Below are 144,179 nucleotides of genomic sequence, written 5' to 3' on the forward strand. Positions count from 1 at the left end.
CGACTGCTAAAAATTCCTTTTCAGTAGTAGCATAGTTTCTTTGGGCACTGTCTAGAGTTTTACTAGCATAGTGAATAACATTCAACTTCTTATCAATTCTTTGTCCTAGAACAGCACCAACAACATAATCACTAGCATCACACATAATTTCAAAAGGTAAGTTCCAACCAGGTGGTTGAACAATACATGCAGTTATCAAGGCCTTCTTAAGTATTTCAAAGGCTTCCTGACAATCATCGTCAAAAACAAAAGGAATATCCTTTTGCAAGAGATTGGTAAGAGGCCTAGAAATCTTAGAAAAGTCCTTAATGAACCTTCTATAGAAACCAGCATGACCAAGGAAACTTCTTATACCTTTGATATCTGTAGGGCATGGCATTTTCTCGATTGCATCAACCTTAGCCTTATCGACTTCAATACCTCTTTCAGAAATTTTATGTCCTAAGACGATGCCTTCATTAACCATAAAGTGACACTTCTCCCAATTCAAGACGAGGTTGGTATCTTTACATCTCTGCAAGACTCGATCAAGGTTGCTGAGGCAATCATCAAAGGAAGACCCATAAACGGAGAAGTCATCCATGAAAACCTCAACAATCTTTTCACAAAAGTCATAGAATATAGCAATCATACATCTTTGAAAGGTAGCAGGTGCATTACATAAGCCAAAAGGCATACGTCTGTAAGAAAAGGTACCGAAAGGGCAAGTAAAAGTGGTTTTCTCCTGATCAGATTGTGCAACAGGTATTTGGGGGAAACCAGAATAACCACCTAGAAAGCAGAAGTGTGTGTGTTTAGACAATCTTTCTAGCATTTGGTCAATAAAAGGCAAAGGGTAATGATGTTTCCTAGTGGCATTATTCAATTTCCTAAAATCAATCACCATCCTATAGCCAGTAATAATCCTCAGTGGGATCAATTCATCTTTATCATTACAAACAATGGTGATACCTCCTTTCTTGGGGACGCAATGCACCGGACTTACCCAATCACTATGAGCAACAGGATAGATAATACGTGCTTCCAGGAGCTTTAGTATTTCTTTTCTTACTATATCTTTCATCTTAGGATTTAATCAACATTGATGATCAGCAACTGGTTTGGAATCAGGATCGGTTTTAATTTTGTGCTGGCATAGAGTGGGACTAATGCCCTTAAGATCATCAAGAGTATATCAAATAGCAGCACGGTGCTTCCTCAGAGTTTTCAATAATTTCTTTTCTTCATGCTCTGAAAGGCTAGCACTAATAATAACAAGATATATCTCTTTTTCATCAAGATAAGCATACTTAAGAGTATGAGGTAACTGTTTAAGCTAGAACACAGGATCACCCTTTGGTGGGGGTGGATCTCCAAGCAGTTCAACAGGCAAATTATTCTTAAGGATAGGATGTTGTTCAAATATAACTCTATCTATCTCATTCCTTTCATCCATATGCATATCATTTTCATGCTCAAGCAAATATTGCTCTAAAGGATCAGTAGGAGGCACAAAAATAGAAGCTAGAGCAATAATTTCATCCTTACTAGACAACTCTTTTTCATGAGGTTTTCTACCATACTTGGAGAAATTGAACTCATGTGACACACCTTCAAAGCCAACAGTGACAGTTTGCTTCTGGCAATCAATATGAGCATTGACAGTATTGAGGAAAGGTCTGCCAAATATGATGGGACAAAAGCTATCTTGTGTGGTAGCAAGAACGAGAAAATTAGCAGGATACTTAGTTTTACCACACAAGACTTAAACATCTCTAACAATTCCCAAAGGGCAGATGGTATCTCCATTGGCAAGCTGAATAGTGACATCAATAGGTTCCATCTCGAAAGGTGCAATCTCATATTTAATTTCATCATATAAAGATTGAGGTATTGCACTAACACTAGCACTCACGTCACATAAACCATGATAACAATGATCTCCTATCTTAACAGAAACAACAGGCGTGCCAACAACATGCCTATGTTTGTCTCTAGCATGAGGTTTAGCAATTCTAGCAGCTTCTTCACAGAAGTGAATATCATGGCCATCAACATTGTCGGATAGGAGATCTTTGATAATATCAATGCTAGGTTCAACTCCAATTTGCTCAAGGGGTGTAGGTGTTCTAATGTAGTGTCACGCCCAAGATGCGACCCTATCCCCAATTTGGCACGGGGCCTCATCAAGGATAGAAGCGCATCTCATCGTGTCGCAAGAATGGATATCGTTACAAGTACATGTACTGAAAAGAAGAGATATATAATAGAATTGGCTTGCACTCGCCACAAGCTACATTAGAGTCACATCAGTACATTACATAATCATCAAGAGTAAGAGCAGGGTCCGACTACAGACGAAAACAAACAACAAAAGAAGAACGACGTCCATCCTTGCTATCCTAGGCTGCCGGCCTGGAACCCATCCTAGATCGATGATGAAGAAGAAGAAGCAACTCCAAATGAACAATCAACGTGCTCGCGTCAAGTAACCTTTACCTGTACCAGCAACTGGTGTTGTAGTAATCTGTGATCCATAGGGGACTCAGCAATCTCATTTCCAAAGGTATCAAGACTAAATAAAGCTTAATGGGTGAGACATGGTTAAGTGGTTAGGTTGTAGCAGCGGCTAAGCATTATTTGGTGGCTAACTTATGAGTACAAGAAATAAGAGGGGGGAATATCTACGCATAGCGGACGTGAACTACGGATGATCAAAAGAATGATCCTGAACACCTACGTACGTCAGACATAACCCCGCCGTGTCCTCGATCGGAGCAGGGGCTCACGAAAGAGACATTCACGGTTACACACACAGTTGGCAAGTTTTAATTAAGTTATCTTCAAGTTATCTAGAACCAGTGTTAAACAAAGTTTCCACGTTGCCACATAACCGCGGGCACGACTTTCCGAAAGATTTAACCCTGCAGGGGTGCTCCAACTAGTCCATCACAAATTACCACAAGCCGCATAGAAATCCTCAATCACGAAGCTCGCGATCTCGTCGGATTCCCTAGTGGAAAACCTCAACTCTGAGATTGCCCAAAGCATCACCGGAATCCCGATGCACAAGATATCTCGTCAAAGGTAAAACTAATCCAGCAAGGCCACCCGACGTGTCGACGATCCTGATAGGAGCCGCGTATCTCGTTCTCAGGACACGACGGATAAGCACAGCGTACGGTGGCCTGGTAGAAATCTCCCGAGTTGCCCCGGGTTGGCCCCGCAAACGGCTCTAGTTTTGGACCAACACCAACAACACTGGCCCCCCTGTATTATGTGAAATTACTCCTCGGGTTCATGACGCCCTATGCTTTCAGTATTAACAAGTTATTATGTTGGGCAAATGTAGTACCAATGTTGGGCCTTGCCAGACCAGCTTTAATCTAAAACGAATTATTAGGGGGGTCCCCATAACAACCCCGATCGTGTTAGGAGCGCTCGTTTATGGAACATAACACCGGTAGCCGAAACTAAGGGGGCAGAGGTGGAACAAAACACCAGGCTAGAAAGGCCGAGCCTTCCACCTTTTACCAAGTATATAGGTGCATTAAATTAAATAGCATTTAAATAGGGTGATATAACAAGGAACCTATGTTGTCACATGGAAGCAACTACACGTGCAACTAGCAACGCTAACAACATGGTTAAGCAAGCGGTAACATAGCCAATCAGTGGTTTGCTAGGTCGAACAGGTTGAACGTAATCATGGCATTGTTGAGAGGCTGATATTTAACAAGTGGTAGCCAACGAGACATAAGCGATAAAACTAGCATGGCAATGATAGTAATGGTATCTGGGGGAAATGGTCATCTTGCCTGAGATCCCGCTTGGAAGAAGAATATCTCCGAGATGTCGGCGAACCAACGTAGTCGAACGGGTCCTCAGATTCTGACACGCTTGCGGAACTCTACCGAGACGGGCAAACCGGAAACAAACATCAACACAAATATTCACCACAGCAAAAGCAAGACATGATGCATACCCTAATATGATGCATGATCAGTTCAATGATGCAGGCATGGCATGGCAATTCACCTCACGCAAACACTACACATTAAGTGAAGCTCGATATGCAACGGGTTGCATACCGACAAAACTCCACGATTAATTATTTAATTCACTCCGATTATTTACACGGCAATATTAAATGTTGTTAACATGGCAAGGGGTGAAGCGATAATCCTACGTGTCATCCTAGTCGGTTAACACGAGGGGCTTAGAACGGACGCTACGACACAAGAGACAAGCAACACAAGATTTATATGCCATGAATGCGACATGCATGCAAGTTCAAACACGGGCAAGAAGGGGAAGAAATAGGTGTCGCCACGGCGAGCGAGAGGGAACCATGGTGGCAAGACGGAAGCGAAGCCACGACAACGTTCCTATCCCGATAACTCGTCGAGATATCGTGCCAACGTACTGGGAACGCGTGCGGGAGCGATAAATAAAGATGGGGTGATCCCGTATATCGGGTTCCCATGTGTCGGGCACAACATAGAGGGACAACATGCACGGTTAACATACGGTGCATAGATACACTCAACTCATACAACACATGCATTCGTTACACGACACGTCTCATCGGTATAGCTTCGAAGCGTGCGAATCAGAGGGGTTCGGTTTGTAGCGACGTCGTGGAAGTCGTGGTCGTCGTGGAAGTCGAGGAGGTCGTCGTGGAAGTAGTCATTCCCGCGCCGGTAGTTGAAGTAGTGGTACACGGTCTTCAGCGTCGGGAGTCGAACACGGTTTCCGTAGATGGTCGGGGTAGTCGAGGACGTCGTTGTACTCGTGAATCTTGTCGATGACCCATGACGGCGGGGATGGTGCACGCGTCGACGACACGCGATACAACAACAACTTCAACTAGCAAAGCGGCAACTAGCACTAGCAACAACAACCTAGCTAAGAAGCAAGCAACTAGCAAGCCATGGCACAACAGCTAGCAGGCATCTACTAGCAGCAACTACAAAGCAACAGGGACAAGCAGCGGCAGCTAGCACGGCACGGCACAACAACAACAACAAACTTGACAGCAGCACTAACAAGCTTGGCAGCGGCAGCAGCAAAACGACACATCAACAACATTAGGCAGCAGCAACAAAATGCAACAGCAGGGCAGCAATCGGCAAGAGCAACAGCAGGCAAGCGGCACTGCTCGGCAGCAACAAAAATGCAGCAGCGGCACAACATGCAGCAGCTTCGCACAGCAACAGCAGCAGCAGGCAGCGACAGCAATAGCAACTCCAAACAGCTCGGCAGGGGAACGCGGAGGACAACAACGACACAGCGAGGCAGGCAGCGACTCAAGAAACAGCAGCGGGCGCAGCAGCAAAAATGCAGCAGCGGTAGGCAGGGGAACGGTGGCCAAGCCGAAGCACCACGGTGACGCCGACGAGCTGTTGGGAGTGTGGGACCTTGTGGCCGGCGACGGGCGAGCAACCGACGCAGGGGGGCGCAGCAGGCGACCACGGCGGGCGGCGCCGGCGGAGGAGCGAGGCCACGGCGAGCGGCTGCGCGGCCTGGGACGAGGCGGGAGGGCGCGGTGACCTGGGAGGCGCGGGGCGGCACCGGCGGAGGCCACGGCAGCGGCTCGGGGCTCCTCGGTAGGCTGGCGAGCACGCGGGGAGGGGAGAGGGCGGCTCGGGGAGGTGACTGAGAGCGCATCGGCGGGGCACGGGAGGCCAGGGAGGCCATGGCGAGCGCGGGGACACAGGCGATCGAGGGGATGGGAGCGACGGCGCTTGGGGAGGAGACGAGGAACGCTGTGGCTAGGGAGGGGCCTGGTTGGCCTTGGGCTGGCTGGGCCTCTGCCTCTTTGGGTTTTTTTTAAAACTTCTAAAACAGAATTTTTATAACTAAAGAAAAGTCCTTTAACAAAGAAATGGAATAAAAAATAAAATAATAAATATTAAAATAAGGAAAATGTCTTTGCTCCTTTAAAAATATACCCCAACTCTAAAATAGATTGGGCATTTTTTTTAAAATGAATAAAAAATAAAACCTTTTAAAGAATTAAAAATTAAAACCCTTTTCAAAAGAATAAAAAAAATCAAACCCCTTTTATAAATAAAAGGGTCACTAGTTTTAAAACAAATAACAAAGGAAAAAATAAAGCAAAACCTAGGGGTTGCCCCCACATTTAATAAAATGATTTTCTTTAAAAGAAGACGAATCTATATTTTTAAAAAAGAGGGGTTTAAAACGGAACTTTAGCAAAACCACCAAATGAAATGAGAGGAGAGAGAGGGGGAGCTACTATCGCACTACGACTCGGTGATCACTCGAAGCACAACACTCAAAACACCACACGATACAACCGATGCAAGATGCCATGCATGATGCGACGATGCAAACTAAATGATGATGCAACCAACAAAATAAAATAGCCACACGACGGAAATGGAATAAAGGGGGGAATCTTCTGGAACATCGGTCTCGGGCTGTCACAACTCTCCTACACTACAAGAGGATCTCGCCCCGAGATCCAAGAATGAAAGGGGGAGAGGATGAGAAAGAACAAGAGGTAAAAACTTAGTCGCTACTTTGACAAACGAGTGAAACCAACGATCCTTGAAGGTTGCAACGAGATGAGGAATGATATGGGAAAGAAGCAAGAATTCACGGAAAATTTCGGCAACACTTCGGTAGGAATATGGGACAAAAAATTCGATAAGAAGAGAGAATTAGACAATATTCACAACAAACAAGTAAATAGAACAAGGGAACACCATGATCTTGATAGAACGACATAATAGACCCAAAAGAGCAACATCACAATGCCTCCGGAAGAAGAGAATGTGAACTAGCTCAAGCAGAAGAAGAGAATGATGAAAAGAACGACAACTATCATCATAATAGAATTGAAGAGCCTCCGGACAGAGAATTGACATAGTAGTTGGAAGACCAACAACGAGAAGAACAAGATAGTAGTGGGCTTATGAAGATCATCTCAACATATATGAGGTGACAACCAACCACTAAAAAAAACAAGGATAGATTGGGAGAAATAAGATATGGACAATTTCTTACACCCAGAGGATACATTGAGAACTGGGATTAATGACAAGCACCATGATAGCATAACCCATAGGAAAATCTTTAGGTGAAATCCAAAGCAAGATAGCTCAATGAAGAAATCATGGGTTGCAAATATCTCATGATCATAGAATTGGTGGTTTAATTATCTCATACTTGAAAGGAAATCTCTTCGAGGCTCCTACACTAACAAGAATGCTATAATACCACCTCAAAGGATGAAGGAAGAACAAATGCACTGAAATGCAAGGGAAAGAATGCTTGGGGTACTCCAACAGGAATCTTGAAGAACCATCATGACGAGCCTTCGTAAACAATTGAATGATGCAAAGACATGAAGGTAGAAAAGAATAAGATTATGACCTTACCAAGATTTAGATGAAGCCTCACAAGAGATACTTGATAAAACTTGGAACTTCGGAAAAGAAAGATAGGAACACTTGAGAAAAGAATTGATATCGAGAGGCACTCCGGACAAAGAATTGAAATCATTTGATGAAACAAGAATAAGAATTATGTTATGCTTATCCTTCACCAAATTAAATTGATGACAAGCAACGGATCTCGCATCCAACTTATTCTTCGGAAAAGATTGAGGAGAGATATGAGCACAAACTAGAAGAATTGTTGCATGAAACAGCGGTGAGAATTGAAATAAATGAGGCAACCATCAATGAATGGAAAAACATGAGAAAGAAGGGATCATGAGCCACCTGAGAGAAAACTATAACAAGGCACCGGAAAAACCCGAGAGACGAACGAAGAGACAACAATTGAGAAGAATTGAGGATGAAAGCTGAAAGCTGAGAACGAAGAATCTTCTAACATGATGGCCTTCGGAGGAACGAAAATGAAAATACAGAAATGCACCAGATAGCAAGAAAGGGATTACTCATAACTGACAACAATTAAGATTATGACACAAAGCTGAAATGATGAATCTTCAAAAGAATGAGCCAAGATAGAGAGAAACACTCCTTCGGATAGCAAGCTGAGAATGAGGAGGAGAACACCACCAAGAATTAATGAGACACTCCGGAATAAAGAAGAATGCAAGGTTGAGACAAATATGAGAATTAATTCAAATAGATCTTGAAGAATGAATATGACTGATGAAATTCATACTTACGTCATAGTTGAAAAGAATTAAAGATCTCCGAAAAGATTAGAAGAGACATATAAGATCCTGGGGAAAACCTGTGGGTTATGGGCCCACTCAAAGAAATCACCGTTGACAAGATTGCTTAGAAGAGGGATATTGCACCGGTACAAATGAAAACTAGATGAGGTTGAGAACCTCGAAATAATGAAAGATCTGAAACAAGAAACTCTGAGATATCTTCAACACACCGGATAGAAAAGAGATGAATGAATAACAGGATATGTTGATAAGAGTCTCCAACACCGGAAAGAATAACAAGGATGAATAGGATATAATGAACACGGATAGTTGAATTGAATTCACCGGAAAAGATGACAAGAATGAATAAATATGACACGAATCTCCTGAGAATCTTCACAATGAACCACCGGATAGGACACGGAATAAAAGATAGCGGAAGCGTCACTGAATAAGAAGGCACTTGGATGAAATCCACACACTGAAGAAAAGGGTGGGAGGGCGGGGAAAACAAAGACAACTTGAGACAGATGAGATAACTCCGGAAACAATTGAGAGAATGATCTGCAAAATTAGAGAGGATTGAATTCACTGAAGAGAAGCACACCGGTTGAATGGAATTGAAATGACAACTCCGGTTGACAATAATTGATAAGATGATCTGATTGAGCAAAGAATTTGCATTCACATAAAAATTATGAGAACACCTCTTGGAAAGATCTGAAATCACCACTTGACATCGAAGCAACTTGAATTACCATATTCCAACAAAACAAAGGGTGAGGCTTATGAAACAAGCCAGAACAAACTCATGAGAAAGATTTTGTGCGATATTTTCGTGGACAGGAATCCACTAGATGTCGAACCCCAACCTAACATCATGCATTTGTTGGAAGATTGTCCTATAAGCAACTACTTGAATTCCCAACTATGAATTTTTGAAATATCTGGTCATGCAATCTGGTACACGGATACAAGGAGTAATAATCACACAACTCCTATACTAACCCATCACCTGTATCACATCCGTCAACACACAACCAGAATCTCGGACCTTCATCTGCAACAGACCCTCGTGATCACAACGATACAAAGTATGGCAGTACCCCCGAACAATCTGCACCAGTACTGGGGACATCGGGGTTATCTCGCCACTACTAGTATTGAAGAAATTACGAACATCCTTCGTACTAAGATACTAAGAAATCTAAATGATAACGATGTCCTCAAGAATCCCCTGGAGCTCAACTCCCCTGAAACTCAAAGCAGATAGGAGGCACCAAGACAGAACTCCGTCACATCGGCATCATATAGATTCCAAAAATATCCGCGTGACCCTAAATTTTTTTTGAGTGAGAAGAGGAGTAGAATAAATTATTACGTCAAGATTCCTCACCAGAGCATAGAAGAGGAGAAAAAAGAATTCTACTCTCCGATATATAACTAGACTCAAAGCAGTTTTTCACTAGACCCGACTCAGCCAAGTTCGATCAATCAAGGGGGCTCCTAGGTCGGTACTGCTCTGATACCAACTTGTCACGCCCAAGATGCGACCCTATCCTCAATTTGGCACAGGGCCTCATCAGGGATAGAAGCGCATCTTGTCATGTCGCAAGAATGGATATCGTTACAAGTACATGTACTGAAAAGAAGATATATATAATAGAATTGGCTTACACTCGCCACAAGCTACATCGGAGTCACATCAGTACATTACATAATCATCAAGAGTAAGAGCAGGGTCCGACTATGGACGAAAACAAACGACAAAAGAAGAACGACGTCCATCCTTGCTATCCCAGGCTGCCGGCCTGGAACCCATCCTAGATCGATGAACAAGAAGAAGAAGCAACTCCAAATGAACAATCAACGCACTCGCGCCAAGTAACCATTACCTATACCTGCAACTGGTGTTGTAGTAATCTGTGAGCCACAGGGGACTCAGCAATCTCATTTCCAAAGGTATCAAGACTGGCAAAGCTTAATGGGTGAGACATGGTTAAGTGGTAAGGTTGCAGCAGCGGCTAAGCATTATTTGGTGGCTAACTTACGAGTACAATAAATAAGAGGGGGGAAGATTTACGCATAGCGGATGTGAACTACGGATGATCAAAAGAATGATCCTGAACACCTACCTACGTCAGACATAACCCCACCGTGTCCTCTGTCGGCACAGGGGCTCACGAAAGAGTCAGTCACGGTTACGCACACAGTTGGCAAGTTTTAATTAAGTTATTTTCAAGTTATCTAGAACCAATGTTAAACAAAGTTTCCACGTTGCCACATAACCGCAGGCACGGCTTTCCGAAAGATTTAACCCTGCAGGGGTGCTCCAACTAGTCCATCACAAATTACCACAAGCCGCATAGAAATCCTCAATCATGAAGCTCGCGACCTCGTCGGATTCCTAGTGGAAAACCTCAACTCTGAGATTGCCCAAAGCATCACCGGAATCCCGATGCACAAGATATCTCGTCAAAGGTAATACTAATCCAGCAAGGCCGCCCGGCGTGTCGATGATCCCGATAGGAGCCGCGTATCTCGTTCTCAGGACACGACGGATAAGCACAGCGTACGGTGGCCTGATAGAAATCTCCCGAGTTGCCCCGGGTTGGCCCCGCAAACGGCTCTAGTTTTGGACCAGCACCAACAGCACTGCCCCCCTGTATTATGTGAAATTACTCCTCGGGTTCATGACGCCCTATGCTTTTAGTATTAACAAGTTTTTATGTTGGGCAAATGTAGTACCAATATTGGGCCTTGCCAGACCAGCTTTAATCTAAAACGAATTATCAAGGGGGTCCCCATACGTAGCCCCTACGTATCACAGTTGAAGCTTTAGAATGATCCTTTATTCTAACAGGGAAAGGTGGTTTCTCAATGTAAGCACTAGGAACAATAGGATCATTATAAACAATGACTTTATCTTCAACTGGATTGGGTTTAACTACATTGACTTCTAAGGGAGGATGATATTTAAACCACTTCTCTTTAGGGAGACCATTATGAGCTGCAAATGATTCACACAATGAAGCTACTATCTCACAGTCAAGTCCATATTTAGCGCTAAAATCACAAAAAGTATTTGTTTCAACAAAGGATTTAACGCAATCAAACTTAAGATTCATACCTGACTCCTTACCTTCATCAAACTCCTAATCTTCAGAGTTGCATTTAATTCTTTCCAATAAATTCCATTTGAAGTCAATATCTCTCTTCATAAAAGAACCGGTACAAGAAGTGCCAAGCATGGTGCGATTATCATGAGAAAGCCGAGCATAAAAGTTCTGAATAATAATTTCTCTCGAGAGCTCATGGTTGGGGCATGCATATAACATTGATTTAAGACTCCCCCAAGCTTGAGCGATACTTTATCTATCACGAGGCCAAAAATTATAGATATAATTCCAATCATAATGTACCAAATGCATAGGATAAAACTTTTGATGAAATTCCAATTTCAATCGGTTGTAGTTCCATGATCTAGTATCATCACATAGCCTATACCATATCAATGCTTTATCCCCCAAAGATAAGGGAAAGACCTTCTTCTTGACCTCATCCTCGGGAAAACCTGCAAGCTTAAATAAACCACAAACTTCATCTACATAGATTAGATGCAAGTCGGGATGTGATGTTCCATCTCGTGTAAAAGTATTAGCCAACAGTTTCCCTAGCATACCCGAAGGAATTTCATAACAAATATTTTCAGTAAGTGCAGCAGGTTGAGGAGCAACTCCTTGTGCTTCCGTTCGAGGTGAAGATACCCCGAACAAGCTCCTCAAAGGATTAGTTTCCATAGTGACAAGTGACAATAAATTTCAGCACACTATATAAATGCTTCCTTACCAAATTCCACTTACCAAAGGCACTTCACTCCCCGGCAACGACGCCAGAAAAGAGTCTTGATGACCCACAAGTGTAGGGGATCTATCGTAGTCCTTTCGATAAGTAAGAGTGTCGAACCCAACGAGGAGCAGAAGGGACTCACAAGTGGTTTTCAGCAAGCTATTATCTGCAAGCACTGAAATTATCGGTAACAAATAGTTGTGTGATAAGATGATTCGTGGCAAGTATCAAGTAGCAATAGTAACAAAGGTGCAGCCAAGTGGCCCAATCACTTTTGTAGCAAGGGACACGCCTGGACAAACTCTTATAGGAGGTAAAGTGCTCCCAAGGACACATGGGAATTTCTGTCAAGCTAGTTTTCATCATGTTCATATGATTCACGTTAGCTATTCTAATAGTTTGATATGGGGGTGGACCGGTGCTTGGGTGCTGCCCTTACTTGGACAAACATCCCACTTATGATTAACCACCCTCGCAAGCATCCGCAACTACGAAAGAAGAATTAAGACAAAGTCTAACCATATCATTAAACTAGTGGATCCAAATCAGCCCCTTACGAAGCAATGCATAAACTAGGGTTTAAGCTTCTGTCACTCTAGCAACTCATCATCTACTTATTACTTCCCAATGCCTTCCTCTAGGCCCAAATAAGGGTGAACTGTCATGTAGTCGATGTTCACATAACACCACTAGAGGAAAGACAACATACATCGCATCAAAATATTGAACGAATACCAAATTCACATGACTACTTATAGCAAGACTTATCACATGTCCTCAGGAACAAAAGTGACTACTCACAAAGCATAAATATGTTCATGACCAGAGAGGTATTGAATAGCATTAGAGATCTGAACATATGATCTTCCACTGAGCAATCCATCTAGCATCAACTAGAAAGAGTAATTAACACTACTAGCAACCTCACAAGTACCAATCGAAGTCGCGAGACGGAGATTGGTTAAAAGATATGAACTAGGGTTTGGAGATGAGATGGTGCTGATGAAGATGTTGATGGTGATGAGTCCCCTCCGATGAGAGGAGTGTTGGTGATGACGATGACGATGATTTCCCCCTCCGGGAGGGAAGTTTCCCCGACAGGACGACCCTCCGGAGCTCTAGATTGGTTCTGCTCAAGTTCCGCCTCGTGGCGGCGGCGAATCCTCCCGAAAGACTCCTCCTCATTTTTTCTGGAACGAAACCCTCCTTATAGCAAAAGATGGAAGCCAGAGGGGCAACAGGGGGCCCACAAGCCACCTAGGCGCGACCAGGGGGGTAGGCCGCGCCTGCCAGGCTTTTGGCCTCCTGGTGGCTCCCCTCTGGTACTTCTTCCGTCTAGTATTTTTTATAAATTCCAAAATAATGCCTCGTTGATTTTCATGTCTTTTGGAGTTGCGCAGAATAGGTATCTTATACTTGCTCCTTTTTCAGACCAGAATTCCAGCTGCCGGCATTCTCCCTCTTCATGTAAACCTTATAAAATAAGATAGAAAAGGCATAAGTATTGTACTGTGAAGTGTAATAACAGCCCATAAAGCGATAAATATCAACATGAAAGCATGATGCGAAATGGACGTATCAGATACCCATAGCAGCCACGTAAACACATGCAACAACAAATTAGAGGACGTCCAACTTGTTTTTGCAGGGTTTGCATGTGATGTGATATGGCCAAAGACATGATGTGATATATTGGATGTATGAGATGATCATGTTGTAATAGTTAAATATCGACTTGCAAGCCGATGCTACGGCAACCGACATGAGCCATATGGTTGTCTTTAAACTAACGTTTGTGCTTGCAGATGTGTTTACTATATTGCCACATAGTAGCTTTAGTAGTAATAACATAGATAGCACGACAACCTCGATGGAGGCACGATGATGGAGATCATGATGATGAAGATCATGGTGTGGCGCCAGTGACGATGAAGTTCATGCCGGTGCTTTGGTGATGGAGATCAAGAAGCACAGGATCATGGCCATATCATGTCACTTATGATTTGCATGTGATGTTAATCCTTTTATGCACCTTATCTTGCTTAGAACGACGGTAGCATTATAAGGTGACCCCTCAGTAAAATTTGAAGATAAAATTGTGTTCTTCCCGACTATGCACCATTGCGACAGTTCGTCGTTTCGAGACACCACGTGATGATCGGGTGTGATAGACTCAATGTTCACATACAACGGGTGCAAAACAGTTGCACACGCGGAACACTTGGGTTAAACTTAACGAGCCTAGCATGTATAGACATGGCCTTGGAACACAAGAGACCGAAAGGTCGAGCATGAATCATATGGTAGATATGATTGATACGTCTCCGTCGTATCTACTTTTCCGAACTCTTTTGCCCTTGTTTTGGACTCTAATTTGCATGATTTGAATGGAACTAACCCGGATTGACGCTGTTTTCAGCAGAATTGCCATGGTGCTGTTTTTGTGTAGACATAAAAGTTCTCGGAATGTCCTGAAAATTTACGGGGAATTTTTCTGGAATAAAAGAAAAATACCTGCGCAAAGATCCACCGGAGGGGGCGTGCTAGTGGGCCACAAGCCCCTGGGCCGCGGCCACCCCCCTAGGCCGCGCCGTGAAGGCCTGTAGGGCCCACGTGGCACCACCGCCCCCAAACTCACCTCTATATCTTCCGTATTGTCCAGAAAAAACCCAGAGAGAAGGATTCATCGTGTTTTACGATACGGAGGTGCCGCCACCTCCTGTTCTTCATCCGGAGGGCAGATCTGGAGTCCGTTTTGGGCTCCGGAGAGGGGAAATCATCGCCATCATCATCATCAACCTTCCTCACTCGACAATTCCATGATGCTCTTCACCGTTCGTGAGTAATCTCATCGTAGGCTTGCTGGACGGTGATGCGTTGGATGAGATCTATCATGTAATCGAGTTAGTTTTTCACGGGGATTGATCCCTAGTATCCACTATGTTCTAGATTGATGTTGCTACTAGTTGGCTATGCTTAATGCTTGTCATTAGGGCTCGAGTGCCATGATTTCAGATCTGAACCTATTATGTTGTCGCCAATATATGTGTGTTTTAGATCCTATCTTGCAAGCTGTAGTCACCTACTATGTGTTATGACCCGGCAACACAGAGTGACAATAGCCGGAACCACTCCCGGAGATGACCATAGTATGAGGAGTTCATGTATTCACCGCGTGTTAATGCATTGGTCCGGTTCTTTATTAAAAGGACAACCTTAATATCCCGTAGTTTCCATTAGGACCCCGCTGCCACGGGAGGGATGGACAATAAATGTCATGCAATTTCTTTTCCCTAAGCACGTATGACTACATGGGGAATACATGTCTACATTAGATTGACGAACGGGAGCTAGTCACATATCTCTCCGTGTTATAGCTGTTACATGATGAATCACATCCGTCATACTCATCCATCACCGATCCACTGCCTACGAGTCTTTTACTACTGGTCCTTGCTACGTTACTTTGTCTAGGCTTGTCCCTTGCTACAAAAGGGATTGGGGCCACTTTGCTACTACTGTTGCTACTGCTATTACTCTGCTGCTGCTGCTACTGCTGTTCCTTGCCACTTTGTTGTTACTTGTTGCAAGATCCTTTTCGTCACCATTGTCGGGGAAGAATAGTTCCCCGTCCACGTGCAACTTATTGGCGCCCTTAATACAACAATTAGGAATAGTCTGCCATCAACAGATCTGTTTCTGGCACCGTTGCTATCATACTACTTTGCTACTGATACTTTTCTTGCAGACACTAATATTTCACGTGTGGCTGAATCTGACAAACTCAGCTGCTAATACTTGAGAATATTCTTTCGTTTCCCCTTGAGGCGAATCAACAAATTTGGGTCGTATATTCTACCCTCGAAAACTGTTGCGATCCCCTACACTTGTGGGTTATCAAGACCGTTTTCTGGCGCCATTGCCGGGGAAGCACAACTATATTCTCTGAGTCACTTGGGATTGACGTCTGCTGATCACTATGAGGAATCCGAAAGATCCAAGAACTAAAATCTTGCCTTCCACTACGAGGAGAGGTAAGGAACTGCCATCTAGCTCTGCACTTGATCCGCCTTCAGTTATGAGTAAGTTTGCGACATCACCTCCTGCTAGAAATCTTGATATGTCGCATGTGCGTGATGATGCTACTTCTGCTGCCCATGATGCTATGCTTGATACTATGCCTTATGATGCTATGCTTGATACTATGCCTGATGATACTATACCTGCTATGCCTGATACTGCTTTGCCACTTGGTGCTAGAGTTGCTGCTAGATGTGATGATACTTCTGAAATTGCTGATACTATTGAAGTAGAGCCTGTTATTTTGTCTACTAGAACTAGCTCTCCTATGCCTGTTATGCCTGATATGCGGTATGTTATGGAGGGAGAGATAGCCGAGGACTTCTCTTGCGTGTAAGGATAGCTATGATGTTGAGAAATTACTGCGCAAGTGGAAAGAAAAATCTCTGAACGCTAGGATGAAATACGACCCGAAGTTTGCTACTTCGCCTATCTTTGTGACCGATAAGGATTATGAATTCTCTGTCGACCCTGAGTTAATCACTCTAGTCGAATCTGATCCTTTTCACAGTTATGAGTCTGAAATGGTTGTAGCCCATCTTACCAAACTGCATGATATAGCCACCCTATTCACTTGTGAGGAAAAGATCCGCCACTACTATATCCTCAAGCTGTTTCCTTTCTCGCTAAAGGATGATGCTAAGACCTGGTTCACTTCTCTTGCTCCTGGTTGTGTGTGTAGCCCCGAGGATATGGTCTACTACTTCTCTGAAAAATATTTCCCTGCCCATAAGAAGCAAGCTGCCTTGCAGGAAATATACAACTTTGCTCAAGCTGAAGAAGAGAGTCTCCCACAAGCTTAGGGGATGCTCATCCAGCTACTGAATGCTTTGCCTGATCACCCTCTTGAGAAGAATGAAATACTTGATATCTTCTATAATGGGCTTGCCGATGCTTCCAAAGACCACCTAGATAGTTGTGCCGGTAGTGTTTTTAGGGAACGAACTGTAGAACAAGCTGATATTCTACTGAATAATATCTTGTGCAATGAGAATGCTTGGACTATTCCCAAACCACCTCCTAAGACAACTCCGAAGAAAATAGGTATTCTATTCCTCAGTCCCGAAGATATGCAAGAAGCCAAGAAATCTATGCGAGAGAAAGGCATTAAATATGAAGATATCAAAAATCTACTACCTATCGAAGAGATCCATGGTCTCGATAACCCGATACAGGTAGTAGAAGTAAATTCTCTGCGTAGGTTTGATGAGAGTGATATTCCTTTTGATAAACCTGCTAGCTTATGCATGGATGAATTTGATAACTTTGTTGCCAAACAACAGAGTTTCAATGATTATGTTAGCAGACAATTGGAAAAGAATGCTCGTATGCTTAGTCATTTAAGTGCTTGTGTGGACAGAAATGTCAATGATCTTAAGCTTGTGAGTAAACATGCCTCTATGGTTATTACTCAGGTAGAACAAGTACTTAAAGCTCAGAATGACTTGCTCAATGAGTTGAATGACAATTCTGTCAGAGTCATTACTAGAGGTGGTAGAATGAGCGAGGAACCTCTATATCCTGAGGGTCATCCGAACAGAATTGAACAAGATTCTCAAGGAGTTAGCATTGATGCACCTAGTCATACTAGAAAGAAGAAGAAATATGATAGGAACCTGCACGCTAGCAACCCTGTTGCTGCTACACCTGAGAGTCCAAACGATGGCTCTGTCTCTGATGCTGAAACACAATCTGGTGATGAACATGAGCCTAATGATAATATCAATAGTGATGTTCATGTTAATGCTCAATCTAGCAGTGAAAAGGATGTGGAGATTGAACCTGTTGATCTTGATAACCCACAGCCTAAGACTAAGAGTTACGATAAGAATGACTTCACTACTAGGAAGCATGGTAAAGAAAGGGAACCATGGGTTCAGAAACCCATGCCCTTTCCTCCCAAACCATCCAAGAAAAAGGATGATGAGGATTTTGAGCGCTTCGTTGAAATGATCAGATCCGTCTTTCTGCAAATGCGTTTGACAGATATGCTCAAAATGTATCCGTATGCTAAGTACATGAAAGATATTGTGACTAATAAGAGGAGGATACCTGAGGTTGAGATTTCCACCATGCTCGCTAATTATACCTTCAAGTGTGGAAGTCCTAAGAAAGTAGGTGATCCCGGTGTGCCCACTATACCTTGCTCCATTAAAGGCAACTACGTTAGAACTGCTTTATGCGACCTTGGAGCTGGCGTTAGTGTTATGCCTCTCTCTCTCTTTATCATAGGCTTGAACTGGATAAGTTGACACCCACTGAAATCTCTCTGCAAATGGCCGACAAATCAACTGCTTTCCCTATCGGCATTTGCGAGGACGTGCCTGTTGTGGTTGCTAACGTCACTATCTTAACAAACTTTGTTATCTTGGATATTCCCGAGGACAATGCCATGGCTGTTATCCCCGGAAGACCCTTTTTAAACACCGCAGGGGCTGTTATAGATTGCAACAAAGGCAATGTCACTTTCCATGTCAACAGTAATGAGCATACGGTGCACTTTCCGAAGAAACAGTATCGAGTACATTGCATCAATGCTATCGAAAAGACTTCATCGATTCTTATTGGGAGCTTTGAATGCCCTATTCCTCGTGTCAAGATGAAGTATGATTTGCTTGTTGGGGAGATACACATCCCCATTGAAGTGACCTAGTGACTATTCTAAAATATCCGTTCTCTTTTGCGATTCGAAAAGTTTTGTCGAGGGTACTTGATCAACCCATTGACGGATTTCTTTCGATGACCATGAGATGGATGAATCGAGGAGTCACAAACCTCTGTTCCAAGATTTCACTTCTGGTTGCTTAGAAGAAAAATGATAGATTTAGTTTAGTTTTCCCTATTTTTTGTTTTAGCGTCCGGTAGAAAAGGACCCCGAAAATAAAAGTTCTCCGAACGTCCTGAAAATCAAGTATGATTTTTTCTGGATTTTTTGAAAAATACTGAGACGAAGAACTTGTCTGGGGTATGTACCAGTGGGCCACAAGCCCTAACGGCGCGGGAACCCCCCTGGCCGCGCCACCCAGGCTTGTGGGGCCCACAGGCACCCCTCCACTCATTCTTGCTCTCATCTGGTTCTCCTACCTCCAGGAAAAATCGTTTCGCAGCTCAAACCCGTGTTCTTGCTCCTATTGCTGGGATTTTCGATCTCTTTGCTCAAAGCACCATTCTCTGAACTGTTTTGGGGAAATTACTCCTTGGTAAGTGACTCCTCCATTGGTCCAATTAGTTTTTGCTCTAGTGCCTTATACTTCGCGTATTTTTGCTGCCTTGGTGACCATGTTCTTGAGCTTTGCATGCTAATTTTAGCTGGTCCCAAGTAGTTTTGATGCGTAATATGGCCCCTAGGCACTTGTTGGAGTAGTTCCTACGAGTTTAGTTGAGCCTTGTTCACTTTTCCTTAGAATCACTACAAATTTCAGAGATATGAAAAGGGAAAAGATGAGGAGGTGCTTAAGAGGCTCTTCAAGCCGTGACCCCAAGGATGACGGAAGTGATAAGAAGCCCAAGTATTTGGTCCCTCGAGTCGCAGAAGTTCAAGCATGCGAGTGGCCAAGCGACGTGTTCTTACGCGCCGCCGAAATTTATGAGGACTTTTATCACTTGGTGGAGAACGCAGGCCTTACCGCCTTCGTTGAAGATAAGTGTCCGCAATACCTCCGCCTCACTAATATCTTCGTACAAAGTCTTAACTTCTATCCGAGGAAGAATCCTCCTATGGTTGAGTTCAAACATTATGATATCCCCAGCGCATGTCACTCCAGGATTTTTGCAATGTTTGCAAATTACCTTACGTTGGGGATATTCATGAACCTCGTCCACAGGACTTAGAAGCTTTCATCGGTACAATTGTTGTAGGAGAGGAGAGAGGAGTGTCTTGCGCTAGAGTTGCTAGCATTCATTTTCCCGTGCTTCGGTACTTCTCATTGTTTGTGGGAAAATGTTTGATTGGCCGTGGGAAAGCTGGGTCTCTTAGTTCCCAGATCTTGCGGTCTTGCACGAAGCCCTTTATAATGATAAAACTTATAGCTTGGGCGCTATAGGAGCTCAACGGTTGAACCTGAACCGTTCTAAAGGTGTTGTCTATGGAGGTATCTATGCTACTCGTCTTGCTAGACACTTTGAGATACCCATTAGACTGGACGAGGAAGAAGAGATTCTTCTTCCCGAGAGATATCTGTGGGAGCCAGAGGAGCTCACACAACAGTGGCATCCTCAGTCCACTCCGGAGTACCCCAGAGCTGGTTATTTCCCTCCTTGGGAGTAGACCAACTTAGGCCAAAAGCCTAAGCTTGGGGGAGTACGTGTTCTCACCGACTTTACATTCTTGCTTATGCTTTCACTTTGTTCGTCGGTGTTCGCACTTTGCCACTGTATCATCCATGCTAGTTTATTTTCTTTTTCTCGTTTTCTTTTCGTGTGTGTCTAGTTTCAGAAAACTCAAAAATATTTTCTTTTCTTCTTTTGCTTGTTGGGAGCTTTCCCGTGTAAATAGTTTTCTTTTTCTGTGGGTCAAGGTAGAAGATATTGGTTACAATGTTTAGTGGCTCTTGCATGCATACCTGTTTAGCTTTCAAAGATCCATATTACTTTGTCTTCTCCTTTGTGTTTGCCTGCAGATTCCAGCTTAGTCCAATGCATGAGCACTCTTATTATTGTTCACATCGTTCGGTCATGCAAGTGAAAGGCAATAATGACGATATATGATGAAGTGACTGAGCCTGGAAAAGCTGGCATGAACTCGATCTATTTTGTTTTTGTAAATATGACTAGCTCATTGTGCCTGATTCAGCTTTGTTGTGAGAGAAACATGTTTGCAATGACAACTTAGAGATCATAGTTGCTTATGCCATGCTTACTTAGCTAGGAGTTTATACTGGTTTGTCTTGGTTGCCAACATGAATCTTGAGATGACTGTGATGTAGTATGATAGGATGGTATCCTCCTTTGAATGATTCAAGTGGCTTGACTTGGCACATGTTCATGGATGTAGTTGAAACAAAATCAACATAGCCTGTATGGTATTCATGTTAATGGTGATTTATGTCCTACTCATGCTTGCACTCAATGTTAGTTAATCTTAATGCATTTTGATGACTGTTGTCGCTCTCTAGTTGGTCGCTTCCCAGTCTTTTGCTAGCCTTCACTTGTACTAAGCGGGAATACTGCTTACGCATCCACCCCCATAAACCCAAAGTTGTTCCATATGAGTCCACCATACCTACCTATGTGTGGTATCTACCTGCCGTTCCAAGTAAATTTGCATGTGCCAGTCTCTAAACCTTCAAGAAATAATCTGTTTTGCATGCCCGAACCGCTCATGTGGTGACAGGGGGCTATTGGTATCTTCCATGCTAGGCATGTTATCCTCGATATGTGTTTATTCACTATCATGCACGAGAAAGGGGCCGGTAATTGGAATTCCCAGTTCCATACTCAAATCGAAAAGATAATTGCAAACAAAACTCCCCCAGGATTGATGTTGGTATGGACGGTACCCGAGGATTCGGCTAGTCGTGGAGTGTGATTGATTGGTGGTGGGGGAGTCAAAACTTTACTTTTCTGTTTGGGAACCGCCTATAGCATGTGTAGCGTGGAAGATGTTGAGAACTCATAGTCATTGTGTTGACAATGAAAGCATGCCACCCAAAATTGTTATCTCTGTTTTCAAAGCTTGAGCTCTGGCACCTCTGCAAATCAATGCTTCCCTCTACGAAGGGCCTGTCTATTTATGTTCCCGTTGAGTCATCCTCCTCTTATAAAAGCACCAATTAGAGAGCACCTCTGTCATTTTTATGCTTTGCTTTTAACTGTGTTGAGTATGACTGTGACTGGATCTTCTTTGCCATGAATTCCAATGTTTAGTCAGCCCTTGGTCTTTGAAGGTGCTCTGCATTTATGTTTTGCGGTCTCAGAAAGAGCTACCGAGATACCATCTGTTCGTACTGCTTCATGTTGTTTTGATTGAAGTGTTGACATTGGAGACTTATTATTATTTGCTCGTATCTACTTTTCCGAACTCTTTTGCCCTTGTTTTGGACTCTAATTTGCATGATTTGAATGGAACTCACCCGGACTGACGCTGTTTTCAGCAAATTGCCATGGTGTTGTTTTTGTGGAGAAATAAAAGTTCTCGGAATGTTATGAAAATTTAGAGAGAATTTTTCTGGAATAAAAGAAAAATCCCTGCGCAAAGATCCACCAGAGGGCGCGTGCCGGTGGGCCACAAGCCCTGGGCCGCGGCTACCCCCCTAGGCCGCGCCGTGAGGGCTTGTGGGGCCCACTTGGCATCACCGCCCCCAAAGTCAGCTCTATATCTAACGCCTCGCCCGGAAAAGAAATCAGAGAGAAGGATTCATCGCGTTTTACGATACGGAGGCACCGCCACCTCCTGTTCTTCATCTCGAGGGCAGATCTGTAGTCCGTTTTGGGCTCCAGAGAGGGGAAATCGTCGCCATCGTCATCATCAACCTTCCTCCATCGACAATTCCATGATGCTCTTTGATACGTCTCAAACGTATCTATAATTTTTGATGGTTTCACGCTGTTATATTGTCATCTTTGGATGTTTTATGTACCTTTTATATCTTTTTTGGGACTAACTTATTAATTCAGTGCCAAGTGCCAGTTCGTGTTTTTTCTGTGTTTTTGGCTATTTTCAGATCTGATTTTGGAACGGAGTCCAAACGGAATAAAATCCCTGAAATGATTTTTTCCCGAACGGAAGAAGATCAGGGGGCCCGTGGGCCAAGCCAGGAGGGCTACAGGGAGCCCACAAGCCCCCACTCCGCCACCAGTTGTGGCCTCCCTGGCGCCCCCCTGACCTAGATCTTGTGCCTATATATTCCCTAAAAATCAGAAAAAAATCAAGGGAGCCACGAAAATACTTTTCCGCTGCCGCAAGCTTCCGTTTCCGCGAGATCTCATCTGGAGACCCTTCCCGGTGGCGTGCTGGAGGGGACTTTGGAGTTGGAGGGCTTCTTCATCATCATCATCGCCCCTCCAATGACTCGTGAGAAGTTCACTTCTGACCTACGGGTCCGTAGTTAGTAGCTACATGGTTTCTTCTCTCTCTTGGATCTTCAATACAAAGTTCTCCATGATCTTCATGGAGATCTATCCGATGTAATCTTCTTTGGTGGTGTGTTTGTCGAGATCCGATGAATTGTGGATTTGTGATCAGATTATCTGTGATATATATTTGAGTCTTAGCTGATTTCTTATATGCATGATTTGATATCCTTGTAAGTCTCTCCGAGTCTTGGGTTTTGTTTGGCCAACTAGATCTATGATTCTTGCAATGGGAGAAGTGCTTGGTTTTGGGTTCTTACCGTGTGGTGACCTTTCCCAGTGACAGTAGGGGCAGCAAGGCACACATCGTGTGGTTGCCATCAAGGGTAACAAGGTGGGCTCTGTCGTAGATATGAGATTGTCCATCTACATCATGTCATCTTGCTTAAGGCTTACTCTGTTCTTTTGGACTTAATACACTAGATGCATGCTGGATAGCGGTCGACGTGTGGAGTAATAGTAGTAGATGCAGAAAGTATCAGTCTACCTATTTTGGACGTGATGCCTATAGATATAATAATTGCCATAGGTATCGTCACGACTTTGCGCGGTTCTATCAATTGCTCGACAGTAATTTGTTCACCCATCGTCTACTTGGTTTCATGAGAGAAGCCACTAGTAAACAGTACGACCCCCGGGTCTATTCACATCTATCGTTTCCACTTTCGCTTTTACTTTTCTTTGTTACTTTGTTGCTTTCAGTTCTCACTTGGCGAACAATCTGTAAGGGATTGAAAACCCCTTCATAGCGTTGGGAGCATGCTTTTTGTGTTTGTGCAGGCTCTTGTGATACTCCTTCACTGGATCGATACCTTGGTTCTCAAACTCAGGGAAATACTTACCACCGCTGTGCTACATCACCCTTTCCGCTTCGAGGGAACACCAACGCAAGGCTCCAAGGCCACGGGGGAAATCCTTTGCATATTTTCCTAGGAAGTCCCTTAAGGCGTAGCCGTAGCAGAAGGATTCCTGGTGCCGTTGTTGAGGAGTATCAAGCAACACTCCTATTTCTGGCGCCGTTGGAAGGTCTTTTGTTGCAGTAGCAGAAGTATTTCTGGCGCCGTTGCCGGGGAGGATCGATCTATCCAAGTAGGTCTCACAAACTCATCTCTTGCATTTACTTTTTTTTAGTTGCCTCTCGTTTTCGTCTCCCCCACTTCACATTTGTCGTTTTCATTTGCCTTTTTCCTTTGCCATTTTCTTTCGCCCGTTTCACTCTCTCTTCCTGCTTGTTTGTGTGTGAGATAGTCCATCAATGGCTAGACCCACCACTCCAAACGATACTCCTGAGAATGAAGTTCTCAATTTCAGGCAGAATGAGGAAGAAAATTTAAAGGACGCTTGGTACAGGATTTGCAATGCTCAAAGTAGATCTACTCGTAAGCAATCCACTACCGTCCTCCTTCGTAGTTTCTATGTTGGGATTTCTCCTTGGAATAGGTATATCCTTGACACCATTGTAGGACGGAATTTTCTAGGGAGCCATACTGTTGAATCCTATAGAGCTATCATGAATTTGGTAGGCTCACCCCTGCTCATGTTTAATGGAACTACCTTGACCTTGGAACACGTGATGCAAAGGCTTGACGCTATTGAAAGTAAAATTGCCATAGTTGAACTTATTGAGGGTTTGGATAGAAAGATCCACAATCAAATTACTCAGTACGGATCCAAAGTGGGAAATTGTTTGAAAAATTTAAGGGAGAAGGAACTTATAGTTAATGATTCTTCTAGAATTGGCAAATTAGAAGATGTCATAACCAACTTGGGTTCCGCTTTTGCCGCTGTGCAAAATACTCCAAATCTCACTCTCAAAAAGACCGTCAAGTCTGTTTTTGTTCCTAAAGCTAGTGGTGAGTCATCCAACAAAGATGAAGATCTTAAGATGATAAATGATCACACTACTTATGGTTTGAGCACCAAAGATGACTACACGTGAGTCCATCACCTTTTTGCCTAGCTAAGGGCGTTAAACAAAAGCGCTTGTTGGGAGGCAACCCAACGAATCTATCCTTTTTATTTCTGTTTTTTGTTTTCCACACTTTCATAATTCTGTTATGATTGTGTTTTTTGTGTTTCTTTTTTGCGTCTGTGCCAAGCAAAACCGTTACGATTAGTCTTGGGGATGATCGTTTGGTCATGCTAGAAAAGACAGAAACTTTCTTCTCACGAAAAGAATTTACATTTTTTTCTATAAGAGCTTTTGAGTTGATTCTTTTTGCTGCTGATTTCTACGCAAATTCTTTAGACTATCGTAATTGTTCAGAATGTTTCGAGTAACATAAGTATACGAAATATACAGATGGCTACAGACTCATCTGCTGTTAACAGATTCTGTTTTTGTTGTGTTGGTTGCTTATTTTGATGGAACTATGGATATTATAGGGGGGTATTAGCGATGGAAGATTGAAAATACAGTAACCCAACATCAGCATAAGTAGAAGTTAAGTTTGCTACAATACCTAAGGAAGTGGTGGTTTTCTTTCTCATACTAATGTTATCACGAGTTTCTGTTTAAGTTTCGTGTTTTGAAGTTTTCAAGTTTTGGGTGAAGTTATTATGGACAAAGAGATAAAGAGTGGCAAGAGCTCAAGCTTGGGGATGCCCAAGGCACCCCAAGAGATTCAAGGATGACGTAAAAGCCTAAGCTTGGGGATGCCCCGGGAAGGCATCCCCTCTCTCGTCTTCAATCCATCGGTAACGTTACTTGGAGCTATATTTTTATTCACCACATGTTATGTGTTTTTGCTTGGAGCGTCTTGTATCGTAGGAGTCTTTTATTTTTGTTGTGTCACAATCATCCTTGCTGCACACCTAGAGAGAGAGACATGCACTTACCGTGATTTTGTCGAGCTTCACTTATATCTTTTGATAGACAATTCAGCTCATATGTGTTTCACTTATATCTTTTAGAGCACAGCGGTGCGTGGCTTGGTAGTTGATCTTGCGAAAGTAGTCTCAAAAGGGGTAGTTATCCAAAGGGATACGAAAACTTCCACCTTCATGTGCATTGAATAGTTAGAGAAGTTTGATTCATCTCAATTAGTTTTGAGTTGTGGTTATGGTAGTATTGAAGTTATGCTAGTAAGGTGTTGTGGATCTAGAAATACTTGTGTTGAAGTTAGTGATTCCCGTAGCATGCACGTATGGTGAACCGCTGTGTGATGAAATCTGAGCATAATTTGTCTATTGATTGTCATCCTTTGCGTGGCGGTCGGGATCGCGCGATGGTTTATACCTACCAACCCTTCCCCTAGGAGTATGCGTTGAATGCTTTGTTTCGATTACTAATAAAACTTTTGCAACAAATATATGAGTTCTTCATGACTAATGTTGAGTCCATGGTTTAGATGCACTTTCACCTTCCACCATCACTATCTTCTTAGTGCTGTGGAACTTTCGCCGGTGCACAAAACCCACCATTAGCCTCCCTCAAAACAGCCACCATACCTACCTACTATGGCTTTTTCAAAGTCATTCCGAGATATATTGCCATGCAACTACCACCATGACATGTGCCACCACGTCTACATTTCCATTGCATGATCGTAAGATAGCTAGCATGATGTTTCCATTAATGTCTATGTCATGCTAGATCATTGCCACGGTAAACTACCGAAATCATTCCATATAGAGTCATCGTTGCTCTAAGTTTTGAGTTGAAGGTGTGATGATCATCATTAATGGAGCATTGTCCCATGTGAGGAAATAAAAGAGGCCAAAGAAGCCCACCAAAAAAGAGAGGCCAAAGAGCCCACCAAAAAAATGATGAGAGAAAAAGAGAGAAGGGACGATGCTACCACTTTTTCCACACTTGTGCATATTAAGCACCATGATCTTCATGATTGAGAGTCTCTCATTTTGTCACCACCATATAGCTAGTGGGAAATTTTCATTATATAACTTGGCTTGTATATTCCAATGATAGGCTTCCTCAAAATTGCCTTAGGTCTTCGTGAGCAAGCAAGTTGGATGCACACCCACTAGTTTTCTTTAAGAGCTTTCACATACTCGTAGCTCTAGTGCATCATTTGTATGGAAATCCCTACTCATTCACATTGATATCTATTGATGAGCATCTCCATAGCTCCATTGATATGCCTAGTTGATGTGGCCATCTTCTCCTTGTTTTATCTTGCAACCTCCACCATACTCCACACCATCTATAGTGCTATAACCATGGCTCACGCTCATGTATTGCTGAGAGTTGAAAAGGTTTGAGAAAGTAAAGGTGTGAAACAATTACTTGGCCAATACTGGGGTTGTGCATGATTTAAATTCGTTGTGCAATGATGATAGAGCATAGCCAGACTATATGCTTTTGTAGGGATAACTTCCTTTTGGCCTTGTTATCTTGAAAGTTCATGATTACTTTGCTAGTTTGCTTGAATTATTATTGTTTCCATGTCAATAGCAAACTATTGTTTTGAATCTAATGGATCTAAACATTCACGTCACATAAGAGGAGTTACAAAGGACATCTGTGCTAGGTAGCATGAAAGCATCAAAAATTCATTCTTTATCACTTCCCTACTCGAGGAGGAGCACGAGTTAAGCTTGGGGATGCTTGATACGTCTCAAACGTATCTATAATTTTTGATGGTTTCACGCTGTTATCTTGTCATCTTTGGATGTTTTATATACATTTTATATCTTTTTTGGGACTAACTTATTAATTCAGTGCCAAGTGCCAGTTCTTGTTTTTTCTGTGTTTTTGGCTCTTTTCAGATCTGATTTTGGAACGGAGTACAAACGGAATAAAATCCCCGAAATGATTTTTTCCCGAACGGAAGAAGATCAGGGGACCTGTGGGCCAAGCTAGGAGGGCTACAGGGAGCCCACAAGCCCCCACTCCACCACCAGTTGTGGCCTCCCTGGCGCCCCCCTGACCTAGATCTTGCGCCTATATATTCCCTAAAAATCAGAGAAAAATCAAGGGAGCCACGAAAATACTTTTCCGCCGCCGCAAGCTTCCTTTTCCGCGTGATCTCATCTGGAGACCCTTCCCGGTGCCCTGCCGGAGGGGACTTTGGAGTTGGAGGGCGTCTTCATCATCATCATCGCCCCTCCAATGACTCGTGAGTAGTTCACTTCAGACCTACGGGTCCGTAGTTAGTAGCTAGATGGCTTCTTCTCTCTCTTGGATCTTCAATACAAAGTTCTCCATGATCTTCATGGAGATCTATCCGATGTAATCTTCTTTCGCGGTGTGTTTGTCGATATACGATGAATTGTGGATTTGTGATCAAATTATCTATGATATATATTTGAGTCTTTGCTGATTTCTTATATGCATGATTTGATATCCTTGTAAGTCTCTCCGAGTCTTGGGATTTGTTTGGCCAACTAGATCTATGATTCTTGCAATGGGAGAAGTGCTTGGTTTTGGGTTCTTACTATGTGGTGACCTTTCCCAGTGACAGTAGGGGCAGCAAGGCACACATCGTGTGGTTGCCATCAAGGGTAACAAGGTGGGCTCTGTTGTAGATATGAGATTGTCCATCTACATCATGTCATCTTGCTTAAGGCTTACTCTGTTCTTTTGGACTTAATACACTAGATGCATGCTGGATAGCGGTCGACGTGTGGAGTAATAGTAGTAGATGCAGAAAGTATCAGTCTACCTATTTTGGACGTGATGCCTATAGATATAATAATTGCCATAGGTATCGTCACGACTTTGCGCGGTTCTATCAATTGCTCGACAGTAATATGTTCACCCATCGTCTACTTGGTTTCATGAGAGAAGCCACTAGTAAACAGTACGACCCCCGGGTCTATTCACATCTATCGTTTCCACTTTCGCTTTTACTTTTCTTTGTTACTTTGTTGCTTTCAGTTCTCTCTTGGCGAACAATCTATAAGGGATTGAAAACCCCTTCATAGCGTTGGGAGCATGCTTTTTGTGTTTGTGCAGGCTCTTGTGATACTCCTTCACTGGATCGATACCTTGGTTCTCAAACTCAGGGAAATACTTACCACCGCTGTGCTACATCACCCTTTCCGCTTCGAGGGAACACCAACGCAAGGCTCCAAGGCCACGGGGGAAATCCTTTGCATATTTTCCTAGGAAGTCCCTTAAGGCGTAGCCGTAGCAGAAGGATTCCTGGTGCCGTTGCTGAGGAGTATCAAGCAACACTCCTATTTCTGGCGCCGTTGGAAGGTCTTTTGTTGCAGTAGCACTCTTCACCATTCGTGAGTAATCTCATCGTAGGCTTGCTGGACGGTGATGAGTCGGATGAGATCTATCATGTAATCTAGTTAGTTTTTGACGAGGATTGATCCCTAGTATCCATAGTATGAGGAGTTCATGTATTCACCGCGTGTTAATGCGTTGGTCCGGTTCTTTATTAAAAGGAGAACCTTAATATCCCGTAGTTTCCATTAGGACCCCGCTGCCACGGGAGGGATGGACAATAGATGTCATGCAAGTTCTTTTCCCTAAGCACGTATGACTACATACGGAATACATGCCTACATTAGATTGATGAATGGGAGCTAGTCACATATCTCTCTGTGTTATAGCTATTACTTGATGAATAACATCCTTCATTCTCATCCATCACAGATCCACTACCTACGAGTCTTTTACTACTGGTCCTTGCTACGTTACTTTGTCTAGGCTTGTCCCTTGCTACAAAAGGGATTGGGCCACTTTGCTACTACTGTTGCTACTGCTATTACTCTGCTGCTGCTGCTACTGCTGTTCCTTGCCACTTCGTTGTTACTTGTTGCAAGATCCTTTTCGTTACCGTTGTCGGGGAAGAATAGTTCCCCGTCCACGTGCAACTTACTGGCGCCATTGATACAACAGTTAGGAATAGTCTGCCGTCAACAGATCTATTTCTGGCACCGTTGCTATCATACTACTTTGCTACTGATACTTTGCTTGCAGACACTAATCTTTCAGGTGTGGTTGAATCTGACAAACTCAACTGCTAATACTTGAGAATATTTTTCGTTTCCCCTTGAGGCGAATCAAGAAATTTGGGTCGAATACTCTACCCTCGAAAACTGTTGCGATCCCCTACACTTGTGGGTTATCAAGACCTTTTTCTGGCGCCGTTGCCGGGGAAGCACAACTATATTCTGTGAGTCACTTGGGATTGACGTCTGCTCATCACTGTGAGGAATCCGAAAGATCCAAGAACTGAAATCTTGTCTTCCACTACGAGGAGAGGTAAGGAACTGCCATCTAGCTCTGCACTTGATTCGCCTTCAGTTATGAGTAAGTTTGCGACATCACCTCCTGCTAGAAATCTTGATATGTCGTGATGATTGGACTTGAGTTAGTGAATTTGGATCATGTTACACTCAAATAACTAGAGGGATGTGTATTTGAGTGGGAGTTTATTAGTAATATGATTAGCTAAACTCAAATTGTCTTGAACATAGTCTAAGTAATCTTTGCAAAATTTCATGTTGTAGATCAATGGCTCGTGCAGTAGCAACCCTGAATTTCAATACGTTCCTAGAGAAATCTAAGCTGAAAGATGACGGTAACAACTTTGTAGACTTGGCTTGAAATCTGAGGCTTATCCTTCAAGTTGGGCAAAATAATTATGTTCTTGATGCAGCGCTAGGAGATGAACCACCCGCTATAGCTGACCAAGATGTTTTGAACGCTTGGCAAGCTCGTAAGGATGACTACTCACTAGTTCAATGTGCAGTTTTATATGGCTTGGAACCGGGACTTCAACGACATTTTGAATGTCATGGAGCATATGAGATGTTCCAGGAGTTGAAGTTTATCTTTGAGAAGAATGCCCGGATCGAGAGGTATGAGACCTCCGATAAATTCTATGTTTGCAAAATGGAGGAGAATTTGTCTCTAAGTGAACATGTGCTCAAAATGTCTGGGTACTCAAACCATCTAGCTGAGCTGGGGATCGCTCTTCCACAAGAAGCTATCATTGACAGAATTCTTCAATCACCGCCTCCTAGCTACAAGAGCTTCGTGTTGAACTATAACATGCAAGGGATGAATAAGTCACTCGGCGAGTTATTTGCGATGATGAAAGTCGTTGAGTCAGAAATCCAGAAAGAGCATCAAGTGTTGATGGTGAATAAGACCATTAGTTTCAAGAAGAACGGCGAAGGAAAGAAGGGTATCACTACAGGAATCAGCTTCTTTGCCGTCTACCATAACAGACGGCAAAGAGGACTCCACCCACGACATTGAGTAATACACAAACGGCAAAGAAAACTCCTGTCGGCAAAGATTCTGCGTTAGCTTACAACGGCATTGTAGCTTCTTTGCCGTCAGCCTTCCCTAAGCTGATGGCAAAGCTCTTTGCCGTCAGGATCTGGCACCGAGCAGTCGACAAAGAATTTGAGACGGCAACCGACAAGCGATGCCTCCGTTAGGGCTAACGGAGGCTTTGCCGTCTGTTTCCCTCCCCCTCTTTGCCGTTTGCTTCCCTCCCCTCTTTGTCGTTTGCTTCCCTCCCCCTCTTTGCCGTCTACTTCTATGGGCCAGCATAGAGTTGGGCCAGCGAAGGAATCAGGCTCTTTGTCGTCTGCCTCTCGAGGCAGCGGATGGCAAAGAGCCCATATGGCCGGCTGCTGCTGCCCAGGTTGCACAGCTGGGTTCCACGTGGCCTCTTTGTCATCTACTCCCTGATGGCAAAGGCCTTTGCCATCAGCTGGCAGACGACAGAGAGCCAATATTGTCACATTTTTGTTTATTTTTTCTATTTCACAGCACATATATATATATATATATATATATATATAATTCATAGCACATATATGATATATAGGTCACAACACATATATGATATACATATAAAGTTCATCAATACTAGTTGTTCTCAATGTACATCCCATATATCGAAAGAACCAACACATACAAAATTTCATCCATATATACATATACAAATAGTTCCACATATATTGTTCATCCATATATACATATACATATAGTTCCACCTTGTTCATCAACTCAAATGAAAACTAGAACTAAAGCACTCCAATGCCAGCTTCCATGCATGTGGTACATCCAATCTGCAAAATGGGAATAAGAAAGTCCGAAGAAGAACAACAACAACATATATTTGACAAAAAACTAAATTGAAGAAGAAAGAGAAGAAGCAAGAAGAGAAGAAGGAGAAGAAAAACAAGAATAAGGAGGAGGAGGAGGAGGAGAAGGAGAAGGAGAAGGAGAAGGAGGAGGAGAAGAGGAGAAGAAGAGAAGAAGAGAAGAAGAAGGAGAAGAAGGAGGAGAAGAAGGAGGAGAGAAGAAGAAGGAGAAGAAGGAGGGCTCCTTCTCCTTCTTCTCCTCCTTCTCCTTCTTCTCTTCTTCTTCTCCTCCTCCTTCTCCTTCTCTTCTTTTTATCTTCTTCTTTTTCTTATTTCTTTTAATTTCTCCTCTTCTCCTCTTCTTGGAGCTAAATTAGCTAACTATGTATTTTTGGAGCTAAATGGGCTAATTATTTCATTATAGAGGAAAACAAGCTAAGTATATAATATTAATGAGCTAACCAAGGTTCTTATGCCATTTTGAGCTTATAATGTCTTTTGGAGCTAAATGGGCTAATTATGTCATTGTTGTGGAAAATAAGGTAAGGAGAATAAGAAAGAGGAGGAGGAGGAGAAGAAGAAGAACTCAAGAAGAAGGGGAAGGAGGAGAATGCCTTCTCCTCCTTCTCCTTCTTCTCCTACTCCTCCTTCTCCTTCTTCTTCTCTTCTTCTTCTTCTTCTTCCTTCTTTTCATTTTTCCAATTTCTTCTCCTCTTCTCCTCTTCTTGGAGCTAAATTATCTAAGTATAGGTCCTTTCGGAGCTAACTTGGGTAAAATAGGAGAGAACTTAGCTAAGTATAGGTCATTTTTTATTAAATAGGCCATTTTGGAGCTAACTAAGCTAATTATGTCATTTAGGTGGAAGCCTAGCTAACTATAGGTCATTTCGGAGCTAACTTGGGTAAAATAGATCATTTCGGAGCAAACTATGCTTATTAATCCATTTTGGAGCTAGTTAAGCTAATTATAGGCCATTTAGGGGGAATAGGTCATCTTGGATCTACGTAAGCCTTGTTATGTCATTTAGTAGAGAACTTAGGTAAGTATAGGTCATTTTTTATTAAATAGGTCATCTTGGAGCTAACTAAGCTAATTATGTCATTTAGGTGGAAAAAAGCTAACTATATGTCGTTTTGGAGCTAACTTGGGTTAAATATGTCATTTTAGAGGAGGAGGAGGAGAAGAAGAAGAAATCAAGAAGAAGGAGAAGAAGAAGAAGGAGGTGAAGGAGGAGAAGGACGAGAAGGTGACCTTCTCCTCCTTCTCCTTGTTTCCTCCTCCTCCTTCTCCCTCTTCTTCTCTTCTTCTTCTTCTTCCTTCTTTTAATTTTTCCTATTTCTTCTCCCCTTCTCCTCTTTTTGCAGCTAAATTATCTAATTATGTCTTTTTGGAGCTATATGCGCTAATTATGTCATTTTATAGGAAAACAAGCTAAGAATATAATATTCATGAGGTAACCAAGGTCTTTATGCCATTTTGAGCTTATTATGTCTTTTTGGAGCTAAATGGGCTAATTATGCATTGTTGGGGAAAATAAGTTAAGGAGAATAATAAAGAGGAGAATAAAGAGGAGAAGGAGAAGAAGAAGAAGAAATCAAGAAGAAGGAGAAGAAGGAGAAGGAGGAGAAGGAGGAGATGTAGGGGAACGTCGCATGGGAAACAAAAATTTTCCTACGCGCACGAAGACCTATCATGGTGATGTCCATCTACAAGAGGGGATGAGTGATCTACGTACCCTTGTAGATCGTACAGCAGAAGCGTTTAGTGAATGCGGTTGATGTAGTGGAACGTCCTCACGCCCCTCGATCCGCCCCGCGAACAATCCCGCGATCAGTCCCACGATCTAGTACCGAACGGACGGCACCTCCGCGTTCAGCACACGTACAACTCGACGATGATCTCGGCCTTCTTGATCCAGCAAGAGAGACGGAGAGGTAGAAGAGTTCTCCGGCAGCGTGACGGCGCTCTGGAGGTTGGTGATGACCTTGTCTCAGCAGGGCTCCGCCCGAGCTCCGTAGAAACGCGATCTAGAGGAAAAACCGTAGAGGTATGTGGTCGGGCTGCCGTGGAAAAGTCGTCTCAAATCATCCCTAAAACCTCCGTATATATAGGTGGGAGGGAGGGGACCTTGCCTTGGGGCTCAAGGAGCCCCAAGGGGGTCGGCCGAGTCCAAGGGGGAAGCGCCCCCCCCAAACCGAGTTGGACTTGGTTTGGTGGGTGGGAGTCCTTCCTTCCCTTCCCACCTCCTCTTTTTTTTTCTTTTCTCTTTGATTTTCTTTCCTATGCGCATAGGACCCTTTTGGGCTGTCCCACCAGCCCACTAAGGGCTGGTGTGCCACCCTCAAGGCCTATGGGCTTCCCCGAGGTGGGTTGCCCCCCCCGGTGAACTCCCGGAACCCATTCGTCATTCCCGGTAACTCCGAAAACCTTTCGGTAATCAAATGAGGTCATCCTATATATCAATCTTCGTTTCCGGACCATTCCGCAAACCCTCGTGACGTCAGTGATCTCATCCGGGACTCCGAACAACATTCGGTAACCAACCATATAACTCAAATACGCATAAAACAACGTCGAACCTTAAGTGTGCAGACCCTGCGGGTTCGAGAACTATGTAGACATGACCCGAGAGACTCCTCGGTCAATATCCAATAGCGGGACCTGGATGCCCATATTGGATCCTACATATTCTACGAAGATCTTATCGTTTGAACCTCAGTGCCAAGGATTCATATAATCCCGTATGTCATTCCCTTTGTCCTTCGGTACGTTACTTGCCCGAGATCCGATCGTTAGTATCCGCATACCTATTTCAATCTCGTTTACCGGCAGTCTCTTTACTCTTTCAAGGCTTGTGTGTGATGTTGTATTACCGAGTGGGCCCCGAGATACCTCTCCGTCACACGGAGTGACAAATCTCAGTCTTGATCCATACTAACTCAACTAACACCTTCGGAGATACTTGTAGAGCATCGTTATAGTCACCCAGTTACGTTGCGACTATTGATACACACAAAGTATTCCTCCGGTGGCAGTGAGCTATATGATCTCATGGTCATAGGAACAAATACTTGACACGCAGAAAACAGTAGCAACAAAATGACACGATCAACATGCTACGTCTATTAGTTTGGGTCTAGTCCATCACGTCATTCTCCTAATGACGTGATCCAGTTATCAAGCAACAACACTTTGTTCATAATCAGAAGACACTGACTATCTTTGATCAACTGGCTAGCCAACTAGAGGCTTGCTAGGGACGGTGTTTTGTCTATGTATCCACACATGTAAATGAGTCTTCATTCAATACAATTATAGCATGGATAATAAACGATTATCTTGATACATGAATTATAATAATAACTATATTTATTATTGCCTCTAGGGCATAATTCCAAAAGTCTCCCACTTGCACTAGAGTCAATAATCTAGCCCTCACATCAGCATGCGAATTACATTGTAATAAATCTAACACCCATACAGTTCTGGTGTTGATCATGCTTTGGCCGTGGAAGAGGTTTAGTCAGCGGGTCTGCTACATTCAGATCCGTGTGCACTTTGCATATATTTACGCCCTCTCCCTCGACGTAGTCGCGGATGAGGTTGAAGCATCGTTTGATGTGTCTGGTCTTCTTGTGAAACCGTGGTTCCTTTGCTAAGGCAATGGCACCCGTGTTGTCACAGAACAAGGTTATTGAATTCAGTGCGCTTGGCACCACTCCAAGATCCGTCATGAACTGCTTCATCCAGACACCCTCCTTTGCCGCCTCCGAGGCAGCCATGTATTCTGCTTCACATGTAGAATCTGCTACGACGCTTTGCTTGGAACTACACCAGCTTACCGCACCCCCATTAAGAATAAATACGTATCCGTTTTGCGACTTAGAGTCGTCCGGATCTGTGTCAAAGCTTGCATCGACGTAACCTTTTACGGCGAGCTCTTCGTCACCTCCATACACGAGAAACATCTCCTTAGTCCTTTTCAGGTACTTTAGGATATTCTTGACCGCTGTCCAGTGATCCACTCCTGGATTACTCTGGAACCTACCCGCCATACTTATGGCCAGGCTAACATCCGGTCTAGTGCACAGCATTGCATACATGATAGAACCTATGGCTGAAGCATAGGGGACGGAGCGCATATGCTCTCTATCTTCATCAGTTGCTGGGCACTGAGTCTTACTCAATTTTGTACCTTGTAAAACTGGCAAGAACCCGTTCTTGGACTGTTCCATTTTGGACCTCTTCAAAACTTTATCAAGGTATGTGCTTTGTGAAAGTCCTATCAGGCGTTTTGATCTATCCCTATAGATCTTAATGCCTAGAATGTAAGCAGCTTCTCCTAGGTCCTTCATAGAGAAACTTTTATTCAAGTAATCCTTTATGCTCTCCAAAAACTCCACGTTGTTTCCAATCAGCAATATGTCATCCACATATTATATTAGAAACGCCACAGAGCTCCCACTCACTTTCTTGTAAATACAAGATTCTCCAACCACTTGTATAAACCCAAATGCTTTGATCACCTCATCAAAGCGTTTGTTCCAACTCCGAGATGCTTGCACCAGTCCATAAATGGATCGCTGGAGCTTGCACACCTTGTTAGCATTCTTAGGATCGACAAAACCTTCGGGTTGTATCATATACAACTCTTCCTTAAGGAAACCGTTAAGGAACGCCGTTTTGACATCCATCTGCCAGATTTCATAATCGAAAAATGCAGCTATTGCTAACATGATTCTGACGGACTTAAGCATTGCTACGGGTGAGAATGTCTCATCGTAGTCAACTCCTTGAACTTGTGAAAAACCCTTTGCCACAAGTCGAGCTTTATAAACGGTCACATTGCCGTCAGCGTCCGTCTTCCTCTTAAAGATCCATTTGTTCTGAATAGCCTTGCGGCCCTCAGGTAGTACTTCCAAAGTCCACAGTTTGTTCTCATACATGGATCCTATCTCGAACTTCATGGCTTCTAGCCATTTGTTGGTATCTGGGCCCACCATTGCTTCTTCACAATTTGCAGGTTCATTGTTGTCTAACAACATGATTGATAAGACGGGATTACCGTACCACTCTGGAGCAGCACGTGGTCTCGTCGAACTGCGTGGTTCGATAGAAACTTGAACCGGAGTTTCATGATCATCATCATTAACTTCCTCCTCAACCGGCGTCGCAATGACAGAGGTTTCCCCTTGCCCTGCGCCACCATCCAGAGGGATGAGAGGTTCGACAACCTCCTCAAGTTCTATCTTCCTCCCACTCAATTCTCTCGAGAGAAACTCCTTCTCGAGAAAAGCTCCGTTTTTAGCAACAAACACTTTGCCCTCGGATTTGAGATAGAAGGTGTACCCAACTGTTTCTTTTGGGTAACCTATGAAGACGCACTTTTCCGCTTTGGGTTCCAGCTTTTCAAGCTGAAGCTTTTGGACATAAGCATCACATCCCCAAACTTTAAGAAACGACAACTTTGGCCTTTTGCATACCACAGTTCGTATGGTGTCGTCTCAACGGATTTTGATGGTGCCCTATTTAAAGTGAATGCAGCTGTTTCTAATGCATAACCCCAAAAAGATAACGGCAAATTGGTAAGAGACATCATAGATCGCACCATCTCTAATAAAGTACGATTACGACGTTCGGACACACCATTACGCTGTGGTGTTCTAGGCGGTGTCAACTGTGAAACAATTCCACATTGTCTTAAGTGAGCACCAAACTCGAAACTCAGATATTCACCCCCACGATCAGACCGTAGGAACTTGATCTTCTTGTTACGATGATTTTCCACTTCACTCTGAAATTGCTTGAACTTTTCAAATGTTTCAGACTTGTGCTTCATCAAGTAGACATAACCATATCTACTCAAATCGTCAGTGAAGGTGAGAAAATAACGATATCCACCGCGCGCCTCTACGCTCATCGGACCACACACATCGGTATGTATGATTTCCAACAAGTCACTTGCACGCTCCATAGTTCCGGAGAATGGAGTCTTAGTCATCTTGCCCATGAGGCATGGTTCGCACGTGTCAAGTGAATCAAAGTCAAGTGACTCCAAAAGTCCATCAGCATGGAGTTTCTTCATGCGCTTTACACCAATATGACCTAAGCGGCAGTGCCACAAAAATATGGCGCTATCATTGTTAACTCTAACTCTTTTGGTCTCAATGTTATGTATATGTGTATCGCTATCAAGATTCAATGTGAACAATCCTCTCACATTAATTGCATGACCATAAAAGATGTTACTCATAGAAATAGAACAACCATTATTCTCTGACTTAAAAGAGTAACCGTCTCGCATTAAACAAGATCGAGATATAATGTTCATGCTCAACGCATGCACTAAATAACAATGATTTAAGTTCATCACTAATCCTGATGGTAATTGAAGTGAAACTGTGCCGACGGCGATTGCATCAACCTTGGAACCATTTCCTATGCGCATCGTCACTTCATCTTTCGCCAGCCTTCGTCTATTCCACAGTTCCTGTTTCGAGTTGCAAATATGAGCAACAGAACCGGTATCGAATACCCAGGCACTACTACGAGAGCCGGTTAAGTACACATCAATAACATGTATATCAAATATACCTGATTTTTCTTTGGCCGCCTTCTTATCAGCCAGATACTTGGGGCAGTTGCGCTTCCAGTGACCCATACCCTTGCAATAGTAGCACTCTGTTTCAGGCTTAGGTCCAGCTTTGGGTTCGTCCGTCGGATTGGCAACAGGCTTGCCGCTCTTCTTTGTATTACCCTTCTTGCCTTTGCCGTTTCTCTTGAAACTAGTGGTCTTATTCACCATCAACACTTGATGTTCTTTACGGAGTTCAGACTTTGCGACTTTCAGCATCGCAAACAACTCGCCGGGTGACTTGTTCATCCCTTGCATGTTGTAGTTCAACACAAAGCCTTTATAGCTTGGCGGCAGTGATTGAAGGATTCTGTCAGTGATAGCCTCTTGCGGGAGTTCGATCCCCAGCTCAGCTAGACGGTTTGAGTACCCAGACATTTTGAGCACATGTTCACTGACAGACGAGTTCTCCTCCATTTTGCAAGCATAGAATTTATCGGAGGTCTCATACCTCTCGATCTGGGCATTCTTCTGAAATATGAACTTCAACTCCTGGAACATCTCAAATGCTCCATGATGCTCAAAGCGACGTTGAAGTCCCGGTTCTAAGCCATACAAAACTGCACATTGAACTACTGAGTAGTCCTCCTTACGTGCTAACCAAGCGTTCTTAACATCCTGATCAGCCGTAGTGGGTGGTTCATCTCCTAGCGCAGCATTAAGGACATAATCCTTCTTCCCAGCTTGTAAGATTAGCTTAAGATTACGAGCCTAGTCTACAAAGTTGCTTCCATCATCTTTCAACTTAGCTTTCTATAGGAACGTATTAAAATTCAGGGTGACAGTCGCGTGAGCCATGATCTACAACACAAATATATTCAAAGTGGACTTAGACTATGTTCAAGATAATTAGAGTTTAACTTTATCAAATTATTTGCTAAACTCCCACTCAAAAAGTACATCTCTCTAGTCATTTGAGTGGTTCATGATCCACTTACACTAGCTCAAGTCCGATCATCACGTGAGTTGAGTATAGTTTCAGTGGTAAGCATCCCTATGCTAATCATATCATCTATATGATTCATGATCAACCTTTCGGTCTCATGTGTTACGAGGCCATGTCTGCACATGCTAGGCTCGTCAAGCTTAACCCGAGTGTTCCGCGTGCGCAACTGTTTTGCACCCGTTGTATGTGAACGTTGAGTCTATCACACCCGATCATCACGTGGTGTCTCGAAACGACGAACTGTAGCAACGGTGCACAGTCGGGGAGAACACAATTTCGTCTTGAAATTTTAGTGAGATATCACCTCATAATGCTACCGTCGTTCTAAGCAAAATAAGGTACATAAAAGGATTAACATCACATGCAATTCATAAGTGACATGATATGGCCATCATCACGTGCTTCTTGATCTCCATCACCAAAGCACCGGCACGATCTTCTTGTCACCGGCGCCACACCATGATCTCCATCAACGTGTTGCCATCGGGGTTGTCGTGCTACTCATGCTATTACTACTAAAGGTACATCCTAGCAAAATACTAAACGCATCTACAAGCACAAACGTTAGTATAAAGACAACCCTATGGCTCCTGCCGGTTGCCGTACCATCGACGTGCAAGTCGATATTTTCTATTACAACATGATCATCTCATGCATCCAATATATCACATCACATCGTTGGCCATATCACACCACAAGCATACCCTGCAAAAACAAGTTAGACGTCCTCTAATTTTGTTGTTGCATGTTTTACGTGGTGACCATGGGTATCTAGTAGGATCGCATCTTACTTACGCAAACACCACAACGGAGATATATGAGTTGCTATTTAACCTCATCCAAGGACCTCCTCGGTCAAATCCGATTCAACTAAAGTTAGAGAAACTGACACTTTCCAGTCATCTTTGAGCAACGGGGTTACTCGTAGCGATGAAACCAGTCTCTCGTAAGCGTACGAGTAATGTCGGTCCAAGCCGCTTCAATCCAACAATACCGCGGAATCAAGAAAAGACTAAGGAGGGCAGCAAAACGCACATCACCGCCCACAAAAACTTTTGTGTTCTACTCGAGAAGACATCTACGCATGAACCTAGCTCATGATGCCACTGTAGGGGAACGTCGCATGGGAAACAAAAATTTTCCTACGCGCACGAAGACCTATCATGGTGATGTCCATCTACGAGAGGGGATGAGTGATCTACGTACCCTTGTAGACCATACAGCAGAAGCGTTTAGTGAACGTGGTTGATGTAGTGGAACGTCCTCACGTCCCTCGATCCGCCCCGTGAACAATCCCGCGATCAGTCCCACGATCTAGTACCGAACGGACGGCACCTCCGCGTTCAGCACACGTACAGCTCGACGATGATCTCGGCCTTCTTGATCCAGCAAGAGAGACGGAGAGGTAGAAGAGTTCTCCGGCAGCGTGACGGCGCTCCGGAGGTTGGTGATGACCTTGTCTCAGCAGGGCTCCGCCCGAGCTCCGCAGAAACGCGATCTAGAGGAAAAACCGTGGAGGTATGTGGCCGGGCTGCCGTGGAAAAGTCGTCTCAAATCATCCCTAAAACCTCCGTATATATAGGTGGGAGGGAGGGGACCTTGCCTTGGGGCTCAAGGGGGTCGGCCGAGTCCAAGGGGGAAGGCCCCCCCCAAACCGAGTTGGACTTGGTTTGGTGGGTGGGAGTCCTTCCTTCCCTTCCCACCTCCTCTTTTTTTTTCTTTTCTCTTTGATTTTCTTTTCTAGGCGCATAGGGCCCTTTTGGGCTGTCCCACCAGCCCACTAAGGGCTGGTGTGCCACCCTCAAGGCCTATGGGCTTCCCCGGGGTGGGTTGCCCCCCGGTGAACTCCCGGAACCCATTCGTCATTCCCGGTACATTCCCGGTAACTCCGAAAACCTTCCGGTAATCAAATGAGGTCATCCTATATATCAATCTTTGTTTCCGGACCATTCCGGAAACCCTCGTGACGTCCGTGATCTCATCCGGTACTCCGAACAACATTCGGTAACCAACCATATAACTCAAATACGCATAAAACAACGTCGAACCTTAAGTGTGCAGACCCTGCGGGTTCGAGAACTATGTAGACATGACCCGAGAGACTCCTCGGTCAATATCCAATAGCGGGACCTGGATGCCCATATTGGATCCTACATATTCTACGATGATCTTATCGTTTGAACCTCAGTGCCAAGGATTCATATAATCCCGTATGTCATTCCCTTTGTCCTTCGGTATGTTACTTGCCCGAGATTCGATCGTTAGTATCCGCATACCTATTGCAATCTCGTTTACCGGCAAGTATCTTTACTCGTTCTATAATAAAAGATCCCGCAACTTACACTAAGTCACATTGCTTGCAAGGCTTGTGTGTGATGTTGTATTACCGAGTGGGCCCCGAGATACCTCTCCGTCACACGGAGTGACAAATCCCAGTCTTGATCCATACTAACTCAACTAACACCTTCGGAGATACCTGTAGAGCATCTTTATAGTCACCCAGTTACGTTGCGACGTTTGATACACACAAAGTATTCCTCCGGTGTCAGTGAGTTATATGATCTCATGGTCATAGGAACAAATACTTGACACGCAGAAAACAGTAGCAACAAAATGACACGATCAACATGCTACGTCTATTAGTTTGGGTCTAGTCCATCACGTCATTCTCCTAATGACGTGATCCAGTTATCAAGCAACAACACTTTGTTCATAATCAGAAGACACTGACTATCTTTGATCAACTGGCTAGCCAACTAGAGGCTTGCTAGGGACGGTGTTTTGTCTATGTATCCACACATGTAAATGAGTCTTCATTCAATACAATTATAGCATGGATAATAAACGATTATCTTGATACAGGAATTATAATAATAACTATATTTATTATTGCCTCTAGGGCATAATTCCAACAGGAGAAGGAGGAGAAGGAGAAGGCTCCTTCTTCTCCTACTCCTCCTTCTCCTTCTTCTTCTCTTCTTCTTCTTCTTCTTTTTCTTCTTCTTCTTCCTTCTTTTCATTTTTCCTATTTCTTCTCCTCTTCTCCTCTTTATGGAGCTAAATTATCCAATTATGTCTTTTTTGGAGCTAAATGGGCTAATTATGTCATTTTAGAGGAAAACAAGCTAAGAATGTATATTCATGAGCTAACCAAGGTTTTTTTCCTATTTCTTCTCCTCTTCTCCTCTTGTTAATACTAGTTTATAATGTCCATTGAAATGAAACTCATCGTGCGAATCGCAGAGAAGACGGGCATCGACAGAGGGACTTGACCTGCCATGATAAAGATTAAAAGAAATTAGTACAACATAATCACTATCATGAATAATAGTATGTACGTATATAATTTAAGTTGTGAATCTTACAAACTAATAATCATCATCAATAAATGCATCATCATCATCACTATCACGCATGTATTCATGAATGACGTGCTCATCGGGATCAACGCCATGAAGTTGTGGAAGGCCTTTATGTAATCGGTCAAGCATTGACACGTCATCCACATCAGTAACCTCTTCTAGTTCCAGCTCTGCTGGTTCCAACTCAGGTGTGAAGTCGGATTCATTGTCGCTGTCTACTTCCATGTTCTGGGGTGAAGCACGACGATTCTTGAAACTTTCTTGGAAAGACGTGTTTCTTGGAAGAATTCTCCATCATATGTGTCTTGGTTAATGTGAGATTCATAATCCTGTTCATTTGGGAGAGGTGGTCTAACATGTGGCGGCACTTCATAAACAACATACCAACCTTCCAGATTCTTATTAGTTTGGCATGCCCACGGTAGATAGAAAACTTGGGTCGCCTGTTGCGCCATAATATAGACATCAGGAACATCTAAATGGGTGTTTGGATTGATTTCGACTAGTCCTATATGTTCATGAGTCCTTCTAGTCTCCTTCGGCTGGAACCAATAACATTTGAAGACTACGACGTTCGGTGGGTTTTCACCATGGAATTGAAGTTCATAAATTGCTTCAACTCTTCCATAATACTCGATAACACCTTCGCCGATAGTAGAGACACCACAATTTGTAGATTTCCGGTCAGGAATAGATAGCTCTTTGCCAAAGGTACGAAAGAGATACCCGTTGATGTTGTATTTCTCAAATGAATGGACCTTATAGTCAAAACCATTAGCGGCTTGTCTCAATTCGGTGTTCATAGACTCTGAATTAGCCTACAAGTTTAATACAAAACGATTTTTGCATTAGCCGCAAGTTATACCAAGAAATGAAATGATCCATTATTGATAATTACCGTTTGTTTGAACCAAGAGATGAAACCGGGATAGCCGCCTCCTGTCTTTGCTAGAAGCTCATACTCTTCGACAGAATCATTTTCGATCACCGCTCCATCCTAGAATTTGGCGACGTATCGGCTGTATGAAATATCCGGGAATAAGAGCAGTTCAAAGGAATTAGAAGGTACAGGAAAATGTGCCGAGAACATACTCGATGTACGGCCGCACTTCTGTTAGGTTGTTGACGATATACAACAAAATGTTCCACCATTCTTCGACATCCAACGTTATTGGTTTCGAAGCACCGGCTGGTGCGAGCTTCCCTTTGAATAGGCTGAGGTTGGACCCATCTTTTTTAGGGTCTGCATCATTGTGCCGAGGCTTCGGATTATGCAAATGATGATTTTTGGCTTCATAGTGTGCTGTCACAAAGTTTGCCACCTCCTCAGTAATGAATGCCTCAGCCATCGATGCTTCAATTCTACGCTTATTTTTACATTTAGCTCAAAGCGTCTTCTGCATCCTTTGAGTTGCATAGCACCAATGATTTTGCACGGGCCCACCCAATCTTGACTCGGTCGGTAGATGTAAAATCAAATGCTGCATTGGATTAAAGAAGCCCGGCGTAAAGATCTTCTCTAACTTGCACAACAACTCCGGTGCAAACTCCTCCATGTCATGTACCACGCCAGGCAACAATTCCTTCGCACAAAGAAGACGGAAGAAATAGCCCAGCTCCGCCAGTACTAGCCATTCATTCTCAGGAATAAAGCCACGTAACATCACCGACATTACCCGCTCTAGCCATATGTGCCAATCATGACTGTTGAGACCAAAGATTTTTAATTTTTCAAGACTCGCTCCCCTCTTTAGATTCGCTACATACCCATCCGGGAACATCAAGTGCATTTTGACCCACAAGATAATTTCCCTCATAGCTGGCCTTCCAAGATTGAACGAGGCCTTTGGCTTCAAGCACTTCTGCTTTCCTTTGCCTTCTCACATGTTTTGTAACGGTCTATGTCATAGTGTCTCTTGATCGACTCTAGCCTTAGTATTATCCTTTGTCTTCCCATCTATATCGAACAATGTAACAAAAATAGCCTGTCCGATATTCATCTCAGTGTGCATCATGTCGATATTGTGTGGAAGAAGGAGGTCTTTGAAGTAAGGCAGATCCCAGAAGCATGGCTTGTGAGTCCAGACGTGTTTTGAATTATACCCCTTGAAATACCCTGGACGCTCTGGATCAGGCTCGAGGGCGTTTAACTGATCCAGGGTTTGTTGGCCTGTCAACGCAGGTGGTGCCAAGATTTTGACAACTTTATCTTTGGTAAAGTTCTTCTTGTCTTTTCTGAACTGATGGTCAGGATCGAGGAACTGTCTATGCAAGTTAAAGCAAGAATACTTCCGACCCTCCTGCAACCAATGAAACTAAAGAGCTGCCTTGCATTGGGGGCATGGGAACCTTCCATGCATACACCATCTAGAGAATAGCGCATACGCCGACAAGTCATGCATAGAGTACATGTACCACACATGCATTTTGAAGTTCTGTTTTCTAGCGGCATCGTATGTCTTGACCCCATTATCCCAAGCTTCTTCCAATTCATCCTTAAGCGGCTGCAGGTACACATTCATATTCTTCCCCAGATAATTGGGCCCTGGAATTATCAACATCAGAAATATGTTATTTCTTTGCATAATCTGGCCCGGGGGGGGAGATTGAGTGGAATGACAAATACAGGCCAACAACTGTATTGGGTTGCCGTCATGCCGAATGGATTAAAACCATCCGTGGTGACGCAGACTCAAGGATTCCTTGGATGTGCCGCTTTATCCTGATGCAATCCATCGAAATGTTTCCATGCTTCCCCATCCGATGTGTGTACCACCATCTTATTCCCATTCGCATCTAGTTCGGTTCTTTTGCCCAGTTTGTGCCATGTTATTTGTCTGGCTGTCTCTTCGACTATGAAAAGACATTGAAGCCTTGGTACGATTGGCATATACCGAAGAAGTCTAATTGCGATTTTGGTGTGCCTCTTCTCACCCATACCGTTGTCTACCACAAGATACCTGCAAGACTCACAATTGGGACAATAGTCCAAGTGTGCATACTCCTTCCTAAATAAGACACATCCTTTCTCACATGCATCTATCTTCTCATAGGGCATCTTAAGTACACGAAGTATTTTGTCCGACTGGTACAGGTTTGCAGGCATGACATGGCCTTTGGGTAGGAAGCGTCCAAATAGTGTCATCATCGCGCCGTAGCATTCTCTTCCCAAGTTGAACTGAGCCTTCACAACCATTAGTTGTGCAATTGCATCTAGCTGACAAAGCTCGGTGTGCTCATGGAGAGGACGTTTTGAAGACTCCTACATTTCATAGAATGCCTTTGCAGATTCCTCCATCTCATCTTCCGAATCCCGAGCATCATCAAACTCTTGCACCATGTCTTCGATCCCGGTACCATGCTCGTCGGTGCGACGACGGACCACCTTAGCTCTAGTGCGTTGTATAGACTCACCATGAAATGTCCACACCGTATAATTAGGCTTAAAACCCCTCCTTTGCAGGTGTTTAATCATTACAGCCTCTGTCATCTTTTTATAGTTGTCGCATCCAGGACAGGGGAAATAGTTTCTTTCCTCACCATTTGCAAATGCGGCTTTCACAAATTCCTTGGTTTTTAGAAACCATTCTTTCGTCATCTCTTTCTAACTAGGGTGACCGGTATACATCCACGCACGATCACTCATCTTGCCTAGCTACTAAAGACACAAGAAATATATTTATATATAATTTAGCATATATATTCATCAGTTAATCAAGTTCGCCATTTTTATTACGTCCATGCAACCTACACGCTAATAGGTAAAGATAGGTCCTAATCCCACCCGAGTATGTGTAGATTGGGTTTGTTTTCCCATGCTCTTCTCCGGATCCAACACAAAATTTGACAGCACCTCCCCGTTGTTCTCCTGATACACGTCTCCGCAATAAACAGAGAGGATGTGTATCTGGAGAACAACAGGGAGGCACTGACAAAATTATGCATCGGATCCGGAACAAAGCATATGGGAAAACGAACCCAATCTACACATACTCGGGCTGTCCACGGATAACGTTGGACAACTGTAAAGAATCACGGTTATAAATATAAGCAAATGCATGCATATTTATAACTGTAACCCTTTTGAACGGGAGACACATAGTGGTCACGCATACTGATAAATTAATTTAATTACCTAAATCTAGCAAGTTTCATCCAAAACCGACCCACAGTAAATGAAGGGGCGAGGAGGAGATGACATTTGTACTGACCCACGAATGCAGGGGCGGAGCTCGTACAACGCACGGGGAGGTCTTCGCACAACAGACCTCACAGCGACGAGACAACTGTCACATGTAAATCCACCCGATCAGCACAAATATGCTAATTATGTCATTTTACAGGAGAACAAGCTAAGAATATAATATTCATGAGCTAACCAAGGTTTTTATGCCATTTTGAGCTTATTATGTCATTTTGGAGGATAATTAGCTAAACAAGCTAAAAAATAAGAAGGATGAGAGAAGAAGGAGGGCTCCTTCTCCTCCTCCTTCTCCTTCTTCTTCTCTTCTTCTTCTCCTCCTCCTTCTCCTTCTCCTCCTCCTCCTCTTCTCCTCTTCTTCCTCCTCTTCTTCTTCTTCCTCTTATTTCTATTTCTATTTTTCTTTATCCTCTTCTTCTACTTATTCTTCTTTTGTTCTCCTTCTTATTTTTTCTTCTTCTCTTCTTCTCTTCTTCTTTTATTCTTCTCCTTCTTATTTTTTTCTTCTCCTCCACTTCTTCTTCTTCTTCTTCTTCTTCTTCTTCTTATCCTTCTTATTTTTTTCTTCTCCTCCTCCTCCTCCTCCTCCTCTTCTTCTTCTTCTTCTCCTCCTCCTCCTCCTCTTCTTATCCTCTTCTCCTCCTCCTCCTCTTCTTCTTCTTCCTCTTCTTTCTATTAAGCTAACTAACTAGTGGCAGATGGTCTTTATATGAAAAGCTAAGAACTAAATAAAAACTACAATAACATCAACCACTACTACAACAACTACTACAACTACTACAACAAGAACAACTACTACAACAACTACAATAACAACAACAACTACTACAACAACAATAAAAAATCAACTTTGTAGGTATAATCTAATTCCAAAAAACTAAATAACAACAAGTTAATTTCCCATGGGGGTGGGGGTGTTGGGGCTCACCGGCAGGGGCGACTTTGGCATCGTGGGCGGCGGGGCCGGGGGTGTTGGGGCGGCGGGGCGGTGTTGGGGTTGCGGGGTGGCGCCGGGGGGGGGGGGTGGGGCAGCTGCGTTGGGGGGCTGTGGGGCACCGGGGTGGCGCCGGGGGCGGTGGGTCGGCGGCGGTGGGGCTGTGGGGCGGCGCCGGGGGCGACGACGCGACAGTGGTGGCGGCGGTGGGGGTCGGGGAGAGGAGGGGAATAGAGTGTCCGTTTGAGACAGAGAGAGAGGGCCGGGGTGGATCGGGACGGACATTACATAATTCAGAAGCTTTGCCGTCTGCTGGCGGATGACAAAGGGTCTAGACTCTTTGCCGTCTGCCTCCGGACGCTTTGTCGTCCACTAGCAGACGTCAAAGTAGCGACTGTAGTTTGACCTAATATTCCGTCACCTAGGTGGGCCGAGTTCAAAGCTTTGTCGTGTGCTGTCCTAATCTTTGCCGTGTAAGGTGACGGCAAAGAGTGACTAATGGCACAGACATTCTATGCCATCAACCAGTTCTTTGCCGTCTGCTTTGTGGGACCTGACGACAAAGACCCTCTTTGCCATCAGCTAGCCGACGACAAAGATTTGGCAGACGGCAAAAAACTGAATTTTAGTAGTGTAACTCCAAGAAGAGTGGCAAAATTGTTGCCCCTCCGACGAAGAAACCCAAGGCTGGACCCAAGCCGGAAACTGAGTGCTATTATTGCAAGGGGACTGGTCACTGGAAGCACAACTGCCCTAAGTAATTGGCCGATAAGAAGGCGGCCAACGCCAAGCAAGGTTTATGTGATATACATGTTATTGATGTGTACCTAACCAACTCTCGTAGTAGTGCCTGGGAATTTGATACCCGTTCTGTTGCTCACATCTGCAACTCGAAACAGGAACTGCGGAATAAACGAAGGTTGGCGAAGGATGAAGTGACAATGCGCGTGGGAAATGGTTCCAAGGTTGATGTGATCACCGTCGGCACGATCTCACTTCAGTTACCATCGGGATTAGTGATGAACTTGAATAATTGTTATTCATTGCCCGCGTTGAGCATGAGCATTATATATGGATCTTGTTTATTGCGAGACGGTTACTCGTTTAAGTCAGAGAATAATGGTTGTTCTATTTATACGAGTAATATCTTTTATGGTCATGCACCCAATGTGAGGGGTTTGTTCATGTTGAATCTCGACTGTGATGACACTCATATCCATAACATTGAGACCAAAAGATGTAGAGTTTACAATGGTAGCACCACTTTCTTGTGGCACTGCTGCTTAGGTCATGTTGGTGTTAAGCGCGTGAAGATAATCCATGCTGATGGGCTTTTGGAGTCACTTGATTTTGAATCACTTGACACATGCAAACCATGCCTCATGGGCAAGATGACTAAGACTCCGTTCTCTGGAACAATGGAGCGTGCAAGTGACTTGTTGGAAATCGTACATACTGATGTGTGCGGACCAATGAGTGTGGAGGCGCGCGGCCGATATCGTTATTTTCTCACCTTCACCGACGATTTGAGTAGGTATGGCTATATCTACTTGATGAAGCACAAGTCTGAAACATTTGAAAAGTTCAAACAATTTCAGAGTGAAGTTGAAAATCATCGTAGCAAGAAGATCAAGTTCCCACGATCTGATCGAGGGGGTGAATATCTGAGGTATGAGTTTGGTGCTCACTTGAGACAATGTGGAATTGTTTCATAGTTGACACCACCTGGAACACCACAGCGTAATGGTGTGTTCGAACGTCGTAATCGTACTTTATTAGATATGGTGTGATCTACGATGTGTCTTACCAATTTGCCATTATTGTGTTGGGGCTATGCATTAGAGACAACTGCATTCAGTTTAAATAGGGCACCATCAAAATCCGTTGAGACGACAACATATGAGCTATGGTATGGCAAGAAGCCAAAGTTGTCATTTCTTAAAGTTTGGGGATGCGATGCTTATTTCAAAAAGCTTCAGCCTGAAAAGCTAGAACCCAAAGCGGAAAGTGCGTCTTCATAGGTTACCCAAAAGAGACAGTTGGGTACACCTTCTATATCAGATCCGAGGGCAAAGTGTTTGTCGCTAAGAACAGAGCTTTTCTTGAGAAAGTTTCTCTCGAAAGAATTGAGTGGGAGGAAGATAGAACTTGATGAGGTTACGGAACCTCTGCTTCAACAAGATGGAGGCGCAAGGCAGAAAGAAATTTCTGTCGAGGCAACACCAGTTGAAGAGGAAGCTAATGATGATGATCATGAAGCTTCAGATCAAGTTACTATAGGACCTCGTAGGTCGACAAGAGCGCGTACTGCTCTTGAGTGGTACGGGAATCCTGTCTTGTCTATCATGTTGTTGGACAACAATGAGCGTTTCTAATATTATATGTGGATGACTTCTACCTCTTGAGCATGCGTTGGTTTTTTTCTTTGAAGAGGAAAGGGTGATGCAGCACAGTAGCAGTAAGTATTTCCCTCAATTTGAGAACCAAGGTATCAATCCAGTAGGAGTATCAAGATGAGGCACCAACGTACCTGCACAAAAATAGCAAACTTGCACCCAACGCTAGAAAGGGGTTGTCAATCCCTTCACGATTGATTGCAAGGAGATATCTGAAGGCGGAAAGTGCAACAAAGTAAAAGTGTAGGGCTGAAAATATGATGTGAAGTAGACCCAGGGGCCATAGTGTTCACTAGAGGCTTCTCTCAAGATAGAAAATATTAGGGTGGGTGAACGAATTACTGTCGAGCAATTGATAGAACCGCGCAAAGTCATGACGATATCTAAGGCAATGATCATACATATAGGCATCACGTCCGAGACAAGTAGACCGATACTTTCTGCATCTACTTCTATTACTCCACACATCAACCGCTATCCAGCATGCATCTAGTGTATTGAGTTCATGACAAACAAATTAACACGTTAATAAGTTAGTCCCAAAAAAGATATAAAAGGCATACAAAACATCCAAAGTTTGACAAGATAATAGCATGGAACCATAAAAAATTATAGATATGTTGGAGACGTATCAATGACATATTGCTGATTGGAAACAATGTAGAGTTCTTGGAAAGCGTAAAGGATTACTTGAATAAGAGTTTTTTGAATGAAAGAGCTAGGAGAAGTTGCTTACATATTAGTCATTAAAATCTATAGAGATAGGTCGAAACGACTAATATCTCTTTCACACAGCACATACCTTGACAAGATTTTGAAGAACTTCAAAATGGAACAATCCAAGAAGGGGTTCTTGCCTGTGTTACAAGGTTTAAAGTTGAGTAAGACTCAATGTCTAGTAAATGCAGAAGATAGAGAAAAGATGAGTGTCGTCCCCTATGCTTCAACCATAGGGTCTTTCATGTATGCAATGTTGTGCACAAGAACAGATGTCATCCTGGACATAAGCATGGCAGGCAGGTTTCAAAGTGATCCAGGAGTGGAACACTGGGCGGCGGTAAAGAATATTCTGAAGTACTTGAAAAGGACTAAGGAAATGTTTCTCGTTTATGGAGGTGACGAAGAGCTCGTCGTAAAGGGTTACGTCGATGCAAGCTTTGACACTGATCCGGATGACTCTAAGTCACAAACCGGATACGTATTTATTCTCAATGGGGGTGTGTAAGCTGGTGCAGTTCCAAGCAAAGCATATTAGCAAATTCTACATGCGAAGCGGAGTACATAGCTGCCTCGGAGGCGGCTAAGGAGGGTATCTGGAAGAAGCAGTTCATGTGAGATCTTGGAGTAGTGCCAAGTGCACTGGATCCAATCAATTTGTTCTGTGACAACACTGGTGCCGTTGCTCTAGCCAAGGAACCAAGGTTTCACAAGAGGACTAGACACATAAAACGACGCTTCAACGCCATCCGCGATTACATCAAGGAGGAAGACATAAATATTTGCAAAGTGCACACGGATGTGAATGTTGCAGTTCCGCTGACTAAACCTCTTCCATGAGTGAAGCATGATCAACACCGGAATTGTATGGGTGTTAGATTCATTACAATGTAAATCACATAGCAATGTGAGACTAGATTATTGACACTAGTGCAAGTGGGAGACTGTTTGAAATATGACCTAGAGGCAATAATAAAATAGTTATTATTATATTTCCTGTTTCAAGATAACTGTTTATTATCCATGCTATAATTGTATTGAATGGAAACATAAATGCATGTGTGGATATATAGACAAAACTGTGTCCCTAGTGAGCCTCTAGTTGACTAGCCTGTTGATCAAGGATGCTTAAGGTTTCCTAACCATAGACAAGTATTGTCACTTCATGACGGGATCGCATCATTGGGAGAATGATGTGATGGAGCCCAAACTATAAACGTAGCATGTGATCGTGTCATTTTGTTGTTATTGTTTTCTGCATGTCAAGTATTCATTCCTATGACCATGAGATCATGTAACTCACTCACACCAGAGGAATGCCTTGTGTGTATCAAATGTCGCAACGTTACTGGGTGACTATAAAGGTACTCTACAGTCATCTCCGAAGGTGTTCGTTGAGTTAGCATGGATCAAGACTGGGATTTATCACTCCGTGTGATGGAGAGGTATCTCGGGGCCCACTCGGTAATACAACATCCCATACAAGCCTTGCAAGAAATGTGACTAAAGAGTTAGTCATGGGATCTTGTATTACGGAACGAGTAAAGAGACTTGCCGGTAACGAGATTGAAATAGGTATAGGGATACCACGATAAAATCTCGGGTAAGTAACTTACCGAAGGACAAAGGGAATGATGTACGGGATTGTTTGAATCCTTGACAAAGATGTTCAACCGATAAGATCTTCGTAGAATATGTAGGATCCAATATGGACATCCAGGTCCCGCTATTGGATATTGACCGAAGAGTGTCTCAGGTCATGTCTACATAGTTCTCGAACCCGCAGGGTCTGCACACTTAAGGTTCGGTGACGTTTATGTATAGCTGAGTTAGAGGTGCTGGTGACCGAAGTTTTGTCCGGAGTCCCGGATGAGATCCTAGACGTCATGAGGGTTTCCGGAATGGTCCGGAAACGAAGATTGATATATAGGAAGTTGATATTTGGATTTTGGAAGGTTTTCGGGCATTACCGGGAGTGTACCGGGAGTGACGAATGGGTTCCGGGGCCCCACCTAGTGGGCCCACCACACCCCAAGGGGTCCACATGAGTTTATTGGATGCGCAATAAGGCTTAATGGTCTGACATGTCATCCAAAGAAAGCCCATGAGGAAAAAGGGGGGAAATCCAAAAGAGGTGGGCAATTTAGGAAGGATTCCCTATCCAAGTGGGATTGGAGGAGGACTCCTCCCTCCTCCACTTCGGCCGAGCCAAGGAGGCTCTCCTTGAGACTCAAGGCTAGCCCCTCCCTCCTCGTATATATACTAGAGGGTTTAGGGTTTTTTGAGACACAACTTTTCCACGTGCAACCCAAAACCTCTACTTCGTAGTTCTTCCTCTAGACCGGATTTCTGCGGTGCTTAGGCGAAGCCGTGCACGAGTAGATCACCACCACCACCGGCACGCCGTCACGCTGCCGGAGAACTCATCTACTTACCCATCTCTCTTGCTGGATCAAGAAGGCGGAGATCGTCATCGAGCTGTGATGAACGCGGAGGTGTCGTCCGTTTGGTACTAGATCGGGACGGATCGTGGGACGACGGAGATTTGGATCGAGAAGACGTTCCACTACATCAATTGCGTTTCTTAACGCTTCCCGCTTAGTGATCTACAAGGGTATGTGGATCCAATCTCCCTCTCGTAGATGATCATCACCATGATAGGTCTTCGTGTGCGTTGGAATTTTTTTGTTTCCCGTGCAACGTTCCCCAACACTTGCAAGTAAAGATGCTTCCACGATCTGAAGAAATGAGCACAGGAACACCGTGCAACGAGACTATCCTTGACGTATAGGACTCTGCCAGCTGAGTTGCTGAGATAGACTCTTTGACCGGTAGGAATGAACAACTTTGGTCAACTTGTCGATGACGACGAAGATGGCATCGTTGCCTTTCTTGGACTTCGGAAACCCAATGACAAAATCCACTTCCACATGATCAAATTTCCACTCAGGTATAGGCAAGGGATGCAGGAGACCTGCTAGACGTTGATGCTCCGCCTTCACTGTGCAACACACATCACACTCATTCACAAACTGAGCAATCTCACATTTCATGCGAGTCCACCAGAAGGTCTGCTTCAGATCCTGATACATTTTGGAGCTTCCTGGATGTATCGAGAGAAGGGAATTATGGGCTTCATCCATGATAACTTTGCTGAGCTCTCCTTTCAGAACGACAAGGTGTTCCTCGAAGAACAAGGTATCTGTGTCATCAACACGGAAGCACTTATATTTCGGAATGCTCTTTGCCAAGCCAATCTTAACTTTCTTCACCATCACATCAAGAAGTTGAGCTTGTCAGACTTGGTCTTCCAAGGTAGGAGAAATCTGGAGATTAGCAAGAAATCTGTGAGGTACTATCTAAATGTTGAGCTTCCTAAAAGATTCACAAAGATGAGGCTGGAGAGGCTTTAGAATGAGACCGTTGCAGTAAGCCTTTCTACTCAAAGCATCTGCAATGACATTTGCTTTACCTGGAGTGAAATCAATGCTGGGATTATAATCTTGGATCATTTCCATCCAATGAGTTTGCTGTAGATTGAGACTAGGCTGGATGAAGATGTATTTGAGACTCTTGTGATTGGTGTAGACCTCGACCTATCTGCCCAACAAGAGATGTCTCCTAGTCATCAAAGCATGGACCACTGCCGCCAACTCAAGATCATGAGTAGGATAGTTCTTCTCACTTGGCTTCAACTTCCTTGAGGTATAAGCTACCACTTTCTTCTCTTGCATCAGAACTGCACCAAGACCTTGAAGAGAGGCATCACAGAACACTTGATAAGGCTTGGAACCATCAGGAGGAGTCAAGACTAGAGTTGAAGTGAGCTTTTCTTTGAGTGTATCAGAGACTACACAAACTCCACACTCTTCTGAAGAAGGTTGGACAGAGGCTTAGCAATCTTGGAGAAGTTCTCAACGAAGCTTCTGCAATAGCTTGCATGCCCGAGAAAGCTTCAAACCTACAAGGTACATAACTTCCTTCAACCAGAACTCACATTTGTAAAACATAACATAGAACTTATGCTCTCTTAGCTTATCAAGCACAAGCCGAAGATGTTCTTCATGCTCTTCCTCAGTTTCAGAAAAGACCAGAATGTCATCAAGATACAACAAGACAAATTCATTCTTGAATGGGGAGAAGATATATTTCATCATCCAGCATAAGGTCGGTGGAGCATTGGCAAGACCAAAAGACATCACTGTGTACTCATAAGAGCCAAAGCTTTTCCTGAAAGCAGTCTTGGGAATGTCTTCTGCACGAATGCGGATCTGATGATAGCCCATCCGAAGATCAAGCTTAGAGAAAATATTGGCTCTTTTCAATTGCTCGAACAATTCATTGATGTTGGGAAGAGGATACTTGTTTCTGATCGTCTTCTTATTCAATGGACGGTAATAGACAAACAGTTGGTCCGTTGCATCCTTCTTCTTGACAAAAAGAACTCCACAATCCCAAGGAGATGAGCTTGGTATTATCATGTTGGAAATATGCCTAGAGGCAATGATAAATAGTTATTATTGTATTTCCTGTTTAAAGATAATCGTTTATTATCCATGCTATAATTGTATTGAATGAAAACATAGATGCATGTGTGGATACATAGACAAAACAATGTCCCTAGCAAGCCTCTAGTTGGCTAGCTAGTTGGTCAATGATAGTCAAGGTTTTCTGGCTATATACAAGCATTATCACTTGATAACTAGATCATATCATTGACTAGACCCAAACTATGAACGTAGCACATTGATCGTGTCGTTTTATTGCTATTGTTTTCTGCGTGTCAAGTATTTATTCCTATGACCATGAGATCATATAACTCACTGGAACTAGAGGAATACCTTGTGTGCATCAAACGTCGCAACGTAACTGGGTGACTATAAAGGTGCTCTACAGGTAGCTCTGAAAGTGTCCGTTGAGTTAGTATGGATCAAGACTGGGATTTGTCACTCCGTGTGACAGAGAGGTATCTCGAGACCCACTCGGTAATACAACATTACGCACAAGCCTTGCAAGCAATGCGACTAAGTGTAAGTCATGTGATCTTGTATTACGGAACAAGTAAAGAGACTTGCCAGTAACGAGATTGAAATAGGTATGCGAATACCGATGATCGAATCTCGGGCAAGTAACATACCGAAGGACAAAGGGAATGACATGTGGGATTATATGAATCCTTGACACTAAGGTTCAACCGATAAGATCTTCGGAGAATATGTAGGATCCAATATGGGCATCCGGGTCCCGCTATTGGATATTGACTGTCGTGGGTATAAGCCTGACAGTAGATGTGTAGGGTACGAATGAGATGGGCAGAGTCCTAGCTACGGCGAGGTTGTATGAGTTCAGGCCCCTCTGCGGTGGAGGTAACAGCCCTACGTCTCAGTGCTCTCGGAGCTTGTTACCGAGTGCAATATGGAATACAATGATTTTCTAACCCTTCTACCAGTGGGGGAGGGCGGCTTATATAGAGTGCGCTGCCCTCCACAACGGTTCCGGTATAAGGGCGGAGTAGTGGGGATTGAATGCATACGTTACAGGTAACGTATGCTCTAAATGCTAATAAAAGCACCCGGAAACGTACGACCGTTTCCCTCCAGGGAGGTTACGATGTACCGAGTGTATCCAGTCGGTTAGTTTGGTATTCTCCGAATGCTGGTATCCGACTGGATGATATAGGACCCGTCCCCGAGTGGATAATGGGGATTCCTTAATTCAGTCGGGGTAGACTTAGGGCCTTGTCCTTTGCGTGGGGTAGTCCTTGGGTAGGACCTGTATGGCAGGCCTATGACCCTACCCTAGGACTATGACCCCATCATTAGTCCCCGAATGGATTGGGGTTGATACGACGAAGCGGTGCTTGAAGTTTGGATCCGACTGGATTAGATTCGGCTTGGGCGTTGCTTGCCCCTATCCATTTTACCTTTCTGACCAACGATCCGAGTGGAAGTGCTTGCGAAATCGACTGTCGAGAGCCGAGTGTTTCCGCGACATCTTTTGACGCGACCGGTCAACTGACAGCGGTGGATTTTCCGGGATCTCAAATTTCGGGTTCCGCGCGCTCAGCGGGGACGACATCAGCGCACTCGAGTAGAGCTTGACGCCTCGATTATCGCGCCTTCAAGTCCTCCACTGATATCGCCGCGGCCGGTCGGGCGGATAAGGTTTCGGGGCCACCCGCCAGTGACCCAGTCGGAATCCTATTTAAATCTGGGCGTCGAGGCTTCTTCGTTACGCTCGCCGAATCTTTCAGTCTCGCCTGCTCCGTCTTCCTCGCCACCTCCAGCGCTCCAACACTGCCTCCTTCTCCTTCCTCTCGAGAGTTCGCCGTCGCCTCCATGACCAAGGGTCAGACCAACAAGATGGAGGCGAGGAAGAAGAAGGGCAAGGCGGCGGTGCCTGCTCAGCGGCGGCAGCGGCCGCTGCCGGCGGGGTGGATCCAAGGAGACTTCCTCCCCTCCACGGTGACGGAGGGAGATCTGCTGCAGCTGGTGGAGCACGGAGTGCTCGTGCACAAGTCCTGGAGACTGCCGGCGGAGGACGAGGTCGAGCCGGCGCCCCGGGAGGGGGAGCGCGTCCTGCTCCTCAGCCATGTCCACCGAGGTTTTTCTTTGCCTCCGCACCCTTCCTTCAAAGGCATCATGAATCACTTCGGTGCCCAACTTCATCATTTCCCTCCGAATGCCATCGCGCACCTTTCTGCCTTCATAGTCTTATGTGAATGTTTTATCGGCTGCCCTCCCCATTGGGGTATGTTCAACACATCTTCTCCGCCCGATCCCGAACCATCAAACGACTTAGCCAGTCGGATGATAAGACGCACCTCCTCCAGCTCTATGGGGGTTTAGGATTCCAGAAGAAGAGTTGGAGTAGCTATCCTGCTCTCAAGTTAAGTGAGTCGGTTAGGAACTGGCAGTCGACGTGGTTCTACTGCCAGGATATCGCCTGTCCGAATGCCTCGACTGGTCTGCCTCCTTTTAGTCTAGACCGGCCCGCCCCGCCTAAACAACTCACGCTCTCGATGGCGGAGAAGAACGACGTCCAGCCTTGGTTGAGGCGCTCGTGGACGTCGTCAGGAGGGGGGTCACCGGTATAGACCTGCTGGAAGTCTTCCTCGATCGGCGGATCCAGCCTCTGCAGGCTCGCGACCATGCCATGTGGCATTATACGGGGCCCGAGGATTCCACTCGGACCAATGTTGTGGGCGTGACTGAGGAGAGGGTGACCTCGTGGGTGCTCCAGATCACGGGCCCCTGTGAGAATCCCAAAGGATCACGGCGAGTGAAGCCCTTCTGCGCGGATAATCCTCCGCCGAATCAGGTGAGAGACTCTTGTCGAGTGCTCCTAACTGTCTTAATCTTGTCGTTTGCTTGAATCTCTGTGTGATGTTTGATGTCGCCGACTAAATTTTATGCAGGCGTGGACCAACTGGTTTTCTCCCGTCTCGAACGGGAATTCGGCTGAGGAGGAGGAGGAGGGCAGCCAGGAGGGCAGCGTGGAGAGCGCTGAATACGTCTCCGACAGCGGGGAGTCGGAGGAGGAGTCCAGCGAGGAGGAGGAAGAAGACGAGGAGCAGGACTCGCCACCCCCACAACAGGAGCATCGGACCAAGCGCCGACACGAGCCCACTGTCCCCTCAGCTCCTCCCGCGTCTTCGAGTGCTCCGCCTACTGCTCCAGTGGTCCTGAGTGTTCGAAGCGCTAAGAGGACCCGGGATGTCGGTGCTGAGCCTGCGGGCCAATATTCTAAGGCGCCCAAGCCGAGTGGGCCTAAACCTCGGAAGGCTCTGCCGCGAATGAGGGTCGTTGTCCCCGTCACCTCCACGTAAGTGTACTCAGCTTTCAGTTTTTTTCGGATATCCGAGTAAACTTCTGCTTATTGGCCGACTGGATCTCACTCGACAGGGTCGCTACTTCTGCCACCTCCCCGGCGCGTCAGGAAGACGACCCCATGGATACGGGCAACGTCGTCTCGTCTCAGCCAGGTGCGTTGTAGGAACGTCGAGTGTTTTATACCGTCGCTTCTTTCTTTTTCTGAGACCTCGTGTCATTCGGCCTGTCAGGGGCGATCTGTCTGGATGAGGGCGACGAGGGGAGAGCCGACCCAGCGATGGAGCCTGTTCTTGAGGCTGCTCCTCCCGCTGCCGCTCTCGCCGCCGACGTGCTGCCGACAGAAGCACCGCCGCCGACTGAACCAGTGCTGGTGGAGGAGGAGCCGACTGGGGCGGGCCTTGGGATGCCTCAGGAACCTCCAACGATTCCTGGTTCGTCGCATGCTGAATTCAGCATCCAGCGTCTTCCGGAGGAGCAGGTGGGAGCGGCCAAGGGGGCTATGGTGCAGGCGGAGCTGATGACTGGAGAAGCCAAGAGGGCCTATGACTCCATTGCGGCCTTGTACCAGCGGAGCTTGGAGCTGCGCGATGATATCCGAGTAAGTGGTCTAGTAAGTATTTACTTTTCCCCTGTAACCTACTGGGTGTTATTGAATATCAACTATTGTTTGCAATGGGTTCACTCTGAGTGAACCCAGTGGGTGTAGTCCCCGAGACTTCTGTCGAGTGCTTGCACCGACAGTTGTCTTTATACACTTTGCCTTGAGTTCGGTTGTGTGTGTAAATAGGATTACCGAGTGCGAGTAATTATTGCAGTCGGAGTGTACTTACGGTAAGAGTCCCCGAGAGTAAGTTGTACTCAGGACGGGTAGTATTGGCCTCGGAGGCGTAGGTGATAACATGCATTTCAATAGGGCAGGCCTGCTTGAGGTGCATGCCAGTGGGGTCACTCTCAGTGAACCCACTGGGTGTAGTACCCGAGACCACTGTCGACTGCTTGCGTCGGCAGGGGTCTGAAGAACTTAGACTGTCAACTGTTGAACTTTCTGATTGTCCCTTGTTTCTTGTTGGCAGAAAACTTGTGCAATGGGATGAGCCTATGAGACTCTCAAGGCGGAGAGGAATCAGTTCGCTGGTGAACTTGATGCGGCCATGCTTGCAATGGCTGGCATGAAGGATGCCCTGGCGGAATGGGAGAAGTCATTGGAGCAGGCGCGTGAAGTGAACAAGGTGTTGACTGAGGAAGTGGAAAAGATGGGGAAGCAGAGGACTGCGCTGATGAGTCAGATGGATGTGCTGAACAAACGATGTAGAGCACAAGAGAAATATGTCAGCGACTAGGCTCGGCAGATGATGGCGCGTCTGGCTGGTAAGTCCTTATCTTTCCGAGTGGTAGTGTTATGTGCGTAGCAGTCGGCTCTTATTGTCTGTTTGTCCTATTGTCGCAGCCCGGCCAGCAAACGTGATCTCTTACATCCAAAGGACCATGCCAATCGAAGATGAACCATTCATTTTTGCTTTGACGCCGAAGTTGAAGCGGCTGACGTGGAGCGTTCGATTCTTGAGAACGTTCCACTCGGCAATGACGCCAATCGGGATCTACTCCGTGCGCACATCCGCGTGGGCAAAGTTGGTCCTTTCATCGGTCGACTGAGAGAAATCGTCGGCCGAATCGACAAGGAGCTTTGGCCAGAAGATGAGTCGCGGCAGGAGATGGAGAGCCTGATGACCCGTCTGCAGGAGATTCCCAACAGAGTGCAGTCGTGGAAGAAATCTGCAGCTCGTTGCAGTGCAGATGTTGCTCTGTCATTGGTCCGAGTCCATTGCAAGGAGGTGCATGAGGAAAAGCTGAAGACACTGAAGGTCGCCAACACGAAGAAGCTTCGATTCGAAGACTTCATGGAGACGTTCCTTGAGAGTGCTACCCGCATCGCCGATGGAATTGACTTGGACACCTTTGTTGAGCCCTCCAGTCCTGGCGCTGACCCTGCTGACGCGTAAGAAAACTTTATCCTCGGTATGCCGAGTGTGTTATGTGTAAGGTACTTTGGCCACTTCTGTTGACTGTCACACTTTTAAATCGGTGCGGGTAAACTTGATCCGCACCGAGTTAGCTATCTGTGCGAGAATTTTGGAATCCGATTTTCGCTCTTCTGTTGCAATGTTGATTCGAGTTTTTGGTTGGCGTTTCTTGGTGAAGCCAAAGGCAAACAGTCGATGCTAGATCGTTGTTAAGCCTCCGAGTGTGACGTGAAGTGCACACTCGGAGAAGGTTAATACTTAGACGATGCTGGATCGCAGCTAAGCCCCCGAGGGTGACGGTAAGTGCATACTCGGAGAGAGTTAATACTTAGGCGATGTTGCATCGCAGCTAAGCCCCCGAGTGTGACGTTAAGTGCACACTCGGAGAGAGTTAATACTTAGGCGATGCTGGATCGCAGCTAAGCCCCCGAGTGTGACGTTAAGTGCACACTCGGAGAGAGTTAATACTTAGGCGATGATGGATCGCAGCTAAGCCTCCGAGTGTGATGTTAAGTGCACACTCGGAGAGAGTTAATACTTAGGCGATGCTAGATCACAGCTAAGCCCCCGAGTGTGACGTTAAGTGCACACTCGGAGAAAGTTAATACTTAGGCGATGCTGGATCACAGCTAAGCCTCCGAGTTTGACGTTAAGTGCACACTCGGAGAAAGTTAATACTTAGGCGATGCTGGATCGCAGCTAAGCCCCCGAGTGTGACGTTAAGTGCACACTCGGAGAAAGTTAATACTTAGGCGATGCTGGGTCGCAGCTAAGCCTCCGAGTGTGACGTTAAGTGCACACTCGGAGTGAGTTAATACTTAGGCGATGCTGGATCGCAGCTAAGCTCCCGAGTGTGACATTAAGTGCACACTCGGAGAAAGTTAATACTTACGCGATGCTGGATCGCAGCTAAGACCCCGAGTGTGACGTTAAGTGCACACTCGGAGAAAGTTAATACTTAGGCGATGCTGGATCGCAGCTAAGCCTCCGAGTGTGACGTTAAGTGCACACTCGGAGAAAGTTAATACTTAGGCGATGCTGGATCGCAGCTAAGCCCCCGAGTGTGACGTTAAGTGCACACTCGGAGAGAGTTAATACTTAGGCGATGCTGGATCGCAGCTAAGCCCCCGAGTGTGACGTTAAGTGCACACTCGGAGAAAGTTAATACGTAGGTGATGCTGGATCACAGCTAAGCCTCCGAGTGTGACGTTAAGTGCACACTCGGAGAATTTTTTTTTTGAGACCGGAGTCTGCGACCGCGGAAGAACTTTGAACCTACAAAAAACTCAATCTGCTTTATATTATTTCGCCAATACTTGTTCTTTACATCGCTTCAGTCGATGATCACGTGTAGAAGCGCTTCAGGAGATCTCCGTTCCATGCGCGTGGCTCGTCTGTCTCTCTCTCGATGTTGTAGAGTCTGGATGCTCCGTTGTTCAGCACCTTGGAGATGATGAAGGGTCCTTCCCAGGCCAGGGCCAACTTGTGAGGTATTTGTTGATCCACTCGGAGCACCAGGTCGCCTGCTTGGAACGTCCGACTTCTGACGTGGCGTGCATGAAAACGCCGCAGATTTTGTTGATAAATGGTCGAACGAGTTAATGCCATCTCGCGTTCCTCCTCTAGAAGATCTACTCCATCTTGCCTTGCTTGTTCTGCTTCAGCTTCGGAGAAGAGTTCGACTCGTGGGGAATTATGAAGCAGGTCACTCAGAAGGACCGCTTCTGCTCCATAAACGAGGAAGAATGGTGATCGCCCCGTTGATCTGTTCGGAGTGGTGCGGAGGCCCCAAAGCACTGAAGGTAACTCGGTGACCCATGCGCCAGCAGCGTGTCCCACCTCTCGCAGGAGTCGGGGCTTCAAACCTTGAAGAATAAGCCCATTCGCCCGCTCAGCTTGTCCGTTGGATTGAGGATGTGCTACGGAAGCAAAATCCACTCGGATACCCTGACTCGCACAGAAACCCTTGAATCTGTCCGAGTCGAAATTTGTCCCGTTGTCCGTGATTATGCTGTGAGGTACACCGAATCTGAAGATGATGTCTCTGACAAACTTGATGGCTGTCGAAGCTTCGAGCTTCTTGATGGGCTTCGCTTCGATCCACTTCGTGAACTTGTCGACTGCCACCAACAGATGTGTGTATCCACCTTGGCCTATCTTGAACGGGCCGACTGTATCTAATCCCCACACTGCAAACGGCCACACCAAAGGGATTGTCTTCAACGCGGACGTTGGCTTGTGGGATTTGTTGGAGTAGAACTGGCAGCCCTCGCATCGATCAACCATATCCTTAGCCATCTCGTTAGCTTGCAGCCAAAAGAAGCCAGCCCTGAATGCCTTGGCTACGATTGCTCTCGAAGAAGCGTGATGACCGCAGGTCCCCGAGTGAATATCCTCCAGGATCAGCTGCCCCTCCTTTGGGGAGATGCATCATTGAAGAACGCCTGAGATACTCTCCTTGTACAATTGGCCTTCAATCACAGTGAATGACTTTGACCTGCGGACTATCTGCCGGGCTTGGACTTCGTCTTCTGGAAGTTCTTGCCTCAAGATATATGCCATGATCGGCACAGTCCAATCGGGAATAACAGCCAGAATCTCCATGACCAGATCAACCACAGCAGGTACGTTGACTTCAGTCGGATGTGTTGTGCTCTTGGGTTGTACCGGTTCCTCTATGAAAGGATCTTCTTTGACTGAGGGGAGGTGGAGATGCTCAAGGCAGACGTCACTCGGGACTGGTCTCCGAGTGGATCCGAGTTTTGCTAACTCGTCAGCTGCTTGGTTCTTCAGTCTTGGAACATGGTGGAGCTCCAGACCTTCAAACTTCTTCTCCAGCTTCCTCACTGCATTGCAGTATGTGGTCATGGTGGGGTTCCTGACGTCCCATTCTTTCATCACTTGATTGACCACCAAATCCGAATCGCCGTAGACCATCAAGCGACGGACGCCGAGTGAGATGGCCATGCGCAATCCGTAGAGGAGAGCTTCATACTCCGCCTCGTTGTTGGAGGAATCAAAGTGTATCTGCAACACGTATTTGAGCTTGTCGCCCTTTGGAGATATGATCACAACACCAGCGCTGGAGCCATTCAACATCTTAGACCCATCGAAGAACATTGTCCAATGAGCCGAGTAGATGTGGGTCGGTTGCTGTTGTTCTACCCATTCTGCTATAAAGTCAGCCAGGGCTTGAGACATAATATCTTTCTTGGCCTCGAACTTGATGTCACAGTACAGCATCTCCATTGCCCACTTCGCCACTCGGCCCGATGCGTCTCGATTGTGGAGAATTTCCGACAACGGAGCATCAGAAACAACAGATACCGAGTGGTCTTGGAAATAATGATCCACCTTCTTCGCAGTCATATAAATCCCAGAGATAAGTTTTTGATAATGGGGATACCTCTGCTTGGAAGGAGTCAGGACTTCGGAGACGTAGTACACTGGCCGCTGAACTTTGTATGCTTTGCCTTCTTCTTCTCGCTCGACTATAAGAATAGTACTGACGACTTGATTTGTAGCCGCGATATATAGAAGAAGGGGCTCTTTACTGAGCGGAGCAGTAAGAACCGGCTGGGTGGAAAGTAGGACTTTGAGGTCGTCGAATGCGACTTGGGCTTCGTCTGTCCAGTCGAAGGTATCTGATTTCTTCATGAGTCGGTACAGAGGAAGTGCTTTTTCACCGAGTCGACTGATGAACCTGCTTAAAGCCGCTAGGCAACCTGTGAGCCATTGAACACAGTGTATTCTGACCGGCCTCTCCATTCGGACGATGGTCCCGATCTTTTCGGGGTTGACGTCGATCCCTCGTTCCGAAACGAAGAAACCGAGTAACTTTCCGCTGGGAACACCGAATGAACATTTGGCTGGGTTGAGCTTGATATCGTACCTACGAAGGTTGGCGAATGTTTCTGCCAAGTCAGTCAGTAGGTCGGAACCTTTGCGTGACTTGACTACGATATCATCCATATATGCCTCCACATTGCGACCGATCTGGTCGAGGAGACATTTTTGGATCATGCGCATAAAGGTAGCTCCTGCATTCTTCAGACGAAAGGCATAGTGATGTAGCAGAAGCACCCGAATGGGGTGATGAAGGCTGTCTTTAACTCATTGGGACCATATAGAGGGATCTGATGATAGCCCGAGTAGGCATCGAGAAACGACAGACGCTCGCAACCCGCAGTCGAATCGACAATTTGATCTATGCGGGGGAGCGGAAAATGGTCTTTCGGGCAGACCTTATTGAGATGCTTGAAGTCGATGCACATTCGGAGCGACTTGTCCTTCTTGGGCACCATGACGACATTGGCGAGCCACTCGGAGTGGTGAACCTCACGAATGAAGTTGGCTGCCAGCAGCTTGGCCACCTCTTCCCCGATTGCCTTCCTCTTGTGCGCGGCGGACCAGCACAGACGTTCTCGGACAGGCCGAGCCATGGAATCCACGTGCAGTCGGTGCTCAGCCAACTCCCTGGGTACACCTGGCATGTCGGAGGGTTTCCATGTGAAGATGTCCCAGTTCTCACGGAGGAATTGGATGAGCTCGGCTTCCTATTTAGGATCGAGGGTGGTGGAGATGTTTGTCGGGGCAGCAGTGGCGTCCGTCGGGTGGATGCTGACCTTCTTCGTCTCTCCCGCCGACTGAAATGCAGACTCTGAAGCTGGTTTCTTCGAGCGCACCAGGTCGGCGGGGTCGACTGTTTTCTTGTACTCGTCCAGCTCGAGGACGGCCATCTGCTGGTCGGCAATCCTTGATCCCTGCTGCAGACACTCTTCAGCTCGCTGCCGATTGCCTGTGATGGTGATCACGCCTTTCGGGCCCGGCATCTTCAGCTTCAGGTACACGTAAAATGGACGGGCCATGAAGTGCACATACGCTGGGCGACCCAGAATCGCGTGATAAGCGCTCTGGAAGTCAACCACTTCGAACGTCAGTCTTTCCTTGCGGAAGTTCTTGTCGGAGCCGAAAACGACGTCCAACGCGATCTGGCCGAGTGATTTGGCCTTCCGTCCAGGGACGACTCCGTGGAACTGCATGCTGCTCTCGCTGAGTCTGGACATCGGGATGCCCATCCCCTTAAGGGTGTCGGCATACATGATGTTCAAGCCGCTGCCGCCATCCATGAGGACTTTGCGTAGTCGGACTCCTTCTACCACCGGGTCGACGACCAGGGCCTGTCTTCCCGGGGTGGGTACATGTGACGGATGATCCGACTGGTCAAAGGTGATCGCAGTCTGGGACCATTTGAGGAACTTGGGGTTGGAAGGGGTGGCCATGTTCACCTCTCGGTTCACCAGCTTCAGTCGGCTCTTGCTCTCGACGTCAGCAAAGATCATCAGGGTGGCGTGGACCTGGGGGAACGGATCCTCCTTATCCTCCTCATCCTGTTCCTGGTCCTTCTCACTCGGCTGCCCTTCACTGAATCCCTGGATCAGGAGGCGACACTCTCGAGCGGTATGCTTCGCATATATGGGGTTGCCTTCTTCATCCATCTTCGTGTGCACCGGACAAGGCTGGTCTAGGATGGGATTGTTGAACGGCTTCTTCTTGGGGGTAAACTGCGCCTTCCCTTTGCCCTTGAACTTAGCATTGGTCACGGCTGCAGCCTCTGCTTGCGGTGTGGGCAGAGCTTTCTGTTTCTGCTTCCGAGTGTTACCTCCGTCAACATCGCCGACTATCTTGTGCTTGCCGCTCCGGATGCGGTCCTCCTCTTCGCCGTTTGCATAGCGCGCCGCTATCTCCATCATCTTGCTCATGGAGATGTCGCATGTTCGACCGAACATTAAGTACAACTCTCTGTACCGCACGCCTGCCTTGAAGGCACAGACTGCTTGATGATCGGTGACGTTCTCCACCGTGTGGTAGAGAGTTGTCAAACGCTGGATGAAGTCGCGCAGGGGCTCATTCGGCTTCTGGACACAGTGCTGGAGCTGCACAAGGCCTGCAGGGCGTTTGCACGTCCCTTCGAAGGTCCTGACGAATACTCGGGCCAGATCTTCCCAACTGTAAATGCTCGAGGGGGCCAACTGGTTTAGCCACGCTCGTGCCGAGCCGTCGAGCATCAGAGGGAGGTGCTTCATAGCGACATGGTCGTCCCCGCCTCCGATCTGGACTGCCACTCGGTAGTCATCCAACCATGTTTCTGGCTTGGACTCTCGTGTAAACTTACTGATTCCTGCTGCCAATCGAAAGTTGGGCGGGATGTCAGCCGAGCGGATGGCTCGACTAAAACACTCGGGACCGGACACGATGGCCCTGCTTCCACTCGGACGGTCCACGTCGTAACCATCATGGTGGGCTCGACCCCTGTCGACTCTTCGCTGGGCGATACGTCCTCTTGCGTCGGGTCTTGGGTCGTGAGTGTCGCCGACTGAACGCCGATCATCATGATGTCGGGACCCGTAGCGCCCACCCCGCGGAGGAGTGCGTGAACGACGACGACCTTCGTGAATCAAGGAACGGCTGCCTCCCCTGTGGCGCTGATGGGATCCAGGGCTATGAACCGACCGATGCGTGTTGGCGTGGACAGAACTATTGTAGATCCGGTTGTGCGACTGGGAGACTGCCGAATTCTGCTGCTGCGCCGTGTGCAACAGGGCTCGGATCTGCTCAATCCCTCTACCAGCCTCTGAATCAGTCGGCTGGAGGGAATCGGCTATCTTGGCAGCAGCAGCCAAGTTGAGGAGGGGCGTGCGGAACAACTCTACGTTGCTCCGCCGAGTGTGTCGACTGGTAGAACGGCGAGGTGGACGACGCGCACCGGATGCTTCGCCGACCTCGCGCTCGCTTCGACCAGCTTGACGGGGATCTTCATGGGTGTTGGCCATGTGAACTTCTGCTGCAGGCCCGCGGCCCGCGTACTCGGCAGGAAACTCAGTCGGAACTGAGCCCGAGTGTTGGGAACGCGGGGCAACCACAACAGACTCCAGAACTGCCACTTGAGAAGACGCGATCTGACGCGCTCGGGCATGCTGCACCCAACGTTGGAGACGCGGACGGCTGGACCGCTTGTTGCGGCGCATGATGGAGGTGCATGTCGACAACGGAGCCGATTGTTGGAGAAGAAGAACGCCGCGGGCTCCGGCACGGAAGTGTGTGGCCCCGCGACGGGGAAGCGCCTCGACGCCGAGAGGTGCCTCCCGAAGCCACACCGAATCGTCGACTGTGAAGGAGAGAGCGCCGAAGAAGATCTGGTGACCCATGCTCGAGTCTCCACCGGACGACATAACGAAAGGAAGTAGACGCAAACTCGCCGGAAGTCGCTTAGATGCCTGCCCCAAGGTGGGCGCCAACTGTCGTGGGTATAAGCCTAACAGTAGATGTGTAGGGTACGAATGAGATGGGCAGAGTCCTAGCTACGACGAGGTTGTATGAGTTCAGGCCCCTCTGCGGTGGAGGTAACAGCCCTACGTCTCAGTGCTCTCAGAGCTTGTTACCGAGTGCAATATGGAATACAATGATTTTCTAACCCTTCTACCAGTGGGGGAGGGCGGCTTATATAGAGTGCGCTGCCCTCCACAACGGTTCCGGTATAAGGGCGGAGTAGTGGGGATTGAATGCATACGTTACAGGTAACATATGCTCTAAATGCTAATAAAATCACCCGGAAACGTACGACCGTTTCCCTCCAGGGAGGTTACGATGTACCGAGTGTATCCAGTCGGTTAGCTTGGTATTCTCCGAATGCTGGTATCCGACTGGATGATATAGGACCTGTCCCCGACTGGATAATGGGGATTCCTTAATTCAGTCGGGGTAGACTTAGGGCCTTGTCCTTTGTGTGGGGTAGTCCTTGGGTAGGACCTGTATGGAAGGCCTATGACCCTACCCTAGGACTATGACCCCATCATTGACCGAGGAGTGCCTTGGGTCATGTCTACATAGTTCTCGAACCCTCAGGGTCTGCACACTTAAGGTTCGATGATGTTTTAGTATAGTTGAGTTGTATGTGTGGTTACCGAATGTTGCTCTGAGTCCCGGATGAGATCACAAACGTCACGAGGGTTTCCGGAATGGTCCGAAAACGAAGATTGATATAGAGGATGGTTTCATTTGGTCACCGGAAAGTTTTGGGCAATTCCGGTAGTGTACCGGGAGTGACGAATGGGTTCTGGGTGTTCACCGGGAGGGCCCCACCCACCTGGGAGTGAGCCCAATGCCCTAGGGTGGCACCACAAGTCCTTAGTGGGCTGGTGGAGTCAGCCGAAGAGGGCTATGGCGCCACATAAGAAAATAGGAAAAGAAAAGAAAAACAAAAAAGAAAGAGGGAGGTGGGAAGGAAGAGGAGGACTCCTCCTTCCCAAACTAAATTGGAGGAGGAGTCCTCCTCCTCCTGGCGGCCGGCGCACCTTGAGGGCCTTGTCCCTCAAGGCTAGCCCCTCCCCCTCCCTCCTATATATAGTGGTTGTTTAGGGCTTTTTGAGACACAACTTTGCCACGTGCAACTCTAGCCTATACCACACAGTTTCACCTCTAGATAGGATTTCTACGGAGCTCGGACGGAGCCCTGCATGAGTAGATCATCACCACCACCGGAGCACCGTCATAGTGCCGGAGAACTCATCTACTTCTCCGTATTGCTTGCTGGATCAAGAAGGCCGAGATCATCGTCGAACTGTACGTGTGCTGAACGCGGAGGTGTCGTCCGTTCGGCGCTAGATCGGAACGGATCGTGGGACAGATCGCGGGACGGTTCGAGAGACGTGAAGATGTTCCACTACATCAACCACGCTTCTTAATGCTTCCCACTATGCGATCTACAAGGGTACGTAGATCTAATCTCCACTCGTAGATGGACATCACCATGATAGGTCTTTGTGTGCATAGGAATTTTTTTGTTTCCCATGCAACGTTCCCCAAAGTGGCATCATGAGCTAGGTTCATGCGTAGATGTTATCTCGAGTAGAACACAAAAGGTTTTGTGGACGGTGATGTTCCATTTTCTTCCCTCCTCAGTCTTTTCTCGATTCAACAGTATTCTTGGATTGAAGCGGCCCAGACCGACATAACTCGTACGCTTACGAGAGACTGGTTTCATCGATTGACATGCGACCTCGTTGCACAAAGATGAGTGGCGGGTGTCTGTTTCTTAAACTTTAGTTGAATTGGTTTTGACCCAGGCGGTCCTTTGAGAGGTTAAATAGCAATTTGCACATCTCCGTTGTGGTTTTTTGTAAGTAAGATGCGATCATACTAGATACCCATAACAGCCATGTAAAACATGCAACAACAAATTAGAGGACGTCTAACTTGTTTTTGCACAATATGCTTGTGATATGATATGGCCAATGACGTGATGTTATATATTGGATGTATGATATGATCATGTTGTAATAGTTAATATCGACTTGCACGTCGATGCTATGGCAACCGACAGGAGCCATAGGGTTGTCTTTAAGCTAACGTTTGTGTTTGCAGATCGTTTACTATATTGCTAGGTCGTAGCTTTAGTAGTAATAGCATAGATAGAACGACAACCTCAATGGCGATACATTGATGGAGATCATGGTGTGGCGCCGGTGACAAGAAAATCATGCAGGTGCTTTGGTGATGGAGATCAAGAAGCACAAGATGATTGCCATATCTTGTCACTTATGAATTGCATGTGATGCTAATCCTTTTATGCACCTTATTTTTCTTAGAATGACGGTAGCATTATAAGGTGATCTCTCAGTAAAATTGCAAGATGAAAATGTGTTCTCCCCGACGGTGCACCGTTGCGACAGTTTGTCGTTTCGAGACACCACGTGATGATCGGGTGTGATAGACTCAACGTTCACATACAATGGGTGCAAAACAGTTGCACACGCGGAACACTCGGGTTAGACTTAACGAGCCTAGCATGTGCAGACATGGCCTCGGAACACATGAGACCGAAAGGTCGTGCATGAATCTGTATAGTTGATTTGATTAGCATAGAGATGCTTACCACTGAAACTATTCTCAACTCACGTGATGATCAGACTTGAGTTAGTGAATTTGGATCATGTACCACTCAAATGACTAGAGGGATGTACTTTTTGAGTGGGAGTTTATTAGTAATTTGATTAATTAAACTCTAATTATCTTAAACATAGTCTAAGTCAACTTTGCAATATTTGTGTTGTAGATCAATGGCTCACGCAACTGTCACCCTGAATTTTAATACGTTCCTAGAGAAAGCTAAGTTGAAAGATGATGGAAGCTACTTTGTAGACTGGGCTCATAATGTTAAGTTGCTCCTGCAAGCTGGGAAGAAGGATTATGTCCTTAATGCTGCGCTAGGAGATGAACCACCCGCTACGGCTGACCAAGATGTTAAGAACTCTTGGTTAACGCGTAAGGAGGACTACTCAGTAGTTCAATGTGCAATCTTGTATGGCTTAGAGCCGGGATTTCAACGTCGCTTTGAGCGTCATGGAGCATATGAGATGTTCTAGGAGTTGAAGTTTATCTTTCAGAAGAATGCCTAGATCGAGAGGTATGAGACCTCTGATAAATTCTATGCTTGCAAGATGGGGGAGAATTCGCCTGTCAGTGAACATCTGCTCAAAATGTCTGGGTACTCAAACCGTCTAGCTGAGCTGGGGATTGAACTCCCGGAAGAAGCTATCACTGACAGAATTCTTCAATCATTTCCAACCTACAAGAGCTTTGTGTTGAACTATAACATGCAAGGGATGAACAAGTCACCCAGCGAGTTATTTACGATGTTGAAACTCGCTGAGTCAGAACTCTTGAAAGAGCATCAAGTGTTGATGGTCAAAAAGACCACTAGTTTGAAGAGAAACGGAAAATGCAAGAAGGGTAACTCCAAGAAGAGCGGCAAGCCTGTTGCCAATCCGATGAAGAAACCCAAGGCTGGGCCTAAGCCTAAAACAGAGTGTTATTATTGCAAGGGACTGGTCACTGGAAGCGCAATTGCCCCAAGTATTTGGCTGATAAGAAGGCGGCCAAGGAAAAATCTGGTATATTTGATGTACATGTTATTGATGTGTACTTAACCAGCTCTCGTAGTAGTGCATGGGTATTCGATACCGGTTCTGTTCCTCATATTTGCAACTCGAAAGAGGAACTGCGGAATAAACGAAGGCTGGCGAAGGATGAAGTGACGATGCGCGTGGGAAATGGTTCCAAGGTTGATGCAATCGCCGTCGGCACAGTTTCACTTCAGTTACCATCAGGATTAGTTCTGAATTTAAATAATTGTTATTTAATGCATGCGTTAAGCATGAACATTATATCTAGATCTTGTTTATTGCGAGATGGTTACTCGTTTAAGTCAGAGAATAATGGTTGTTCTATTTCTATGAGTGATATCTTTTATGGTCATGCACCCAATGTGAGAGGATTGTTCATATTGAATCTTGATAGCGATGATACACATATACAAAACATTGAGACCAAAAGAGTTAGAGTTAACAATGATAGCGCCATGTTTTTGTGGCACTGCCGCTTAGGTCATATTGGTGTAAAGCGCATGAAGAAACTCCATGCCCATGGACTTTTGGAGTCACTTGACTTTGATTCAGTTGACACTTGCGAACCATGCCTCATGGGCAAGATGACTAAGACTCCGTTCTCCGAAACAATGGAGCGTGCAAGTGACTTGTTGGAAATCATACATACCAATGTGTGCGGTCCGATGAGTGTGGAGGCGCGCGGCGGATATCGTTATTTTCTCACCGTCACTGACGATTTGAGTAGATATGGTTATGTCTACTTGATGAAGCCCAAGTCTGAAACGTTTGAGAAGTTCAAGCAATTTCAGAGTGAAGTTGAAAATCATCGTAACAAGAAGATCAAGTTCCTACGGTCTGATCATGGGGGTGAATATCTGAGTTTCGAGTTTGGTGCTCACTTAAGACAATGTGGAATTGTTTTTACAGTTGACACCGCCTGGAACATCACAACGTAATGGTGTGTCCGAACGTCGTAGTCGTACTTTATTAGAGATGGTGCGATCTATGATGTCTCTTACCGATTTGCCGTTATCGTTTTGGGGTTATGCATTAGAGACAGCTGCATTCACTTTAAATAGGGCACCACCAAATCCGTTGAGACGACACCATACGAACTGTGGTATGGCAAAAGACCGAAATTGTCGTTTCTTAAAGTTTGGGGATATGATGCTTATGTCAAAATGCTTCAGCCTGAAAAGCTGGAACCCAAAGTGGAAAAGTGCGTCTTCATAGGTTACCCAAAGGAGACATATGGGTACACCTTCTATCTCAAACCCGAGGGCAAAGTGTTTGTTGCTAAAAACAGAGCTTTTCTTGAGAAGGAGTTTATCTCAAAAGAATTTAATGAGAGGAAGATAGAACTTGATGAGGTTGTCGTACCTCTAACCCTTCTAGATGGTGGCGCACGGCAAGGGGAAACCCCTGTCGTTGCGACACCGGTTGAGGAGGAAGTTGATGATGATGATCATGAAACTTCGGATCAAGTTCCTATCGGACCTCGCAGGTCGACAAGATCACGTACTACTCCTGAGTGGTACGGTAATCTTGTCTTATCAATTATGTTGTTAAACAACAATGAACCTGCGAATTATGAAGAAGCAATGGTGGGCCCGGATTCCAACAAATGGCTGGAGGCCATTAAGTCCGAGATAGGATCCATGTACGAGAACAAAATGTGGACTTTGGAAGTACTACCTGAAGGCCGCGTCGCTATTTAGAACAAATGGATCTTTAAGAAGAAGACGATGCGACAAAGGGTTTTTCACAAGTTCAAGGAGTTGACTACGATGAGACATTCTCACCAGTAGCGATGCTTAAGTCCGTCCGAATCATGTTAGCAATAGCTGCATTTTTCGATTATGAAATCTGGCAGATGGATGTCAAAACGGTGTTCCTTAACGGTTTTCTTAAGGAAGAGTTGTATATGATGCAACCCGAAGGTTTTGTCGATCCAAAGAATGCTAACAAAGTGTGCAAGCTCCATCGATCCATTTATGGAATGGTGCAAGCATCTCGGATTTGGAATAAGCGCTTTGATGAGGTGATCAAAGCATTTGGGTTTATACAAGTGGTTGGAGAATCTTGTATTTACAAGAAAGTGAGTGGGAGCTCTTTGGCGTTTCTAATATTATATGTGGATGACATATTGCTGATTGGAAACTATGTGGAGTTTTTGGAGAGCGTAAAGGATTACTTGAATAAAAGTTTCTTTATGAAGGACCTAGGAGAAGTTGCTTACATTCTAGGCATTAAGATCTATAGGGATAGATCGAGACGCCTGATAGGACTTTCACAAAGCAGATACAAGTATAAAGTTTTGAAGAAGTTCAAAATGGAACAGTCCAAGAAAGGGTTCTTGCTAGTGTTACAAGGTATAAAATTGAGTAAGACTCAGTGCCCAGCAACTGCGATAGATAGAGAACAAATCAGTTCCGTCTCCTATGCTTCAACCATAGGTTCTATTTTTATGCAATGTTGTGCACTAGACTAGACGTCAGCTTGGCCATAAGTATGGCAGGCAGGTTTCAGAGTAATCCAGGAGTGAATCACTGGACAACGGTCAAGAATATTCGGAAGTACGTGAAAATGACTAAGGAAATGTTTCTCGTTTATGAAGGTGATGAAGAGCTCGTCATAAAGGGTTACGTCGACGCAAGCTTTGACACCGATCCGGATGACTCCAAGTCACCAACCGGATACGTATTTATTCTTAATGGGGGTGCGGTAAGCTGGTGCAGTTCCAAGCAAAGCATCGTAGCAGATTCTACATGTGAAGCGGTGTACATGGCTGCCTCGGAGGCAGCAAAGGAGGGTGTCTCGATGAAGCAGTTCTTGACGGATCTTGGAGTTGTGCCAAGCGCACTAAATCTAATAACTCTGTTCTGTGACAACACTGGTGCCATTGATCTAGCAAAGGAACCAAGGTTTCACAAGAAGACCAGACACATCAAACGACGCTACGTCGAAGGAGAGGACATGAATATTTGCAAAGTGCACACGGATCTGAATGTAGCAGACCCGTTGACTAAACCTCTTCCACGGGCAAAACATGATCAACACCAGAACTGTATGGGTGTTAGATTTATTACAATGTAAATCACATGGCGATGTGAGGACTAGATTATTAACTCTAGTGCAAGTGAGAGACTATTGGAAATATTCCCTAGAGGAAATGATAAATAGTTATTATTATATTTCCTGTTTAAAGATAATCGTTTATTATCCATTCTATAATTGTATTGAATGAAAACATAGATGCATGTGTGGATACATAGACAAAACAATGTCCCTAGCAAGCCCCTAGCTGGCTAGCCAGTTGATCAATGATAGTCAAGGTTTGCTGGCTATATACAAGTGTTGTCACTTGATAACTGGATCACATCCTTAGGAGAATCATGTGATGGACTAGACCCAAACTATGAACGTAGCATATTGATCATGTCGTTTTATTGCTATTGTTTTCTGCGTGTCAAGTATTTATTCCTATGACCATGAGATCATATAACTCACTGGCACCAGAGGAATACCTTGTGTGCATCATACATCACAATGTAACTGGGTGACTATAAAGGTGCTCTACAGGTATCTCCGAAGGTTTCCGTCGAGTTAGTATGGATCAAGACTAGGATTTGTCACTCCGTGTGATGGAGAGGTATCTCGGGGCCCACTCGGTAATACAACATCACGCACAAGCCTTGCAAGAAATGTGACTAAGTGTAAGTCACGGGATCTTGTATTACGGAACGAGTAAAGAGACTTGCCGGTAACGAGATTGAAATAGGTATGCGGATACCGACGATCGAATCTCGGGCAAGTAACATACCGAAGGACAAAGGGAATGACATACAGGATTATATGAGTCCTTGACACTGAGGTTCAACCTATAAGATATTCGGAGAATATGTAGGATCCAATATGGGCATCTAGGTCCCGCTATTGGATTGACCGAGGAGATCCTCGGGTCATGTCTACATAGTTCTCGAACCCAGAGGGTGTGCAGACTTAAGGTTCGATGATGTTTTAGTATAGTTGAGATCTATGTGTGGTTACCGAATGTTGTTCGGAGTTCCGGATGAGATCACGGACGTCACGAGGGTTTCTGGAATGGTCCGAAAACTAAGAATGATATATAGGATGGTTTCATTTGGTCACCGGAAAGTTTCGGGCAATTCCGGCACTGTACGAGGAGTGACGAATGTGTTCCGGGTGTTCACCAGGAGGGGCCCACCCACCTAGGAGTGAGCCCAAGGCCCTAGGGTGACGCCACAAGTCCTTAGTAGGCTGGTGGAGTCAGTCCAAGAGGGCTATGGTGCCACATAAGAAAGTACCAAAAGAAAAGAAAAAGAAAAAGGAAAGAGGGAGGTGGGAAGGAAGAGGAGGACTCCTCCTTCCCAAACCGAATTGGAGAAGGAGTCCTCCTCCTCTTGGCGGCCGACGCACCTTGAGGGACTTAACCCTCAAGGCTATCCCCTCCCCCTCCTTCCTATATATAGTGGTGGCTTAGGGCTTTTTGAGACACAACTTTGCCACGTGCCTATACCACGCAGTTTCACCTCTAGATTGGTTTTCTGCGAAGCTCGGGCGGAGCCGTGCAGGAGTAGATCATAACCACCACCGGAGCGCCGTCACACTGCCGGAGAACTCATCTACTTCTCCGTCTTGCTTGTTGGATCAAGAAGGCTGAGATCATCGTCGAGTTGTACGTGTGCTGAACGCGGAGGTGTCGTTCGTTCGGTGCTAGATCAGAACGGATCGTGGGACGGATCGCGGGATGGTTCGGGGGATGGTTCGAGGGACGTGAAGACGTTCCACTACATCAACCGCGTTTCTTAAAGCTTCTCGATGTGCAATCTACAAGGGTACGTAGATCTAATCTCCACTCGTAGATGGACATCACCATGATAGGTCTTCGTGTGCGTAGGAATTTTTTTGTTTCCCATGCAATGTTCCCCAAGAGATCAGACCCAGACGCTCTTGCTCATCAAGCTACTTCTTCAACTCTTTCAGCTCTTCTAGACCGAGTTTATACGGTCGTTTGCAAACTGGTCCACTTCCGGGTTCAAGCTCAATTACGAACTCAACTGCCCGGTGCGGAGACATTCCTAGCAGTTCTTCAGGAAAGACATCTTCACACTCACAGACCACTGGGACTTGAGAAATTGGACAGATCTCACCCTTCTCATTCGGGGAAACTAGATGGATCGTGTCATCGCGAGCAACAAAGATAATCTCGTCCTCCGAAGGATTAGTCAGCTTGACTTCTTTTACTTCACAATCAATATATGCCTTGTTCATCGTCAGCCAATCCATACCAAGGATCAGATCAATATCGGACTTGCCAAGGACAATTGGAGAAGCCGAAAAGGAATAGTCGCCCATCTTGACAGAGACATCAGGAACAAACCCATTCGAAGTCATTTGCATGCCCGGGGAAATGATTTTAAACGGCCTAGGATGTCTTTTGTCACTAGATCATGCTTTGCAACAAAAGGCCTTGAAATGAATGAATGTGATACACCATAATCAAATAAACCCTTTGTAGGAATATCATTAACCAAGAGATTACCCATGATCACATGTGACGAGTTTTCTGCTTCAGCTGCATTCACCATAATGACCCTTGCAGACTTGGGATTAAACTTCACCATTGCATTGCTTGGAGGCTTGACTGGAGGAGGAGGCAGAAGATGCTGCTGAGTGGTGCACTTGTTAGAGTAATTACCCTTGTGCCCACACTTGTGACAAGTCACCTCTGACAGCAGACGGAATTGCACTTGAGGATTCCCTTGCTTTTGCTGCTTAAACCTGTGCTGGAAAGCTGGGTTGGGTGGGTGGGAAGAACCACGACCGCCAGACTGCTTGAACTGCTGAATCTACCGAGGAGGAGGAGACACCCAATATTTACGTTGCTTGTGAACCACCTGAGTTGAGGACGAGGAACTTGAATCTCTGAAACACTTCCTTGACTTCTCCACTTTGAGCAAAGTCGCTTTAGCCGTGAGAGCCAAATTGTAGAACTGGTCGATCAAGAGGCTCATGCAAGGCAAGGACCAGCTGTAAGTATTCCTTCAGACCACCTTTGAACTGATAAATCTCGCTCTTCTGATCTAGGATGTCCTGTTTAGCATAGCGAGCCAGCTCCTGGAACTCAACGTTGTACTTGTACATAGATGAACCTCCTTGATTCAAGCGCCCGAATTTCTCGCGCATCTCTTCCATGAAACTTGTTAGTATATAGTGAGCCATGAAATCCCTGTAGAATTCATCCCAGCTGATCATTCTGTCGCCTCTGGAATCCTTCAATTCTTGCCACCACTCTGCTGCCTAACCCTTGAGCTGAAAAGTTGCAAACTTGACGAAGTCCTCTAGCCGCACATTACTGCACTCGAAGTGCTTGTTCATGTCATGAATCCAGTCATCTACATCAAATGTCTGGTCACAGGAAGTGAAGGACTTCGGCTGGTTCGCCAGGAATTGATTAAGAGTTGCAAACTGATGTCCACCATAGTTGAAATTGCCCTTCAGCCGATTGTTCCTCTCTTGCAACAACTGAAGTAACATTTGAGTGTTTGCATTGGTTGCAGCCATCACGGCTTGCGATGCCTCTGGAGGAGGAGGCAGTGGCGGACGAGGTGGTAGAGGAGGGGGTGGTGGAGGGCCAGCACTCTCATGACCTGGATTCTCGCGAGTTGGTGGAGCCATCCTAGAGACGGGTAACAACATTAGACCTAAGATTAAAATTCAAAGATTAAGCTAAATCAACAAACAGAAATATCTGAACAAGAATACTTAGCAATTGCACTCGAACTATAATTAGTAAGAATGCTTCCTCAAAGTAATTGTCGACAACATCTGATTCAAAGCCACTCGTAAACCAAGTATGAGCTAGGATTAATCGGGACAATGTATGACAGAGATTCCATCCGATATTTTCGTGGATATGATTGCACGGGCTCTATCCTACAGTAGCCATCATGTACAAGGCAGTGCACACGACATACGAAGCGTCCCCGGGTCATAGCAAGCTACAATGACTCTTTAAGACACAACGAGAACCGCTGTAAGAAGACCGTGAACAAACGAATCCACTGAATGTCGAATCCCAACCTCACATCATGCATCTGCTGGAAGATTGTCCTATAAGTAACTACCTGAGTTCCCACCTAAGAACTCCTGAAATTTCTGGTCATGCAATCTGGTCCACAGATACAAGGAGTAAAACTTCACTCAACTCCTAGCATCTAACCAATCCAATGTATCACATCCGTCAACACATAACCAGAACCTCGGAAACTCATCTATCTCAGACCCTCGTAATTACAATGATACTAAGTATGGCAGTACTCCCGAACTCTGTACACCAGTACTCGGGGTGTCTGGGTTATCTCGCCACTACTAGTATTGAAGCAATTTCGAACATCATCTGCCCTGAGATACTAAGAAATCTGAATGATAACGATGTGCTCAAGAATTCCCTCGAGCTCCACTCCTCGGAATAAAATCAACACAGCAGGAGGCACCAAAACAGAACTCCGTCACATCGGTATCATATACATTCCAAAATATCCGTGTGATCCTAATTTTTTTTTGAGCGAGAAGAGGAGTAGAATTAAAATTTCCTAAGTCCTGAACCTCACCAGAGCATAGAAGAGGAGAAAAAAGAAACCTACTCTCCGATATAACTAAGACTCAAAATTGTTTTGCTAGACTCGACTCGGCCAATTCGATCAATCAAAGGCTCCTATGGTCGCAAGGCTCTAATTACAAACTTGTAGCGGCTAAGATGCAACACTTTCCTTATTTGGGAGAGAGGCCTCAAAAGGGGAAAGGGTCGCATCTACGCGTATCTTAAGCATGATAACATTGCCATTACATAAATAGAGAGATTAGTATAAGATTCGGCTTACACTGGCCACATGCTAGATAACAATCCACACAAGCATTCATTGTTCATACATAAGACATGGTTCGTCTACGGACAAGATAAACCGCAAAATCATGCTATCCCGCCTTGCTAGTACCACGATCACGACCATGCGCCTCTAGTCCTCGAGGTACATCACATACAATATGCCATTGTCTTCATCTAACTCCCACCTCAGCTGGGCATCCTCGGGAACATCTGCATCTGGGGTACCTGTACCTGTGGGTGTTTGTAGTAAACTATGAGCCACGAGGACTCAACAATCTCCTGACCTTGGTATCAAGTCTAACTAAGTTAATGGGTGAGGTAGGGTTAAGTGTATGAGTTTGAAGCTTCCTAAGCATATATGGTTGCTAACTTACGAAGAGCAGGAATAAAATATGGTGGTCTACATAAGACGGTCGAAGATTAGAATGATCACTAAGTGATCCTGAACACTGATGACCCACAAGTATAGGGGATCAATTGTAGTCCTTTCGATAAGTACGAGTGTCGAACCCAACAAGGAGCAGAAGGCTCTGATAAACGGTTTTCAGCAAGGTAATAACTGCAAGCAATGAAAGTAGCGGTAACAAGTGATGGTGTAGTGAGGTGAAACGTAGCAAGCGAAAAGTAACAAGTAACAAGTAGTAGCAATGGTGCAGCAAGTGGCCCAATCCCTTTTGTAGCAAGGGACAAGCCTGAACAAAGTCTTACACGAGGAAAAACTCTCCCGAGGACACACGGGAATTTCTGTCATGCTAGTTTCATCTTGTTCATATGATTCACGTTCGTTACTTTGATAGTTTGATATGTGGGTGGACCGGCGCTTGGGTACTGCCCTTACTTGGACAAGCATCCCACTTATGATTAACCCTTCTCGCAAGCATCCACAACTACGAAAGAAGAATTAAGACAACGTCTAACCATAGCATTAAACTAGTGGATCCAAATCAGCCCCTTACGAAGCAACGCATAGACTGGGGTTTAAGCTTCTGTCACTCCAGCAACCCATCATCTACTTACTACTCCCCAATGCCTTCCTCTAGGCCCAAATATGGTGAAGTGTTATGTAGTTGACGTTCACATAATACCAGTAGAGGAAAAACAACATACAACATATCAAAATACCGAACGGATATCAAACTCACATGACTATTATCAGCATGACTTATCCCATGTCCTCAGGAACAAAAGTAACTACTCACAAAGAATAATCATAATCATGATCAGAGGTGTAATGAATAGCATCGAGGATATGAACATAAACTCTTCCACCAAGTAATCCAACTAGCATCAACTACAAAGAGTAATCAACACTACTAGTAACCTTACAAGTACCAATCGGAGTCGTGAGACGGAGATTGGTTACAAGAGATGAACTAGGGATTGGAGAGGGGATGGTGCTGATGAAGATGTTGATGAAGATGCCTCCCCTCCGACGAGAGGAGTGTTGGTGATGACGATGGCGACGATTTCCCCCTCCGGGAGGGATGTTTCCCCGGCAGGATCGTCCTGCCGGAGCTCTAGATTGGATCCGCTCAAGTTCCGCCTCGTGGTGGCGGCGAAACCACGAAAAAGCTCCCGATTGAATTTTTTCTGGAATGAAACCCTTCATATAGCAAAAGAGGGGAGCCAGTGGGCCGCCAGGGAGCCCACAAGCTTGCCATCTGCCACCAGGGGGGTGGCGGTGGCAGGGCTTGTGGCGCCCTGGTAACCCCCCTCTGGTACTTCGTTAGCCCAGTATTTTTTATATAATCCCAAAAAATTGCACATAACTTTTGCAGAATAGTGGACTAAGATTTGCTCCTTTTCCAGTCCAGAATTCTAGCTGCCTGAATTCTCCCTCTTCAAATAAACCTTGCAAAATAAGAGAGAAATGGCATAGATATGGTACCACAAAGTAATATAACAGCCCATAAAGCAATAAATATCAACATGAAAGCATGATGCAAAATGGACGTATCAACTCCCCCAAGCTTAGACCTCGCTTGTCCTCAAGCGAAAACCAAGTTCCATAAACATGTCCACATGTTTAGGGGCGAAGGTGTCGTTAAAACATAATACGAACATGAGGGCATCATGATCACACATAGGACAACAATACGTCATAAAGATTCTTATGGGAAAGTAACAATTCCTTCACAAAGCAAAGCATGAAGCAAAAACCTTACCAAGAAGTAACCAACAATAGTCCAAAGTCATTGAGGCAATTGCAATTTATCACAACATCAGAAAGAGTCAAGTAAGAGCTTGTAAGGTAAATCCACATACTCAATCATCTCTTTTGTTTTCCACAATTGTTACAACTCACGTGGTACTCATGGTGTCAAAGTTTCAGCTGGACACAGAGGAAGATAGGGGCTTATAGTTTTGCCTCCCAACTATTTACCTCAATGGTAAAGTCAACAATAATAAAGCATAAGTACTCAACTCCAAGTTCATATATGAATATAGATCTTTCCCAAGCATGTGACGGTAGCCAAGACAAAGGCAAAAATAGGGAATTGGTGAAGATCGCCATGACTCTTACAAGGGCAAAAAGTAAAGGTACAAGATAGGCCCTTCGCAGAGGGAAGCATAGGTTGTCATGCGCTTTTGAGGTTTGAATGCATGTCCTCTTAGTGCGGAGGAACGTCACTCTATATTGCCTCCTATGATAAAGAACTTTATTATGCAGTCTGTCGCTTTTATGTCTTCCTCATCACAGGTTCGTACAAAGCTTATTTTCCAGACACTAATAGATCATACATATTAGAGAACAATTTTTATTGCTTGCACCGATGACAACTTACTTGAAGGATCTTATTCAATCCATATGTAGGTATGGTGGACTCTCATCGCAAAACTGGGTTGAAGGTTTATGGATGCACAAGTAGTATCTTTACTTGGTGCTGGAGTTTTGGCTAATATGAGGTGGAAGCAATCGTCACATGCTAAGGGATCTCTAATCATATAACATTGTTTGGAACCAAGCAAACACAATTCATTATGTTGTCTTCCTTGTCCAACATCTACTCCTAAGCATGCAATAGTTTGGTGAGTGCTCACAATTGTAAAAAGTGTCTACGATGATATATTTATATGTGAACCTCTCTTTCCTTATTACTTCTTATTAATTGCAACAATGACTGAGGTCCATGTTGATTTATTCTCAACAAGTTTCAATCATCATACGTGTCATATGTGAAGTTATCACTTCCCATAAGATCATCTCATGATCTTTCATGCTATCGTTCTTTTCATACTTTTGATCATGGCACAAAGAAAAGCCCTTGACTAAGATACTCTTTATTATATAGCTCGTAAGCTCGAATACATCGGGGGAGAGACAAAAGCAAAAGACACAAACTAAACACTAAAGACTTATTCCTCTAAGAGAAGAAATAAAAACTGAAAAGGAAAGAACTAAAACAAAGGTAAAAGCAAAAGATATAAAGGTGATACGATACCAGGGCAACTCCCCCAAGCTTGGCAGAAGCCAAGGGGATTGCCCATACCAATGCTTAGTTGTCTTCCTTTGGTGGTGATGGTGGTGGAGTTGTTGAAGTAGTATTGAGCTTGTCTAATTTCCACTTGAGCAAAAAGTTCTGCTCCCTTAGATCGTCATTTTCCTCCTCAAGTTTCAACACTCTATGGCAAAGTTCCTGCTTACTCTCCTGCAAGAAACGAGAAGGGATAAACGAGGTCTTAGGCTTCTTCCTATGGTCAGGGAGGCTTGACTTCTTGAACTCCACATGAGTGCGTCTAGGTTGAGGTAGAGGAGCCTCCTCTTCATCGGAACTCGTTTATTTCCTTCCCCTTGGGTTCAAAGTCCTCTTCCTCGTCAGTGATCCAGCCATATGGTTCCATGTCCCCATAGACCTTGGGGTTACAAAGGTAGTCAGCCACATAGCTCTCCCCCTCTGAATCTTGAGAAGACATCTTGACCTAGATCTGCGGCACACCACAGGCTCGAAACAAAAACAGAGGAAAACTACGCGATACGGAGATCAAAACCTTCGGGCGAGTATATATTGATTTTTTCTGGACGAGAAGGAGTACTTCGCAAGAAAACGGAGTCCGGGAGGCACACGAGGTGCCCACAAGCCCTCTCTCCGCCACCAGGGGGTGGCGGTGGCCAAGCTTATGGCCGCCTCGTGCGCTCTCCGGATTTCTTTTTATTTTTCTAATTTTCCAAAAATTCCAAAACGGAGGAAATTTCCTATTAGAAAATCATCGTAGTCCAATTTCTTACCGAAACAGATACCTCTTCGTTTTCAGGGTCTGAAACATGCTGATAAACATCCCTTATGTACTCCTCTGGAGTTATGACATTGATGATATTGGTCTCAACATTTATGGGAGTACCAGAGATGTAATGCTTGATTCTTTGCCCATTTACCACTCTAGGAAAATTTCCTTCCGTGTTATTGATTTTGATGGCACCGGAACGATATACTTCCTCGATAACGTAAGGACCTTCCCATTTAGAGAGAAGCTTGCCTGCGAAGAATCTTAAATGAGAATTGTATAGCAAGACATAATCACCTACATTGAACTCTCGTTTCTGTATTCGTTTGTCGTGCCATCTCTTAACCTTTTCCTTGAACAACTTGGCATTCTCATATGCCTGGGCCCTCCATTCATCTAATGAGCTGATATCAAACAACCGCTTCTCACCGGCAAGTTTGAATCAAAGTTGTGCTCTTTGATTGCCCAATAAGCTTTGTGTTCCAGCTCAAGAGGTAAATGACAAGCCTTACCGTAAACCATTTTATACGGCGACATCCCATGGGATTCTTATAGGCAGTCCTATAAGCCCATAGTGCATTGTCAAGTTTGCTAGACCAATTCTTTCGAGATCTATTGACGGTCTTTTGTAGGATCAATTTGATCTCCCTATTACTCAACTCCACTTGACCACTAGACTGAGGATGATAAGGAGATGCAACTCTATGGTTGACATCATACTTAGCGAGCATCATGCGGAAAACACCATGAATGAAGTGTGAACCGCCATCAGTCATTAAATATCTAGGGACTCCAAATCTTGGGAAAATGACTTCTTTAAGCATCTTAATAGAGGTGTGGTGATCAGCATTTTTAGTGGGGATAGCCTCTACCCACTTAGTGGCGTAATCCACAGCAACTAAGATGTGAGTATACCCATTGGAACTCGGGAAGGGTCCCATATAATCAAAGCCCCAGACATCAAATGGTTCAATGACAAGTGAATAGTTCATAGGCATTTCCCGATGCTTACTGATATGCCCTATTCTTTGGCATTCGTCACAAGACAAGACAAACTTACGAGCATCCTTGAAGAGAGTGGGCCAATAGAAACCTGATTGCAATACCTTATGAGTAGTTCTATCTCCAGCATGGTGTCCTCCGTAGGCTTCGGAATGACACTTCTGCAGGATCTGTCCCTGTTCATGTCCAGGCACACAACATCTGATAACACCATCTACTCCTTCCTTATAAAGGTGGGGATCATCCCAAAAGTAGTGTCTCAAATCAAAGAAGAATTTCTTCTTTTGCTGATAGGTGAAACTGGGTGGTATGTATTTGGCTACGATATAATTTGCATAATCGGCATACCACGGTGCACTATGTGAAGTGCGGATGACATTAATTGCTCATCAGGAAAGCGGTCATCAATAGGTAGTGGGTCATCAAGGAAATTCTCTAGCCTAGACAATTTATCTGCTACAGGGTTATCAACACCCTTTCGGTCAACGACGTGCACATCAAATTCCTGTAGCACGAGAACCCATCTGATCAGCCTAGGCTTAGCGTCCTTCTTCTCCATAAGGTACTTCATAGCAGCATGATCAGAGTGAATAGTGACTCTAGAGTCAACTCTATAAGATCCGAACTTTTCACATGCAAATACGACTGCTAAAAACTCCTTTTCTGTAGTGGCAATGTTTCTTTGGGCACTGTCTAGACTTTTACTAGCGTAGTGAATAACATTCAACTTCTTGTCAACTCTTTGTCCTAGAACAGCACCAACAACATAATCACTAGAATCACACATGATTTCAAAGGGCAAGTTCCAGTCAGGTGGTTGAACAATAGGTGCGGTTATCAAAGCCTTCTTAAGTATTTCGAAAGCTTCCTCACAATCCTCATAAAAAACAAAAGGAACATCCTTCTGCAAGAGGTTGGTAAGAGGCCTAGAAATCTTAGAGAAGTCTTTAATGAACCTTCTATAGAAACCAGCATGACCTAGGAAACTTCGTATACCTCTGGTATCTGTGGGCCAAGGCATTTTCTCAATTGCATCAACCTTAGCCTTATCAACTTCAATGCCTCTTTCAGAAATTTTGTGTCCTAAGACGATACCTTCGTTAACCATAAAGTGGCACTTCTCCCAATTCAAGACGAGGTTGGTATCTTCACATCTCTGTAAGACTCGATCAAGGTTGCTGAGGCAATCATCACAGGAAGACCCGTAAATGGAGAAGTCATCCATGAAAACCTCGACAATCTTTTCACAAAAGTCAGAGAATATAGCCATCACAAAAGTCAGAGAATATAGCCACCTCGGTAAGGTGCATTGCATAAGCCAAAAGGCATACGTCTATAAGCAAAGGTACCGAAGGGGCAGGTGAAAGTGGTTTTCTCCTGATCAGATTGTGCAACGGGTATTTGCGAGAAACGTGAATAACCGTCTACAAAGCGAAAGTGTGTGTGTTTTGATAGCCTTTCTAGCATTTGGTCGATAAACGTCAAAGGATAATGATCTTTCCTGTTTGCATTGTTTAGTTTCCAGAAGTCTATCACCATCCTATAGCCGGTAATAATCCTTTGTGGGATTAGTTCATCCTTATCATTAGGAACGACGGTGATACCTCCCTTCTTAGGTGCGCAATATACTAGATTTACCCAATCACTATGAGCAACAGGATAAATGATTCCTGCTTCTAGAAGCTTTAATATTTCTTTTCTAACGACCTCTTTCATCTTAGGATTTAATCTCCTTTGATGATCAGCAACTGGTTTAAAGTCAGGATCGGTTTTAATCTTGTGCTGACATAGAGTGGGACTAATACCCTTAAGATCATCAAGAGTATATCCAATAGCAGCACGGTGTTTCCTTAGAGTTTTTAGTAACTTCTTCTCTTCGTGCTCTAAGAGGAGAGCACTAATAATAACAGGATATATCTCCTTCTCATCAAGATAGGCATACTTGAGAGTATCAGGCAACTGTTTAAGCTCGAACACAGGATCACCCTTTGGTGGGGGAGGATCCCCAAGCAGTTCAACAGGCAGATTATTCTTGGGAATAGGATATTGTTCTAAGACAGTTTGATCTATCTCATCTCTCTCCTCCATATGCATATCATTTTCATGCTCAAGAAGATATTGCTCTAAAGGATCCGTAGGAGATATGGCAATAGAGGCAAGAGCAAAAATTTCATCCCTTCCAGACGACTCTTTTTCATGGGGTTGTGTTCCAAACTTGGAGAAGTTAAATTTATGAGACACACGCTCGAAACTAACTGTGACAGTCTTCTTAATGCAATCAATGTGACCACTAATAGTGTTGAGAAAGGGTCTACCAAATATGATGGGACAAAAGTTATCTTGTGCAGTACCAAGGACGAGGAAATTAGTAGGTACTTCGTCTTACGACATAGGACTTCTACGTCTCTCACAATTCCCAGAGGTCAGATAGTGTCTCTATTAGCTAGCGTAATAGTGACATCAATGGGTTCTAACTCAGCAGGTGCAATCTCATCTTTGATTTCATCATATAGGGATCGGGGTATTGCACTAACACTAGCACCCATATCACAAAACCATGGTAACAGTGATCTCCTATCTTCACATAAACAACGGGCAGGCCAACTACAGGTCCGTATTTCTCTTTCGTGTGAGGTTTAGCAATTCTAGCGGAGTCCTCACAGAATTTGATAACATGCCCGTCTATGTCTTCGGCTATGAGATCTTTGATAATAGCAACACTAGGTTCAACTCTAATTTCCTCAGGGGGTGCAAGTGGTCTAATGTAACCCCTACGTATCACAGTTGGAGCTTTAGAATAATCCTTTATCCTAGCAGGGTATGGTGGTTTCTCAGTGTAAGCACAAGGAACAACAGGATCACTAAAAGCAATGGCTTTCTCCTCAACTAGATTGGTTTTGACTATGTTGCTTTCTACATGAGGATGATACTAAAACCACTTCTCTTTGGGGAGATCAACATGAGAATCAAAAGATTCACACAGAGAAGCTACTATCTTAGAGTCAAGTCCATACTTAGCGCTAAAATTTCTAGAAGTGTTTGTCTCAACAAAATATTTTACGCAATCAAACTGGAAATTCAAACCTGACTCCTTACCTTCCTCCAGCTCCCAATCTTCAGAGTTACGTTTGATTCTCTCCAATAAATTCCACTTGTGGTCAATATCCTTCTTCATAAAAGAACCGGTATAAGAAGTGTCAAGCATGGTATGATCTTCATGAGAAAGCCGAGCATAAAAGTTTTGAGTGATGATTTATCTCGAGAGCTCATGATTGGGGCATGAATATTGCATTGATTTAAGCCTCCCCCAAGCTTGAGCTATGCTTTCCCTGTCACGAGGCCAAAAGTTATAAATAAAGTTCCGATCACGATGTACTAAATGCATAGGATAGAACTTTTGATGAAATTCCAATTTCAACCGATTGTAGTCCCATGATCTAGTATCATCACGTAGCCTATACCATGTCAAAGCCTTATCCTTCAAAGATAAAGGAAAGACTTTCTTATTCACCTCATCCTCGGGGAAACCTGCAAGCTTAAATAAACCACAAACTTCATCTACATAGATCAGATGCAAGTCTGGATGTGAAGATCCATCTCTTGTAAAAGGATTAGCCAGCAGTTTCTCAAGCATACCCGAAGGAATTTCATAAAAGATATTTTTAGTAGGTACCTCAGGTTGAGGAACAACCCCACGTGCTTCCGTTCTTGGTGAAGATACCCCGAACAAACTCCTCAAAGGAATAGTTCGATAGTGACAAGTGACAATAAATTTCAGCACAGTATATAAATGTTTCCTTACCAATTTCCACTTACCAAAGGCGCTTCACTCCCCGGCAACGGCGCCAGAAAAGAGTCTTGATGACCCACAAGTATAGGGGATCAATCATAGTCCTTTCTATAAGTAAGAGTGTCGAACCCAACGAGGAGCAGAAGGCTGTGATAAACGGTTTTCAGCAAGGTAATAGCTGCAAGCACTGAAAGTAGCGGTAACAAGTGATGGTGTAGTGAGGTGAAATGTAGCAAGCGAAAAGTAAGAAGTAACAAGTAGTAGCAACGATGCAGCAAGGTGGCCCAATCCCTTTTGTAGCAAGGGACAAGCCTGGACAAAGTCTTATAGGAGGAAAAATGCTCCCGAGGACACACGGGAATTTCGGTCATGCTAGTTTTCATCATGTTCATATGATTCACGTTCGTTACTTTGATAGTTTGATATGTGGGTGGACCGGCGTTTGGGTACTGCCCTTACTTGGACAAGCATCCCACTTATGATTAACCCCTCTCGCAAGCATCCGCAACTACGAAAGAAGAATTAAGACAACGTCTAACCATAGCATTAAACTAGTGGATCCAAATCAGCCCCTTACGAAGCAACACATAGACTGCGGTTTAAGCTTCTGTGAGGAAAAACAACATACAACATATCAAAATACCGAACGGATACCAAATTCACATGACTACTATTAGCATGACTTATCCCATGTCCTGAGGAACAAAAGTAACTACTCACAAAGCATAATCATATTCATGACCAGAGAGGTAATGAGTAGCATCAAGGATCTGAAAATAAACTCTTCCACCAAATAATCCAACTAGCATCAACTACAAAGAGTAATTAACACTACTAATAACCTTACAAGTACCAATCGGAGTCGCGAGACGAAGATTGGTTACAAGTGATGAACTAGGGTTTGGAGATGAGATGGTGCTGGTGAAGATGTTGATGGTGATGAGTCCCCTCCGATGAGAGGAGTGTTGGTGATCATGATGGCGACGATTTTCCCCTCCGGGAGGGAAGTTTCCCCGGCAGGATCGTCCTGCCGGAGCTCTAGATTGGTTCTGCTCAAGTTCCGCCTCGTGGCGGCCGCGAATCCATGAAAAAGCCTCCTCTTGATTTTTTCCTGGACGAAACCCTTCATATAGCAGAAGAGGGGGGCCAGTGGGCCAGCAGGGAGCCCACAAGCCCCCTAGGCGCGACCAGGGGGGTGGCCGCGCCTACCAGGCTTGTGGCTCCCTGGTTGCGCTCCTCTAGCACTTCTTCGGCCCAGTAGTTTTTATAAATCCGGAAAAAAATCCTCGTTGATTTTTACCGCGTTTGGAGTTGCGCAGAATAGGTATCTCAAACTTGCTCCAATTTCAGGCCAGAATTCCAACTGTCGGCATTCTCCCTCTTGAAGTAAACCTTGCAAAATAAGAGAGAAAAGGTATAAGTATTGTACTGTGAAGTGAAATAACAGCCCAAAAAGCGATACATATCAACATGAAAGCATGATGCAAAATGGACGTATCAGTTGTCACGGAACGTTGCACATACGGTTGAAGCTTCAAGAAAACCCAGTCATCCACAGCGAAAGAGCGATCAGAGCGTCGCTTGTCCGCAGAGTCCTTCATCTGTTGACGTGCCCGCAACAGGTGTTGACGTACAAGTGCCTCCATGTGGACACGGTCTGCCAACCATTCTGACAGGTTTGGGGATGTGCACGTGACGGGATCCACAATCCCTAAGAATCGCGACGCATGGCCGTACAACACCTCTAACGGAATTGTCCCGAGAGTAGAGTGATGCGAGGTGTTGTACCAGAACTCTGCAAGAGGCAGCCAAGTGCTCCATTTGCTTGGGCATGAGTTGACAAAACATCACATAAAAGTCTCCATACACTGATTCACCCGCTCTGCCTGGCCATCCGTGTGCGGGTGTCGGGCCATACTCATGTGCAATTTGGTGTGAGTAAGGCGAAACAGTTCCTACCACAGGGTGCTCGTGAAGATGGGGTCGTGGTCGTAGATGATCGATTTCGGTATGTCGTGCAGCTTGTAGATGTTGACCATGAAAGCCTACGCTACTTGGAAAGCTCTGAAGGGATGTGACAAAGATACAAAATGAGCGTACCATGAGAACTTGTCGACCACCAGTAGAATGGAGTTGGCGCATGAGGAACGAGGTAGGTCTTCGACAAAGTCCATGAAAATCATTTGCCAAGCCTGGGTAGGAACAGGCAGAGGTTCCAGTAACCCATGGTAACGAACACGCTCCGGCTTCGCTTGCTAGCAAGTGTGGCAAGAGTCCACAAACAGCTTGACATGGTGCTTTAGCCCGGGCCAGGTGAACAAAATGTGAACTCAGCGATATGTGGCATTGAACCCAGAGTGCTCACCAATGGCACCCGTGTGAAGAGCATTGAGGACCTGTTTCTGTAAGTCCACATTGTCTCCTAGCCAAACCCTCCCATGTTCTTTGATAATTCCATCCTGAAGCTGAAATCCATTTACATTATTAGGAGAAGCAGAAAGCTGGGTGAGCAGGCGATGCACGTGAGGGTCATCCAGGTAGCCTTTTTGAATATCCGCTAACCAAGCAGGCACGGCTGTGGTGATGGTGGCCAGATCCCCCTGTGCTGGTCCAGGCTGTCGAGACAGAGCATCAGCCGCCCTCTTATCTGCCCCTCGCTTATAGACGATGCGGTAATGAATCCCAAGAAGCTTTGCCATAATCTTTTGTTGCCACGATGTAGCCAATTGTTGATCTTCCAGATGGATAAGGCTGCGCTCATCTGTATGAACCATAAACTCGTCATTCTGAAGATAGGCACGCAAGTGGTCGACTGCCAAGAGGATAGCTAACCCTTCTTTCTCATAGGTGGACAAGAGGCGGTTGCGTGGTCCAAGAGCATGTCTCAAGAAGCCAACAGGGTGTTTGTCCTGAGAGAGAACAACCCGATGCCGTAATCGCACGCATCAGTTTCCAACTCAAACGGCTTGGTGAAATCAGGAAGAGCAAGGACCGGTGTTGTGATGAGAGCCTGTTGTAAGGCACAAAAAGAGGCTTCCTCCAACTTTATCCAACGAAACACCGCATTCTTCTTGAGGAGTTCGGTGTGAGGACGACAGATGACTGCGAAACCTTTGACAAATTTGCAATAGTAGCTGGCCAACCCCAAGAAACCATGAATTGCTTTGACTGTAGTAGGCACTAGACAATTTTGGACTACTGCGATATTCCTATTATCCGTTTGAACACCAGCACCGCTGATTTCATGGACCAATTACAACAGTTTGGGGTTGGCAAAGGTGCACTTGCTATGGTTCAGCTTGAGGTTGTGGTCACGGAGCAGCTGGAAAACTTGATGCAACAGGGTATGGTGAGTTCTTTCATCGATGATGTGGACCAGCATGTCATCAATAAACACCAATACTCCACGACGAAGCAATGGTGCCAGCACCATGTTCATACCGCCTTGGAAGGTGGATGGACCCCAGTCACACCATATGGCATCACTTAGAACTCATAGTGTCTGTGGTGGGTTTTGAAAGCTGTCTTGTGCTCATCCTCGGGTCGCATACGGATTTGGTGGTATCCGACACGCATATCCAAACTGATGAAGAGACGTGAGCCTGCTATCTCATCCAGCAGTTCCTCAATGATCGGGAGAGGGTACCTATTCTTGATGGTGATGGCATTGAGATGTCGGTAGTTAATGGAAAACCTCCATGTTAAGTCCTTCTTTTGCATCAAGAGAACCATAGAGGCAAACATGCTAGTGCTTGGCTGAATGATGCCCAGAGCTAACATGGCTGCCACTTGGCGCTCAACTTCATCCTTCTGAGCGAGGTTGTGTCTGTACAGGCGAATGTTAACAGGTCGTGCCCCAGGCACTAGAGTAATGGTGTGGCCGAAAGAGTGTTGCGGAGGAAGCCCGGAGGGTTCTTCAAACAACACTTAGTATTGCTCAACCAAGTCTGCGATAGCTGGTGGAAGAGGAGGTGGACTTGGGTCAGAACTGACGGAACACAACTGCACCACACGCACCATAGAAGTTTGTTGCAATAGGTCTTGTAATTCATTTCCAGAGATGATGTGACACTGGGTGACATCCGCTTGAGCCCCTCGGAGATGAACTTGTTTCCCTTCGTGCTCAAAATTCATGGTTTTCTCGAGCCAATGCACATTCTTGGGGCTATGGCGAGCCAACCAATCAATAGCCAGGATAACATCATAGTTTCCCAATGGTAGGATTCTGTGGTCAGTTGTAAATAGTGTGCCATGAGATTGCCACTGACAGGCCAAAATATCTTGGTTGCCGTGGAGAACACCCCCATCAGCCACGCGAACCGTGAGAGCACGACGGGCTGGCTGCACACCGCTGAGATGAACTGCGAGAGCCTGACTAACGAAACTGTTCGAGGAGCCAGAGTCAATCAACATGGGAACTTCTCCTCCCTGCCCGCACCGAGCCATGCAAATGAATGGTAGTAGGTGATTCTGCCCCTTCCAGAGCTGACTGGGACATCACACAGAAGTCGGCTTCGCCTGCACAAACAGTGTCAACTTCACATTGTTGCGAAGACGGTTGCAGCATCTCAAGGAGCTCCTCCACGACGTGAAGCTGAATGGTGGGGGCACATCGGTGGTCACGACTGCACTGTTTGCCACACGTGAAACACATTCCCTTGGCATGCCGGTACGCACGCAACGCCCCCAGCTTGTCGTCAGTTGCAGTAGGGCGCGGACCTTCAGGAGGGGAATGTCGATCATCTTGTTGAGGCGTGAGCGAGGTACCACCAGCCTTGGCCGGTGGTGGTGGTGGCAGCGGAAAAGCCACGCGCGGGACCGCCTTCGCCCCCGATGAAGATCGTACCCCCCAAGTGGGTTTGTCGTCGCTTCGAAGGGCCTCGGCCACGTGTTCCTGCAAACAAGCCAAATCCATATCAGTATCCAGAGTTTGGGGACGATGCAGAACAACAACGACACAAATATCATGGTGTAACCCTTCCATAAAATGAGTAACAAAAAATGCACGGTCCCAAGAGCTATGATGTGATAGGAGATTATGTATCATCTGCGTGAACTGCTCTGCATATTCAGTAACCGTGCCCGATTGTTTGAGTTGGTTAAACTGTCGTAGCAAATTTTGAAATTCCTCCCTACCAAACTAGGAACAAATCGCTGTATGCAAGTGCTCCTGCGACGACTGTAACCAGGACAATGTGTCGAGTGTGAAATACATGGCAGCTCAACTGACCCACGTATCTGGGCTGAGAGTACACACGTGGAAATATGCTTCGCATTTGAGCCGCCACGCACGGGGGTTCGCCCCATCGAACAAGGGAAAATCAAGTAGAGGCGGTGGTGGTAGCCGATGATACCCCCGATCCACGAAATACGACTGCTCGCCGAAATGGAGGAAGTCAGACGTACCATGTGCCGGACGCAACCGCGGGGTGCAGATCTCCCCAGCCGATTTCCCCCGTAGGTCATGGTGAACACCATGGCCAGCAGGCCCATGACTTGCTTCACCCTAGGTCAGTGCGTATTGAATACTAGGGAGGAGCGAGTCCACCGCTTGAGGCGGCTGTGGAGGCTGATCAGCCAACCGCAGAGGCGGGGCGGCAGTAGCTCCTTGGCTCGATCCGTCGATGTCGTCTCGGAGACCTTGCTGATCTGTGCTCGCAAGGTGCCCACATCCGACCGGAGCTCCTCCACGAACTGCTCGATCGAGGTTCACCACCCCTTTAGCTCGAGGATGACCGGGTGGATGTCGTCGATCTTGGCGGTGAGAGCTGCGATCGGCGTGGTGAGATCGGTCAACGCCTTGGAGTGCGCCTCCATCGCCTTGGATAATGGATGGAAATCGGTCGACCAGGCTGATGTCTACTACGCAACCTTCTCCTTGTAGACGTTGTTGGGCCTCCAAGTGCAGAGGGTTGTAGGACAGTAGCAATTTTCCCTCAAGTGGGTGACCTAAGGTTTATGAATCCGCGGGAGGCGTAGGATGAAGATGGTCTCTCAGGCAACCCTGCAACCAAATAACAAAGAGTCTCTTGTGTCCCCAACACACCTAATACAATGGTAAGTTGTATAGGTGCACTAGTTCGGCGAAGAGATGGTGATACAAGTGCAATATGGATGGTAGATATAGGTTTTTGTAATCTGAAATTACAAAAACAGCAAGGTAACAAATGGTAAAAGTGAGCACGAACGGTATTGCAATGCGTGGAAACAAGGCCTAGGGTTCATACTTTCACTAGTGAAGTTCTCTCAACAATGATAACATAATTGGATCATATAACTAGCCCTCAACATGCAACAAAGAGTCATTCCAAAGTCACTAATAGTGGGGAACAAACGAAGAGATTATTGTCGGGTACGAAACCACCACTAAGTTATTCTTTCTGATCGATCTATTCAAGAGTCCGTAGTAAAATAACAGGAAGCTATTCTTTCCGTTCGATCCATCATAGAGTTCATACTAGAATAACACCTTAAGAGACATATCAACCAAGACCCTAATGTCACCTAGATACTCCATTGTCACCTCAAGTATCCGTGGGCATGATTATATGATATGCATCACATAATCTCAGAATCATCTATTCAACCAATACATAGAACTTCAAAGAGTGCCCCAAAGTTTCTACCAGAGAGTCAAAACGTGTGCCAACCCCTATGCATAGGTTCCCAATGTCACGAACCCACAAGATGATCACCAAAACATACATCGAGTACTCACATGAATCAAACGTGTGCCAACCCATATGCATAGGTTGCCAATGTCACAAACCCGCAAGTTGATCACAACAGATAGACACGTGCAACACATACATCAAGTGTTCTCAAAGACTCAATCCGATAAGATAACTCAAAAGGGGAAACTCAATTCATTACAAGAGGGAGAGGGGGAAGAACATCATAAGATCCATCTATAGTAGCAAAGCCCATGGTACATCGAGATCAAGACATCTCAAGAACACGAGAGAGAGAGAGAGATCAAACACATAGCTACTGGTACATATCCTCAGCCCCGAGGGAGAACTACTCCCTCCTCGTCATGGAGATCGCTGGGATGATGAAGATGGCCACCGGAGATGGATTCCCCCTCTGGCAGGGTGCTGGAACGGGCTCCAGATTGGTTTTTGGTGGCTAGAGAGGCTTGCGGCGGCGGAACTCCCGATCTAGGTTTCTTTCTGGAGGTTTCTGAATTTATAGGAATTTATGGCGGTGGAATTACGTCGGTTGGGCCCACGAGGACGTCACAAGCCTGCCCTGCGCCACCTTGGGGGGGGGGTGGCGGCGTCAGGGCTTGTGACTCCCTCATGGCTCTTCTGGCCTTCTTCCAAAGCTTCGGGGGTCTCTTTTGGTCCAAAAAAATCATCGTAAAGTTTCATTCCATTTGGACTCCGTGTGAAAATGGGCCAAAAACATGGAAAAACAGAAACTGGCACTTGGCACTGAGTTAATAGGTTAGTCCCAAAAAAGATATAAAATAGCATATTCATGCATATAAAACATCCAAAGTTGACAAGATAATAGCATGGAACCATCAAAAATTATAGATACGTCGAAGACGTATCACACGCTTGGGGAAATTTTTTGGGGAAGGGATTTGGTGGATCTAGCAGCATATTTGGCGGTGGTTTCGGCAGATCTGAGGGCTGTGAATACCAATTGCTATACTCCCACTATGTCAATATGCAATTACACTTGGCTTACAAGGTTCTCAACCAAAGCCTGGGTTCGGAAAAGGAAACAGAGGCGGGTACATAGGGGAAAAAGGGAAAAGGTTCGCCGCCGCCGCCAGGGTTTCGTCACTGGGTGCCTCCCGTCGAAGGTGTGATACGTCTCCAACGTATCTATAATTTTTGATTATTCCATGCTATTATATTGTCTGTTTTGGATGTTTTATATGCATTAATATGCTTATTATTATTATTTTTGGGACTAACCTATTAATCTAGAGCCTAGTGCCAGTTTCTGTTTTTCCATGTTTTTGAGTATTGCAGATAAGGAATATTAAATGGAGTGCAAACGGAATAAAATCTCCGGAATGATTTTTCTTGGACAAGAAGAAACAGACTTGGAGTAGGGGGCAAGGCACCTACCGAGAGGCCACAAGCCTGCAGGGCGTGCCCTAGGGGGTGGGTCGCGCCCCTGGCTTGTGGGTCCCCTTCGGGTCTCCTAACCCTATTCTTCGGCCTATAAATTCTGAAATATACCCATATCGCAAGAAAGAGCCACGGAAATACTGTTCCGCCGCCGAGAGCCTCTGTTCCCGTGAGATCCAATCTGGGAGCCTTTTCCGGTAATCCGCGGGAGAGGGAATTGATCACGGAGGGCATCTACATCAACTCCATTGCCCCTCCGATGATGCGTGAGTAGTTCACCAGAGACCTACGGGTCCATAGCTAGTATCAAGATGGCTTCTTCTCTCTCTTTGATCTCCAATACCATGTTCATCATGATCTTCATGGAGATCTATCCGATGTAATACTCTTTTGCGGTGTGTTTGTCGAGATTCGATGAATTGTGAGTTTATGTTCAGATTATCTATGAATATTATTTAAGTATCTTCTGAATTCTTATATGCATGATTTCATATCTTAGCAAGTCTCTTCGAGTTATTGGTTTGGTTTGGCCAACTAGATTGGTAATTCTTGTAATGGGTTAAGTGCTTAGTTTTGGGTTCAATCTTGCGGTGTCCTCACCCACTGACATAGTAGGGGTAGCGAGGCATGTATTGTATTGTTGCCATCGAGGATAAAAAGATGGGATTTTCATCATATTGCTTGAGTTTATCCCTCTACATCATGCCATGTTACTTAATGCCTTACTCTGTTCGTCATGAACTTAATACTCTAGATGCAAGCAAGAGTTGGTCGATGTGTGGAGTAATAGTACTAGATGCAGAATCGTTTCGGTCTACTTGACACGGACGTGATGCCTATATGCACAATCATTGCCTAGGATATATTCATAATTATTTGCTTTTCTATCAATTGCTCGACAGTAATTTGTTCACCCACCGTATAATTCTCCTTCCTAGAGAAGCCTCTAGTGAAACTTATGGCCCCCGGGTCTATTTTCCATATTATACTTTCAGATCTATGAACCAAAAAGACCAAAAATATATTGCTACAATTTATTTACTTTGGTTTCCGCAATCTTTTATATCTATCTCTATCACATCTCATCCTTGCAAATAACTCTTAAGGGATTGACCACCCCTTTTTAGCGTTGGGTGCAAGTGTTTTATTGTTTGTGTAGGTACTACGATTGGGGCCTTTCTTGTTCCTCCTACTGGATTGATACCTTGGTTCTCAACAAACCGAGGGAAATACTTATCTACTTTGCTGCATCACCCTTTCCTCTTTAAGGGAAAACCAACACAAGCTCAATAAGTAGCAAGAAGGATTTCTGGCGCCGTTGCCGGGGAGGATACATAGCAAGATCAAGCCTACCAAGTACCCATCATAAAATCCTCTCTTGCATTTACTTTATTTTCCATTTGCCTCTCGTTTTCCTCTCCCCACTTCTAAAACGATTTTCAGAAAATACCAACAAGATTTGCCTTTTAATTCGCCCTTTTTCTGTCTGTCTTTTTGTTTGCTTCTCATTTGCTCAGGTGTTAGATCGCTTAAACTCATGGCTGGCCTTGCCACTATCGCTAGTGTTCATGGGAATGAAGTTCTTAATTTTATGCAAAGGGAGGGAGAAAACTTGAAAGATGCTTGGTATAGAATTTGCAATGATAAAAATAGATCTATGCGTAGGCAATCTACTACCATTCTCCTTCGCAATTTTTATGTGGGTGTCTCTCCTTGGAATATATATGTTTTGGATACCATTATGGTAGGAAACTTCTTGGGTAGCCATACCTTTGATTCTTACAATGCTATGACAAATCTGGTAGGTTCACCCCCACTCATGGTTAATGAAACAATCTTAACCTTGGAACATGTGATGCGAAGGCTTGATGCTATTGAAAATAAAGTTGCTACCGTTGAGCTCATTGAAAACTTGGACAAAAATATTCATAATCATATTACTCAATATGGATCTAAGGTAGGAGTTACTTTGAAAAACCTAAGGTAAAAGGAACCCATAGTTAACGAAAAATTGGATCAAGATTCTTCTAGAATTGCAAAGCTTGAGGACATTATTACCAACTTGGGTTCCTCCTTTGCCTCTATTCAAACCACTCCTCCTCCTAAGACTACCAAGTTTGTTTATGTTCCTAAAAATAAGTGTGAATCCTCTAGAAAAGGTGATGAAGATCTTAAGATGATAAGCGTTCACCCTAGCTCTATTAGGGAACTTATTACTACAAGTGAAATTCTCGATTTCTCACCTGGGAGTATGATTATTGATAAAACCAAAGGATCTCCTAGGGTTCACAAGTGTTCAATTGAGGTTGCATACCAAAGATGACAATACCTAGATCTATTGCATTATGCCTAGCTAGGGACGTTAAACAATAGCGCTTGTTGGGAGGCAACCCAAATTTATTTTTATGCTTTTGTTTTTGCTTTTGTTTTTGAGTGCTGCACACACTATTACCTCTGTAATAATTGTGTTTTCTTGTTTTAATTAGTGTTTGAGCCAAGTAAGACCTTTGGGATAGTCTACGGTGTTTGCAAGTTGATTTTGCTGAAAAACATAAACATTTGCTCTCAGTCCAGGAATTTTGTAAATTCACTGGAATGTGCTTTTGATCTGAATTTTTTACACAAGATGTATTTACAAATTTCCTAGATTGTCCTAATGTTTCAGAAATTTTGGAGTTACATAAGTATTCGAAGTAAATAGATTTCTACAGACTGTTCTGCTTTTGACAGATTCTGTTTTCTTTGTGTTGTTTGCTTATTTTGATGAATCTATGGGTTGTATCGGGGGGTATGAACCATGGAGAAGTTGGAATACAGTAAATATCACATAAATATAAATAAATAATGAGTTCACAACAGTACCTAAAGTGGTGATTTATTTTTCCTATACTAACGGATCTCACGAGTTTAGTATTGAGTTTTGTGTTGTGAAGTTTTCAAGTTTTGGATAAACATTTGATGGACTATGGAATAAGGAGTGGCAAGAGCCTAACATTGGGGATACCAAAGGAACCCCAAGCCATATTCAATGATAGCAAAGAGCCTAAGCTTGGATGCCCCGGAAGGCATCCCCTCTTTCGTCTTCAATCCATCGGTAAATTTACTTGAGTCTATATTTTTATTGACCACATGATATGTGTTTTTGTCACACCCAGTTTTGGCCTTCCTCACTAATTAACTTATTTCAAAATTTAGGGCCAATTAAGTTTTTTTGTGAATGCTTGTGATGCTGGGAGTGACTATTGTTTGCCTGTTTGCTTGAGTGCATGTGATTGCTCCCCAATAATTTTCTCTATCCTCCTACTCACCTCCTCATTCCGTGATCTCCTGCCTAATGACCATGCCATGTGTTTGGGATAAATATCTATTTTCACAAAATATTATTTTAATAAAAAAGCATTTCTTTGAATTAAACTTTCAAACCCCTCAAATGAGGTTTGTACTACAAGTCCTCAAACTAGGGAAATTATTTTGCACCAATTATTTTATTTAAAACCTATTATCAAAATGCCTTCCAAAAACTACCATATTATTATTTTTAAAGTTGTTTTATTATTTTATTTAAAAGCCCTTCTGTGAGGCCAGGAATGGTCTCCTATGAAGGAAAGTTATTTTTATTGATTTCAAAATATTTAGGAAAATTTAGGGAAACTCAGTGGATATATTTATTCCATATTTATGAGTTTCAACACATGGTCATGTTCAAAATATTGGGCAAATCCTTCGAGAACCATTCGTGCCTATTTCAAGCTTTTGAAATATTTATATAAGAAATATTCTCAATAAATTCCAGTAAAATTCTAGCATGTCATATATGATATTATTGATGATCTTGCAAAGTTTCATTTCAATCCAAGTTGATTTGGCTCCCCCAATCACTCTAAAACCCTATGTGTCCAGAATCAAATTTGAGCAACTCTACATTGTGAAGTGTCTCCAATTATGCTCAAATTTGGTGGACATGTTCTTATACTCCAATAAGGCATCCACACCAAGTGGTAGACCAAGGATAATAGAAGAACTTGTCCTAAGACCCTCAAAACCCTCTGTGTTGATTTCTGACTTTGGTAAACTTTACATTATAAAGTTTCTCCAATTGACCTCAAACTTTTTGTGCATTCCTTAATACTCAAATAATGCACCTACACCAAATATTGGATTTGTGGGAATTTATTTGAATAGGATTGTATGCAGAAAGCCATATATGCCCATTTCATGGGTTTTCCAAGTCTACATTGGAAAACTTCTCCAACAAATCCCAAATTTGGTGTGCAAGCCTATTTTCATCTATTATTTGACCGTGTTAAGTTTCATAGACATTGGAATCTATCTGGTAGCCTAACCACAGATCAAACACCTTGTGTGCACTCATTAAATTGGCTTCTTTTGCCCCTTCCACTTTTACACTTGAGCTCAAATTTCTACCACAACTTCATATAGTTACATTTTATCTCCAGTAACATCCCCATGACCACTGGTCAATTATTAGGGAAGGACCCTTTGTAACTTTCTCTCATTTTCACCCTTGGATCACTGTTTTACCTCTATTCTCATACTTCTGCTTAACCCAAAGCCCCCAATTATTTCTAGAGCATCTATCCTATGCCAAAGCTTCATTTGGAACCAAGATATGGCATGCTCATGTGGAGAAAATGAGCAGCACCTCCTCAAGTTGATTTCTGGCTGAAATGTGGCTTTGTACAGCAAGTACTAGCTACACTTGCTTTGTTGAGCTGAAACCTTGTAGTCTTGTAGTCCTTCTATTAAAAACACTGCTAGACAAGGTTTCACCTCAATTAACTCTTTGTGCAAACCAGTTTTGCTAGCCTTAAGTTTGGTGCTGCAAACTTAATCATAGTCCAAACTCATTCAGACCTCCTTCACTTGGCTCCAAATTCCACCAGTGACCTCTGGCAAGCATGCCTTACATGAGAGACATCTTTGTCAGGTCAAACGGTCACCCTGGACTTGCATGGTCATGGTGAGCACGCTGTCAGCCTACACTAATGGTGCTCTGCACCATTTCTTCGTTCTCTAGCGCATGTTCCGCAGTGGCAGTCTGCCCCAGAGCGCCAGAGCATCCCCTCCTCCACCTTTAACCCCTCCACAACGCTAGCAAGACTCCAAGAAGGCTCAGGGACGCGTGGTCGCCGTGCCCTGGGTGAACTAGAGAGCCATGAGGTCCTTCTCGGCTCCTCCTTCCCCACTTAGAGCCTCCCCGAGCACCAGAGCCTCGGAACCACTCCCCTCTCTCGCTAGGAACCCCCTGGACTGAGCCACCTGAGCTCTCGAGCTCCCCATTCCTCTAATGGCCGCAACGGAGCCTCCTCGGCCTCCTCTTAGATTCGAGGTCCTCCGAGCTTCCCCTCTCCCCTGACCCCCCTCCGGCGCCTTAGCCCCTCAATGTGGAACCCTCGGTCACCTTCATTCCCTCCCGGGGGTGCCAAGAGCTCGAGGCCGCGATTCCTGATGGCCGCCTCTGCGGTCATCCGAGGCGCCGCCACCTCGGCCCTTCCCAGCTCGCGCACGGCATGGGAACGGGTGCGGCTCGCCTCCCTGAGCTCTTCTGTGGTCGGAGCGCTAGGAGCCGTGCCCTGTAGCTCCGGAAGCCACCGCCGGCCTCCCCTGCTCTCTCCCGCGGTGGGAGGTTGAAGAAGGCAGTGGGCCCGCACGTCAGCCGGCTGGCAAGACCGCCATGTGGGCCGCGCCACTCAAGTGGCCGCGCCTCGGTGGGATGTCGTCACCCCGCGCAGAAAGCGCATTTCACGCAAGGCGCCTCCCGCGTGGCCTCTCGCTGGTGGCCCGAGCCACTGGGCCGGCCCAAAGTCTTATCTGGTGCTGGTGGCGCAAGATAGCCCCCCTAGAGGCTGAGCTTTCTCATTTTCAATTTCTCCTTAACTGTAAATTACCTCATAAATTCATTGTGACTCCAAATTACTTGATTCAAATTTCTACAGGTTCCTAAATTCAAGCTCTATCCACCTATGTGCCTTGCACATTTTTCCAAGACATGTTTCTGTGGTGTTTTTATTTAAATCCAATTCTGGTTAATTTGAACCCCACTTTGTGATAATCCTAGAGGTTTCATTTCAACTCCAAATGGAGTTATTCCAATTCCTAGGGACATCTAAAATAATTTCCTATTTTTAGAACCCTGGTCAACATTTTTGTGTGACTTATTTCTGTTATAATAAATAAATAGCTTCCTATTGCTATTTATTCCACATTAGAAAATTCCTAGAATATTCATTCCAACTCCAAATCTAGTGAAACCACTTCCTAAATATTTCTAAAATCATTCTCTGTTAAATGGGTGCCTCCACTCATTTTTAACAGAATGATTTATGTTGGCTTCTTCAATGGTCACCTATTCCTCCTTTCATCCATTCAAAATTCCCCGATGATCCAAATATCCTATAACAAGCTTCAGGTGTTTTTCCTATCACTAGAGAAGTCCAAGAAAAAAATAAGACCTCTATTTATAGAACACTTTTATTTCTGCTTGATGTGTGGCTTACTATGATTGTTTCCGACGATAGTTGACGGTAGACGGAGTATTCGGAGTTGGAGCGGAATACCTCGAAGACCCCGAGGACTTACGCGAGCAAGGCAAGCAGCCCTTTGACCATGACTGAGCATATGTTACTTTGCATTTTAAATAGCAAGTATTCCCGTTGCATATGATCATAAGTGCCGGTAATCATTTGATATGATTTTACCGAAGGCTCCCCCGGAGCACATGCATTGAGATTGACCCTACCCTTTGAGGGTCATGCTGATACCATGTTGACAAGTAAAGGTAGCAATAGTATTATCATGAGCATGATGTTGTCATAAAGAAATAGTTTATGAAAACCCCGTCGGGTGCCACTAATGCCCGAGGGTGATGATGAGTTAGGTGGTCACTTTTGGTGAAGTGATGCACCCGGTATTTGTGTGAGTAAGGTTTCGGAAATGGGATTAGATTTATGAAGTGTCGATCGTCCCAAGCTTACCAGTACGACCACGTTACCCCTTATGGGATGGGGCTATGTTAATTACTCTGGTCGGTGCTAGCAAAGAACCACATTACTAGTGGCGGGAGTGATATGTGGTCATTCTCGTGATGGGGTCGTGCCGGGTAGGATGACTATGCCATTTTTCTGAGTTCCAGTCACACCATTGGTCCCCACATGGTTGGTACTCTCCAGAGTTGGTGCTCGTAAGACGTACAACATGTGGGCTGGGTACCAATCGAGTGGACCTCTTTGTCTAGTATCGTCAGGGGAAAGGCATTGATTGGATATTTACCTCGGGTATGTGAAATACCGCGAGTTGTGGATGACACGGAAGTTTCCCGGATCTCGTGGGTCCAGCGTACTACCTCTGCAGAGTGTAAACTATTCGAATAGTCGTGTCCACAGTCAAGGACAGTTGGGTAATCCTGCTTAAACTATGTCCTGATATTTCTGCATAAACCAAGTGTGCGTGAGTTGTGTGTGTGTGTGTGTGTGTGTGTGTGTGTGGTGATAAGAAAGGTGTTGCTATGATAGCAATGATATGACTAAGTTCGGTGACTTGGCATATGGGGTGAAACCGGATGGTTCAGCCCTCAACAGATATATTGATATCTGTAACCTGTTCTTCAAGAGTAATTCTTTAACATGATGCATATTCATGATCATCCCACCCAGATGAGTTACACTATAAGTGCATGATATTGTTATCCTTCACTTTCGTTGATTACATCATGGACCATTTGCGAGTACATTCAAAGTACTCATTGGCTTGCCACTGGTTATTTCATTGACCAGGTATGAAAGAACAGGATATGGTGAAGATTAACTCTGTGACGTTCTTGCGAGCTAGGATGCTTCCCAGTCAGAATGCTTGTAGGTTAAGGCTGATGGCATGGGTTCACGCTTTCAACCAATAATTCCGCTATTGGTCCAGTTTGGTGTGTTGGCCTATAAGGCCCTATATATGTAAGACTCGACCAAAGTGGTCATTTATTGTATCAAACAGTATGTATGGATGTAAGACTCTTTTATTCAGTATCTGTGTTCGGTGAGCATTGATCTCTGGGATCACTGAGCACGGCAATCTCGACTCGTAAGTCGGGGTCCCCACAGCTTTGCTTGGAGCATCTTGTATGATATGAGTCTTTAATTTTTAGTTTGACACAATCAACCTTGTTGTACACATCTTTTGAGAGAGGCACGCTGAATCGTGAATTTATTAGAATACTCTTTGTGCTTCGCTTATGTCTTTTGAGCTAGGCAATGTTGCTCTAGTGCTTCGCATATATCTTTTAGAGCACGACGGTGTTGTGTTTTATAGAAATTATTAAACTCTCATACCTCACTTATATTATTTTGAGAGTACTTTAAAGATCATGTTAATTGGTTTAGGTTATGAATTTAGTCCTAATATAATGGGCATCCAAGATGGATATAATAAAAACTATCATTTTAAGTGCATTGAATATGATGATATGTTCGATTCCTTGCATATAGTTTTGAGATATGAAGATGGTAATATGAGAGTCATGCTAGTAAGTAATTGTGAACTGGAAGGAATAATTGTGTTAAAGTTTGTGATTCCCATAGCATGCACTATGGTGAACCGTTATGTGATGAAGTCGGAGCATGATTTGTTTAATGATTGTCAACCTTTGTGTGGAGGTCGGGGTCGCGCGATGGTTAACTCCTACCAACCCTTCCCCTAGGAGTATGCGTCTAATACTTTGCTTCGATAAATAATAGGCTTTTGCAATAAGTATGTGAGTTCTTTATGACTAATGTTGAGTTAATGGATTATACGCACTCTCACCCTTCCACCTTTGATAGCCTCTCTAGTACCGTGCAACTCTCGTCGGTACATCAAACCCACCTTCCTCAAAACAGCCACCATATATTTTCCTCAAAACAGCCACCATACCTACCTATTATGGCATTTTCATAGCCATTCCGAGATATATTGCCATGCAACACCACCGTCCTGTTTTTATGACACACATCATCACTTCCATATTGCTTATATAGTCATATTTTGTTCTAGATATTGAGTTGTAATCTTTGAGTTGTAAGTAAATAAAAGTGTGATGATTTGCATTATTAGAGCATTGTCCCGTGTGAGAAAAGGATGATGGAAGCTATGATTCCCTCACAAGTTGGGATGAGTCTCCGGACATCACAAAAAATAAAATAGGCCAGTGAAGCCCATCAAAAAATAAAAGAGGCCAAAGAAGCCCACCACAAAAAAAGAGAAAAAGAAAAAAAAATGAGAGAAAGAGAGAAGGGACAATGCTACTATATTTTTCCACAGTTGTGCTTCAAAGTAGCACCATGTTCTTCATAGAGAGTCTCCTATTTTTCCACTTTCGTATAACTAGTGGAATTACATCTTTTACACAACCACTTAGTTTCCTTTTTGAGCGTCCATACACTTATAGCTCTAGTGCATTTGTTGCATGGCAATCCCTACTCACTCACATTGATATCTATTGACGGGCATCTCCATAGCCCGTTGATATGCCTAATTGATCTGAGACTGTCTTCTCCTCTTTTTTTGCAACCTCCACCACACTCTATTCCACCTATAGTGCTATATCCATGGCTCACGCTCATGTATTGCATGAGAGTTGAAAATGTTTGAGAACATAAAAAGTGTGAAACAATTGCTTGATTTTTATTTGGGTTGTGCATGATTTAGATACTTTGTGTGGTGAAGATGGAGAATAGCCATACCATATGATTTTGTAGGGATAACTTTCTAAGACCATGTTATTTCGAAAGGAAGCAATTCCCTTATTAGTATGCTTGAAGTATTATTGTTTTTATGTCAATATACGACTTTTGTTTTGAATCTTATGGATCTGAATATTCATGCCACAATATAGAATATTACATGGATAAATATGTTAGGTTGCATTCCACATCAAAAATTCTGTTTTTATCATTTACCTATTCGAGGACGAGTAGGAATTAAGCTTGGGGATGCTTGATACGTCTCCAACGTATCTATAATTTTTGATTGTTCCATGCTATTATATTATCTGTTTTGGATCCTTTATATGCATTAATATGTTGTTTTATATTATTTTTGGGACTAACCTATTAATCTAGAGCCTACTGCCAATTATTATTTTTTTTCATGTTTTTGAATATTGCAGATAAGGAATATTAAACGGAGTTCAAACAGAATAAAATCTCCGGAATGATTTTTCTTGGACCAGAAGAAACCCAAAAGACTTGGAGTAGGGGTAGGGCACCTGCCGGGAGGCCACAAGCCTGTAGGGCGCGACCTAGGGAGTGGGTCATGACCTTGGATTGTGGGTCCCCTTCGGGTCTCCTAACCCTATTCTTCGGCCTAGAAATTCCCAAATATGCCCGTATCGCAAGAAAGAACCACGAAAATAATTTTCCACCACCGAGAGCCTTTGTTCCCGTGAGATCCAATCTGGGAGCCTTTTCCAGAAATCTGTCGGAGAGGGAATTGATCACGGAGGCCATTTACATCAACTCCATTGCCACTCCGATGAAGCGTGAGTAGTTCACCACAGACCTACGGGTCCATAGCTAGTAGCTAGATGTCTTCTTCTCTCTCTTTGATCTTCAATACCATGTTCTTCATGATCTTCATGGAGATCTATCCGATGTAATACTCTTTTGCGGTGTGTTTGTTGAGATCCGGTGAAATGTGAGTTTATGTTCAGACTATCTATGAATATTACTTGAGTCTCTTCTAAATTCTTATATGCATGATTTCATGTCTTAGCAAGTCTCTTCGAGTTATTGGTTTGGTTTGGCCAACTAGATTGGTAATTCTTGCTATGTGAGAAGCGCTTAGTTTTGGGTTCAATCTTGCGGTGTCCTCACCCAGTGACATAGTAGGGGTAGCTAGGCACGTATTGTGTTGTTGCCATCGAGGATAAAAAGATGGGGTTTTCATCATATTCCTTGAGATTATCCCTCTACATCATGTCATCTTACTTAATGCGTTACTCCATTCTTCATGAACTTAATACTCTAGATGCAGGCAGGAGCCGATTGATGTATGGAGTAATAGTAGTAGATGCAGAATCATTTTGGTCTACTTGACACGGTCGTGATGCCTATATGCATAATCATTGCCTTTGATATCTTCATAATTATTCGCTTTTCTATCAATTGCTCGATAGTAATTTGTTCATCCACCATATTATTTTCCTTTATCAGAGAAGCCTCTAGTGAAACCTATCACTACAGGAATCAACTTCTTTGCCGTCTGCCATCACAGACGGCAAAGACTAAATCCTGGACTGCAAAGACAAAACAACAGACGACAAAGAATCTCATGGTCGGCAAAATTTCTGCGTCAGCCTACGACGGCATAGGACCTTCTTTGCCGTCTGTCGCCCCAAAGCGGACGACAAAGCTCTTTGCCGTCAGCTTTCCTTAGGAGCAGTCGGCAAAGTGCTCGAGACGGCAGCCGACAGGCGTTGCCTCCATTAGGGGTTAACGGAGGCTTTGCCTCTACCACCCCCTTATTCTTTGCCGTCTGCTCCCCCTTACTCTTTGTCGTGTGCCTCCTCCTCCTCCCCCCTCTCCACTCCTTGTCGTCTGCCTCCTCCTCCTCCCCCCTCTCCACTCTTTGTCCTCTGTGCCCTCTTCTTTGCCGTCTGCCCACCCTGGAGGCAGACGGCAAAGAGCCTATATAGAGACCCCAGGATGCACAGCTGGGTGCCATGTGGCACCTTTGCCATCTGCCAGCTGATGGCTCTTGCCATCAGCTGGCAGACGGCAAAGAGCCCATATAGTACCTGTTTTTTTGTTTTATATTATTTCACAGCACACATATATATATATATATATATATATATATTTGACATCACATTTATATAATTCACCACACATATATGATATATAGTTCACCACACATATACTTGCCAACACATATATATAATTCACCACACATATATGATATACATATAAATCAATGTACATCCCCATATATCGAAAGAACCAACATACAAAGTATTGCACTGTTTATCCATATATACATATACATATAGTTCGACATTGTTCATCAACTCAAATGAAAACTAGATGATATACATATAAAGTTCATCCATCGACATTGTTCAACTCCATGAATGCCAGCTTCCATGCATGTAGTATATCCAATCTGCAAAAATGTGAATAAGAAAGTCAGAAGAAAAACAAAATATGATGTTTTTCAGCTAATTATGTCATTTTTAGCGAAAAACAAGCTAAGAATATAATATTCATGAGCTAACCACTACAGGAATCACCTTCTTTGCTGTCTGCCATCAAAGACGACAAAGACAATACCCCTGACGGCAAAGACAATACCACAGACGGCAAAGATTGTCACAGCCGGCAAAATTTCTGCGTCAGCTTACGACAGCATAGGACCCTCTTTGCCGTCTGCTCGCGCAAGGCGGACGGCAAAGCTCTTTGCCGTCAGCTTTCCTCAGGAGCTGTCGGCAAAGCTCTTGAGACGGCAGCCGACACGCCTTGCCTCCGTTAGGGGTTTACGGAGCCTTTGTCGTGTGCCTCCCCATCAATCTTTGCCGTCTGCCTCCCCGTCCATCTTTGCCGTCTGCCTTCTCCTCCCCTCCCCTCCCCCTCCATCTTTGTCGTCTGCCTCCACGTCCATCTTTGCCGTCTGCCGGGTCCTCCCCTCCCCCTCTCTCCACTCTTTGCCGTCTGCCTCCTCCTCTATTCCCTCTTCTTTGCCGTCTGCCCCCTGGAGGCTGACGGCAAAGAGACTATATGGCCAGCAGCTACTGCCCAGGTTGCACAGCTGGGCGCCACGTGGCACCTTTGCCGTCGGTCAGCTGACGGCAAAGGCCTTTGCCGTCAGCTGGCAGACGGCAAAGAGCCTATATTGTCACATTTTTATTTATTTTTTCTATTTCACAGCACATATACATATAATTCATAGCACATACATGATAAATAGGTCACAACATATATATGATATACATATAAAGCTCATCAATGCCATTTGTTCATCAACGCACATCCCATATATCAAAAGAACCAACACATACAAAGTTTCATCCATATATACATACATATAGTTGCACATATATTGTTCATCCATATATACATATACATATAGTTCCACATTGTTCATCAACTCAAATAAAAACGGAAACTAAAGCACTCCAACGCCAGCTTCCATGCATGTAGTACATCCAATCTGCAAAATGGGAATAAGAAAGTCAGAAGAAGAAGAACAACAACATATATATGACAAATAAGCTAAATTGAAGAAGAAAGAGAAGAAGCAAGAACAGAACAAGGAGAAGAAAAACAAGAAGGAGGAGGAGGAGGAGGAGGAGGAGGAGGAGGGGAAGGGGAAGGAGGAGGAGAAGGAGGAGGAGAAGGAGAAAAAAGAAGAGAAGAAGAAGGAGAACAAGGAGAGAAGAAGAAGGAGAAGAAGGAGGGCTCCTTCTCCTTCTTCTCCTCCTTCTCCTTCTTCTTCCCTTCTTCTCCTCCTCCTTCTTCTTCTTCTCCTTCTCCTTCTCTTCTTCTTCTCTTCTTCTTCTTCTTCTTCCTTCTCCTTATTTTTGAGCAAAATGGGCTAATTATGTCGTTTTAGAGGAAAACAAGCTAAGTATATAATATTCATGAGCTAACCAAGGTTCTTATGCCATTTTGAGCTTATTATAGTATTTTGGAGCTGAGCGGGCTAATTATGTCATTGTTGGGTTAATTAAAGCAAGGATAATATCAAAGAGGAGAAGAAAGAGGAGGAGGAGGAGGAGAAGAAGAAGAAATCAAGAAGAAGGAGGAGGAGGAGAAGAAGGACTAGAAGGTCCTTGGCCTTCTCCTCCTCCTCCACCTCCTCCTCCTCCTCCTCCTCCTTCTCCTTCTTCTCTTCTTCTTCATCTCTTCTTCTTCTTCTATCTTTTCATTTTGCCTATTTCTTCTCCTCTTCTCCTCTTGTTGGAGCTAAATTACCTAATTATGTCTTTTTTGAGCTAAATGTTCCAATTATGTCATTTTAGAGGAAAACAAGCTAAGTATATAATATTCATGAGCTAACCAAGGTTCTTGTGCCATTTTGAGCTTATTATGGTATTTTGGAGCTAAATGGGCTAATTATGTCATTGTTGGGTTAATTAAAGCAAGGATAATATGAAAGAGGAGAAGAAAGAGGAGGAGGAGGAGGAGAAGAAGAAATCAAGAAGAAGGAGCAGGAGGAGGAGAAGGAGGAGGAGGAGAAGGATAGAAGGTCCTTGGCCTTCTCCTCCTCCTCCTTCTCCTTCTTCTCTTCTTCTTCTTCTTCTTCTTCTTCTTCTTTCTTTTCATTTTGCCTATTTCTTCTCCTCTTCTCCTCTTGTTGGAGCTAAATTACCTAATTATGTCTTTTTTGAGCTAAATGGGCTAATTATCCCATTTTAGAGGAAAGAAGCTAAGTATATAATATTAATGAGCTAACCAAGGTTATTATGCCATTTTGAGCTTATTATGGTATTTTGGAGCTAAATGGACTAATTATGTCATTGTTGGGGAAATTAAAGCAAGGATAATATGAAAGAGGAGAAGAAAGAGGAGGAGGAGGAGAAGAAGAAGAAATCAAGGAGGAGAAGGAGGAGAAGGAGGAGGAGGAGAAGGACTAGAAGGTCCTTGGCCTTCTCCTCCTTCTCCTCCTCCTCCTCCTCCTCCTCCTCCTTCTCCTCCTTCTCCTTCTTCTCTTCTTCTTCTTCTTCTTTCTTTTCATTTTTCCTATTTCTTCTCCTCTTGTTGGATCTAAATTACCTAATTATGTCTTCTTGGAGCTAAATGGGCTAATTATCTCATTTTAGAGGAAAACAAGCTAAGTTTGGAGGAGAAACTTACCGTAGTGGTCATCAAGGAGGAGAAACACCACGGTTGCTCGCGCCGGCTTCGTTTGGAGACAGTTGCCCTGGAGAAGGGTCGTGCGATGCCGCTCGGGAGTTATTCTGCAGAAAAGATATTTTGCAATGTCTCAGTTAGCATGATGACACTCAATTATTAATACTAGTTTATAATGAAACTCACCGTGCCAATCGAAGAGAAGACGGGCTTCGGCGGAGGGACTTGACCGCTCTTCTCGCACAGACCCTGAAGAGTGGGTCGTATTAGTTAGTATTGAAACAGACATTACACACATGATTTGGCTAATGTGAAAAAAACATACCACAAAAAGCTCGTACAGGGCCCGTTGACCCGCCTCATTCCGGGCCCTCTCCTCCTCAAGCAATCGTGATGTGGTCTGGTCCCTCTCATCAAGAGCAGCCTGAAGTGCAGCCTGGCTTGCCAATCTCTCTTTCTCAAGAGCAGCCTGGTTTGCCGCTCTCTCTTTCTGAAGAGCAGCCTGAAAAACCATTCCTCGTTACCATAGTAATGATCTATGGTGACACACATAATGAAATGGATGAAAGTGTTCTTAGTCCGTACAACTAACCTCGATGGCAAGTTCGACTAGCCGTGGACGAGGCGTTATCTCAGGACATCTGCTCGACTGGCGTGCCTTGATCTCCGGAAGAGTGAGTGGACAATGTATTATCCCATCTCCAATGGCTATCGAGCCATGGGGCCTCCCGCCACCAGATATCATCACCAGCTCTGGATCCAAAGGTTCCTGGCTAGGGTTAAAGTCATCCCCTTTCGTATCCTTCCCCGCGTCCCTGTATGCCACGAGCTTCTGGTGGGATGATATGTTGGTGAAGTTACTGGGATCATCCAGGTCAGACTCAGAGAATGCCTTCGCCTTCTTGTACAAGGCAGTATGGGCCATGCCATAAAGGTCGTACAAGTGTGGCATCTCAGTCTTATTGTGATGCGCCTAAAAGAGAGGAACAAAATATTAGCATCAAGAATGAATTGCATGAATCATGAAGCAAATCACATACCCAGTTTCGTCCAAACTGAAGTAAGTTGGCGCTGCCTTGATGGTGTGGCACACCAACCATTTGGCTACGCCGATCCTTCGCATTCTCATGGACGGCTCACCAGCTGCCTGTGCACCACTCATCAACCAACGCCTCCCAACAATCCATCTTATCCGCACACCATCTCGGGGGCACCTGTAAGTTATTAGAAAGAATTTTCAGCGCTACGCCTTTGAATGAAATCAAGAAAAATACGTAGAAGGACTTAAGAATAGGTAATTACCTTCATGTATTTCTCCTTCTTCAGAAACTTTCCGCGGCAATCCTTCTTCTCCTTCTTAATACCACGCGTGGCGTAGTAATCTCGAATAGCCTGCGGCCGAGCCTCGTGGCGCAAGTTCCGTAGTAACCGCCTACACTCGACCTCGAGAACCCTGGCCGCCTCCTCCTCATATCCATCCTCACACCTATAGGAGGTCTGCAATCAAACGTGAAAACACCGATTAGTACAATAATTAGGTATATTGTTAATTTTAGATTCTGTAAAAGGATAATTTACCCAAAAGCTCTTGATCACCATCTCGGCCCTCGTGTGGCACAAGACACCATCTATAACCTCCTCCGGCGGGGCCTGCGCAGCCTCGTAGTGCTCCCAGGTAAATCCTAGTGTAGGAACCTAACCCTCACCAGGCAACGTGACAAACCCCGGGAGATTTGTCTGGCAAAGCACACCAAGGACGGAGTTCGGCCCGCGGACTCCAAGAGGGTTTACCCATCCCCTGCAGTATGATAAGGTCAGAGCATTAGATATTTGAACAAACTTGAAAGCAAAAGCTAAAAAAAGGGTAAATGTACTTACCTATCTCCTTCAGGTTTAATCACCGGCCTCTGCTCGCGGGTAGCCGGGGCGACCGGGAGACGTGTACTACCACGCTTGTATAAGGTGGCCCCGTCCACCTGCACATCGCCCTCACTATCCGTAAGCTCATCCCCGCCATCCCCGCCCCCTGAGCCACCCGGACCCTCGGTCCAATCCGGCAACTTGGTACGATACGACCAAGGCTCCCATCCGGGCCTCTCCACGTCGGGTGAAGCCTCCGGAACCGTAGTCTCCTCCGGCTGCTCCTAGGCCGAATGCACCTCGACCCGAGGCTGCTCCTGGACCGGAGTCTCATGGGACGAATGCTCGTGAACACTAGGCTCCTGGACCGGAGTCCCCATAGCCTCCTCCGCAAACGGGTCGACCATACTAGTCCTATGCTCGGGTGAATGAGCTGGTGGTGGTGGCGAGGATGGCTCAACAGTCCTCCTGGATCTTCCGCGGCTACCACCTCTCCGTGTACCCTTCCCCTTCCTCCCTACCAGACCAACACCTCTCCCAGTCGGCAATGCCGCCGACGGAGAAGAACCCCCCGCTGGTGTCGAAAGAGTGTCTGCCAAGGCTCTACGGAGAGATAGGGGTGGAAGGGAAGTACCACCCCTCGTGCGGGGCGCCTGGGAAGAACCCGTCGAGCGCTCTGGACCCGCACCCACCATCTTTCAACACCTGCCATGATAAAGATTAAAAGAAATTAGTACAACATAAAAAATTGAATGACTGGCATGAATAATAATATGTACATGAATAATAAAGATTAAAATATATATAATTTAAGTTGTGAATCTTACAAACTAATAATCATCATCAATAAATGCATCATCATCATCACTATCACGCATGTCTTCATGAATGACGTGCTCATCGGGTTCAACGGCGTGAAGTTGTGAAAGGCCTTCCTTTAATCGTTGAAGCATTGACAGGTCATCCGCATCAGTAACCTCTACGAGTTCCAGGTCTTCTGGTTCCGGCTCAGGGATGGAGTCGGATTCATTGTCGCTTTCTACTTCCTTGTTCTTGGATGAAGCACGGCGGTTCTTGAAATGTTTCTTGGAAAGACGTGCTTGTTGGAAGAATTCTCCATCATATGTGTCTAGGTTAATGTGAGGTTCATAATCCTGTTCATTTGGGAGAGGTGGTCTGACATGTGGCGGCACTTCATAAACAACATACCAACCTTCCAGATTCTTATCCGTTTGGCATGCCCACGGTACATAGAAAACTTGGGTCACCTGTTGAGCCGTAATATAGACATCGGGAACATCTAAATGGGTGTTTGGATTGATTTCGACTAGTCCTATATGTTCATGAGTCCTTCTAGTCTTTTTCGGCTCGAACCAATAACATTTGAAGACTACGACGTTCGGTGGGTTTTCACCATAGAATTGAAGTTCATAAATTGCTTCAACTCTTCCATAATACTCGATAACACCTTCGCCGATAGCAGAGACACCACAATTTTTAGATTTCCGGTCGGGCATAGATAGCTCTTTGCCAAAGGTACGAAAGAGATACCCGTTGATGTAGTATTTCTCAAATGAACGGGCCTTATAGTCAAAACCATTAGCGACTTGTCTCAATTCGGCGTCCATAGACTCTGAATTAGCCTACAAGTTTAATACGAAACGGTTGTTGCATTTGCCGCAAGTTAGACCAAGAATGAAATGGTCCATTATTGATAATTACCGTTTGTTTGAACCAAGAGATGAAACCGGGATAGCCGCCTCCTGTCTTTGACAGAAGCTCATACTCTGTGACGGAATCATTTTCGATCACCGCTCCTTCCGAGAATTTGACGACGTAACGGCTGATTGAAATATCCGGGAATAAGAGCAGTTCAAATGAATTAGAAGTTACGGGAAAATGTGCCGAGAACTCACTCGATGTACGGCCGCACTTCTGTTAGGTTGTTGAAGATATACAACGAAATGTTCCGCCATTCTTCGATATCCAACGTTATTGGTTTCGAAGCACCGGCTGGTGCGAGCTTCCCTTTGAATAGGCTAAGGTTGGACCCACCTTTTTTAGGGTCTCAATCATTGTGCCGAGGCTTCGGATTATGCAAATGATGATTTTTGGCTTCGTATTGTGCTGTCACAAAGTTTGCCACCTCCTCAGTAATGAATGCCTCAGCCATCGATGCTTCAATTCTACGCTTATTTTTACATTTAGCTCGAAGGGTCTTCTGCATCCTCTCAGTTACATAGCACCAACGATCTTGCACGGGCCCACACAATCTTGCCTCGGTCGGTAGATGTAAAATCAAATGCTGCATTGGATTAAAGAAGCCCGGTGGAAAGATCTTCTCTAACTTGCACAACAACTCCGGTGCAAACTCCTCCATGTATTCTACCACGCCAGGCGACAATTCTTTCGCACAAAGAACACGAAAGAAATAGCTCAGCTCCGCCAGTACTAGCCATTCATCCTCAGGAATAAAGCCACGTAACATCACCGGCATTACCCGCTCTAGACATATGTGCCAATCATGACTCTTGAGACCAAAGATTTTTAATTTTTCAAGACTCGCTCCCCTCTTTAGATTCGTTGCATACCCATCGGGGAACATCAAGTGCATTTTGACCCACAAGATAATTTCCCTCATAGCTGGCCTTCCAAGATTGAACCAGGCCTTTGGCTTTGACCACTTCTGCTTTCCTTTGCCTTCTCGCATGTTTTGTAACGGTCTACGACATAGTGTCTCTTGATCGACTCTAGCCTTAATATTATCCTTTGTCTTCCCATCTATGTCGAACAATGTACCAAAAATAGCCTCTCCGATATTCTTTTCAGTGTGCATCATGTCGATATTGTGTGGAAGAAGGAGGTCTTTGAAGTAAGGCAGATCCCAGAAGCATGGCTTGTGAGTCCAGGCATGTTTTGAATTATACCCCTTGAAATACCCTGGACGCTCTGGATCAGGTTCGAGGGCGTTTAACTGATCCAGGATCTGTTGGCCTGTGAACGCAGGTGGTGCCAAGTTTTTGACAACTTTACCTTTGGTAAAGTTCTTCTTGTCTTTTCTGAACTGATGGTCAGGATCCAGGAACTGTCTATGCAAGTCAAAGCAAGAATACTTCCGACCCTCCTGCAACCAATGAAACTGAAGAGCTGCCTTGCATTGGGGGCACGGGAACCTTCCATGCACACACCATCCAGAGAATAGCGCATACGCTGGCAAGTCATGCATAGAGTACATGTACCACACATGCATTTTGAAGTTTTCTTTTCTAGCGGCATCGTATGTCTTGACCCCATTTTCCCAAGCTTCTTCCAATTCATCCTTAAGCGGTTGCAGGTACACATTCATATTCTTCCCCGGATAATTGGGCCCTGGAATTATCAACGTCACAAATATGTTCTTTCTTTGCATAATCTGCCCGGGGGGGGGGGGAGATTGAGTGGAATGACAAATACAGGCCAACAACTGTATTGGGTTGCCTTCATGCCGAAGGGATTAAAACCATCCGTGGCGGCGCAGACTCGAGGATTCCTTGGATCTGCCGCTTTATCCTGATGCAATTCATCGAAATGTTTCCACGCTTCCCCATCCGATGTGTGTACCATCATATTATTCCCATCCGTATCTAGTTCGGTTCTTTTGCCCAATTTGTGCCATGTCATCTGTCTGGCTGTCTCTTCGACCATGAAAAGACGTTGAAGTCTTGGTACGATTGGCATATACCGAAGAACACTAACTGTGATTTTGGTCTGCCTCTTCTCACCCATACCGTTGTCTACCACAAGATACCTTCAAGACTCGTAATTGGGACAATAGTCCAAGTGTGCATACTCCTTCCTAAATAAGACACATCCTTTCTCACATGCATCTATCTTCTCATAGGGCATCTTAAGTACACGAAGTATTTTGTCCGACTGGTACAGGTTTGCAGGCATGACATGGCCTTTGGGTAGGAAACGTCCAAATAGTGTCATCATCGCGTCGTAGCATTCTCTTCCCAAGTTGAACGGAGCCTTCAGAGCCATTACTTGTGCAATTGCATCCAGCTGACAGAGCTCAGTGTGCTCATGGAGAGGACGTTTTGAAGACTCCAACATTTCATAAAAGGCCTTTGCAGATTCCTTCATCTCATCTTCCGAATCCCGAGCATCATCAAAGTCTTGCACCATGTCTTCGATCCCAGTACCATGCTCGTCCGTGCGACAACGGACCACCTCAGCTCTTGTGCGTTGTATAGACTCACCATGAAATGTCCACATCGTATAATTAGACTTAAAACCCCTCCTCTGCAGGTGTTTAATCATTACAGCATCTGTCGTCTTTTTATAGTTGTCGCGTCCAGGACAGGGGCAATAGTTTCTTTCCTGGCCATTTGCGAATGCGGCTTTCACAAATTCCTTTGTTTTTAAAAACCATTCTTTCGTTATCTCTTTCCGACTAGGGTGACCGGTATACATCCACGCATGATCACTCATCTTGCGTAGCTACTAAAGACAGAAGAAATATATTTATATATAATTTAGCATTTATATTCATCGGTTAATCAGGTTCGCCATTTTTATTACGTCCAGGCAACCTACACGCTAATAGGTAAAGATAGGTCCTAATCCCACCCGAGTATGTGTAGATTGGGTTCGTTTTCCCATGCTCTGCTCCGGATCCAACGCAAAATTTCGGAAGCACCTCCCCGCTGTTCTCCTGATACATGTCTCCGCAATAAACAGAGAGGATGTGCATCCGGAGAACAACAGGGAGGCATTGACGAAATTCCTCATCGGATCTAGAGCACAGCATACGGGAAAACGAACCCAATCTACACATACTCGGGCTGTCCATGAATAATGTTTGACAATTCGAAAGGATGGCGGTTATAAATATGCAAAGACATGCATATTTATAGATGTCGCCCTTTCGAACGGGAGACGCATATTGGTCGCGGATACTGATAAATTAATTGAATTACCTAAATCTAGAAAGTTTCATCCGGAAACCGAGTCACAGTAAATGAAGGGGCGGGGAGGAGATGAAATTTGTACTGACCCACGAATGCAGGGGCGGAGCTCGGACAACACACTGTTAGGTCTTCGCACAGCAGACCTCACAGCGACGAGACAACTATCACATGTAAATCCACCCGATCAACACCAATATTCCAATTATCCCATTTTAGAGGAAAACAAGCTAAGTATATAATATTCATGAGCTAACCAAGGTTCTTATGCCATTTTGAGGTTATTATGGCATTTTGGAGCTAAATGGGCTAATTATGTCATTGTTGCGGAAATTAAAGCAAGGATAATATGAAAGAGGAGAAGAAAGAGGAGGAGGAGGAGAAGAAGAAGAAATCAAGAAGGAGGAGAAGGAGGAGGAGGAGAAGGACTAGAAGGTCCTTGGCCTTCTCCTCCTCCTCCTCCTCCTCCTCCTCCTCCTCCTTCTCCTTCTTCTCTTCTTCTTCTTCTCTTCTTCTTCTTCTTCTTTCTTTTCATTTTGCCCATTTCTTCTCCTCTTCTCCTCTTGTTGGAGCTAAATTACTTAAGTATGTCTTTTTTGAGCTAAATGGGCTAATTATCCCATTTTAGAGGAAAACTAGCTAAGTATATAATATTACTGAGCTAACCAAGGTTCTTATGCCATTTAGAGCTTATTATGGTATTTTGGAGCTAAATGGGCTAATTATGTCATTGTTGAATTAATTAAAGCAAGGATAATATGAAAGAGGAGAAGAAAGAGGAGGAGGAGGAGAAGAAGAAGAAATCAAGAAGGAGGAGGAGGATAAAGAGGAGGAGGAGAAGGATAGAAGGTCCTAGGCCTTCTCCTCCTCGTCCTCCTCCTCCTCCTCCTTCTCCTTCATCTCTTCTTCTCTTCTTCTTCTTCCTCTTTCTTTTCATTTTGCCTATTTCTTCTCCTCTTCTCTTCTTGTTGGAGCTAAATTACCTAATTATGTCTTTTGGAGCTAAATGGGCTAATTATCCCATTTTAGAGAAAAACAAGCTAAGTATATAATATTAATGAGCTAACCAAGGTTCTTATGCCATTTTGAGCTTATTATGGTATTTTGGAGCTAAATGGGCTAATTATGTCATTGTTGGGTTAATTAAAGCAAGGATAATATGAAAGAGGAGAAGAAAGAGGAGGAGGAGGAGAAGAAGAAGAAATCAAGAAGAAGGAGGAGGAGGAGGAGAAGGATAGAAGGTCCTTGGCCTTCTCCTCCTCCTCCTCCTCCTCCTCCTTCTTCTCTTCTTCTTCTTCTTCTTATTTCTTTTCATTTTTCCTATTTCTTCTCCTATTCTCCTCTTGTTGGAGCTAAATTACCTAATTATGTTTTTTGGAGCTAAATGGGATAATTATCCCATTTTAGAGGAAAACAAGCTAAGTATATAATATTAATGATCTAACCAAGGTTCTTATGCCATTTTGATCTTATTATGGTATTTTGGAGCTAAATGGGATAATTATGTCACTGTTGGGTTAACTAAAGCAATGATAATATGAAAGAGGAGAAGAATGGCCAATTTTTAGCTAAATGGGCTAATTATCTCATTGTTGAGGAAAATAAGGTAAGGAGAATAAGATAGAGGAGAAGAAAGAGGAGGAGGAGAAGAAGAAGAATAAATCAAGAAGAAGGAGAAGGAGGAGGAGGAGAAGAATGACGAGAAGGTATTCTTCTTCTCTTCTTCATCTCTTCTTCTTTTCTTCTTCTCCTTCTTATTTTTTTCTTCTTCTCCTCCTCCTCCTCCTCTTCATCTTCTTCTTCTCCTCCTCCTCCTCTTCTCCTCCTCCTCCTCTTCTTCTTCTTCCTATTCTTTTTTGAGCTAAATGGGTTAATTCTCCCATTCTAGAGGAAAACAAGCTAAGTATACAATATTCATGATCTAACCAAGGTTCTTATGCCATTTTGAGCTTATTATGGTATTTTGGAGCTAAATGGGCTAATTATGTCATTGTTGGGAAATTAAAGCAAGGATAATATGAAAGAGGAGAAGAAAGAGGAGGAGGAGGAGAAGAAGGAGAAATCAAGAAGGAGGAGAAGGAGGAGGAGGAGAAGGACTAGAAGGTCCTTGGCCTTCTCCTTCTCCTCCTCCTCCTCCTCCTTCTCCTTCTTCTTCTTCTTCTTCTTCTTTCTTTTCATTTTTCCTATTTCTTGTCCTCTTCTCCCCTTGTTGGAGATAAATTACCTAATTATGTCTTTTTGGAGCTAAATTGGCTAATTATCCCATTTTAGAGGAAAACAAGCTAAGTATATAATATTCATAAGCTAACCAAGGTTCTGATGCCATTTTGAGCTTATTATGGTATTTTGGAGCTAAATGGGCTAATTATGTCATTGTTGGGGGAAATTAAACCAAGGATAATATGAAAGAGGAGAAGAAAGAGGAGGAGGAGGAGAATAAGAAGAAATCAAGAAGAAGGAGGAGAAGGAGGAGAAGGAGGAGGAGGAGAAGGACTAGAAGGTCCTTGGCCTTCTCCATCTCCTCCTCCTCCTCCTCCTTCTCCTTCTCTTCTTCTTCTTCTTCTTCTTCTTCTTCTTCTTCTTCTTCTTTCTTTTTATTTTTCCTATTTCTTCTCCTCTTCTCCTCTTAATGGAGCTAAATTACCTAATTATGTCTTTTTGGAGCTAAATGGGTTAATTATCCCATTTTAGAGGAAAACAAGCTAAGTATATAATATTCATGAGCTAACCAAGGTTCTTATGCCATTTTGAGCTTATTATGGTATTTTGGAGCTAAATGGGCTAATTATGTCATTGTTGGGGAAATTAAAGCAATGATAATATGAAAGAGGAGAAGAAAGAGGAGGAGGAGGAGAAGAAGAAGAAATCAAGAATAAGGAGGAGAAGGAGGAGCAGGAGAAGGACTGGAAGGTCCTTGGCCTTCTCCTTCTCCTCCTCCTCCTCCTCCTTCTCCTTCTTCTCTTCTTCTTCTTCTTGTTCTTGTTCTTCTTCTTTCTTTTCATTTTTCCTATTTCTTCTCCTCTTCTCCTCTTGTTGGAGCTAAATTACCTAATAATGTCTTTTTGGAGCTAAATGGGTTAATTATCCCATTTTAGAGGAAAACAAGCTAAGTATAAAATATTCATGAGCTAACCAAGGTTCTTATGCCATTTTGAGCTTATTATGGTATTTTTGAGCTAACTGGGCTAATTATGTCATTGTTGGGGAAATTAAAGCTAGGATAATATGAAAGAGGAGAAGAAGAAGAAATCCAGAAGAAGCAGGAGAAGGAGGAGGAGGAGAAGGACTAGAAGGTCCTTGGCCATCTCCTTCTCCTCCTCCTCCTCCTTCTCCTTCTTCTCTTCTTCTTCTTCTTCTTCTTCCTCTTCTTTCTTTTCATTTTTCCTATTTCTTCTGCTCTTCTCCTCTTGTTGGAGCTAAATTACCTAATTATGTCCTTTTGGAGCTAAATGGCCTAATTATCCCATTTTAGAGGAAAACAAGCTAAGTATATAATATTCATGAGCTAACCAAGGTTCTTATGCCATTTTGAGCTTATTATGGTATTTTGGAGCTAAATGGGCTAATTATGTCATTGTTGGGGAAATTAAAGCAAGGATAATATGAAAGAGGACAAGAAAGAGGAGGAGGAGGAGAAGAAGAAGAAGTCAAGAAGAAGGAGGAGAAGGAGGAGGAGGAGAAGGACTAGAAGGTCCTTGGCCATCTCCTTCTCCTCCGCCTCCTCCTCCTTCTCCTTCTTCTCTTCTTCTTCTTCTTCTTCTTCTTATTTCTTTTAATTTTTCCTATTTCTTCTCCTCTTGTTGGAGCTAAATTACCTAATTATGCCTTTTTGGAGCTAAATGGGCTAATTATACCATTTTAGAGGAAAACAAGCTAAGTATATAATATTCATGAGGTAACCAAGGTTCTTATGCCATTTTGAGCTTATTATGGTATTTTCGAGCTAAATGGGCTAATTATGTCATTGTTGGGGAAATGAAAGCAAGGATAATATAAAAGAAGAGAAGAAAGAGGAGGAGGACAAGAAGAAGAAATCAAGAAGAAGGAGGAGAAGGAGGAGAAGGAGGAGGAGGACAAGGACTAGAAGGTCCTTTGGCTTCTCCTTCTCCTCCTCCTCCTCCTCCTTCTCCTTCTTCTCTTCTTCTTCTTCTTCTTCTTCTTCTTCTTTCTTTTCATTTTTCCTATTTCTTCTCCTCTTCTCCTCTTAATGGAGCTAAATTACCTAATTATGTCTTTTTGGAGCTAAATGGGTTAATTATCCCATTTTAGAGGAAAACAAGATAAGTATATAATATTCAAGAGCTAACCAAGGTTCTTCTGCCATTTTGAGCTTATTATGGTATTTTGGAGCTAAATGGGCTAATTATGTCATTGTTGGGGAAATTAAAGCAAGCATAATATGAAAGAGTAGAAGAAAGAGGAGGAGCAGGAGAAGAAGAAGAAATCAAGAATAAGGAGGAGAAGGTGAAGGAGGAGAAGGACTAGAAGGTCCTTGGCCTTCTCCTTCTCCTCCTCCTCCTCCTCCTTCTCCTTATTCTCTTCTTCTTCTTCTTCTTCTTCTTCTTATTTCTTTTCATTTTTCCTATTTCTTCTCCTCTTCTCCTCTTGTTGGAGCTAAATTACCTAATTATGTCTTTTTGGAGCTAAATGGGCTAATTATCCCATTTTAGAGGAAAACAAGCTAAGTATATAATATTCATGAGCTAACCAATGTTCTTATGCCATTTTGAGCTTATTATGGTATTTTGGAGCTAAATGGGCTAATTATGTCATTGTTGGGGCAATTAAAGCAAGGATAATATGAAATAGAAGAAGAAAGAGGAGGAGGAGGAGAAGAAGAAGAAATCAAGAAGAAGGAGGAGAAGGAGGAGGAGGAGAAGGACTAGAAGGTCCTTGGCCTTCTCCTTCTCCTCCTCCTCCTCCTCCTCCTCCTCCTCCTTCTTCTTCTTCTTCTTTCTTTTCATTTTTCCTATTTCTTCTCCTCTTCTCCTCTTGTTGGAGCTAAATTACCTAATTATGTCTTTTTGGAGCTAAATGGGTTAATTATCCCATTTTAGAGGAAAAAAGCTAAATATATAATATTCATGAGCAAACCAAGGTTCTTATGCCATTTTGAGCTTATTATGGTATTTTGGAGCTAAATGGGCTAATTATGTCATTGTTGGGGAAATTAAAGCAAGGATAATATGAAAGAGGAGAAGAAAGAGGAGGAGCAGAAGAGAAGAAGAAATCAAGAATAAGGAGGAGAAGGACTAGAAGGTCCTTGGCCTTCTCCTTCTGCTCCTCCTCCTCCTCCTTCTCCTTCTTCTCTTCTTGTTCTTCTTCTTCGTCTTCTTCTTTCTTTTCATTTTTCCTATTTCTTCTCCTCTTCTGCTCTTGTTGGAGCTAAATTACCTAATTATGTCTTTTTGGAGCTAAATGGGCTAATTATCCCATTTTAGAGGAAAACAAGCTAAGTATATAATATTCATGAGCTAACCAAGGTTCTTATGCCACTTTGAGCTTATTATGGTATTTTGGAGCTAAATGGGCTAATTATGTCATTGTTGGGGAAATTAAAGCAAGGATAATATGAAATAGAAGAAGAAAGAGGAGGAGGAGGAGAAGAAGAAGAAATCAAGAAGGAGGAGAAGGAGGAGAAGGAGGAGGAGGAGAAGGACTAGAAGGTCCTTGGCCTTTTCCTTCTCGTCGTCCTCCTCCTCCTTCTCCTTCTTCTTCTTCTTCTTCTTCTTCTTTCTTTTCATTTTTCCTATTTCTTCTCCTCTTCTCCTCTTGTTGGAGCTAAATTACCTAATTATGTCTTTTTGGAGCTAAATGGGTTAATTATCCCATTTTAGAGGAAAACAAGCTAAGTATATAATATTCATGAGCTAACCAAGGTTCTTATGCCATTTTGAGCTTATTATGGTATTTTGGAGCTAAATGGGCTAATTATGTCATTGTTGGGGAAATTAAAGCAAGGATAATATGAAAGAGTAGAAGAAAGAGGAGGAGCAGGAGAAGAAGAAGAAATCAAGAATAAGGAGGAGAAGGAGAAGGAGGAGAAGGACTAGAAGGTCCTTGGCCTTCTCCTTCTCCTCCTCCTCCTCCTCCTTCTCCTTCTTCTCTTCTTCTTCTTCTTCTTCTTCTTCTTCTTCTTTCTTTTCATTTTTCCTATTTCTTCTCCTCTTCTCCTCTTGTTGGAGCTAAATTACCTAATTATGTCTTTTTGGAGCTAAATGGGCTAATTATCCCATTTTAGAGGAAAACAAGCTAAGTATATAATATTCATGAGCTAACCAAGGTTCTTATGCCATTTTGAGCTTATTATGGTATTTTGGAGCCAAATGGGCTAATTATGTCATTGTTGGGGCAATTAAAGCAAGGATAATATGAAATAGAAGAAGAAAGAGGAGGAGGAGGAGAAGAAGAAGAAATCAATAAGAAGGAGGAGAAGGAGGAGGAGGAGAAGGACTAGAAGGTCCTTGGCCTTCTCCTTCGCCTCCTCCTCCTCCTCCTCCTCCTTCTTCTTCTTCTTCTTCTTCTTTCTTTTCATTTTTCCTATTTCTTCTCCTCTTCTCCTCTTGTTGGAGCTAAATTACCTAATTATGTCTTTTTGGAGCTAAATGGGTTAATTATCCCATTTTAGAGGAAAAAAGCTAAATATATAATATTCATGAGCAAACCAAGGTTCTTATGCCATTTCGAGCTTATTATGGTATTTTGGAGCTAAATGGGCTAATTATGTCATTGTTGGGGAAATTAAAGCAAGGATAATATGAAAGAGGAGAAGAAAGAGGAGGAGCAGAAGAGAAGAAGAAATCAAGAATAAGGAGGAGAAGGACTAGAAGGTCCTTGGCCTTCTCCTTCTGCTCCTCCTCCTCCTCCTTCTCCTTCTTCTCTTCTTGTTCTTCTTCTTTGTCTTCTTCTTTCTTTTCATTTTCCTATTTCTTCTCCTCTTCTGCTCTTGTTGGAGCTAAATTACCTAATTATGTCTTTTTGGAGCTAAATGGGCCAATTATCCCATTTTAGAGGAAAACAAGCTAAGTATATAATATTCATGAGCTAACCAAGGTTCTTATGCCACTTTGAGCTTATTATGGTATTTTGGAGCTAAATGGGCTAATTATGTCATTGTTGGGGAAATTAAAGCAAGGATAATATGAAATAGAAGAAGAAAGAGGAGGAGGAGGAGAAGAAGAAGAAATCAAGAAGGAGGAGAAGGAGGAGGAGGAGAAGGACTAGAAGGTCCTTGGCCTTTTCCTTCTCGTCCTCCTCCTCCTCCTTCTCCTTCTTCTTCTTCTTCTTCTTCTTCTTTCTTTTCATTTTTCCTATTTCTTCTCTTCTTCTCCTCTTGTTGGAGCTAAATTACCTAATTATGTCTTTTTGGAGCTAAATGGGTTAATTATCCCATTTTAGAGGAAAACAAGCTAAGTATATAATATTCATGAGCTAACCAAGGTTCTTATGCAATATTGAGCTTATTATGGTATTTTGGAGCTAAATGGGCTAATTATGTCATTGTTGGGGAAATTAAAGCAAGGATAATATGAAAGAGGAGAAGAAAGAGGAGGAGGAGGAGAAGAGGAAGAAATCAAGAAGAAGGATGAGAAGGAGGAGGAGGAGAAGGACTAGAAGGTCCTTGGCCTTCTCCTTCTCCTCCTCCTCCTCCTTCTCCTTCTTCTCTTCTTCTTCTTCTTATTATTCTTCTTCTTCTTTCTTTTCATTTTTCCTATTTCTTCTCCTCTTCTCCTCTTGTTGGAGCTAAATTACCTAATTATATCTTTTTGGATCTAAATGGGCTAATTATCCCATTTTAGAGATAAACAGGCTAAGTATATAATATTCATGAGCTAACCAAGGTTCTTATGCCATTTTGAGCTTATTATGGTATTTTGGAGCTAAATGGGCTAATTATGTCATTGTTAGGGAAATTAAATCAAGGATAATATGAAAGAGGATAAGAAAGGGGAGGAGGAGGAGAAGAAGAAGAAAACAAGAATAAGGAGGAGAAGGAGGAGGAGGAGGAGGCGAAGGACTAGAAGGTCATTGGCCTTCTCCTTCTCCTCCTCCTCCTCCTCCTCCTTCTTCTCTTCTTCTTCTTCTTCTTCTGCTTCTTCTTCTTCTTTCTTTTCATTTTTCCTATTTCTTCTCCTCTTGTTGGAGCTAAATTACCTAATTATGTCTTTTTGGAGGCAAATGGGCTAATTATCCCATTTTAGAGGAAAACAAGCTAAGTATATAATATTCATGAGCTAACCAAGGTTCTTATGCCATTTTGAGCTTATTATGGTATTTTGGAGCTAAATGGGCTAATTATGTCATTGTTGGGGAAATTAAAGCAAGGATAATATGAAAGAGTAGAAGAAAGAGGAGGAGCGGGAGAAGAATAAGAAATCAAGAATAAGGAGGAGAAGGTGAAGGAGGAGAAGGACTAGAAGGTCCTTGGCCTTCTCCTTCTCCTCCTCCTCCTCCTCCTTCTCCTTCTTCTCTTCTTCTTCTTCTTCTTCTTCTTCTTCTTTCTTTTCATTTTACCTATTTCTTCTCCTCTTCTCCTCTTGTTGGAGCTAAATTACCTAATTATGTCTTTTTGGAGCTAAATGGGCTAATTATCCCATTTTAGAGGAAAACAAGCTAAGTATATAATATTCATGAGCTAACCAAGGTTCTTATGCCATTTTGAGCTTATTATGGTATTTTGGAGCTAAATGGGCTAATTATGTCATTGTTGGGGCAATTAAAGCAAGGATAATATGAAATAGAAGAAGAAAGAGGAGGAGGAGGAGAAGAAGAAGAAATCAAGAAGAAGGAGGAGAAGGAGGAGGAGGATAAGGACTAGAAGGTCTTTGGCCTTCTCCTTCTCCTCCTCCTCCTCCTCCTTCTTCTTCTTCTTCTTCTTCTTCTTCTTCTTCTTCTTCTTTCTTTTCATTTTTCCTATTTCTTCTCCTCTTCTCCTCTTGTTGGAGCTAAATTACCTAATTATGTCTTTTTGGAGCTAAATGGGTTAATTATCCCATTTTAGAGGAAAAAAGCTAAATATATAATATTCATGAGCAAACCAAGGTTCTTATGCCATTTCGAGCTTATTATGGTATTTTGGAGCTAAATGGGCTAATTATGTCATTGTTGGGGAAATTAAAGCAAGGATAATATGAAAGAGGAGAAGAAAGAGGAGGAGCAGAAGAGAAGAAGAAATCAAGAATAAGGAGGAGAAGGACTAGAAGGTCCTTGGCCTTCTCCTTCTACTCCTCCTCCTCCTCCTTCTCCTTCTTCTCTTCTTGTTCTTCTTCTTCGTCTTCTTCTTTCTTTGCATTTTTCCTATTTCTTCTCCTCTTCTGCTCTTGTTGGAGCTAAATTACCAAATTATGTCTTTTTGGAGCTAAATGGGCTAATTATCCCATTTTAGAGGAAAACAAGCTAAGTATATAATATTCATGAGCTAACCAAGGTTCTTATGCCACTTTGAGCTTATTATGGTATTTTGGAGATAAATGGGCTAATTATGTCATTGTTGGGGAAATTAAAGCAAGGATAATATGAAATAGAAGAAGAAAGAGGAGGAGGACGAGAAGAAGAAGAAATCAGGAAGGAGGAGAAGGAGGAGGAGGAGGAGGAGGAGAAGGACTAGAAGGTCCTTGGCCTTTTCCTTCTCGTCCTCCTCCTCCTCCTTCTCCTTCTTCTTCTTCTTCTTCTTCTTCTTCTTTCTTTTCATTTTTCCTATTTCTTCTCCTCTTCTCCTCTTATTGGAGCTAAATTACCTAATTATGTCTTTTTGGAGCTAAATGGGTTAATTATCCCATTTTAGAGGAAAACAAGCTAAGTATATAATATTCATGAGCTAACCAAGGTTCTTATGCAATATTGAGCTTATTATGGTATTTTGGAGCTAAATGGGCTAATTATGTCATTGTTGGGGAAATTAAAGCAAGGATAATATGAAAGAGGAGAAGAAAGAGGAGGAGGAGGAGAATAGGAAGAAATCAAGAAGAAGGATGAGAAGGAGGAGGAGGAGAAGGACTAGAAGGTCCTTGGCCTTCTCCTTCTCCTCCTCCTCCTCCTTCTCCTTCTTCTCTTCTTCTTCTTCTTCTTATTCTTCTTCTTCTTTCTTTTCATTTTTCCTATTTCTTCTCCTCTTCTCCTCTTCTTGGAGCTAAATTACCTAATTATATCTTTTTGGATCTAAATGGGCTAATTATCCCATTTTAGAGATAAACAGGCTAAGTATATAATATTCATGAGCTAACCAAGGTTCTTATGCCATTTTGAGCTTATTATGGTAATTTGGAGCTAAATGGGCTAATTATGTCATTGTTAGGGAAATTAAATCAAGGATAATATGAAAGAGGATAAGAAAGGGGAGGAGGAGGAGAAGAAGAAGAAAACAAGAATAAGGAGGAGAAGGAGGAGAAGGAGGAGGAGGAGGAGAAGGACTAGAAGGTCATTGGCCTTCTCCTTCTCCTCCTCCTCCTTCTTCTCTTCTTCTTCTTCTTCTGCTTTTTCTTCTTCTTTCTTTTCATTTTTCCTATTTCTTCTCCTCTTGTTGGAGCTAAATTACCTAATTATGTCTTTTTGGAGGCAAATGGGCTAATTATCCCATTTTAGAGGAAAACAAGCTAAGTATATAATATTCATGAGCTAACCAAGGTTCTTATGCCATTTTGAGCTTATTATGGTATTTTGGAGCTAAATGGGCTAATTATGTCATTGTTGGGGAAATTAAAGCAAGGATAATATGAAAGAGGAGAAGAAAGAGGAGGAGCGGGAGAAGAAGAAGAAATCAAGAATAAGGAGGAGAAGGAGAAGGAGGAGAAGGACTAGAAGGTCCTTGGCCTTCTCCTTCTCCTCCTCCTCCTCCTCCTTCTCCTTCTTCTCTTCTTCTTCTTCTTCTTCTTCTTCTTCTTCTTTCTTTTCATTTTTCCTATTTCTTCTCCTCTTCTCCTCTTGTTGGAGCTAAATTACCTAATTATGTCTTTTTGGAGCTAAATGGGCTAATTATCCCATTTTAGAGGAAAACAAGCTAAGTATATAATATTCATGAGCTAACCAAGGTTCTTATGCCATTTTGAGCTTATTATGGTATTTTGGAGCTAAATGGGCTAATTATGTCATTGTTGGGGCAATTAAAGCAAGGATAATATGAAATAGAAGAAGAAAGAGGAGGAGGAGGAGAAGAAGAAGAAATCAAGAAGAAGGAGGAGAAGGAGGAGGAGGAGAAGGACTAGAAGGTCCTTGGCCTTCTCCTTCTCCTCCTCCTCCTCCTCCTTCTTCTTCTTCTTCTTCTTCTTCTTCTTCTTCTTCTTTCTTTTCATTTTTCCTATTTCTTCTCCTCTTCTCCTCTTGTTGGAGCTAAATTACCTAATTATGTCTTTTTGGAGCTAAATGGGTTAATTATCCCATTTTAGAGGAAAAAAGCTAAATATATAATATTCATGAGCAAACCAAGGTTCTTATGCCATTTTGAGCTTATTATGGTATTTTGGAGCTAAATGGGCTAATTATGTCATTGTTGGGGAAATTAAAGCAAGGATAATATGAAAGAGGAGAAGAAAGAGGAGGAGCAGAAGAGAAGAAGAAATCAACAATAAGGAGGAGAAGGACTAGAAGGTCCTTGGCCTTCTCCTTCTGCTCCTCCTCCTCCTCCTTCTCCTTCTTCTCTTCTTGTTCTTCTTCTTCGTCTTCTTCTTTCTTTGCATTTTTCCTATTTCTTCTCCTCTTCTGCTCTTGTTGGAGCTAAATTACCTAATTATGTCTTTTTGGAGCTAAATGGGCTAATTATCCCATTTTAGAGGAAAACAAGCTAAGTATATAATATTCATGAGCTAACCAAGGTTCTTATGCCACTTTGAGCTTATTATGGTATTTTGGAGCTAAATGGGCTAATTATGTCATTGTTGGGGAAATTAAAGAAAGGATAATATGAAATAGAAGAAGAAAGAGGAGGAGGACGAGAAGAAGAATAAATCAAGAAGGAGGAGAAGGAGGAGGAGGAGAAGGACTAGAAGGTCCTTGGCCTTTTCCTTCTCGTCCTCCTCCTCCTCCTTCTCCTTCTTCTTCTTCTTCTTCTTCTTCTTCTTTCTTTTCATTTTTCCTATTTCTTCTCCTCTTCTCCTCTTGTTGGAGCTAAATTACCTAATTATGTCTTTTTGGAGCTAAATGGGTTAATTATCCCATTTTAGAGGAAAACAAGCTAAGTATATAATATTCATGAGCTAACCAAGGTTCTTATGCAATATTGAGCTTATTATGGTATTTTGGAGCTAAATGGGCTAATTATGTCATTGTTGGGGAAATTAAAGCAAGGATAATATGAAAGAGGAGAAGAAAGAGGAGCAGGAGGAGAAGAGGAAGAAATCAAGAAGAAGGATGAGAAGGAGGAGGAGGAGAAGGACTAGAAGGTCCTTGGCCTTCTCCTTCTCCTCCTCCTCCTCCTTCTCCTTCTTCTCTTCTTCTTCTTCTTCTTATTCTTCTTCTTCTTTCTTTTCATTTTTCCTATTTCTTCTCCTCTTCTCCTCTTCTTGGAGCTAAATTACCTAATTATATCTTTTTGGATCTAAATGGGCTAATTATCCCATTTTAGAGATAAACAGGCTAAGTATATAATATTCATGAGCTAACCAAGGTTCTTATGCCATTTTGAGCTTATTATGGTATTTTGGAGCTAAATGGGCTAATTATGTCATTCTTAGGGAAACTAAATCAAGGATAATATGAAAGAGGATAAGAAAGGGGAGGAGGAGGAGAAGAAGAAGAAAACAAGAATAAGGAGGAGAAGGAGGAGAAGGAGGAGGAGGAGGAGAAGGACTAGAAGGTCATTGGCCTTCTCCTTCTCCTCCTCCTCCTCCTCCTTCTTCTCTTCTTCTTCTTCTTCTTCTGCTTCTTCTTCTTCTTTCTTTTCATTTTTCCTATTTCTTCTCCTCTTGTTGGAGCTAAATTACCTAATTATGTCTTTTTGGAGGCAAATGGGCTAATTATCCCATTTTAGAGGAAAACAAGCTAAGTATATAATATTCATGAGCTAACCAAGGTTCTTATGCCATTTTGAGCTTATTATGGTATTTTGGAGCTAAATGGACTAATTATGTCATTTTTGGGGAAATTAAAGCAAGGATAATATGAAAGAGGAGAAGAAAGAGGAGGAGGAGGAGAAGAGGAAGGAATCCAGAAGAAGTAAGAGAAGGAGGAGGAGGAGAAGGACTAGAAGGTCCTTGGCCTTCTCCTTCTCCTCCTCCTCCTCCTTCTCCTTCTTCTCTTCTTCTTCTTCTTCTTCTTCTTTCTTTTCATTTTTCCTATTTCTTCTGCTCTTCTCCTCTTTTTGGAGCTAAATTACCTAATTATGTCTTTTTGGAGCTAAATGGGCTAATTATCCCATTTTATAGGAAAACAAGCTAAGTATATAATATTCATGAGCTAACCAAGGTTCTTATGCCATTTTGAGCTTATTATGGTATTTTGGAGCTAAATGGGCTAATTATGTCATTGTTGGGGAAATTAAAGCAAGGATAATATGAAATAGGACAAGAAAGAGGAGGAGGAGGATAAGAAGAAGAAATGAAGAAGAAGGAGGAGAAGGAGGAGGAGGAGAAGGACTAGAAATTCCTTGGCCATCTCCTTCTCCTCCTCCTCCTCCTCCTTCTCCTTCTCCTCTTCTTCTTCTTCTTCTTCTTCTTCTTCTTCTTTCTTTTCATTTTTCCTATTTCTTCTCCTCTTGTTGGAGCTAAATTACCTAATTATGTCTTTTTGGAGCTAAATGGGCTAATTATACTATTTTAGAGGAAAACAAGCTAAGTATATAATATTCATGAGGTAACCAAGGTTCTTATGCCATTTTGAGCTTATTATGGTATTTTGGAGCTAAATGGGCTCATTATGTCATTGTTGGGGGAAATTAAAGCAAGGATAATATAAAAGAGGAGAAGAAAGAGGAGGAGGAGGAGAAGAAAAAAAAATCAAGAAGAAGGAGGAGAAGGAGGAGAAGGAGGAGGAGGAGAAGGACTAGAAGGTCCTTTGGCTTCTCCTTCTCCTCCTCCTCCTCCTCCTTCTCCTTCTTCTCTTCTTCTTCTTTTTCTTCTTCTTTCTTTTTATTTTTCCTATTTCTTCTCCTCTTCTCCTCTTAATGGAGCTAAATTACCTAATTATGTCTTTTTGGAGCTAAATGGGTTAATTATCCCATTTTAGAGGAAAACAAGATAAGTATATAATATTCAAGAGCTAACCAAGGTTCTTCTGCCATTTTGAGCTTATTATGGTATTTTGGAGCTAAATGGGCTAATTATGTCATTGTTGGGTAAATTAAAGCAAGGATAATATGAAAGAGGAGAAGAAAAAGGAGGAGCAGGAGAAGAAGAAGAAATCAAGAATAAGTAGGAGAAGGAGAAGGAGGAGAAGGACTAGAAGGTCCTTGGCCTTCTCCTTCTCCTCCTCCTCCTCCTCCTTCTCCTTCTTCTCTTCTTCTTCTTCTTCTTCTTCTTCTCCTTTCTTTTCATTTTTCCTATTTCTTCTCCTCTTCTCCTCTTGTTGGAGCTAAATTACCTAATTATGTCTTTTTGGAACTAAATGGGCTAATTATCCCATTTTAGAGGAAAACAAGCTAAGTATATAATATTCATGAGCTAACCAAGGTTCTTATGCCATTTTGAGCTTATTATGGTATTTTGGAGCTAAATGGACTAATTATGTCATTTTTGGGGAAATTAAAGCAAGGATAATATGAAAGAGGAGAAGAAAGAGGAGGAGGAGGAGAAGAGGAAGGAATCCAGAAGAAGTAAGAGAAGGAGGAGGAGGAGAAGGACTAGAAGGTCCTTGGCCTTCTCCTTCTCCTCCTCCTCCTCCTTCTCCTTCTTCTCTTCTTCTTCTTCTTCTTCTTCTTTCTTTTCATTTTTCCTATTTCTTCTGCTCTTCTCCTCTTTTTGGAGCTAAGTTACCTAATTATGTCTTTTTGGAGCTAAATGGGCTAATTATCCCATTTTAGAGGAAAACAAGCTAAGTATATAATATTCATGAGCTAACCAAGGTTCTTATGCCATTTTGAGCTTATTATGGTATTTTGGAGCTAAATGGGCTAATTATGTCATTGTTGGGGAAATTAAAGCAAGGATAATATGAAAGAGGACAAGAAAGAGGAGGAGGAGGAGAAGAAGAAGAAATGAAGAAGAAGGAGGAGAAGGAGGAGGAGAAGGACTAGAAATTCCTTGGCCATCTCCTTCTCCTCCTCCTCCTCCTCCTTCTCCTTCTCCTCTTCTTCTTCTTTTTCTTCTTCTTCTTCTTCTTTCTTTTCATTTTTCCTATTTCTTCTCCTCTTGTTGGAGCTAAATTACCTAATTATGTCTTTTTGGAGCTAAATGGGCTAATTATACTATTTTAGAGGAAAACAAGCTAAGTATATAATATTCATGAGGTAACCAAGGTTCTTATGCCATTTTGAGCTTATTATGGTATTTTGGAGCTAAATGGGCTCATTATGTCATTGTTGGGGGAAATTAAAGCAAGGATAATATAAAAGAGGAGAAGAAAGAGGAGGAGGAGGAGAAGAAAAAAAATCTAGAAGAAGGAGGAGAAGGAGGAGAAGGAGGAGGAGGAGAAGGACTAGAAGGTCCTTTGGCTTCTCCTTCTCCTCCTCCTCCTCCTCCTTCTCCTTCTTCTCTTCTTCTTCTTTTTCTTCTTCTTTCTTTTTATTTTTCCTATTTCTTCTCCTCTTCTCCTCTTAATGGAGCTAAATTACCTAATTATGTCTTTTTGGAGCTAAATGGGTTAATTATCCCATTTTAGAGGAAAACAAGATAAGTATATAATATTCAAGAGCTAACCAAGGTTCTTCTGCCATTTTGAGCTTATTATGGTATTTTGGAGCTAAATGGGCTAATTATGTCATTGTTGGGTAAATTAAAGCAAGGATAATATGAAAGAGGAGAAGAAAAAGGAGGAGCAGGAGAAGAAGAAGAAATCAAGAATAAGGAGGAGAAGGAGAAGGAGGAGAAGGACTAGAAGGTCCTTGGCCTTCTCCTTCTCCTCCTCCTCCTCCTCCTCCTCCTTCTTCTCTTCTTCTTCTTCTTCTTCTTCTTCTTCTTTCTTTTCATTTTTCCTATTTCTTCTCCTCTTCTCCTCTTGTTGGAGCTAAATTACCTAATTATGTCTTTTTGGAACTAAATGGGCTAATTATCCCATTTTAGAGGAAAACAAGCTAAGTATATAATATTCATGAGCTAACCAAGGTTCTTATGCCATTTTGAGCTTATTATGGTATTTTGGAGCTAAATGGGCTAATTATGTCATTGTTGGGGAAATTAAAGCAAGGATAATATGAAATAGAAGAAGAAAGAGGAGGAGGAGGAGGAGAAGAAGAAATCAAGAAGAAGGAGGAGAAGGAGGAGAAGGAGGAGAAGGAGGAGGAGGAGAAGGACTAGAAGGTACTTGGCCTTCTCCTTCTCCTCCTCCTCCTCCTCCTTCTCCTTCTTCTTCTTCTTCTTCTTCTTCTTTCTTTTCATTTTTCCTATTTCTTCTCCTCTTCTCCTCTTTTTGGAGCTAAATTACCTAATTATGTCTTTTTGGAGCTAAATGGGTTAATTATCCCATTTTAGAGGAAAACAAGCTAAGTATATAATATTCATGAGCTAACCAAGGTTCTTATGCCATTTTGAGCTTATTATGGTATTTTGGAGCTAAATGGGCTAATTATGTCATTGTTGGGGAAATTAAAGCAAGGATAATATGAAAGAGGAGAAGAAAGAGGAGGAGAAGGAGAAGAAGAAGAAATCAAGAATAAGGAGGAGAAGGAGAAGGAGGAGAAGGACTAGAAGGTCCTTGGCCTTCTCCTCCTCCTCCTCCTCCTCCTCCTTCTTCTTCTTCTTCTTCTTCTTCTTCTTCTTCTTCTTTCTTTTCATTTTTCCTATTTCTTCTCCTCTTCTCCTCTTTTTGGAGCTAAATTACCTAATTATGTCTTTTTGGAGCTAAATGGGTTAATTATCCCATTTTAGAGGAAAACAAGCTAATTATATAATATTCATGAGCTAACCAAGGTTCTTATGCCATTTTGAGCTTATTATGGTATTTTGGAGCTAAATGGGCTAATTATGTCATTGTTGGGGAAATTAAAGCAAGGATAATATGAAAGAGGAGAAGAAAGAGGAGGAGAAGGAGAAGAAGAAGAAATCAAGAATAAGGAGGAGAAGGAGGAGAAGGACTAGAAGGTCCTTGGCCTTCTCCTTCTCCTCCTCCTCCTCCTCCTTCTCCTTCTTCTCTTCTTCTTCTTCTTCTTCTTCTTCTTCTTTCTTTTCATTTTTCCTACTTCTTCTCCTCTTCTCCTCTTGTTGGAGCTAAATTACCTAATTATGTCTTTTTGGAGCTAAATGGGCTAATTATCCCATTTTAGAGGAAAACAAGCTAAGTATATAATATTCATGAGCTAACCAAGGTTCTTATGCCATTTTGAGCTTATTAGGGTATTTTGGAGCTAAATGGGCTAATTATGTCATTGTTGGGGAAATTAAAGCAAGGATAATGTGAAATAGAAGAAGAAAGAGGAGGAGGAGGAGAATAAGAAGAAATCAAGAAGGAGGAGAAGGAGGAGAAGGAGGAGGAGGAGAAGGACTAGAAGGTCCTTGGCCTTCTCCTTCTCCTCCTCCTCCTCCTCCTTCTCCTTATCCTTCTTCTTCCTCTTCTTCTTTCTTTTCATTTTTCCTATTTCTTCTCCTCTTCTCCTCTTGTTGGAGCTAAATTACCTAATTATGTCTTCCTGAAGCTAAATGGGTTAATTATCCCATTTTAGAGGAAAACAAGCTAAGTATATAATATTCATGAGCTAACCAAGGTTCTTATGCCATTTTGAGCTTATTATGGTATTTTGGAGCTAAATGGGCTAATTATGTCATTGTTGGGGAAATTAAAGCAAGGATAATATGAAAGAGGAGAAGAAAGAGGAGGAGGTGGAGAAGAGGAAGAAATCAAGAAGAAGGAGGAGAAGGAGGAGGAGGAGAAGGACTAGAAGGTCCTTGGCCTTCTCCTTCTCCTCCTCCTCCTCCTTCTCCTTCGTCTCTTCTTCTTCTTCTTATTCTTCTTCTTCTTTCTTTTCATTTTTCCTATTTCTTCTCCTCTTATCCTCTTGTTGGAGCTAAATTATCTAATTATGTCTTTTTGGAGCTAAATGGGCTAATTATCCCATTTTAGAGGAAAACAAGCTAAGTATATAATATTCATGAGCTAACCAAGGTTCTTATGCCATTTTGAGCTTATTATGGTATTTTGGATCTAAATGGGCTAATTATGTCATTGTTGGGGAAATTAAAGCAAGGATAATATGAAATAGAAGAAGAAAGAGGAGGAGGAGGAGTAGAAGAAGAAATCAAGAAGAAGGAGCAGAAGGAGGAGAAGGAGGAGGAGGAGGAGAAGGACTAGAAGGTCATTGGCCTTCTCCTTCTCCTCCTCCTCCTCCTCCTCCTTCTTCTCTTCTTCTTCTTCTTCTTCTTCTGCTTCTTCTTCTTCTTTCTTTTCATTTTTCCTATTTCTTCTCCTCTTGTTGGAGCTAATTTACCTAATTATGTCTTTTTGGAGGCAAATGGGCTAATTATCCCATTTTAGAGGAAAACAAGCTAAGTATATAATATTCATGAGCTAACCAAGGTTCTTATGCCATTTTGAGCTTATTATGGTATTTTGGAGCTAAATGGACTAATTATGTCATTTTTGGGGAAATTAAAGCAAGGATAATATGAAAGAGGAGAAGAAAGAGGAGGAGGAGGAGAAGAGGAAGAAATCCAGAAGAAGCAGGAGAAGGAGGAGGAGGAGAAGGACTAGAAGGTCCTTGGCCTTCTCCTTCTCCTCCTCCTCCTCCTTCTCCTTCTTCTCTTCTGCTTCTTCTTCTTCTTCTTTCTTTTCATTTTTCCTATTTCTTCTGCTCTTCACCTCTTTTTGGAGCTAAATTACCTAATTATGTCTTTTTGGAGCTAAATGGGCTAATTATCCCATTTTAGAGGAAAACAAACTAACTATATAATATTCATGAGCTAACCAAGGTTCTTATGCCATTTTGAGCTTATTATGGTATTTTGGAGCTAAATGGGCTAATTATGTCATTGTTGGGGAAATTAAAGCAAGGATAATATGAAAGAGGACAAGAAAGAGGAGGAGGAGGAGAAGAAGAAGAAATCAAGAAGAAGGAGGAGAAGGAGGAGGAGGAGAAGGACTAGAAATTCCTTGGCCATCTCCTTCTCCTCCTCCTCCTCCTCCTTCTCCTTCTTCTCTTCTTCTTCTTCTTCTTCTTCTTCTTTCTTTTCATTTTTCCTATCTCTTCTCCTCTTGTTGGAGCTAAATTACCTAATTATGTCTTTTTGGAGCTAAATGGGCTAATTATACTGTTTTAGAGGAAAACAAGCTAAGTATATAATATTCATGAGGTAACCAAGGTTCTTATGCCATTTTGAGCTTATTATGGTATTTTGGAGCTAAATGGGCTCATTATGTCATTGTTGGGGAAATTAAAGCAAGGATAATATAAAAGAGGAGAAGAAAGAGGAGGAGGAGGAGAAGAAGAAGAAATCAAGAAGAAGGAGGAGAAGGAGGAGAAGGAGGAGGAGGAGAAGGACTAGAAGGTCCTTTGGCTTCTCCTTCTCCTCCTCCTCCTCCTCCTTCTCCTTCTTCTCTTCTTCTTCTTTTTCTTCTTCTTTCTTTTCATTTTTCCTATTTCTTCTCCTCTTCTCCTCTTAATTGAGCTAAATTACCTAATTATGTCTTTTTGGAGCTAAATGGGTTAATTATCCCATTTTAGAGGAAAACAAGATAAGTATATAATATTCATGAGCTAACCAAGGTTCTTATGCCATTTTGAGCTTATTATGGTATTTTGGAGCTAAATGGGCTAATTATGTCATTGTTGGGTAAATTAAAGCAAGGATAATATGAAAGAGGAGAAGAAAAAGGAGGAGCAGGAGAAGAAGAAGAAATCAAGAATAAGGAGGAGAAGGAGAAGGAGGAGAAGGACTAGAAGGTCCTTGGCCTTCTCCTTCTCCTCCTCCTCCTCCTCCTTCTCCTTCTTCTCTTCTTCTTCTTCTTCTTCTTCTTCTTTCTTTTCATTTTTTCCTATTTCTTCTCCTCTTCTCCTCTTGTTGGATCTAAATTACCTAATTATGTCTTTTTGGAACTAAATGGGCTAATTATCCCATTTTAGAGGAAAACAAGCTAAGTATATAATATTCATGAGCTAACCAAGGTTCTTATGCCATTTTGAGCTTATTATGGTATTTTGGAGCTAAATGGGCTAATTATGTCATTGTTGGGGAAATTAAAGCAAGGATAATATGAAATAGAAGAAGAAAGAGGAGGAGGAGGAGGAGAAGAAGAAATCAAGAAGAAGGAGGAGAAGGAGGAGAAGGAGGAGAAGGAGGAGGAGGAGAAGGACTAGAAGGTACTTGGCCTTCTCCTTCTCCTCCTCCTCCTCCTCCTTCTCCTTCTTCTTCTTCTTCTTCTTCTTCTTTCTTTTCATTTTTCCTATTTCTTCTCCTCTTCTCCTCTTTTTGGAGCTAAATTACCTAATTATGTCTTTTTGGAGCTAAATGGGTTAATTATCCCATTTTAGAGGAAAACAAGCTAAGTATATAATATTCATGAGCTAACCAAGGTTCTTATGCCATTTTGAGCTTATTATGGTATTTTGGAGCTAAATGGGCTAATTATGTCATTGTTGGGGAAATTAAAGCAAGGATAATATGAAAGAGGAGAAGAAAGAGGAGGAGAAGGAGAAGAAGAAGAAATCAAGAATAAGGAGGAGAAGGAGAAGGAGGAGAAGGACTAGAAGGTCCTTGGCCTTCTCCTCCTCCTCCTCCTCCTCCTCCTTCTTCTTCTTCTTCTTCTTCTTCTTCTTCTTCTTTCTTTTCATTTTTCCTATTTCTTCTCCTCTTCTCCTCTTTTTGGAGCTAAATTACCTAATTATGTCTTTTTGGAGCTAAATGGGTTAATTATCCCATTTTAGAGGAAAACAAGCTAATTATATAATATTCATGAGCTAACCAAGGTTCTTATGCCATTTTGAGCTTATTATGGTATTTTGGAGCTAAATGGGCTAATTATGTCATTGTTGGGGAAATTAAAGCAAGGATAATATGAAAGAGGAGAAGAAAGAGGAGGAGAAGGAGAAGAAGAAGAAATCAAGAATAAGGAGGAGAAGGAGGAGAAGGACTAGAAGGTCCTTGGCCTTCTCCTTCTCCTCCTCCTCCTCCTCCTTCTCCTTCTTCTCTTCTTCTTCTTCTTCTTCTTCTTCTTCTTCTTTCTTTTCATTTTTCCTACTTCTTCTCCTCTTCTCCTCTTGTTGGAGCTAAATTACCTAATTATGTCTTTTTGGAGCTAAATGGGCTAATTATCCCATTTTAGAGGAAAACAAGCTAAGTATATAATATTCATGAGCTAACCAAGGTTCTTATGCCATTTTGAGCTTATTAGGGTATTTTGGAGCTAAATGGGCTAATTATGTCATTGTTGGGGAAATTAAAGCAAGGATAATGTGAAATAGAAGAAGAAAGAGGAGGAGGAGGAGAATAAGAAGAAATCAAGAAGGAGGAGAAGGAGGAGAAGGAGGAGGAGGAGAAGGACTAGAAGGTCCTTGGCCTTCTCCTTCTCCTCCTCCTCCTCCTCCTTCTCCTTATCCTTCTTCTTCCTCTTCTTCTTTCTTTTCATTTTTCCTATTTCTTCTCCTCTTCTCCTCTTGTTGGAGCTAAATTACCTAATTATGTCTTCCTGAAGCTAAATGGGTTAATTATCCCATTTTAGAGGAAAACAAGCTAAGTATATAATATTCATGAGCTAACCAAGGTTCTTATGCCATTTTGAGCTTATTATGGTATTTTGGAGCTAAATGGGCTAATTATGTCATTGTTGGGGAAATTAAAGCAAGGATAATATGAAAGAGGAGAAGAAAGAGGAGGAGGTGGAGAAGAGGAAGAAATCAAGAAGAAGGAGGAGAAGGAGGAGGAGGAGAAGGACTAGAAGGTCCTTGGCCTTCTCCTTCTCCTCCTCCTCCTCCTTCTCCTTCGTCTCTTCTTCTTCTTCTTATTCTTCTTCTTCTTTCTTTTCATTTTTCCTATTTCTTCTCCTCTTATCCTCTTGTTGGAGCTAAATTATCTAATTATGTCTTTTTGGAGCTAAATGGGCTAATTATCCCATTTTAGAGGAAAACAAGCTAAGTATATAATATTCATGAGCTAACCAAGGTTCTTATGCCATTTTGAGCTTATTATGGTATTTTGGATCTAAATGGGCTAATTATGTCATTGTTGGGGAAATTAAAGCAAGGATAATATGAAATAGAAGAAGAAAGAGGAGGAGGAGGAGTAGAAGAAGAAATCAAGAAGAAGGAGCAGAAGGAGGAGAAGGAGGAGGAGGAGGAGAAGGACTAGAAGGTCATTGGCCTTCTCCTTCTCCTCCTCCTCCTCCTCCTCCTTCTTCTCTTCTTCTTCTTCTTCTTCTTCTGCTTCTTCTTCTTCTTTCTTTTCATTTTTCCTATTTCTTCTCCTCTTGTTGGAGCTAATTTACCTAATTATGTCTTTTTGGAGGCAAATGGGCTAATTATCCCATTTTAGAGGAAAACAAGCTAAGTATATAATATTCATGAGCTAACCAAGGTTCTTATGCCATTTTGAGCTTATTATGGTATTTTGGAGCTAAATGGACTAATTATGTCATTTTTGGGGAAATTAAAGCAAGGATAATATGAAAGAGGAGAAGAAAGAGGAGGAGGAGGAGAAGAGGAAGAAATCCAGAAGAAGCAGGAGAAGGAGGAGGAGGAGAAGGACTAGAAGGTCCTTGGCCTTCTCCTTCTCCTCCTCCTCCTCCTTCTCCTTCTTCTCTTCTGCTTCTTCTTCTTCTTCTTTCTTTTCATTTTTCCTATTTCTTCTGCTCTTCTCCTCTTTTTGGAGCTAAATTACCTAATTATGTCTTTTTGGAGCTAAATGGGCTAATTATCCCATTTTAGAGGAAAACAAACTAACTATATAATATTCATGAGCTAACCAAGGTTCTTATGCCATTTTGAGCTTATTATGGTATTTTGGAGCTAAATGGGCTAATTATGTCATTGTTGGGGAAATTAAAGCAAGGATAATATGAAAGAGGACAAGAAAGAGGAGGAGGAGGAGAAGAAGAAGAAATCAAGAAGAAGGAGGAGAAGGAGGAGGAGGAGAAGGACTAGAAATTCCTTGGCCATCTCCTTCTCCTCCTCCTCCTCCTCCTTCTCCTTCTTCTCTTCTTCTTCTTCTTCTTCTTCTTCTTTCTTTTCATTTTTCCTATCTCTTCTCCTCTTGTTGGAGCTAAATTACCTAATTATGTCTTTTTGGAGCTAAATGGGCTAATTATACTGTTTTAGAGGAAAACAAGCTAAGTATATAATATTCATGAGGTAACCAAGGTTCTTATGCCATTTTGAGCTTATTATGGTATTTTGGAGCTAAATGGGCTCATTATGTCATTGTTGGGGGAAATTAAAGCAAGGATAATATAAAAGAGGAGAAGAAAGAGGAGGAGGAGGAGAAGAAGAAGAAATCAAGAAGAAGGAGGAGAAGGAGGAGAAGGAGGAGGAGGAGAAGGACTAGAAGGTCCTTTGGCTTCTCCTTCTCCTCCTCCTCCTCCTCCTTCTCCTTCTTCTCTTCTTCTTCTTTTTCTTCTTCTTTCTTTTCATTTTTCCTATTTCTTCTCCTCTTCTCCTCTTAATTGAGCTAAATTACCTAATTATGTCTTTTTGGAGCTAAATGGGTTAATTATCCCATTTTAGAGGAAAACAAGATAAGTATATAATATTCATGAGCTAACCAAGGTTCTTATGCCATTTTGAGCTTATTATGGTATTTTGGAGCTAAATGGGCTAATTATGTCATTGTTGGGTAAATTAAAGCAAGGATAATATGAAAGAGGAGAAGAAAAAGGAGGAGCAGGAGAAGAAGAAGAAATCAAGAATAAGGAGGAGAAGGAGAAGGAGGAGAAGGACTAGAAGGTCCTTGGCCTTCTCCTTCTCCTCCTCCTCCTCCTCCTTCTCCTTCTTCTCTTCTTCTTCTTCTTCTTCTTCTTCTTTCTTTTCATTTTTCCTATTTCTTCTCCTCTTCTCCTCTTGTTGGATCTAAATTACCTAATTATGTCTTTTTGGAACTAAATGGGCTAATTATCCCATTTTAGAGGAAAACAAGCTAAGTATATTATATTCATGAGCTAACCAAGGTTCTTATGCCATTTTGAGCTTATTATGGTATTTTGGAGCTAAATGGGCTAATTATGTCATTGTTGGGGAAATTAAAGCAAGGATAATATGAAATAGAAGAAGAAAGAGGAGGAGGAGGAGAAGAAGAAATCAAGAAGAAGGAGGAGAAGGAGGAGAAGGAGGAGGAGGAGAAGGACTAGAAGGTACTTGGCCTTCTCCTTCTCCTCCTCCTCCTCCTCCTTCATCTTCTTCTTCTTCTTCTTCTTCTTCTTCTTTCTTTTCATTTTTCCTATTTCTTCTCCTCTTCTCCTCTTTTTGGAGCTAAATTACCTAATTATGTCTTTTTGGAGCTAAATGGGTTAATTATCCCATTTTAGAGGAAAACAAGCTAAGTATATGATATTCATGAGCTAACCAAGGTTCTTATGCCATTTTGAGCTTATTATGGTATTTTGGAGCTAAATGGGCTAATTATGTCATTGTTGGGGAAATTATAGCAAGGATAATATGAAAGAGGAGAAGAAAGAGGAGGAGAAGGAGAAGAAGAAGAAATCAAGAATAAGGAGGAGAAGGAGAAGGAGGAGAAGGACTAGAAGGTCCTTGGCCTTCTCCTTCTCCTCCTCCTCCTCCTCCTCCTCCTCCTTCTTCTTCTTCTTCTTTCTTTTCATTTTTCCTATTTCTTCTCCTCTTCTCCTCTTTTTGGAGCTAAATTACCTAATTATCTCTTTTTGGAGCTAAATGGGTTAATTATCCCATTTTAGAGGAAAACAAGCTAAGTATATAATATTCATGAGCTAACCAAGGTTCTTATGCCATTTTGAGCTTATTATGGTATTTTGGAGCTAAATGGGCTAATTATGTCATTGTTGGGGACATTAAAGCAAGGATAATATGAAAGAGGAGAAGAAAGAGGAGGAGAAAGAGAAGAAGAAGAAATCAAGAATAAGGAGGAGAAGGAGGAGAAGGACTAGAAGGTCCTTGGCCTTCTCCTTCTCCTCCTCCTCCTCCTCCTTCTCCTTCTTCTCTTCTTCTTCTTCTTCTTCTTCTTCTTCTTCTTCTTTCTTTTCATTTTTCCTATTTCTTCTCCTCTTCTCCTCTTGTTGGAGCTAAATTACCTAATTATGTCTTTTTGGAGCTAAATGGGCTAATTATCCCATTTTAGAGGAAAACAAGCTAAGTATATAATATTCATGAGCTAACCAAGGTTCTTATGCCATTTTGA

This window comes from Hordeum vulgare, chromosome 6H (assembly GCF_904849725.1).
Source record: "Hordeum vulgare subsp. vulgare chromosome 6H, MorexV3_pseudomolecules_assembly, whole genome shotgun sequence".
In the NCBI taxonomy this organism is placed as follows: Eukaryota; Viridiplantae; Streptophyta; class Magnoliopsida; order Poales; family Poaceae; genus Hordeum; species Hordeum vulgare.